The following is a 143,538-nucleotide window of genomic DNA, read 5'->3' on the forward strand; positions in this document are numbered from 1 at the left end:
GAAATTATTTTGATCATTCAAAGGTGCATTGCCATTTGTTACCAGCTCAATGCGTGATGGCCCACGTCTGGTGTCAATCTCCTAAGGCCTTGAGCAAGGGAACACAAGGCTCGTTTGGGAAATATAAACAGCTAGCTGCTTTGAGATTGCTGCTTGATTGTTAACTCACAAATGTCTCCACCCCCTTCTGAGACACCCGTACACATGCAGCCATACTCTGATATGAATTAGCTTCTGGGTCCTCTGATCTCTGTGATTAGAAAATGATTCAGTATTCAGTTGCCCCAGGGTTCAGGACTCACACAGTCATGTGCATGTGTTTTGTTTTTTTGAGAGTCTGCTCACAGCTCCGACCTTGCCGGACTCACATCTGCCCAGCAGGTCAGTGATGGCGCCCTCCTGTGTTTCTGCAGGATAAGCTACATTTGACAATTCAAGAGGAAGATGTCAGAACAAATATGATGACCGTTGGTAAATGGAGAAAGCTAAAATATAGTCAGGGCTATAGGTTTCGAATAGATTTAAATGGAAACATTTGTAAATACATTAAGAATCAAATATAAAGACCTTACTCTTGGTACAATATTGAAACCTTGAAACCTTGAAATATGCTATACTTTACTAATGGTTGCATTCAGCATAATAAATGAAAGCCAATATTTGCTGCTATACATTGAGAAATTATACTGCATGTGTTAAAACGGTGATATTAAGAGGCCAGTTCAGAAATCCATCCATGATACTAACACGCCCACATTCTCACTCTGAAAAAGCCCTTTACCTCGTGTCATTCACGACCTGCAGACATTTATTTGGAGTCATGACATTAATAGGAGGCTGACTCAACCTTCATCATCCTCATTCAGACCACATATCTATTAATGACTTGTATAACTTCCCACTGCTTAACTCGACTCTCCAAGCCTTGTTCTTTGGGCTGGATGTTCTGGAGGGAAAGGTCTGCTCGTGATGTTAGGAGAAAGAGACAAGTGTGATTGAGTCACAGACATGACGGAGCCAGAGAGGTGCGTAGGTGCAGAGAGACAGGGCAAGATAAAGAAGAGTTAGGAGCAAAGGACAGATTGACTGCAGGAAAAGGTGACTGATGAGGCGGCTGATAGCAGATGGAGGTGAAAAGGAAAAAGCAAAAGGCCTGAATTGCAGGAGGAAGGTGCCCCTGGCTGGCCCTACACCGAGGCCGAGCCTTGCTCCTTTCTATATTTAGCACAGGGACCACAGATTGTAACGAGCGCTCCGGGGCCTTGTGTTCAGACCGGCAAGGACTGCTGCCATCCGTCTCACCGCCCTGGGGTGAGGCACGATCCAGGCTCACACGAGCGCAGGGGACGAGTGACAGGACCATGTCGTTTGAGTGCACACTTACTAAACATGTGCACAGCAGAAGTGAGGATACAATATGAGTGAAGTGTCATCTTTGTGTTCAGCTCTTTCTAATGCTGCGTTTGTGTTTACAGCAATTCCTAAAACTCTTTATTTCTCCTTCCCCTAAGTATTTAAAAAGAGCACAGTATCCCCCCCGACTACCATGCCCAGGACTGAACATATAAAAAATCCCTTTTCTCTCTGGACAGGTTTGACATTCAGTCCAAATGTCAAAGCAGCTCAAGCCATTTTTGACTCTTCCTGTCCCCATTCTTACCTTCCCCATCACCTCCAGGACTGTTCTGGTGATGGTCAGCAGTGACTGATGAAGGGCTAAGCCGTTCAGACAGCAGTGTTCTGAAGGCGGGGCGATGCTGGCACGTCAATCCATCACGAAGTGCAGTACGACGCTGCTCTTTAGAGTGATTCTCCACTCAACACGATGCGCTTTAAAGATCAAATACTCATCACCTGTGGTTGTCAGTTTCATCTTTCACAGTAGCTGTGGTCAGCTTGAAATCATGTCAGTTAAAATGCATGGTGACAAGCAGAGAACCTCTCTTACTGCCCCTGCAGTGTAATCCACTTCTTCTCTGTCTGGTTTGGGGGGGAGGGGGGGGGAGACTTCTGTGGATGAAGTATCACTAAACAGTCAAGGCTCATTGTGATCATTGGTAATTCACTTTTTCATTTGGTGATTTTGAGCTACCAGTACAAACTCTGTAAACCATCCATGATGGACTTAGCAACTACAAACGTAATGACATTTCATAATAAAACATTTTACTGATACTTTCTCTTACGGCCCCTACACACGGCGGCGTGCGTTGTCGCTTGCCGGCGGAGGGGGCTGAAACTCGACCAACAACCAATCACATGCATCTCCCGCCCCAGACACACGGTTTGATTGGCTAGAGCTTGTACTGGCATATGATTCGATTGGCTGACGCATCCGTCGAGGCGTCAAAAGTAGAACATAGCCCTACTTCTGCAGCGAGCACCGCGAGAGAAGCTACGCTTTGCTCCCACAATGCAGTTCGGCGAATCATGACGTCACCCCATTCAAAGTGAATGGGCAGAAGCTTTGAGGCGGCAACGCACGCCGCCGTGTGAAGGGGCCGTAAGTGTGGAGGCAGGCGAGATCCAGGCTCAGCAACAGAGGACCTTATTTTAGTAGGGAATATGGCTTACACTTCATATTAATAATTGCCAATGAACTAAAATAACATCACTATAATACAAAATAAAAAAAGTGTGGTTTTCCTGACAGTCAGACATATTTCAGTTCTATGACAACTTTGTGTTTTACTTTACTACCAAATCATAAACAAAAATGCTTTCTTCTATAGTTTTTGAAGGTACAACGTATTACACTTTAGAACCCTGACCCAAAAGAGCAACCAGCCGATTCTCAGCCAACTAAGAGGTCAATACTGACATCTTTGACATGCTCGGCAATAATTCATTTTCTTTTGTTTGTACATGTTACTCTAACCTTTGGTTCTTCCCAGCCTGTCTCCAACAGCATATCCATCAGTCACCACCCACGCAGCGTCCCAAACAGAGACACCAGTCACTCACATCAGCAGAGCTCCAGTTGAGCTCACAGACAGATCATTGAGTCTACTAAACGAACTATTTCTATTTCAAATCCAAATCACACAAGCCATCAAACATGGCACCATTGTGACGATGTGGCTTCATGGTAGGAGTACAGAAGAATGACAATTCTTTCTTTGAATTACAAACACTTTTTATTTAGACATAGGCCAGATTAATGACATCCAACTTTTCTTGTAAAAAAGGCTTCCTGGTCATATTATTCTACAAAAACAATGATAATTTTTACATATGAAAAATAAAAATACAAGAAGAAAGATGAGACAAAAACAAATGCAGTGTTTTGACAGCTGCTTCCAAATAGAGCATTTATAAGACAGCAAAGGGCTGCTTATTCTTCATGGCTTCCATCAGTCCATGGTTTGATCCAGGTTAACTCCATTTGTTGAGGGGATTTTAAAAGGAAATGAGAGACAAGCTAATACAATAGCAATGGTATCTATGGAGATCCACTGAACCTATGAAAACTTATTTTATAGGTTCTGTGTTATTGTTGTCAGATTATCTCCCAAATATCCTAAAAGAATACATCTGTGGAGGGTCTCCTGGAGGTTGGGTTGTTGCAGTCTCACATGGGGTAGTTGAGCACCACGTCCTGTTTGGCCAGCTCCAACAACATAGGATCGTCGAAGAACTTACTGATACTCACATCCTCGCTAAGACCCTGCAGACCAACAAACAGGAGGTCAGTCATGCAAAAAGGAAAGGAAACTCTCCCACGCCTGTGAATGATGAACCGGTAGAGAAAAAGCTCACCTTGCGCCTTCGGGTTTTGATCATGAACTCTCTGGCCAGGTGAGGAGCAGGTTGGGGCTCAAGGGGCCGGATCACAATACTCTTGTCCAGGGGGTCGCCAGGGACGATCTGGAGGGAAATAAAAAAATCTAGTTAACCCAGAGAGAAGGAGCGAATGGCAGCTGGTTATGGCTCACAAATGGAACACATCAAATGTTGAGCTTTAACAAACTGAGTGGACACTTTTTAATAGAGGCTCCGACCTTTCACTAAATATCTGATTCAGTTGCAAGTCTGTCACATTGTTACCGAGTCAGGAGTGCGCCCATCAACGTCATGGAAGAAAAACAACGTGCAAGTGCGGTGACTGCTTCATTTTGTGACAACACTGTGCAATGTTAGCAGGTTGAATAAGAAAGATTCAAAGGATTTATTGTCATACACACGGTAGCTACTGTCGTTATGGCAATGAAAAACTAAGGTCCCAGGCTCCTTCAACAATGCAAAATGAATATATATAAGACATAAAAAATAAAGAATATAAATAGTGAAAAAAGAAACATAATTTAAATAGTGCAAGAGAATTTTGCAAGTGTCAAATGTGCAAGTAAGTGTGTAAGAAGTAAACTACATGTAAAATAGAACAAGATGAGAGGAAAGGGGTTTACATCAGTGGCGAACCGTCAGGGCCTTCAAGGTATTCAGAGAATACCCTGGAACACTCAGATAAAACAAACACAAAATCGATTTAATTATATAAATAAAATGTAATAAATGTATATAAAATGAATAAATGAGAATGGTATCTGTGTTGTTGATCTGTAATATTACAGTGTTACGTTGATTTGTTTGTCCTTCTCGGACCATGCACTACGCATTTCAGTAGAAAAGAAAGCAACCAATCAGATCTTGTTCTGGGTCTCTGGGTAGAATATCCTTCAACCAAGGTATTCTACATCCTTGATAGAATGCCCTGGCCGTTGCACTGAATGAGAGCGTACGTTTGGACTGACAGTTTGATCAACCAATCATATATTGATTTGTAGCCAATGGGCGTATTCCTTCAGAGTTCCCCTCGGTTCCAGGGTGCTCTAGAAGGCCCGCTAGTTAACTGGCTCGAGGCAGAGGATCTAGAACGAATGCGACGAAGCAATTCATGCCGTTTTATTGTTTTTAACGTTGAAATGACAAGTGCAACAGGTGAAGATGAAGTTGTTGCAGAATTGTTGCGAGTACCCTTTTCAAGACGACAATTCAGTGAAAAGACGGACATTATAATGGCGCAGCGGGGGGGAGGGGCGGCGGGGGGGGTGGGTGTGTCTACAGAAGGTCCAGTTGTGATAGACACGGTTCGCCACTGGTTTACAGGGATTTTTTTTTAATGATTCACTATTCATTTCTCATGTCATTTTAAGAAGCTTAGAGTATGACCTTCACAACTAAGTCGCATTGTCACAAACATATGACACATCTCCCCCTAATGCAAATAAGGAGGAAGAGAAGGGAAAGGAAAGCTTAATCTGGAACACGTCGGGTAGAGAGGGCTAAATAAGACGTTCCCAGCCTCAGGGGTAGATTAAACTCGAGGAAAAGGGGAAAAGTAATCAATGGAGTGGCTGCAGCCCAATCAACAGATGGATGAGAGCTGCTGACAACAGTAACTCAACACGGTGCTGTTTGCATGATGCCAATACTGGCAGTGAGTAATCAAACTAATGAGGCAGGCTCACATTGAGTTTAATGGGGCAAACAACACAGTTCAGGCACTCCTACGTTATTCTTATTTTCTAGGGTAGTTTAATCAATAGTTTCTGTCGAGGCCCAGAGCAGAGGAGAAGGATCAGTGTCTGGTACAAACTCTGGAGCTGCAAATCAGAAAGTAATTTGGAGAGGGGATAGGTGTCAGACCCCTGGGGCGTCTGCTGGGGAAAACGTTCAGGACTGACAACTTAAGACGAGGTGATTTGGAAATAAATGATCACACTGCACTGAGAGGAAGTCAAAATACAACTATCTATTCTAATCAAATTTGACAAAACAATTCAGGAATAATCCCAGGAGAAATCTGATTTGGTAACTGCTCTCCTAGAGTGCTTTGCTTTATATTTAGTTTATAAAATTAATTGTGTACAATGATTTCTATTTCCCTGGACTGAACCACCATGACAGACAATACATTCAATATTGCAATGCACTGCTTAGGCCTAATAACATTTCTGTAAAACATGCAATACAACCAATCTGTGGTTCTGCATAGTCTCAAAAATGTCAACGATTGTTTTAATGAATTATGTATGTACCCAACGGATCACTTTATAATGTTTGGACAAGCATGTCAATAAATAATTCATGTCCAGTCTCTTGTCAACACTTAAAGGTTCTCCTCTAGGGAATAAAGCATTAAATATGTGCACTGAGGAAAACCTTCTATTTCTTCCAGATGAATGGCTTGCTGTAAAGTAGTAATCCTCCCCCAAGTGGAGTTCATTTCACTGACACAGCTCTCCAGAGTGCAGACACAAACACGTGTCAGACATGATGGACAGAGACAGCTACATTACACCTAAAACGTAATGATTCAGCACTTCACATCAAAAGCTATTTTGCAAGACTGGCAAACATGTGCACAAGGTTTGGTTCCTCTGCTGCTCGGGCAGCCAGCTTTATGTAGGTGAGGAAGTCAACAGCATTCATGCATGTGAGAATAGATACAGGTGACAGTTCTACTCCTACTCTATGGTTTATGCATTAAGAGTAACTTCCTCTGCCACTAGTTGTCATGGTAATGATGTAGGCAGCTGAGTGTTAGCACTAATATAGTAACACACTGACATGGGAATGAATTTGAGGTTTGCACTGCCTACTGTATGCGTGTGTAAATGTAAACTGGAATCACCGGTTGCTAATTCATAAGTGTTAACAAATGTTTGGGTCGATTTCCCTTTCGGTGGAAAGGTTTGTAGTTCACCTCAAAAGATACTTTGCGTGAGCCAAGCAGTTCTTACAATTCTGTCTCAAACCATAGCTCCCGCAAGAATGTGTAATAATTAAAACTTGTTTTCGTGCCTTTATCATACTTTTCTCCAAACTGGCTTTAAAGACGTCTCTTTTGTACGGAAGAGGATTAGGGCCACATGAAGGAAAAAAAATGTTGTTCTGACTTTAATCTCAGAATTCTGACTTTTTTTCTCTCAGAACTAAAAACTTTCATGTGGCCCTAATCCTCTTCCGTACTTTTGAATAGGTCTCCTTTGGTGTAATAATGTATATCAAAGTAGAGCTAAAAAGCTAATATGCGGCTTCAGCAGTTAGTCAAACCAAGTGGAGTTTATTATTCTTAGTAAGTCTTTTGAGTAGTAATGTCCCCCAGGAAAGTGTTTGCCTGCTGAGAGAAATTACAACAAAAAAGTGACTAGAAAGGAAAATGTTCTTTTGTTTAATTTGGATTTTTTTAAGCCTCATATTATTCTCAAGACGGTGGATTTTGCCTCCCGTCACTTCTATTGAAATCTCTTAAGGAAGGGATCTTTTCCCAGCCAGCTTAACAATTGCAGCAACCAATAACTCTTAATAAATAGAATTGGAGGGATGAAACCCTCTTTAATGGTCACACATGCAGAGCACACAGCACACAGTGAAATTTGGCCTCTGCATTTAACCCATCCTAGTACCAGGAGTCTAGTAGTAGGAGCAGTGGGCAGCTATTGTACAGCGCCCGGGGAAATTCAAATGTAAATATGGTTAACCAGTTGAGCCCCGAGCCTGTTTTTCAGGCCTCAGGCTCGAAAAGGACATTCCCAGAACAAATGACTATTACTTAGACCCTCCAGAAAAACGCGATAATGCGATCGCATAATTGACCGCATAATCAGCAAAATGGCGCAGATTTTTAAAAGGGCGCATATTTATTAAAAGGGCACATAATCCCTGCATTATTCCACACAATGTTGAGGGAAAAAAAAGTTAACTCGTCTTGAAGTGAAGTAGTGATGATGATGATGAGGTTGACGCGACGTCATCAGCTCGCGCATCACAGAAGGTAAACAACACCGTAGAGTGAACGTGTGGAACTCACACGAGAGAGAAAACACCAAGATGAAAAAATCTGATCCATCTCATTTACCGACGAACATTTCTGCTACAGACCGGGCAAAGCAGTTCCCCGATGTCTTGCACGAAAGTGGGAGGAAACTATTCTGCACCCCGTGCAACTGTGTGTTGGAGCATAAGAGAAAATCCACGGTGACGACCCACTTTGATTCATTCAAACATTCAAAAATGCTTTCTGCTGCTGCGGACAAGAAAGCCAAACAACTCACGTTCACCGAGGCATCGACCTCCAAAACCCTTTCGAGGGTTACAAGAAACGAGGTGAGAAGCCTACAAGATTGAAGCTGGTCAGATAACGAACAAGTAAATGAAAACAGAATGAGGCGGAGAAGTGTGTGTGTGTGTGTGTGTGTGTGTGTGTGTGTGTGTGTGTGTGTGTGTGTGTGTGTGTGTGTGTGTGTGTGTGTGTGTGTGTGTGTGTGTGTGTGTGATTAAAATAGCCCAATTGCTTTTACAATAAATAAACATTGAATGTGTTTAATTGAATAGTAAAGGGGTTTAACGTTAGTGGCAGGTTGTGTGTGAGAGAGAATAAATAAGACAGCCCAATATTTGAAAAACATTTTTTTAGCATATTTCGCAACTTCCCGCAATTTCACCGCATAAAATCACCTAAAAACCCCGCATGTTTAATCGCATAATCAAGGGTTTTTACCCGCGTTTTTCTGGAGGGTCTAATAACTTCCCTTCTAAAAGGGGTAAATTAATAATCTTTTTTCTCAAAGCAATGATAAACCTGTGAGTTGGATGTAGAAAAGTCAGAATCAATATAGAATTTTTTTATTTTAAAAGTAAATTCAGATTGAACATAGTCCAAAAGAAACATTACTTATAGTGAAAACCACCCTTGAATGATGGGATAGTAGACTAAAAGCTTTAGGAATCCAAAAATATAAGTACCCTGTATCAAGATTGATGCAAAAATAAGTGACATTTGACCTTTTTAGAGAGATTTAGAAGGAAAAAAAACACTTCTGGGGTCATTTGGGTGGATTTTCCATATCTTTGGCCCCTGTCGGTCGATTTTGTTGATTGACACCTCTTTTGAACCGTTAGAGCCAATAGAATCGAAGGGAAGTTCCTAAAATCCATCTAAACATTACCCATTGGTGAATGAGTGATGAGTAGCCAGAATGCCCCGGAACCGGAAGCTGTCATACACTCTCGTAGCTATCGTAGCAGCTAATATTAAATCTCCGTTATTGACATAAAAATGGAATGATGGATTATCAGTAATCATTTCAGACACATTGGATTAACCTATGGGTTAACCTTCAGCATTGTTTTTCTCGTTTTAATGCCATTGAACACAACTTTTGATCAGAAAACAACAAAGGTAAGGTTTTTTTCAGCCGTGTTGCCTGCGTAAAGCTAATTTATTTTGTTGTTTGTTGTCGTTTCGCCGAGAGTTCTGATCGCTCAGTGATGATACTTATATGTCTGGAATCTGTGGAATCTCAGCTTGCTAATCGATATCTTGTTTGTGCAGATACGATAAGTAATAAGGGTATTTTAATGTGAGTTCTGTGCTAAGTGTGTTAGCATTTCTTCGCTCAGGGCTAATTCAGAGCCTTTGTTATTACCCTTATGTTTCGTTTTGCTAAAAATGGTTAATATTGCCTGAAAGCTGAGTTTCTTCCCGTTAAGTGGGTATGACACATGAATAGGTTTTTAAATGTTAAGAAGCCCTCAGACGCTGTTTCTTGCAGATGTTGCGATTTCCCCCCATCCGCGGGGGAATGTGGCTTAACAGGTTAAAGGGCGGGGCAGGAGAATTAGCACCACCAGCTGTTAAAAATATATGCCTATTTTGAATACTAAAAGTGGTGGATGGAAAGGTAGCGGCAATAATAACACATTATGTTTTGCCGATTCTCTGACCCTGGTGATTTGGACGTAAACATGGCTAATATTAGGAGGGCTGTGTTACCTGCCAGTGGTGGAAGACGGACAGCGCAAAGGCCTGTCCCTGTGTGTGTGTACGGAGGTCGGTCTCAAAGCCAAAGGAGTCGATGGCCGGGATGAAAGCCTTAATGGTGTAGAGAGGAGAGCCTGGAATAGGTGCGTCCTGGGTCACATGACCTCTGTTAAATGACAAATACAGAACCACATTTAATAAAAAACAACATTTTCTGTATTTAAATTTCCAGAAATATTGTCAGAGGGTAACATTTCTGCCTTGGTTGGTTTAAAGGATAAAGGAAGTATACAAACCTTCTCCTAGCAAGCACTGTGTAAACAGCAGATACACAATCGGCAGGAGCCTGAACCTCCACAAAGTAATACGGCTCCATCAACCTTGGAGTGGCCTGCGACACAAGGGAGACCGTGCATTAGAGGGAGGACAAAAGCCTGGAGAAACTGGACAGTATACCCATGTACAGCTGACCCATGAATTTATCATAAGAGCAGTGAAAGAGCCAAAGGAGGAGGAAAGACGCCAATATTATATTGGAACGGTATCGCACTACAATTAAAAAGAACGTACGTCAGCAAAACCTGAATCGTAATCAAGGTAATGGAACATTAGAGGAAGTGAAGATGAAAATGAAGTCTGGAGGAGATAATGGCAGATGAGGAGAAGAATTGGCTCAGCAGGATGATCTCACCATGAGGAAAGCGGAGTACACCACTCTCCTGGCTGTGGGGATGACCTGGCCTCCTCCTCTGTGGAGAGGCTCCTGAGCAATGACCGCGTCCAGGATCTTAAACTTGACATTCCTGATGGCTGAGGGCAGCAGAAAGACTGAGTTATAGTAACATAACTGATGAGGAAAAATACATTTTCCCTCTGCACAATGGTAGATATTCTAGGGAAGGTTTAATTAGAGTATTAATGTCATATTTCAATTCAAGTTTATTTATATAGCCCAAAATCACAAATCCTATTTGTCTCGGAGGGCTTCACAAGTCAACAAACACAATTGGCAATGTAAAACAATGTAAAAACAACAAATGTGAGATATGAGAACAAATGTTTATTCCTTAAACCAACATGTTTCAGGGGGGGAAATAACTCACGCTCATCACACAGAGGCCCCTCCCTGGTGCCCCACTGGAAGCCCTGAACGATGCTGTCCTTCACTGAGCCGAGCAGTGCCTTGTCCACCTACATGGGAGGAAAGACATCATAACAAGGTGCAAAATCAATCATACTCTGACGGGATGTGCTAATAAAAAGGCTCAATGTGAAGAATAATCCTCAAAAAAGGAGTTTAGACTGTGTCTGCAGAGAACATATCCTCAGCCTTTAGTTTCTCTTTTGATTTCATTTTTCTGGGTGTACACATGTATAGAAATAAAACACCATGGTGCCATAAATCGTAAACAGGCACGCAAGAGAAAGCTACAGAAATGCTGGACACAGCGCTGAAAGAACTCAACCTTAAGAGGCGAAACGCCAAGCAAATAAGGCCCATTCGGTTGTGGTTTGTAAACACAACAGTCAGACATGGCCTCCCCCCCCCCTGGCTCCCCAGAGGGGGAAACCAAGCCCAGATTCTCTGGTTTTGGCTTTCACAAGTCGGGGAGGAGAGGCTATGTCTGACGGTTGTGGTTTGTAAACACAACAAACAAATCCATCTAATTTGCCTTGTTCGTAATCCTTATTTACAATTGTATATAAATGTAAATTAATTGTAAATAAATTGTGTACTTTTTTTGGGTCAATATTCTAAAATGACTGACACTTTTGTTGTCATTCAGGTATGGATTTATTCTCTTTCGGCATCTCAAATCTCAATGTTTTGTGATTGATGGTTTGACAGGACCACCATGGCCTGATTTAGTGTTTGCATCATATCAGTTTTTGTAATCATTTATCTGATGATTGTTTGTCTTGATTAAAAACCGATAACTTTTTTATCAGCAACAAAGCAAAACTGACAAACAGTTGCTTGATCAAGCATCTCTTGTGTGAGGATCAGTACAATATATCACGTCATTTCATGATGTCACCTCTGACTCTGGGATGTTCTTCGTCTGTTAAAATCTTAAATGAAAATACAGTTACAGCTCTATGTGGCGCTTAACATGTGGATTAAGCACTATACAGAGGTGATTGGGTATTGTTCACCAAATTAACCAATAGTTATATAGACAACTAGCATAGACAAAAAGCTCTAGCTGTGATTCAACAAAACTCACCTCGGAGGGCAGCGTGTCGTCTACCAGGATGTTTGGTCCCGTGGTGTCCGGTCCGAAGGCCCAGATGGACCGGGCAGCCAGCAGATCCCAGTCGTACTTTGTCTGGAAAAACTCTCCCAGCTTCTTCCTGTCATGAGGAAACAGAAGCACCCGTGGTTAAAGGAGGTGTGCATGTCGTGTCAGCGGGAACATTAAGGAGATTGGTTGATCGGGGGGGCAGAGAGGGTTAATGGAAGAGGACGAGTAGAGCGAAGGTTCAGTTTAATGGTGTGTGAAGTGTGTCACTTCTTTGGCATTGCTACTACACTCTGGCTTTGCCCAGTCCAGATGGCCTGACAGATGAACCGACTGACAGGAAGCCACACACACACACACACACACACACACACACACACACACACACACACACACACACACACACACACACACACACACACACACACACACACACACACACACACACACACACACACACACACACACACACACACACACACACACACACACACACACACACACACACACACACACACACACACACACACACACACACACACACACACACACACACACACACACACACACACACACACACACACACACACACACACACACACACACACACACACACACACACACACACACACACACACACACACACACACACAAACACACACACACACACACACACACACAACCACACACACACACACACACACACAGGTCACAATGTACAGAAGCCTGACTTTGCTTCAGTATCAAATACAGAAATGCTCTACTGTACAAAGCACTTTGAATTGCCTTGTGTTGAAAAGTGCTATATAAATAAACTTGCCTTGCCTTACATCTAATATCATTTTAAAATAAAATGATGCATCAGCAATGTACACTATTTTAATATGTCTCAGTTTTTTAAGCCCCTTTCCCGCTGACATGGTGAAACAGAAATACAAAATGACTTTGAGGTTGTTTAGCAGTTCTGACAGTTTTCAGAATCTTCTAAAAGAAAATTAGACCCTTAACTTAATAAAAATTATAAAAGCACACCAGACTGATTTAAAACACACCTATTACATGCAGCACATGGTTAAAACCTCCATTTACAATAACAACAAAAACAGTTGACAAATCCAATAACTGCTTTTAAAAAGGTGTATTTTAGCCCTGGGATTTTCACTTCCTTAATGACAACGTTTAATTTAAGAACCAATCATCGTGCCTACATGCTGGCTCATTTCTCCCTGCTCACGGAGGGAATAATGAAAATAAATGGCTCCAATATATGGAGAAACTAATAAGGCTTCTTTCATATCAGACCGGGGGAAATCTACAGACATGTCAAACATGAAAGGCACATTACATTATTTCAATAATTATGAAATCTCTTATAGTCCAATACGTGAACGCATGATGGCGATATTATCTACATCTTACCTGTTCCACGTGATCTGCACCACTTCGTTCTCGATGTCCTCAGCCAGCCCCTTCTCCAAGGGCTCAGCAATCATGGTGATCTTATTCCTGTCAATCACATCACACGACTGTCAGTCACTCATTCGGGAGAAACTCGGCCAAAGGCAAGGACTTACTATGACAATCACTTCTAACAGTGCACAAACTCCCCAATAAAAATAAAACATTCAACATTCCTAAAACTTAAGAGCATGTTATTACAGAGCTGTGAGTTTGTTTTGATAATATAGCAAACTAAGCTTTCTTATAAATGTCATTATAGGTGGGGATAACATCTAAAATCATAATTTGTACGCACTTTTTGTTCGGCGTTTCAGCGAAGCACTTGAGTGATGACGTTTCCACAACCGTTTCGCAGAAAGTCACAACAGGGTCAGCAACCTGTGGATAAAGAGGAACATAATAACATACACAAACCAAAGACTCCACTCCTGTGTAATCAGTTTGAGTTACAGCTGTGTCTTGTGAGCAGTGAGAAGAATTACTTTAATGTCAATCTCAGAGTACATCTTGCGTAGGTCGTGCATGACACAGTCCAGGTAGAGCTCTCCTGTCCCCAAGATAACGTGCTCTCCGGACTCCTCCACCTGAAAGACAAAGACATTCACTCATAATGGTCAACAATCATCTCAGTAACTTAGACGATGCACAACACACAGAGATCAGTTTTTCCTCCTTCAGGCGCCATAATTGTGTGTTTTAAATAAAGAAAGCAATTTTAGGAGGCTACTGCTGGCTAGCCATTTAACCATATCAACTTTAAAAAATGTAATCTCAGTTACCACTTGGATGTTTATACAGAACGTGTTAGAGGGATTACAATTTGTATTTGTCCAAACTCTTTTCACAGAGGGCCACATACAGAAAAATATACGAAAGGCTGGGCCACTCACGAGAGGTACATTGCCTCATAAGTTATAACATTGAAAAATCAATCAAATGTAGGTAAATTATGGTTGATATTGATGAAAAAGAACACAAAGCTCTCCGTAGGGTTTCAAGTATTGTGTTAGCAGCTCATTCCTTAAAACAGGAGGATCAGATTGCTCATAAGAGGAAATATGAAGGGTATATTTCAAGGTTGTTATGTAAATGTGTTATTGGGCTTTTTTCTTATCAACTAAGATTTGTTAGAAAATGTTTTCAACTTTAATTGACTGAATTTATTTGAAAATTGGGCTTATTAACCCGTTAAGCCTTGAGCCTGTTTTTCAGGTCTCAGGCTCGAAAATGACATTCCCAGAACAAATGACCATATCTTCGCTTCTAAAAAGGCGTAAATTAATAATCTTTTTTCTCAAAGCAAGGTTACATCTGTGAGTTGGATGTAGAAGTGTCAGAATCAATATAGATGTTTTTATTTTAAAGTAAATTCAGATTGAACATAGTAAATAAGAAATTAAATTATAGTGTCCGTCCGTCCAAAAAAAAATTACTTATAATACATTTTAGTTTGAGGCGCCTTTAATGACACCGTACAATTTGTAAAAAAAAAAAGATATAAAACGCTAATAGACAACAAAACATGATAAAAACACAAACAGGAAATCATGGAGGAGACAGTCAAGTGGACACAAATGAAACATATAATGGGGAGCACTACAGTGAGTAGGCAGATTTGAGCAGGTGGGTTTTTAATTGGGATTTGAATATGGTGATTGTGTCTGACTGTCGGATGTGTGGGGGGAGGTAGTTCCAGAGTCTGGGAGCAGTGCAGCTAAAAGCCCGAGCACCCATGGTGACGAGGCGTGGGGTGGGGACGGTTAGCAGACCAGCAGAGGAGGAGCGGAGGGAGCGAGAGGGGGTGTACTCCTGAAGAAGGTCAGCAAGATAGGGGGGGGGGGGGGGGACAGGTTATGTAGGGTTTGTAAGTGAGCAGTAGGTTTTTGAAATTGATACGGGATTGAACGGGGAGCCAGTGGAGTTGGATGAGGATAGGGGTGATGTGTTCTGAGGCCTTGGTGCCGGTGATGATCCGGGCTGCAGAGTTCTGTATGATTTGTAGTTTATTGATGAGCTTGGTGGGAATGCCTGAGAGGATGGCGTTACAGTAGTCGATGCGGGATGTGACAAATGCATTGACCAGGACTTCAGTGTTTGATTGAGAAAGGGATGGGCGGAGTCTGGAGATGTTGCGTATGTGGAAGAAGGCAGTCCGGGTGATGTTATTTATGTGAGGTGAAAATGAGAGAGAGCTGTCCAGGATGACACCAAGGCTCTTAACTTGGCCAGAGAAGGGGATGGAGTAGCCATCAATGATGAGGTTGGAGGCAGGGGAGGTTGAGGTTTTGGAGAGGGTGGTTTTGGTGCCAACCAGCAGTGCTTCGGTTTTGCTGCCGTTGAGTTTTAGGAAGTTCCTGCTCCTGATGTCCTGGAGGCAGTTGGTGAGAGAGGTTGGGGGGAGGGCAGTGTTGGGTTTTCTGGAAATGTAGACCTGGGTATCATCCAGAGGTGGGACCAAGTCATTGTTTTGCAAGTCCGAGTCAAGTCTCAAGTCTTTGCGCTCAAGTCCGAGTCAAGTCTCAAGTCATTGTTTTGCAAGTCCAAGTCAAGTCTCAAGTCAGGATGGGCCAGTTCAAGTCAAGTCCTAAACTTTGACAAAACGAGTCATAAACAAGTCATTATATGTTTTTCACCAAATGTAATGACATCAATCAACAGAATAATACTTAATAATCAAACTGCTCTTTATTAGTCACATTAATAATTTAATAATCCATTTTCTCTCTGCTGGTAAAGTAACGTGTGTTTTCTAATTTAAGAGGGATCAGTAAGGTAAGGCTACCGTGACGGTTTGATTCAGAAGGAGTTTAATGTATAAGATCCCTGATGTTGAGGTAACCAGAACGTTTATTTCCACTGTGTACAACATGTTATAAGGGACCCACAATCTATCTTTATGCAAGGGATAATGTGCAGCGAGGCGTCTCTATGGGGAAAAGAACACCTGAATCTAATCACTTACAAAGTAAATGTATTCATGTTCAACATAAGAACAATGACTGAACACAACAGCGTAACAGTACAGAACTGTGTTAGCGTGTTAGACAAAAAGTGTGTCTGTGTGTGTGTGTGTGTGTGTGTGTTAGGGCTGTGCAATTAATCATATTTTAATCGCAATTACGATTTTGGCCTGCCACAATTACGAAAACAACATAATCGGAAAAAAAGATTATTTTGCTTTGCTAGGTTGTGACAGAGCACCACAACATATTTGATCTAATTAATTTGTTAGTAATGTATCATTTATTTAATTAATTTTTGTATTGGTTTTTCCAGTTGAATTATACGTTCAGGGTAATCAACAGTTAAAACGATACTGTTCAAATTATTATTTGTTTTAAAGTTCAATAAATGGATGTTTTCAAAGTCAATGAATAATCATGATATTAATTATTGACCAACATAATCTTGATTATTGCCATAATCGAGCAGCCCTAGTGTGTGTGTGTGTGTGTGTGTGTGTGTGTGTGTGTGTGTGTGTGTGTGTGTGTGTGTGTGTGTGTGTGTGTGTGTCTGAGAGAGTGACAAGAGCTATATTCAGAGCTCTGCTGCCTTGGCTACACTATTTCATCGTTGCTGTTGTATGATTGGTGTTTAGCTACGGTATTTAGCGTCTACAGCACCTCCGCTTTTAGGGTTGACGTAGACCCAAACTTCGCCCGGAGGTCCCCCGGTGTTGTTGCGGGAGCTGCTGCATTAGCTAACGCTCCACTAGCTAACACTACATTAGCAAAACAAACACTAATTTATTTTGCAAAAGATGCAGCGGGCTTCAAACACGTTCCCTCCACTGGTTTCAACCAAGCACTAAATTAGATGTGTTCCAACCAAATACGGTTGAACTTACACTTCCCCATATTTATTTGTAAGTAGATTCGAAGATAGGCTACATGAGCTGAAGCTTGGTTGCTAGGTTACTAGCTGGGTGTTCTCCAATAAGGGGCCGGGGGAAACAAAGTTAGTGATTACTGGTTCCATGTTGATTTAATTCAATACAAATTGTTGGGGGGAACTGAAAGGCTATTACCGTACTGGTTACTTTGCAGCCCGGACATTTCCCCCAAAACACATTAAGACGCTATCGCAACATAGAAGTACCTTTCAAATCCGATAATTTTTAAGACCTTCTGAATCATATTTAAGACCTTTTTAAGGCCTTAAATTCTGATTATCAAATGTAATACTTTTTAAGACTTGTTAAGCCCCCGCGGGAACCCTGATTGTAACTTTTTTAATTGTCTGAACTGAGTCCAAGTCATGTGACTCGAGTCCACACCTCTGGTATCATCGGCGTAACAGTGGAAATGGACATTATGATGACGAGGATAGTGCCAAGGGGGAGTAGGTAGATAATAAACAGAAGTGGACCCAATACTGACCCCTGAGGAACACCATGTGAGACAGTGGAGCAGCTTGACTGGTGGGTGCTGAGAAGGACATATTGTTTTCTGTCTGTGAGGTAGGATGAAAACCATGAGAGTGCAGTACCAGTGATCCCAATGTCTGTCAAACGTTTGATAAGCAGTGGGTGCGAGATGGTGTCAAAGACAGCTGTGAGGTCAAGGAGGATTAGGATGGTGAGCAGTACAGAGTCAGCTGCACGGAGGAGGTCGTTAGTGATTTTTACCAGCGCTGTTTCGGTGCTGTGCTTTGAGCGGAAACCCGATTGGAAGGGTTCATGAAGGTTGTTTTTGTCCAGGTGTTGTTGAAGTTGGTCAGCAACCACTCTTTCAAGGGTTTTTGAGATGAAGGAGAGGTTAGAGATGGGCCTGCAGTTGTTCAGGTCATCTCGGTCGGCTCCAGGTTTTTTGAGTGTTGGTGTTATTGCAGCAGTTTTGAGGTTTGGCGGTACAGTTCCAGTTGTGAGGGACGAGTTAATGATTCTTGTGATCAAGGGGCAAGTAGAGGGCACACAGGCTTTAACGAGGGCAGTGGGGAGTGGGTCAATCTGACAGGTAGTAGGTTTGGATTTACGGATGAGCTCAGTGATGGAGAACTCAGTAGCTGCCGAAAAATTGGACAGGGTGGGGATTGGCTGGTGGAGCTCAGCCACTGTGGGTCGTCTTTGGAGGTGCTAGATGCAGCCAGTTGCAGGTGGATGGTGTTGATTTTGCTATTGAAGAAATTCAGAAAGTCATTGCAGTCATCAGATGAGATGTCTGTGGGGAGGGTTGTGAGAGGTTGAAGTAGGTGTCTGACGGTTGAGAAGAGGTTTCTCGTGTTACCTTTTCCAGAACTGATGAGGTTGGAGTAGTAGGAGGACTTAGCGGTGGTGAGGGCGTTCTTGTTTTATAGTGAAAACCACCCTTGAATGATGGGATAGTAGACTAAAAGCTTTAGGAATCCAAACTATAACATAATAAGTACCCTGTATCAAGATTGATGCAAAACAAGTGAAATTTGACCTTTTAAGAGAGATTTAGAAGAAAAAAAAACTTCTGGGGTCATTTGGGTGCATTTTCCATATCTCTGGCCCCCCCTTGCTTGCTCGTTTTGATGATTGAAATCTCTTTTTAACCGTTACAGCCAATAGAATCGAGGGGAAGTTCCTAAAAATCCATCTAAACATTACCCATTGGTGAATGAGTGATGCGCAGCCAGAATGCCCCGGAACCGGAAGCTGCGATACACTCTGGTGGTTATCATTAGCAGCTAATATGAAATCTCCGTTTTTGACATAAAAATGGAATGATGGATTATCAATAATTTTTTCATAGTGACAGACACATTGGATTAACCTTCAGCAGCGTTTTTATCGTTTTAATGCCATTGAACACGACTTTTGATCAGAATAACAGCTAAGGTGAGACGATCTACCGTGAATGATACCAATACCTATAGAATCTTTGGAATCAGCTTTAATCGGATATCTTGTATTTGCAGTTACGATAAGTAATAAGGGTATTTTTACCTTGAGTTCTGTGCTAAGTGCATTAGCATTTTTTCGCTCAGGGCTCATTTAGACGCTTCTTGTGAGACTTGTGCTTTTTTTCGGTAAAAATGGTTCATATCTTCAGTTAGCTGAGTTTCTAACCGTTAAGTGAGTATGACACATTAATAGGTTTTTAAATATTAAGAAGCCCTGAGGCACAGTTTTGTGAAAAAACTACCCGCCGGACCCAGATTAGGGTCCTCTTGGGCTTAACACATGAATACTGTGTTATATTTTTTAACATATATATGTAAGAAGTACAATAAGAGATATTTAATTTGTGGGCCATATTTCATTATACTGTTTGAATTTGCTGAGGGCCGCAATGTTCTTGGGGGTACAGTGTACTGTGACATACCTTTGTGGTGAGCGACGGGTAGCTCTTGTTGACCTTCCTCAGTCCGTCTAACATCTTGGGCAGCTCTGATGGGTTGACCGGCTCCACTGCGATCTTTATAACCGATGCCGTGTTGAACTTCAGGGATCTGAAAATCTGAGCCTGTCAACGAAAGTGGAAAAGTCAAATATGCTGTTCCTCAAAAGGATATTTTTGGAATGTATTTCTTAAGTCTTACCTCTTCATTCCCTCTGGGCTCTGTGATGGTGGCGGTCTTCACGATTGGCTGGTCACAACCTTCGATGAGAACCCAGTTTCCGGCAGGCACTCGGTTCACTTCAATTTGGTATCTAATAATGTGGATAGCAGAGTCAGATTTAATTCAAACAAACATTGATTTATTACTCTACAGACATAAAAAAAACAGTCCTAGAGCGTACCTGGCAACTGAAATCCAGAGACGGCCCACAGTGCAGACCTGGGAATCCTCCTCGTCTTCCAGGGTGTAGTTCTCTCCTAAAACCTTGACGGGCTGCCCTGAATGAATGGTCCCACTCAGCACTCTGCCAAACGCGTGGAATTGGACCCCATCCTCTGTGCTGTACATCTTAGTGGTGTGGCACATCAAAGGACCCTGAGGGCGACAGGCATGAGGTGAGCAGGAAAACAAACAAGAGAGAGACACAAAAGGAAAGTCTTACCACAGGAATCTAAAGTTGCTTCCTAAAAATACAAAAGGAATTGGACGAAGGGAAGTAGGCCTTTTAATGAAGCTTGGAAACTGGTTATTTAACAGCTTGTATATTTCAAGCCAATTAAAACAACTCATTGCCTAAATCTATAAGAGCAGCTGGAATACTATTGACTGCAAATAGAAACAGATTGCTGCTATTTGCAGTTAAAAGTGGCGTGTCTGTTTCTCAAACGGAAGACTTGTGCTCTGCTTCCATTATACTCACATCAGGGTCGCACTCTGTCATGGCCTCCCCCAGGTCCGTTTCCATGCCTCCAGTGTACGTGTGCTCTATCTTGTTCTTGGCCCCCTCCTGTGGTGAGGGGATGTGCTGTACACACATGTCCACAAAGCCTGCAAGAACAGATTTGTGCTCTACTTTACATGGTGTTTACCAAAGATATGACCATTCATCTTCAGATTTAAATAACATTGAGTTAAGCAGCAAGAGTAATACAGTGCCTCTGAAAGTTGCTGCAGAATAGTTAGTTTTTGTGCAAGACATATTTCCTCATACTCAATAACAAATGATACAAATACAAGACACTTAAAATATCGATAGAAACTAGGCCTTACCAGTGAACTCTCCAAAGAAGCGGTTACAGACCAGCCTCAGTAAGGGTCTGATGTTCAGCTTGAGCTCTTCTTTAGTCAGGTGGATCCCCAGCTCATCCAGAACTCTGGGGAGAGATGTGTCCACATCCCCGACCACCTACACACAAAGAGGATTTGGGTGAGGATTACACACTGAGCTAGAGCCTGATGGGGCCTGAATGTACTGAGCTTGCCATGTTGCAGGGTTACACAAAACGTATGATAGACGTGTCCAACCTGTGAGAGGATCTTGTAGAGAGGCTCAAGGACAAATTCCACAAAGCTGCGCTGAGAGTTACTGTTGGGAGCTTTCTTTGAAAACTTGCGACTGAACAACAAAGAGAGAAGATGTCAGGAACCATGATCATATGTGTTGAGAGACAAGAGGCACGTTCACACCGGAGTACTTTTCCCGTACAGTTCCGTTAGTACCCCTTATTTTGCGTTCACACCAAAAAGAGTACTTAGTGCCGGGAACTTTTACCCCCATTTGTAGTGCCTGCTAGAGAGGTGGTACTATCCTGGGGAGAAAAAAGTACCAATTTCTATTGGCTGGGCGAATTGCAAACCACGCCCCGTAAAACTCTGAAAAGTTTTGTGAAGCCGACATTGTATTTGCTGGCATTAGCATTATTAGCATTAGCCCCGCGCACCAACGGAGAGAGAATAACTTATGGCAACACAACAACAAAAAAACATGTGAGCGGTGGAGTGCGTCGGCGTTCTGACGATTTACTTGGAAGGCTTCAGTAGAAGCAGCTGGGAGTCCCAGCAGCTTCTACTGAAGCCAGTCCCCAACTCCGGGGACTTCGGGTGGCAGTGTACGCCGTGAAGTTGTTTGCGGCCTGCCAGTAAACTCAAAGCAGAAGAAGACGAAGTGACGTCAGCGGCTCATTTGCGTAATCTTCCCTCAGGGAACTTATTCCGGTGTGAACGCGATCTGTACTTAGTTCCATGGGGGCACTAAGTACGGGAAAATACTTGGTGTGAAAGCGGCTAATGATTGGCTTAACATTTAGGATTAGCTTTGTATTGAATGACCAATTAGGTACTTACGTTTTGGGGTTAAAATAAATGTCTCCCCAAAGCCTCTTGGCAAACTCATTGTAGTTGATGTCACCTGCAAACACAAAGAGAGGAGTTAGTTGACCTCACTAACTTTATTAAGCATGAAGTGAGAAAAGATGTGCTAGTTTAAGAGATCATGTGGCAAAGAGTCTTACCATAGGTGTCAGAGTAGATCTTTGCAAAGGACCCCAGAGTGAAACAGACACTGTACATAGAGCTGGCGAAGCACACATTTCCCAGCAGAGGAGACACCACCAAGTTCTCATCTGTGGAGTATGTGCTGTAAAGGAAGAGAAAACAACCATGAAGTGTCTGATTTAGAACTGAAAGTGTTAGTCAAAAAACTATTAAACAACTGAGATCATTGGCAATCACTTTGATAATAAAATAATCAGTGGTCATGTTAAAGCAGAATTGGTCAGCCTATTTAAAGAGAGGATGTTATACTTTTATTAGTCTTTATAGACTGAACTGTTTTAATATAAATAAAAATAAAAATAACTGCTTCCCTCCAACGCAAACCATATGAAGCCTCTCATGCACATTATGAGTTTCAAGCATTACCTGAGCAAACCATTGACCTCATCCACAATGTGGCGAAGTTTATAATAAGCATCTGTTGGAGGCAACTTCAGCTCTCCAATGAGCCGGTCCACCTTGTTGATGCAGATGGTGATGGCCATACGCTCCTGAACTGCATGTTTGATCAGGCGCTCTGTGTTCAGCATCACCTGGGCAGAGATACACACAAGTTATATGGAGGGTTGAAGAAAAATGACAAATGTGCAGAAAAACACGTTGACTTTGATAATCTAAAAAGTGAAAATAAGTGACTCACTCCTTCCGCTGCGTCTATGAAGAGGACAACACCGTCTGAGAGGCGGATGCTAGACGTGACTTCATCAGAGAAGTTTACGTGGCCTTTAGGAGAGACAGAAGGTGTAAGATCACGTACACTGCTGTACCAAACACACATTCAGTAAACAAAGCAGTCTTCTGTGCCCAATACCTGGTGTATCCATGATGTTGAAAAGATAGGATTTGCCTCTGGAGTCTGGCAGGACCATTGTGACCGGGGTGCTCTTGATACCAACTCCTCTCTATGAAAAAAACATGAAGTCAAGACGTTTTGTGGCTCAAATTCGCTTGTTGTTTACAGTCCTTTGCTATCCTATATTGTGGTAAGCCAATGTACTTTAGGATATGATAATTATGCCACAATAATAATAAAAAAACTCACCTCCTGTTCTGTAAAGAGGATGTCTGTGTATCGAAGCTGAAAAGAACAAGAGTCATGTTAGTTTCTGCTGTCTTATACAAAATGTAAGTGAAATATTAACAATGATGTGATGTTATAAGATTAGAGTCGACACTCACATCCACATCGTCTCTCTTCCTGATTTCTGGGTGGGTTTGTTCAATCAGGCAGTCCACAAAACAGGTCTGAAAATCATTTAAAAAAACAACATTACATTTCTATGAGTGACAGATCAGTTTAAAGTGCAGCCATGATATTAGCATATGCTACCAAACACTCCTATCATCTAAATGTGTCATTTAAAGAACACGTCCTCTTCAGCAAAATGCCTTAGAGCACTGAGCCCTGTGTGAAGGTTAGAAGGAAATACTGATCAAGAAGCAGCAAGAAGTCAGACTCTAACCTTGCCGTGGTGAAGGTGACCACACAGGGTCACGTTACGAATTAGCTCAGGACCGTCCATCAGATCAGCAAGGAATCTGCCAAGAGGGAAGGGTTTTATTATCACAACTTGAAAGACACAATGAACAGATGTAAATAGAAGATATGTACTGGGAAATACACAACATCAGGTATTTAAAAAAAGATATCAAATAAAAAGATAAAAGTAATCATCTCAAAGGTTTGTTTTTATCTAACAAAATATTCTGCTCCACTCTTCTATTATTTAGCCTTTCAAAGACAAACATTTGTTTTGCATTCAAAAGTCTGTTTGTTCTCCCCCTTGCCATAAACAAAGGGAAACACACAATAATGACTCATTAAAGTGTAAACCATAACATCTCAAATCGAATATTTGAATGTAATATATAGAAATATATATAAAATGATTTACAGCACTATCAAGTAGAGTCCTGCTGTATCAGGACATCATGTACATATTCAGGAATAGGTGACTTACTCCATATCATAAACAGTGGCAGGTAACTCCTGCTCCGTCAGGGTGAACCGCTTGTTCTTCACAGGCTTGATGATGGGCTCTGGAGTGGAGAGAAATCAAAATTATTTGCGTGCTTACTTTGACATCATATGATTTACTGCCATCCACAAACATTATACATTTGTGAAAGCATGTTAATGAACTAAAAACTATGGACATTATTGTAAATAAAGCAAAAACAAACATCACTGCACTTTGTATCTAACCTGTGAGAGGCTGTGTGTCTTCCTCTTGGACAATGGTTTCCACTTCGGGCCCATAAACCTCCTCTGCCGTAGGATAGTACTTCTTGTCTTCATGCAGGACCACCTCCATACCCGGGACATCTTCATCAGCATCAGCGGGCTCATCATCATCATCTTCATCAGCCTGTACAAAGAAAGTTATTACCATGACATAGGAGGACAAACTGGATAAAGAGTACTAACTAGTCATAAATGTTAACAGTGGCTTTAAAGTGTACCTCATCAACATCTCTGTCCTCTGCGTTTAGATCATCTTCATCATCGTCAGAGTCCAGCTCTGGACCGATGTAGTTTCCAAACTCATCATACAGATCAGCCTCCATCTTTTAGAGAACTGAAAGAGGGGTCATGTCAGCATTTTTGGGATTTTTTTGTATTATTGTCAAGGTCAAAAATGAATGAAATCAGGATAACATGTTTTTAAAATTAAATGTGCACTGATGTTACTTTTTGAGCAAAGTATTTTTTTATGTGGACTTTCTTCAAATGTTGGTGATGTGTTTTAAAATGTCAGCAATGGTTTTGTTCAGTTTTTGTGCTAAATGTCTTGTAATACAATATCACAATGTGTTCTCTTTGTCTTCTAACTTCTTAGGACCATATTGGAAATATTACATTTTCAAATAAGCAGGAAAATCATTTGAACATTTGTTTTTGCATCTGATAAAACATAAATACATGTTTCAAAAAAATCAACCCAATACGAAAAGACATTGCTACAACATTTCAGACGTAAAATAAATATACATTTACTTAATTCATTATGGTCTTTCTACCTTTCTCCAGGTAGAAGGTAGTTGAGAGCGGATACTAATGGATGCAACTGGGATTATTTACCATTAATTGTGTTTAGATCAACACATTCTATTGTATTATGAGATTCATAGAAGTGTTTAATTAACTGTTTGATTGTTCTGTAGAACCAATGATAACAGCTAGTAACGTTAGGTAAGTTACCACCAACACAAATGCTAACTTTGCACCTAGCACAGCATGCACTACCAACATTTAGGTATATTTTCAATCTTTTAGATGCTTTTCGTCGACAAAAACTCCTACAAAAATTAGCTGCAGGTAAGAAAAAATGTCGACCCCTATAAACTGTTGGTCTTCTCACGTATATGTTGTTATAAGCCAACAAAACTAGCCTGCTAGCCCGCTAACAAGTAAAGAAATGAATGACTTGGAGGCGACGTTTCAGTTACGTCGTTGTTTAGCTAACGTTAGCTTAGCCTAATTTAGAACTTGTGTGTGACAAAATTGACTTACCTATATTCTCTTATAATGCAGTCAGCAAATAATATTTTCAAAATGATTTAAAAGTTGGGTCTGTATTTCAGAAGATGAATAATTTCCTAAATAGCGCCATGCGTACGAGACACCACTTCCGGTTTTCTTCTTCTGTTGATCTGAGGGTGCCAGGCTGTGAGTGTTCAACGGATGACTCACTACCGCCGCCATTGGTGGAGATTTTAGACGCTGGAAAGTAACTGAATCGAGTCTTTAAAGCACAATTCCAACTTGATTTGCCTTACTAAAACTCCCATAGTGTGATACAATTGCTGTAACTCAAGACCCTTATCAAAATCGTAACACAGGTGAATTAAACACTTTTGTCAAATGTAAAAGTTTTATTTTGAATTCCTTCCCCGGAAGTGGTAGCATGCTATAACGTCTGTCTTGACGTGTTTACAATGTGTAGCATCTAGCGCCCTCCAGTGGTTACGGTGCACAACTACAGTTTAGTTTGTTAAACTTTTTTGATAAGGGTCGGTCCCCCCTTATATAAAATGTACATTATTTGATAAGGATCAACCCTATTATAAAAATGTTTTATTTTGCTAATGCCGGGTCCTCCCTTATATAAAAAAATAGTTTTTTGAAAAGGGTCCCCCCTTATACAAATGATACTCTTTTGATAAGGGTGTCCCCCCCCCCATATGCAACACCTTTAAGATAGAGCACACAGTTAACCGGCTTCCTGTGCAGCAATCATGCTACCAGCCGGTTAAACTACTGCATCACAACTGTAAATAATATTAAAAATGAGTGCATACCAGTGTCATGAGTTATACCTGAGTCACTGCTGCTTAAACACGTGACCATATATGTTACATTGGACACATAAGGACAGTTAACCCTCCTGTTGTGTTCGTTTCCCCCTCCCCCTTACTTTGGTGTTCCCGGTCAAATTTGACCGGTCCTGTTTTAAATGCTCTTACATTAACAAAAAAAACATGAATCATAACCAAATATTATTTAACACCCTTTCAAACTGTAAAGTGTAAACAATGTATCAGATACATGAAAAACTGCAGTAAATATACGAAGAATACACACTGAACATGTATGTTTTTGTGATGTATTTAACATTTATTTTAAAAGAAAAAGCTTTCAAAATAGAGACCAAATTCAAAGACGATCAGAACATCAACATGTATAGTCGTCTGAGGTGTGGTTCTGGGGGAAGGGCGCATAAGACCGGGAAAAATCACCTCCCAGACTCTAGGCTTGTTTGAGACGCGTTGCGGCTCGCCTCGAAAGTAGACGAGAATAGCCGATCGCAGCCGGGGGAGGTCTCAAAAAGCTCGCCTGAAGTCGGAGAGCTCGGAGTCGGCTTCGTCTTCTTCTTCTTCTTCTCTCCGTTTTTTGGCGGATTGCAAACAGCTTGAAGGTGCATACCGCCACCTCCGGAGTCGGCTTGACTCGGTTTGCATTTATAAAGAATGCACACATGTGTTTAATCGTTAATGTCAGATATGTACTAAGTAAATACATTTGTTCCTGCTCAAGATTAGATTCAACTTTATTGTTATTGCACATATTACAGGTACTGAGACAACAAAATACAGTTTAGCTTCTAACCAGGTGCAACAAGCAGTAAAGTGAAAAGTAATGTACACAATAGACAGAATACAATATAGAATGAATTGAATGATGAATAAACAGTGAGGGGTATGAATACACTAGATATCAGCCTGTGAGCAGTATGAACAGTGTGTATGAATATGCTAAGATATATAAAGCATGAAAACGGTAACAGTGCAAGTATAGTATAAAATATATATATATTAATTTCATGATGATAAACATTGGAACAATGTGGAACAATGATGAAAAATGGGAATGGAAGTGGCGACGTAAAACGGACACAAAACAACAACAAACTTTTGCCGAGCCAATTGGAGAGTTGCATCAGCAGCACGTGGTAAAAACCACCAATGAGCGCTCAGCTCGAGATACCAGCGAGTCGTTTCCCATCAAGCATTTCGCTTCCGCAGCCCGTGGAGAGGAACTGCGCCGCCTCGCCGCGCCTCGCTCTCAAGGCTGCGGGCGTCTTTGTCCCGCGAGATTTCAACGTATCATGTAGGCGGGCCTCCAGAGCAAGTCGGACAAAATGACTAACCATCATGCAACGCACTAGCAAGACGTTGATCGCAACTGCGCAGGTCTCGCTTGTCTCAAACAAGCCTTTTGTCTAGGCCTATTGTTGGACGGATACTCCTGCCAGAATCAAAAGACCTAAATGCTTAAGGTGAAATATGACATATGCATACATATTCCTTTGTTGGCTAAACCCTAACGCCATAGGCGTTTCACAAAGATTCAGTCAAGATTTGATTTCCTTTACACACTAAACTAAAATAGTTATGGAAAATATATGATGTGAAGTTAATCCTTATTATTTGCTCCATCATGGTTAATGTCGTTTATGTTCATTTGCAGAAAGTAAATAATATATCCCTCACCTGTTGCCAATTAGCACCAGTTTTTATTTTGTCATACAAAATAATGGATATCATTGTTCCTTTATGATTTTTACATTTAGTTTACTCTATTAATGGTGTTTTCTAGTATTGTCTTGGCAGCCACTGCGATGACTTACATGATCACTGAAAATTATCCACTTGATATTTTGGGCAATTGGGTTTTCTTTTCCAATAACCATAGAGATAACAGGGATTTTCTTCCAAACCAATTGCAAATATTTCACATTTCATCTCCTCAATGGTTGGATAATTTGTCATTTGAGAAATCCTGCAGTTATCCTCCAAATTATAGGTTTCTCATAGATATGTATTATTTTGCATGAACTTACATTTCCATTTTAGCGTCACATTAGTATTTACTATTGTATTGATATTATTGATAACATTTTCCAACTTCCACCAAGAGCATTTCACTTTGCATTTAACTGCGCATTAGGCATAGATGCCACGAATATACAGCTCTGGAAAACATTTCTCTGTGTATGTCATTCATTTAACAGACACTGGAATGGAATGGCTGCCATAGCCTATGTAGAGACTGAGATTAAAGAAATATTTGGAGCGGTCTCTTAATTTCCCAGAGCTATAGCCTATATTGGAATTTTTACACTGTGCATTAAATACATGCATCAACTCCGGTTGATGAGGCAGAACACTTTGCAACTCTGTTGTTTTTAAATGTGCTATAGAAATAAAATGGATGTTGTTTTCCCCTCCGGTGAGCGCTTTCACAATAAAACGTTTAACATTACCGGAGGCTGTAGTTACACATTGTGACCACAGGAGGGCAAGGAATATGCAAAAAAGATAAACTGGACACTGTACACTGTTTTATCAGAGGAAGTCCTATTAACCTGTATAATCGATGTAATGGGCATTTAAATGAATAGACTTTGAATGAGTCTTATACATTGCCCAGATAACAGTTTAATTGAAATAATGTATATAAAAATGTATGATTTATGAATATTGAAATACTTGGTAATGTATACATATAATATTCTTTAAAAACAGGCATATATTATTTTAGAAGCAGAAACTTAATTAGAATTAACCCTCATAAAGCTATTTTAACTCCAATAAGGGTTAAACGAATGAGGCAATAGAAGGCCTTTAGCATTGATTTAATAAGTTTGCTATTATGGTCTTGTTTATAAGACTATACACCTCTAGTAACTTGTGCATAATGTATCGTTGTTGTGTGCACGATTGGTATAGCAAGAATGTACCTTGCCTAAAATGTCAGAGGAAAGCATCAAAAAAAGTACTGATGTTCAAATGTAAGATATGGCTTTTCTAGGGTATATAGACTATATGAATTATTCCACATTGATGTCGATGAGGTTGATGATAAATTCAGACAGGGTTTCAGTTGATGGCTTTATTCCTGCTGGTGTAATTTATTTCTCAGTAGGCCTGACCTACACAGTTAACACACAACAGACATAAACAAGTAAGACAAACTAACAACGACATACATTTCTATATTAGACAACTCTAAGAATCATGTTGACAGAAAATATTGTTTGGTCATCATGTAGATCTCATAATGCCCATCAGATGGCACGTTACTCAAATGTTATATATTGAGACATAATTTCATATTCAAAGAAATGCAGATTAGAAAATACAATAGATATAAAAAGCAACCCGTCACTTAAAATAACCTTTTAACATTTTAATATTGCTTTTGAAAAGGTAGCACACTAGTTAAAAGTACCATGTCCCATTCAATTAAAGTAGCCTATTTCTAATGCAAATACCCCGACTTTTTTAAAGTAATAGGCTACCCTTATTTGATGTTATTATTTTTTTTAAATACAACAAAGCATTTGATTTTACATTGATTTTCTCTCTTTGGTTACAGTATCATGTCTCTAATCATTTACCTGCTGTTGATAACCCTGGCCTCTGTTCGGAGTGACCTCCTGACCAGGGACGTGCACAGACATTTTGGGGGGCGGGTGCTCAAGTGACAAAAAGGGCACTTCCCATAATCATTTATAAAAAAAAAAAAGTTTAAAAAAAAGTTAAATATAGTTGCACATCTCTGACTTACCGACCAATTTATTTTAATACCCTCACACGCACGCAATTGTTTAATACTCAACAGAATTCTACAAAATAATCAGCTAACACAGAGACAATGGTCTTTTTTAGTATTCACTAAGCACAAGAGCAGACAACAAACTAGTCAAATTAATAGTTATTAAATGAGCAGCCAACAATCAACATTATGAAGTTACTGTTTAAGGACATTACAGGCAAAAATATTGTTTTTTCATGTATTTTGGTCTATTTTGCTTCCATGTTTTCTTTCACTAATGGAAATAAAACTTCCAAGAAACACATATAAATGGTGTTCGTTTTACTACCATGTCAGAATTCATCTATAGATTTAAAGCTAATCTACATTTAAACATAACATTGCAGGGGAAAATACTGACTTGACGTAAGTAACTATCTGGGGAAGTTGTGAGGTGATGTGTTTTTTAGTTGTATCCTTTTCACCTGCAAAGCCTTGGTAACTGTATGCAAATTGGCGCATTTTAATTAGGCCTATAGTTAACGCCTAATTTGCATATCATTGTGGCGATTGTGATGACGTTATTAGATACACATTTGACTGTATTCACTTTAAGTGTCTCCCCTTAAGTAGCCCTACAGTACATTAGCCTGCATGCCCATGATAAATTACCTTAGCTAAACCTTGAGCTAACTTAACCATTAGCTAGTAGCCTTAGTTAACTATAATTGTTATTGTCTTTTAGCTAATTAGCTGTAAACTCGAGGCACTGGCAGTTTAGTAATTTCACCTTAAAAATAAACCAAGAAAAGCCGGCATAACATGGGACTGCAAAGTGGGAGGTGCTTACACCTGTCTGTTAGAAGTGACTGCCGATGAGCGGGAGACGGGAATGGAGGGTAGAGAGAGCATCGGAACTTCACAGTCTAATCTCCCGACCTGATGTTTTTGTATTCAATCAATGTCTTTTTGGAAGGGGAAACTGTGTGCAAACAGCAGTAGATATATATTCAACGGCACTTTCTCTGGAGGAAGAAAAAGGGCAGGGGCTCAAGCCCACTTTGATGTCTATGTGTGCACGCCTGCTCCTGACCCAAAACGTGAGGCTGGACTGAGGCACGTGCGTAGACTGGAAGCTAGACATGATGTAGGCCTATTATTATTACTGACAGCAATACACATATTTTGTATTGCCTTGAACAATAAGTTGTGTGACTATTTTACCTGAGAACATTACTAAATATCAGTTGGCCCCTAAATGGTCCCCCCTCCCTGTCTCTACTCTGCCACCAGTCTCCGCAGCCGCTGCACCACCTCCTCCCCGCTGGCCCACGGAACCGTGACCGCCTTGAAATCCCCGGGCATGGCCTCATGGGTCTCCGTTATCAGCCGGTGCATGGGGAAATCCCTCCGCGGGAAGACCACGTCTCGGGGCCCGAGGGCGAGCGCCGGGCAGAAGTCGTTGGCTCCGTCACCCACGTAGAAGATCCTCTGGTACGGGCGGCCCCGCTCCTGCGTCCTGCGGGCCACATAGTCCCTGACCACCACTTGCTTGCACATGTTGTTAGGGCACCGCGCGCAGTCGTGCGAGTGGAAGGGCCGCATCACCAGCCGGCCGTCCTTGTTGAAGGTGGCCGGGTTGCTGAAGACCCGGTGAAAGATTTGGCGGGCCCCTGCGCGACGGAGCCAGGACTCTATGAAGAAGCTGTTGGCGTCAGACAACAGCACCACCTCAAAGTCCTGCGGGGGCCGGGTGCGGAGGAACTGGAGCAGGGTAAGCATGCCGGGGGAGGCTGGGATCTTCTCCATGATGCTGCGGATGTCGCTCTCGGTGACGCCCTGCTCCGCCAGGTAGGCCAGCACGCGCTGCATGTACTCGTTGTATCGGCCGGGTTGGTAGGTGTCCTTCAGCCAGTCCGGCAGGTGCTGCCCCGGGGCGGCCTGCACCACCATGTCATCGCTGGTTTCATCCACGATGGTCTCATCAAAGTCAAAGAAGATGAGGAACCGCTTGTCGGAGGAGATGTTCGCCGAGTTGGAAGCCATGGTGATCTCTAAGCGCCTGGACCTGGATCCAGGGGGGTCCCCCTCGCCTGGAGGATGGGGTGGGACATAACAGCAGGTGAATATTGAGTCCCCCATGATTGACTATGCCACACCTTTAAGGACTACAGTTGAAATCAAATCTCCACTCCTGAAATCAAATCTCCACTCCTGCTCTCCGCTTTCTGGAAACACCAATGCATAAATAAACGAATAATTTTGGTTACACTCAAAAAAACGATTCAAGCCCTTCTTAGACTTGACACATTAATAATTGTTTCACTTTACTTAAATATTTTTATTTAAGAAATAAACCTAAGTATAGTTCATTAGTGTAACACAAATTACATTAATCAATTCACTTATTAAATGTATTTAAGACAGAGCAACTCAAAATGAATTGTTTTCATTTGGGACCGCCCCTTTGCACATCACCTTTGCGCATGCACAAGATCCGTTCTGTCATTTGCCGCCTTTTGTCTAACACTGACGGTGTGAAACTGACGGTGGAAAGTCTATTATTTGGTAAGTATTTGTTTTTTCTAGTAGTTTAGAATGTTCCCTGTTTCCAAGTAGGCCTAATGCCTTTTCATTATATCGACAAGAATATTTGAAACCACCGTGTTATATTTTGCTCCGTTTTTAGTTGGGTCTAAACAGCAAGCTAGCTAGCTTGCTAGATATGGTTAGCATTGAATACTGGATAGTAGAGATCATTAGATTATATTAAATTAGATGTCACGTTATTGTCATTGAACACAGTACACCGAAATTCAGTTTAAATTCAACCAAAAAATGCAAAGAGTAATTCAAGTGCACGAGGTAAAGCTAGCTAGCTGGATAACTGGTTTGTTAGCTAGCTTGCTAGATACGGTTAGCATTGAATACTGGATAATGGAGATCATTAGATTATATTACATTCGATTTAACGTTATTGTCATTGAACACAGTACACCGAAATTCAGTTTAAATTCAACCAAAAAATGCAAAGAGTAATTCAAGTGCACGAGGTAAAGCTAGCTAGCTGGATAACTGGTTTGTTAGCTAGCTTGCTAGATACGGTTAGCATTGAATACTGGATAATGGAGATCATTAGATTATATTACATTCGATTTAACGTTATTGTCATTGAACACAGTACACCGAAATTCAGTTTAAATTCAACCAAAAAATGCAAAGAGTAAGCGCCGCCATTTTCTATCATAAAGCTCAGCAGGTCTGTCCATCTCTCTCCTGGCCTTAGTGCAGGCAGAGGAGGACAGGCGGAGCCACTCGTTTCTGTAGGAGTTCAGTTGAGTTTAGTTTTTTACTGCCAAATATTTAATATAAATAATGAGATAATATATATATGTGAATCTTGTATGGGTTACCTCACTCACAAGCAGGCACCCAGAGTTGTGCAGAAACGTAGGCCTGCTTTATAAAACATGTCTACTAGACTCTTAATTTTAAAGTGTGATCTGTTATCATTTTTTTTTTGGGTTGTGCAATCTTAGGCAATTATGTGTTGTCTGTGAAAATTCAAATATATAAGCATTTTAATCACACCTCTAATATATTTATGTTGTCTTTTGCAGTTTGATCAGCATTAACAAGCATCTTGGGGCAACCTCTTATTTATGGTAAGTACACGGCTACTTTCACATTACTTGCATAAGCTGATCTGTGACATTGTCAGTTGTTCAGTGTCAATTGCTAATTCTCTTTTTTCTCTTTTTCAGGTTATGCATGTGGCAGTGCAAACACTGCAGTTTGGAACTAGCTAGCAGGTATTTGTTGTTAAAACATTTCCGGCAGACACATGCACATTTAAGGGGCAGTTGTCGCTATCCATGTCCATATACTGATTGCCCATGTTCGTTTGACACATGGAGTAAACTTTTAAATCACACATACAAAACTCATGCTAAACAGCTAACACCAAAGCCAGTAGAATTAACAAGTAACAATTGGTTGTATTGTGCTTGTTAATAATATTTTTAAGGTGAATGCGGAGTTTTTGAGGATCACAACATCACCACTTCAATCAAAGTTCATGTGGCAGCTGGACCACTTCTCAGACAAGCTCTTGAAGATCTTCAAGACCAAAGGAGGAGTGAAGGGGCACAAAATCAAGGAAGCCCTTGCAATATCAGATTCGGTTAGTATAAATGCAGAGAACCTCGTTTTTCACTGTATTGTTTTTGTCCATGATCATATGAACACATTTAAGAAATTGTCTGCTTTTATAGTGTTTTTAAGGCAATAGCTTATTGTGGAAATGTAGGTGTAAGGAGTCCTGCTTAGGGACACACACGACAGATACAGCCCTCTACGTTGTAAACTACCTGCTCTGTTGCACATGCATTGTGCTTAATTGTCTTTGATTTATCGCCCCTGCTTTAGTTTGAAAACATCCACATCAAGAGGGGGTGCATCCTGCGAAGCATCGCGATCTACCTCAACGAGGATCCAGACTCTTTTTTTAAGGAGTATCAGGTATGTTTATCACAATATGTTTTCAATGTATTGGTTAACAGTGTTACCCACAATTATAACCACCATTACTTACATTTATAATAAGAAAATTATATGGCACACAACCCTATCCCTGCTTACATCTAAATATCTTATCACATATCATAAATACATGCAGAAATAAATAAATCTATACATTAATATAGGAATGAATATATGTAAGAATGAATAAATACAGAAATAAAAAAATAATAATAAATAGATACAGAAGTAATTTCATCGGGCAAGTGTTAAAATAAATATAGAAAAAAGTGAATTAATACATTTATACAGATATAAATACATCTATAAATTAACATAGGAATACAATTGATAAATACAAATGTGAATTAAAACATGAATATATCTGGAAATAAATACAAATAATAAATGAATGCTGAAATAAATATTTACATTTATATATAAATACATCTATAAATGAATAAATAAATATGGACATGAATACATATGTAAGAACTTATAAATAATTGAATAAATACATAAATAAAATAATAAATAAATGCTGAAATATATTAATCAATAGATTCATGTTTAAAAAGGTATGTGAATGCAGCAATTACTAAATTGTTAAAGGAATAATTACATAATCACATAAATCAAGGAAATAAATTATTAAAGAATAAATAATCAAATACATATCGAAATAAGTAGGTAAATGCATAATTAACTACAGGAATAACAACAAATTACATTATTAAGTAGGGACGTAAACAAATAATACCTGAATTAATAAATAAGATAACGTTGATAATCAAACAGAACATACAGGAATATATCTTTATAACTTATTTATGCAAACATTTTCTTTCAAGCTTAATTTAGTTCTGTGTTGGAGGTCCTAACCTTCTCTGGTATCACTCGGACATTTTTGTCCAAATTGGTAATTTTTCACATCAGATTTGGCTATAATGATTTTGTGTTTTTTCTAGATACTTTTTGGAATTTCAATTTTTCTAATCGGTCTCGAATACACTGTGTACAAATTACCCTAATTGTCCATTTAAAAAATGTTCCCACACTTCCCAAAAAGTGTGGGGGAAAAATATTTAAATATAATATTTGTATCATATCATTTTATCATTCAAGTTTTTGAAAGTGGACATTTTTATCCTGAGTGGCCAAATAGGGTAGTACATTTGAGTGATACCAGAGGGTTAGTCTAAAACTGTTTTGATCAATTAGGAGAGCCACATAAGTAAATCTGCTTCTATAAAATGTAGTAATTCAGGTTTTAGTTAACACATATGTTGTATGTTTGTGTCTTTGTTCAGGCCTCTGCCTCTGAAGATGCCAAGAGGGACATGGCAAACACAGTCATGGGCATATACACACTTCAAAGAGATGTGGATGGGCAGCCAGAGGACGTGGGAATTGTCATCGAAGGCAATATAGTCATGGACAACTTGGGCAGCGTGATTGTGGGGTTTGTCATGCTATTGGGACTTATTTATGCCCTGGATTTGAGCTTTCCGGACAACCTCAAACACACCTTCGAGTTCATGCAGAAGGTAGTGATGAATCTGGATGGGCACAAGCTGAATGGTAAAATCGAAAGTCTGAAGATCAAGTTGTTCGATTGAAATGTGAAAAAGAAGTGACTCATGAGTTCATTGTTGTCATTTTATTCACGAGTTTCCTAATCAGAGCAGATTGAGCCGTTATATCAATCATTTGTTCTGTGCTTTTCTGTATTTGTTTCAACACACTGTAACACTATTTCCATATGTTGGTGTTTGCAGTGCACTCTTTATGTTATGTGTTATTGTCCTGTTAGAAGAGCAGTGCATACCCCTGTTATATTGTATTCATTGTATTTGGCAAAGGGAGATTTGTAAGTTAATTATAGGAGTTCCATTTCTCTGCCATTTTAAAAATGGTATTATCTTTCAGAAATGTTTTTCATCTTTCAGTGTAAATTCATTCATTTTAAAAAGACTGTATTGAATGGAGGATTGTTTTGAATAATGTGAATTTAAAAATAAAAAAAACTAAACCATGTTTTCTATCATGTGTAACACATTTTTATTAAATTATATTTAACCTCATTATTTCATTTTCAATTAATTAAATAGGATTTAGGTGGACTAGCATTATTTAAATTCATAAAGGTAATGTTATCATTTTACTTAAACTCTATTTGAAAAATTTGAGTTGGACTAACTCATTTACATTATACTGCATGGATGCCATTAGTTTGAGTTTGTGCCACATATATTTATTGGATGGAAAACCTGCCAACAATAAAATTGAGTTAATCCAATGAGTTATTTCTTTGAGTGTAGGGGAGTTTAATATTAATTTAAAACAATGAATTAGCATAATAATCTGAGTAGAAACAATTGTACGACCTAATAGAGAAAAGCAAAGAGAGTTCAAAGTAAAACCAGCAGCTCTTGGGTTTGAAGAAATGGGAAGGACTTTATTAAACAAAGGTAGCCTACGAACAGGAGGGGGGGGGGTCATCCTGCTGCAGCAACAGGTAAACATTCTGGGGAAATGGGCTATGAATGATTAAATTCGAATCTGGGAAAACATGGGAAATATGCAGATCCTGCAAGCCAGCAAACATATTTACAGGAACAGGCGGTGTGTGTGTGTGTGTGTGTGTGTGTGTGTGTGTGTGTGTGTGTACTCCTACCTTCGACTGTTTGTAAAGTAAGTCCGGGATTTCGGCTGAACTCGTGATTCCTGATTCCGTTGTGTCTGTATGGAGGGGAAACAGTGAATGCTGGTAGGCCTACATGGTGGGGTGCAACAATATAATTGGTCCCAATGACCATAGACTGTATGATGAGTAGTGAATAATATATAAAGTACTCCTGTGCTTAATGTCTAATTAAGTTGTGTATAGCCTGCAATAATGTCCACGAGAGAATAATATGCCTATTTCAACTAGGTCTATAGTTTAACGACATATTTACGAGGCTCTCTCTTTTAAGTGGGCTATATAATGGATGCAAATGTATTTTAAAAGTAAAATTCTTCAAAAACTGAGGAAAACGGGTTATATTTCAATCGACAGCACAATTAATTAATTATTCTCCAACACTAATAATGGGGTAAGTCTGCTTACGTTTATTTCTAATAAAATAACAAGAAGCAACAGCATAATGCCCGGCATGCAACAGATTAATACATTCTCGCAAAATGCATTACTGTGTCAGGAGCGGTGTTCCGATGATCCCCGGTGTCGGTCCGGTCCACTCTCGGAGTGAGGCAGAGTTCCGCCTGTCGGCCGGTGGTACGCGCGCTTATATATGACAGACAGGCACACCGCAGCCGCTGGGGACGTGACCGCGCCTACAAGTCCGCCCATTTAATAGCAGCCTACTGAGCGCGTGCACGATACTTTCAAGAAGAGAGTGGGATAGCTATGGGAGGAAAGGGAGGAAGGGAAAAAGACAGAGTGCAAATATTCAGTTTACTGAATATATCTGCAGAACTATTAATGATGTGTGTCTCAAGGCAGACTGCTAACTTTCAAATGCAGTTGCCTATTTACAAAAGGGGAGACCGTTGGAAGAATAAACACGACCAGGTCTAAGAAAACACAAAGTAAACATGCATTTTTTTGTATTTTTAGATGTTGTGTTTGGAGCCAGGTGTCATGGAAACATCTGAGAAACTGATTGGAATAAAATCAAAACGATGCAGAGAAACTAGTCCATGCATTTGTTACTTCAAGGCTGGATTATTGTAACTCCTTATTATCAGGGTGTACCAAGAAGTCAGTCAAGTCGCTTCAGCTGATTCAAAATGCTGCAGCTCGTGTACTAACCAGAGTTAGGAAAAGGGACCACATTACTCCTGTTCTGGCTGCCTTACACTGGCTCCCTATAGAACACAGGATAGAATTTAAAATTCTTCTTCTCGCCTACAAAGCCCTTAATGGGCAGGCGCCATCTTACCTTAAATAACTTATTATACCCTACTGTCCTACTAGGGCATTGCGTTCCAAGAATGCAGGGTTGTTGGTTGTTCCTAGAGTCTCTAAAAGTACAATGGGAGCCAGAGCCTTTTCTTATCAAGCTCCACATTTGTGGAATCAGCTTCCAGTTTGTGTTCGGGCGGCAGACACCCTATCCGTTTTTAAGAGTGTGCTTAAGACCTTCCTTTTTGATAAAGCTTATAGTTAGGGCTGATTAGATTCAGCCCCTAGTTTTGCTGATATAGGCTTAGTTTGTCGGGGGACATCTTACTTCTTCCTTCTCTCTGTCTATACCTGTGTACTCTCATGTTCCGATTAACCCAGCTTCCCCAAATGTCTTTCTTTTTGGTGTCTATATACGCTGGGATCCCGAGTCATGGATGATCCTGCGGTCCTGGATCGCGAGTCGTGGACTCGTGGCTGTGGTCCTGGATGGATATCCTCGTGGATTCATCTTCCTATTATACACACATGCATTTCCAAACATTTGGACTACCTATGTTGCAAATGTATTATCTTTTCAATTTACACACGGCATCTATTGCACGTCTGTCCGTCCTGGGAGAGGGATCCCTCCTCTGTTGCTCTCCCTGAGGTTTCCCCCATTTTCCCTTTAAACTGGGTTTTCTCCGGAAGTTTTTCCTTGTACGATGTGAGGGTCTAAGGACAGAGGGTGTCGTATTGTCATACTGATATTCTGTACAAACTGTGAAGACCACTGAGACGAATGTAACATTTGTGATATTGGGCTATATAAATAAACATTGATTGATTGATTGATTGAAAACATTGTGCATGGCGGTGAACCTAGGGCAGTGAAAGAAAAATATTGGAATAATCTCCAGTGTTCAGATGTCCTGATGCAATATATGTCTAAAGACTTCCTCCTTTGACATGAGGATCAGTATTTAGGTCCGGAAAAATGCCAGGACAAACGCTGATACCTCAGTTGTGAGAAAAGGTAATGAGGACGGAGCAGCATCACATCTGAGAAACTGATTGGAATCAAATCAATTAGGTATATCCAAAGTAATCCATCATTGCAAATGTGGAACAAAATGGTGTCTTCATTTAGAGAAACATTAGCATCACAGCTGGGTTTTGTTAGACAAATCCTTGCAAATAGTGTTAATGAACCGCACAGAAACTTTCAGAGCAACAAGCAAACGTCTGAAAGACACGGCGTGAAGCCCTCCTTTCCTTATCTGCCTGCTGACACTCAGCCTCCCTGCTCCTACACCACAAGGCATAATGACTAACAGCTGGGGTGGCAGACTATTTTCAAACCCAAATGGGAATGGAGATGTACAGACAGTGTGTTATTATCTCCTCTGCTCATGAAGTGAGCCTCGGTACCTGACCACCCACTCACAATCAGTGAGTCACACTTTTCTCTTCCCATCGGCCCGCTCAGCGCTATTAAGAGGATTATGTGACTCATTGGTAGATAGAGCGCACACTGCATTTGGGGAAGAACAAATGTCTTAATGTGGCCCTCTTTAGAGGTACACTGTTAATGGACTAACAAAGCTGCTTGAGTAACAATGGATTTCTAGGAAAGGAGAGGTAGTCTGTGAGATTATACTTCGAACAATCCTTTCTCTCTTGGGTTTGATATTAAACTGGTGAGAGTAGTTGATGAATCCTTCTTCAAAAGCATCTGCTCATCTACAAAAGTATGATACAGGTTCAGATTCAAGACGGAAGCTTTAGTTTAATAAACTGCTTGTCTTATCAGCAAGGTCACTGCCTGCATACATATACAACTTTGATGTGAAGACTGAAAGATAGGTTACTTCACGACAAGGCGAAGGGTCACACCAAGAGGAAAAAAAGGAAGTGGTCACAAAGAAGAGGACCGAAAAACTTTTCCAGACAATTAAAAAGCTTTGATAATCAAAGGAATGAGCTACTGAACATTCAGTGTCATGTGCAGCCAGCAGACATTGTTCTGTTGCAGGCATCGCGCCAAGAACCAAGTGACGCTTAAGAACTGAAATAGCAGCCAATCAAACATTTGCTGTTGCAACATTAAAGCTTCATAGCAAAGCTACTTAGCCAACTATCAGGAACATGTTGTGCAGTCCTTATTTGCTACTTTTCATGTTTAATAAATTGTCCTTGTTTAGGTTCACAGTAGACTCACAGCTTTGGAAGAGAAAAGGAGGCACACAGATATGTGATAATCATGGCTACTTGTTTTACTTCTCAAAGTTAGCAGTCAGTTAAATGTACATTATCAAAAAAGGCCCACTTCTTCACTTCTCCATCTCCAGATAACATACAAAAAAAGGACAAACAAGGACATTATAAAGCTGCACATTTGTACCATATACAATAATAAAATACGCAATGCTACATTAAGTGGTTAAAAATACAAAGGGGAAAAGTATATTGATTTTTTAAAAACATCTTTAAAGAATATACAATGTTATTTTTCTTAACTAGCCAAGAATTTTAGTAGAAAGTGCATTCTATATAACAAAGAAAGGAGGAGGAGAATCTTTCAGCAAACTGAAAGACAAAACTGAACAACAAAAATATATAACAGAAGAATGTATTTCAGACACGGCTAGGAGGGGCTAGTGTAATGTCGCCAAAGCAGGACAAACCGCTTTCAATTTTAGAGGTCCATTTGGGAACAAGAGTGTATTACTGTCAAATAACAGGAAATGAAATGTATGCGCACACTTAAAGACATGTCCTTCATTTGCAATGGTAACTTCTCACTAACCGCCTCCACGCAGGACTTTCCTCCTTTCCTTGCCTAAAAACATCCACTCAAAATGATCACCTCCACCCTTTCTCATGCAGCCACAACTGCACTCGGTTCCACAATGCATTGTCAGTCCCTCCCTTCCCTGCGCCTCACCCACGCAGCAGTAAAGTGCAGAGAATACACACAAATGAAAAGGCTTAAAAAAAGAAAAAAGACAAAGATCCGTGCTGCATAAGTGCTCTAGCACAGCAGTGAACCCGAGGGGACATCGTGATAATATGCAAATAATGCAGCCGTATTCAGACCCACAGAAATGGCAGGATAATTGCAGGTCTCAAATCCAAAAATGGGACATTCCAAACTCCGGAGCATCACTGTACCGTTAGAGTGGTACAAAGAGGATTATGTTAAATGTACTGCTATTTTCCATCTCAGGTCATGTGTTAGGGCAAACTGTTTAAAAGCAGCATTTGGTAGGAGAGCACACACACACACACACACATATCTCATAGGCCTCAGACTGGGTGAAGGGCTAACGACCACGCATCTCAAATTCATGCCAAATATTTCCAGCCATTTATGCTTATTTTTTGAAACATAACATTCTCACCATCGGCTATCACATGACTTAATGTATGCTGATCACATGAATGCTTATCTATACAAGAATTCAATAGAAATGGTATGAGCACTGCTGTGTATCCTGACATGTCCTATCATGTGCTAACAGTATGTCCACTGCAGAACAGCCCGATAGCTTCAAACTCAGCTAATTAGAAAAACAAAAAAACAATATATCAATGACTTATCAGCCATCATTCTGAGTAGGCAACATTCAACAGGTTTAGACACGCGTTTGCCTGTGTGGATCAAAGTATATCAGTAAGAGGAAAATAACTTTACATTACAACACACCCCACACCAAACCGTGGAATATAGGCTGAGAGGAATCTGCATAATTGCCTGTTAAGAACTGTGATGAAAAAAGGTCCCAGGTGTTTATACTGTTTGTGTGTCAAAAGACCTTTCACATGGTAACCCGTATCATTTCGACAGCAGCGGAGGGAAGTGGGGTAAATCCTGATGGGGCCACGTGTCTGGCCCCTCACAGTGGCAGTATTTGACAGTCATCCGTTATCTAAAAGCATCTGTTGACCAACAGAGCTCAGAGCTGAGGTGTCACTGAACACAGCAAGTTTATCAGTGACCAAACTATGGTCTTTGTGTTTTGGATGTGTGCTTGAGTAAGTGTGAGGGTGCGTGTCCTGCATAAATTGAGTTTCTCAATCACAAAATAACCAGTCAAACCTCAAATATGTTATATAAAAGCAGGGCTGACACAATACATGGTTATTTTGTAATATGACACACTTCTCAAAATCAAACGGGAAAGCAAAATTAAGAAACATTGTGTATATAGGAATGGAAAGCACCATTTAACCATGATGTGAGTCTCAGTCTTAGTCAACATTTAACAAAAATCTAAACCTCTTTTCCACTGTCCCCTAAAAAAAGTCTTCCCCACTTCTAACTGTAACCTATGGCACTGCGTGTTGCACTACTGCTGAGGCCCCTCTGACAGAAAGCCTTAGGACAGAGAGACTCGGGTAGAGCAACATTCAATCATTTCTGTGGGGTGAGGCTCTCATTTAACTATGAGAAGAGGTTTAGTATTGCTATGGGGAGGAAGGGCGCAGACAGTCAATGTGCGACCATAAGTCAACTTGACAAAAAGAGAAAAGTTCGATGACACTGACCCTTGTTGATCCAGTAATACATACATACGTTGACCTCTATCAGCAGCTTCTGATAAAAAGGAGATACTTTACACCCATCGTGGTACAGATTAGAGAACTCGCACAGAAATCATAGATTTCCTAAAACATGTTCAAGAACAAGGTTCTGTTGTGAAATATTTGTCAGTTGACCGGGTTCTTTAAGTAGATGAGGTACTTAAATCAAACGTGGAGCGAGTGTGTGTGCATGTTTGAATATTGACTTATTTAAACCCGTTTGCGAGGAGCACCCTTTCATCAGGGGGCTAGCAACTGAGAGACTGAGGCAGGACGCAGAGAAGCGGAGGAACAAGGCGTGGTTTGGTGGGGGGCTGCAGAGCTGAAGCACAGTTCAGTGGTGCTGCGGGGCTCCAGGACCCTTGTCAGGGGGAGCCATGTGGTGCAGGTAGCTGCTGTCTTCATGCCCACAGTGGTTCAAGGGCTCACTCTTAAAAAGGGCCGGGGGTGGGGGCAGGTGGGAGACTGGGGGCACGGCCAAATGGTGGTGGGGGTGAGGCGGGACATGTTGGGGTGTGTTTGAGAGGTGTTGCTGGGTTGTCGGAGGGTGAGGATGTTGGTGAGAGGGGTTTGAGTGGAGCTCTACGTGGGAGAACGTGTGTCCCAAAGGGGGTCCTCCTGTCGGGTTGAGGCCCAGGGGTGCTGAGGTGGTGGCCGGGGGGGCAGCCGAGGGACTGGGACCAGAGATGGAGGAAGAGAAGGTGTTGGTGAAGATGCGGACAGGTATGGGTGGGCCGCTGGTCTGCAGGACCACGGGGCTGGTGACCCGGAAACACTTCTCTTTGTGAGCTTTGAGCATGTTGGAGAAGCGGAAGCGCTGGCCGCACACCTCGCAGGGGTACGGCTTCTCCCCCGTGTGGGTGCGGCGGTGGCGCTTCATGTTGGGCCGGCTGGTGAAGCTCTTCCCACAGATCTCACAAATGAAAGGCTTCTCTCCTGCACAGATTGAGAGGACAAAAGACAGATGTGTGAGAAAGACAGAGAGTAGGAATCGATTAACAGATTAGAACTACAAAGAGAAAGAATGACACATCAGAGACAAACCGCTTTGTTATCAAATGCGATGGTTACCGAATAAAAAATGAATTAACTCACTCCAAAAAACAAAGTGATTATTTGTTGCCTTGAAATGTTTCTTTCTAAAAAGAGCGACAGTTTTCTTTAAAAATGGTTAATAACTTGGCATCTTGAATTGAGGGTCTTTGCCATCTACCCACCCACTCTGCAGGAAGCTATTACAATTCACACTTTGAGGAGCGTAGATGTTAAGTGGATAACAGCAGCTATGTTGGATTGCTGTTCTCATTAACCTCCCTCCATACTGAATTTGCCTGCTACCACCCACACAGCCATCTATTAACAGGCTGCTGAAGGGCTCTCTAAAAGCCTTTTCTCTACTGGCACGTGTAAAGCTCCTCCAATCAAACTGAACATCAAAAGGTGACAGCTAATGTGCTAGTCTTCTGTAACTGCTAAATTATGCTCACAAGAAATCATGAAAAATCTGCGTGCAGCGAACCAAACTTTGGAAGTTTGTTTAACATGTGTGCCGCGTATTACAGGGCATGGCTGGGTGTGTCTCCTGCTGCAGGCTAAATTGGATGGTGGAGGCAGGGAGAGGAGAGGGCATCGTAATTACACCTCACAAATAGAACCGTGAGGGCCAACGCAGAGCAGTGTGTCCGCCCACGACAGGCATGGTTGAGGGGGGGAAAAACAGTGCAAGACAAACAGGCTGAACTGCTCAGTTTGGTCTTAGAAATTGCAGTGCAGCAGGGACAGAAAACCAGAGGGATGTAATACAGCATGTGTCTGGGTATTCATTATAAGCCCCAATATATGCAAGGCGGTTCTTTGATGTATACAAAAATCCCTCTCATTACAAAAACTGGGCGAAGTCTCCCGGCTCTCACCGCTAAAATGTTCATCTTGGAAACATCCCATGTCTTTCCTTTTTTAGAAAGTATGTATGGTAACTGGCTGGCTGGCTGGCTGGCTGGCTGACTGTGTAAACCCAGGAACATTGTTGTTCTTTAGCAACGTTTTTTAAAATCTTTAAACAGTTTAGACTTTTAAATTGTCTGTATTTTGGATTTGAAAAAGTCATAATAGAAATGTAACCCCCGATAGAAGAATAAGTCATACAAGTTTCAAAAGCTATGGAAACAACAGTTCATCTTTGCGTTCTAGTTAATTAACTGTTGCACGACTGTGTGATATATTTAGATAGCGTCGATGCTGGGAAGGAGGGAAGACTGATGCCGGTTGGGCGAGAGGTTGCCGTTTAACCAGTAGGTAATTCAAGCACTTTCTGTTTGAACGCTCCTTTTTTAGATTGGAAAGTTGGCTGCATAACTTTGAGTGTTTATAACATTACAAAAAAGTACATTTCCAATTCTGTAATGGTGACAGCCAGGGCTTGCTTATACAGGAGAATCCATCCTTGTAGTTTCTGGGTCATTGGAAACTAAACCCTCTGGAACAGTTACTTCTTAATTGGGGGTAACGGTAGCATAGGAAGTAAACTTCTTAAAAAAGGTGTACAAAGGTTATGTTCATAGTTTACAAAAAAGCCTTTTGCCTGGCTTTAAAACTCGAAGTAGGTTCCTGTCAAAACTCTGGTCAAGTTATCTCCCTTTAAACAGTTCCTGTGTGAAAAAGGGGCCACAAAAATGGACCCTATGATTATTGGCATAATGGTTCTGAGACGAGCGGTGTACAATTTCTCACCTGTGTGTGTTTTCATGTGCTCATCAAAATACTGTTTCATGTTGAAGTCTTTGCCGCACCACTGGCACATGAACTGCTTGTGTCCGATGTGAATGCTCATGTGGGAGCGTAGCTGGTACTTGTACTGGAACCGCTCGTCACAGTTCTGCAGCAGAGACAACAGAAGCATTCAGATAACACCACGTCAGCGGACAGGAACACACTCAAAAACACTCACACATACCTGTAGACACATCAATAACTAACCTGAACTGGGTAAACACCCTTCACATAAACATCGTACTACATTTTCTAACTTGTTGAGACCATTTAGTCTGGTTAGAAAAGAAAGGACCACTTATAATCGGTCACACCAAAAACAAAATAGCTCCTCTATCGTTTATTCCAGGGGTCTGCCACCTTTAACTTTAACAAGAGCAATTTCTTGTGTGGAGCCGCAAAACCTATTTGACAACAACGCTTACAAAGTTATATATATGATATAGTTGTATAAATAGAAAAACAATTGTTTGTTGCATTTATACAAATTAAAGAATGACATAAAAGAAAACTGTTTCGTCATTAGTATTTCTGTTTTTGACAGACACAACAAAAGAAAACACTAAACTCTTTGGTAAATAAAAAAGACCTATTTTGAATCCTTCCCATATGTGGAATATAAATCAAATAAAAGTAGCTGACAAACCTGTAGCCTTATAGGGTAAGAAGAGTAAACATACAAAATAGGCCTGTTTCAGAGTATGCTGGATCTTTAAGTTTTCAAAGACATATGTCTACAATTTCACATCTATTTTTGAAGTCCAAAAATAGATGCTCTGATATTGTAATTTGTATTCAGTGTCACAGTATCACCTAACAGTATGCAGCCTAACAGGGGTCTAGCAGCTCCCATATGGAACCCCAGCTTAAGACCATAATGAAGAATGGCCTATACATTTCATACAGCCTGATAAGTATGTTACAGCAGAAGATGATTTCTAACATTCAGTTACAGCAGAAGATGATTTCTAACATTCAGTTACAGCAGAAGATGATTTCTAACATTCAGTTACAGCAGCTCCACCCATACACACATGTTCCCTGTGTACTGTATGTTCAAGTGGTTAGACATTAAAGGCGGGGGGGGGGGGAGTAAACTGGCCCCTGTAGACATCCTATGAAACCACGACTAATGACAGGAATAGGAAATCTACTGCCCTTGAGACACAATGTGACTAAATGCATCCATAAGAGAAATAGCTTCAAAACACAGAACACTTAGTTCCACATTTATCTTTTGCTCCAGTTAATTGGTGAACAAGGCATGTCATATTTGACTCGTTTAGTCGTCTCTGAATAAATTGAGATGATATGACTGTTGGGGAAATATTTTCCAAGGCCCATAATTTTGATCCAGTTTATCAGTTCAAACTGTCCTGACTGAGCACACGCACCTCGTAACCTTGGCTGCTGTGCTCTCAGTGTTCTGTCTCCCTGTTCCTGCCTGTTGACGTCAGCTGATAGAGGTGTTATGATTCTATCTTGTTATGCAGCATGTTGATGATGCTCTCGGAACTAGCATAAATACATGGGTCTGGGGTAGAGTTCTTCAGAATTGACGTGGCAACTCTACCGTGCAGTCAGATCGTGGCTGCTGTGACTTGTGATGTGAATTCTCCGGCCGAAGCTCCAAATAAACCATCAGTGTTTGACATCAAAGCTCCTGCTCTTCCCGTGTCTCTTTCCTGAGTCGGTGACTCCCACTGCATTGCTACACAGAAGTTTCCCTTACAATGACCATCCGATGAAAGTTCAAATGACTTGCTCTGAAAGACACACTTGACTTGATGTCATTTAGGTCTGTCTGTGTTAATGAAAAGCAGCACTTAATGCATACCACCAGTGAACTTTATACAGGTTCCGATATTTGTTCAAGCAGGAGACTGAATTGTGACATGATTGCGAGGAAGAACATTTATTATTAAACTGTGGAATTTAGGCTGCTTTAGAAAAACCGTATTGTCCATGCCCGGCGCCGTGGGAGGGCCAGGCCCTCCCATTTGACATTCTTGCCCTCCCCCAATAAACATGATTTTTATTATATATACAAATAAAAAAATATATTTACAAATTTTTTTTTGTTATAAATAAACTGTGAACTTTTATGCTACGATGTATGTGATGTCAGATAGTAACTAAAACAAAAAAAATCGCAGGCTACGTCAAATAAATTCATGTGTCTGTTGTGATTTGTGATTCGTCCACATTTAGACAAATCACAGCGTCACACTCTGCTGCCTATTCTGGATTTGTTTATTGTGCATTCTGTAGACTCCCATTTCTGTTTGAATTACACAATGTACATCAGAAATTGGCTCAAAAGGTCTAAGGATTTATTAAAATGAAATAGCGATGAAAGAACTGCAGCCGATGCAGCTGCTGGCGACCCTGCACCTGCCGTTGCAGCAGCACGCCTTAATGTCACAAGCTTGACCTCGGCAAACCCCGGGGCTGAGTTAGCGAGCCCAAGCCTTGACTCATCAAGGCGGCCGCCACCAACGCTGTCCTCCGAGGCACAGCTCCTTGTGCCCCTACCGTCACCACCTGCGTTGCCACACCCTGTACCACACCCACCAGCATCCTCCTCCTGCTCCGTGCCGGTGCCTCCACTACAGATGCTACCTTGCAGCACATCAACAGGTACTATTGGGCCAGCAAGCGCTCAAAGACCAACAGCCCCAGATGATCTTGGGGTTAATAAACCCAACCAGGTGAAACTGGATCGTAATCAGGGAGATTGTTTTCAGGAAAGAAGCGCACTTTTGCCGCTGCATGGTACAACAACAGACCATGGCTTGAAGATTTGTTAAAAGCAGACGCAGCCTTTTGTTTCCCCTGTAGACAGTTTAAAGTGAATACGTCTTCACCTGATGCGGCTTTTACTGTCAAAGGTTTTTGCGACTGGAAACACGCATTAGACTGATAAAGGACTGCTAAGACATGCCGCATCAAAAGAACACATTTCATGTGAGAGTTTGTGGAGAGATAGAGAGATACGCGAGGAAACAAATAAGGAAATGAGTACTTTGGTGCAGATCAGCTGCACGGAGCAGTTATTATGTGTCAGCTGTCGTTGATATAGCTTTTTTAGCTGTCAACCAACTCCCTCTCAGAGGTGACTACGATTCACTCCACAGTATGTCCGACTCAGGCAGTGGGCTCTTCCTGTCGCTGTTTGAGTATACGCTGCAGTACAAAGATGCAGAGTTGGCCAAAATAATGGACAGCATTCCCCACACAGCAACACACACCTCTCACGACATGCACAATGCCATAATAGAACTAACAGCAGCTCATCGTCTCCGTCTCTACTATTTCTCTCCGAGTGCAGCGATGAGGAAGCTGCCATCCGTAACCAGTGTGCCTTGCTCGTGATTTACCAGTGTTTGTGCTGCCACGCACACAATGTTTCAAAAGTGATTTCTATGTTGCCCTTTATTTGTGTATTTGCGATAAGTGTGCATCTTTGCGCAATGCTGTTGGCCTCGCTGTTTGATATATATATTGTGCCGCAGGCCCGCAGCACGTGACAGGGTTGTGTGCCCTCCCATGAAAATCATATGCCCTCCCTTTAGATTTGTTCTGGCGCCGGGTCTGGTATTGTCTGCTTGTACATTTTGAAGGTAAACATGTATCTTCTGTCATGTGAATGACAGTTCAACTGGAAACACATATTTCAACAGCATGTGAAAGGATGACAGAAAGATTAGACAAGACAAGCGAGCCCCGTTGGGCTCCAAGAGCATATTTTTGAAGAAAGAAAACATGTTATTGATCACGAGGGACAATTTGCATACATATATTTTGTCTGCCTTAGGTTTAATAGATACGATCATGGTAAGCTCATCACAAATGGTTACTCTGACACAAGATGAATTGCAAGTAGATCTGATTCACGTTAATAAAGGATGTCTGAATAGGGCCACATGTTTCTTACCTCACAACGGAAGGGCTTTTCTCCAGAATGCTGGAGTGAGTGAACTTTTAAAGACATGCTGCGTTTGAACGACTTCCCACACGTCTCACAGGTGAATGGCATGTCCTTAGTGTGAGCTGGGATCGGAGAAGAGATGGATGAAAACGGGGAAGAGAGACGAAAAGAATACTGAGACAAGTGCAAACCACTGATCAGGTAATATATCAACATTTTCAATTTGAAAGCCTCGATGAATAAAGAACACTTCTACATTATTTAATTAAAGAAAGTGTATCTGATGATTTTAAATAAGAAATGTTACATACATTTGAATGCTGTGGTTCAAACCAACTGATCTGAGTCCCCTGGCGGCTCACACCTCCCTAGAATGCCATATAATGGGGGTGCAGCACAATAGGGACTGAATAAAGGCCTTTACTTACCAACCATGTGCTTACGGACGTGAGCCATAGTGTAGAACTTCTTCTCACAGATCTCACAGGAGAACTTTTTTTCTGCATAGCCGTGCACAATCTTTATGTGCTCATGCAGTGACCACAGCTTCTTAAAAGACTTGTTGCAGGAGACACACTAAAAAGACACAATAAAGTAGAAAAAACATCAAAATGTGCTTGCTGATAAACATCATGAGCACCAAAACCTGCAGCTGTCAAGTGTTCTTATTGGCCCAAACGGTTTCATTATACTCTAGCTCCCTCTGCTGGGGAAATCACAGCAGCCTTATGTTCTGAAAACCCTCTAAAGCAGGGGTGTCAAACTCAATTTCATCGTGGGCCACATTTGAATGATGGTTGCTCTCAAAGGGCCGGTGGTAACTTTAAGACTATATAAATATACATAGATAAATATATATCAAATAATGTATTATTTTACAATATTTCCTCTGCATTGGATTATTATCAGATAGGGTAATCACTTAATTAACTACGTCTGAAAGCAGAAGTCTCGGGCAAATAATTGCAAGTTTCTTCAGTGCGCATCTCAAAAAATGAGATGCATTGTGGGACATGTAGTTTATGGGCAACGTGATCCTGTAAAGCAGCACTTAACCTTATAATAAACTTAGTATACTCTTTGCAAGTTCTTGTGGGCCACATCAAATTAAGTGGCGGGCCGGATTTGGCCCCCGGGCCTTGAGTTTGACACCCCTGTTCTAAAGAGATGAAATAGCTTAGATGTCATTGGGGAAGAAAATCAAAGGTTAATGGGTTTCATTAGTGATTATACGGCTTGTAGATGACGTCATTCCGGATTCAATTGTATAAATTAAAACTTTGAACTATTCTCTCCACTTAGACATGTTCTGTTCTGTGAAACTGATTTACTATGGTTGTGACAAGACACTGATAAACAAAGCAAGACTTCAATTCAAAGTAAATTGCTTTAAGTATAAAACAATTCTGAATCTGTATCAGCTCTGAACATTTATCTCATTTTAAAACTTCCTCAATTCTTGGTTATCTGGTCTTACATAAAGACTGACAGACATTGCTCTTCAGGCCATGCCTCGGCTTTGGCTCTGTGTTACAGGCAGTCATTTTTCTGACTGCCTGGCCCACTGCAGAGAAACATCCCCACGACCATAGAAACACACCAACACCAAGAGCTAAATGTTTGTCTGATCATATCAACAAGACCCACACTATCTCTCTCTACCTTCTGGCAAAACACTTTTCCCCCTTCCTCTCCTTTCTGCTACATCCCATAAAACAGTTGTGTGTGCGCCGTCTCATCTCATTCATGGACCCTGGAGCTCTGTTGGCCGCCTCACCAGCACCTCTATTACAGACGTTACGTTTTTTAAGTCAGCCTGTTCCAAGACAGATTTATACTGTGCCAGGATTTTAACGCATTTTAAAAATAAGTTAATATATTTAGATACAGATGTATTGAACATTTTGATGGACACTGTCTTATTGTCATATTTGCCTAATAAAGAAAGTTGAAGAGTGTTGACTCCTAGACAGGAAAAGCACATACATTTTTTTTTTGCAATAATAAATGCTAGTATTTTCACACCATTAAGTTAAATGAATTATAAGAACACTTGTACATTCCCATCTTGACATGGTTTAAAAAGAAGAAGTGTTCCAAACTAACTTCAGGTGCAAATTAATTTAAGCAAAACAGGGAGCTAAATTAGGCTCCTCACAATAACCACGAGTCCCTTGGGGGTTAACCTGCTGAATCACCTAAAACCATATTGAACCCTCTTTAAACACTTCAATGACAGCATATGACAAACATTACTATATGTAATGTTTGCTTTACTTATCACACACACCACAATCTCAATATTACTTTTTTTTTTTATAAAGTATAACAGGAAATACAACAATTGCATTTTCAAATGTTAACTGCAGTGTGCAGAAGAGCGCCATCAAAGCATCCAAAATAAATCTAAAAAGTCAAATTGTTCCGCGCAGCTGCTAAATGTATATTATAGGTACATGAAGATGATTTCAAGAGAACATGGTGAACCCTGGATATGCACTTTTCCATCATTCTAAATAAAATATGAATTTGAAAAAAGAAGGCAGAGATATACATACATAATATTAGAAGGAGGAAGTTTGCTTTACCTGGATGTTCTTCTCACAGTCAGTTTGCTGGTGTAAGGCCAGCTCACTCTCCAGGACAAACTTTTTGCCACATTTGTCGCAAATCTGCATTCGCCTGTGAGTGACATTCATGTGCTTCTCCAGGTACCAGCGTGTGTTAAACACTCGAGGGCACTTTTCACACGCCAGCATCTCCTTCTCCTGCACTTCAGCTTTCCCTCCCGTTGCCGTGGAACCTGGAGACGACGGGGCCGATCTTGCTGACCTGCGCTTGCTCTTCGGAGAATCCAGGTGCTTCCGCCGGCCCCTGGTGGTCATCCCAGCGGTGGTCATGCTCAGAGCCGTTCTCAGGCTTTTCCTCCGTGGCTGGCTTGGAGCTCCCGTGCTGCTGGAACCACGACGGGCCCGCTTTGCCCTCGTTCTTCTACTCTCAATCTCATGTTCCTCATCGTCTTCCTCCTCTTCTTCATTGAGGCTGTCCTCCTCCTCCTCCTCTTCCTCTTCCTCATCTTCATCGTCGCTGCCGACTCTCTCAGAGACGTCTTCGGTGGTTGCAGTTTTGTTGTCTCCCTTGGATACATGAAGTGTCTGGTTGTTCAGGTTTACCTCGACAATGATCTGCTCCCGCTTGAAGCCCTCATCTTCCCCCTCCTCCTCTTCCTCCTCCTCCTCCTCATCGTCATCTTCAGTGTCGTCAGAGGGGACGTCGTTGCCAGCATGGGATCCCGCCTCCTGCCCTCCTCCTGCCTCTCTGAAATACTGCGGTGAGGTTACATGAGTGGGCAACTGACCAATGTTCTGATCTGCTATCGACGCCTTGGCTGCCATTTTATTGTCCACTAACACAGAATATGGCTTACCTCCGACCTCTCTCTTATAAAGCTTGCTTGTCAGGTCCAGATCTTGGGTAGAGGAGTGAAAATAGGACTGGGACACCGGCGCCCTGCGTCCTTCCTCCTGTGACATCCCGCCAAAGGTAGGTACAGAAAGCTCTTCCTTGAGGTTGTTGCAGGATTTCATGAAGAGGAATTGGGATTGATGGGAGCACAGAGCAATGGAAAAGGTCGACTAGCCTACTTTAAAAAGGAGGGGCAGGGGACGCCACACCAATCCCCCACCCTCCTACGACTGAAGAAACAGGAAGGAGGGGATGAGGCGACAGACAGTTAACCTGATTCAAAAAGAGCATCCATGTTGTTTAAGGTAGGAAATGCAGTCGGAGAGACATACAATCTGTTCTAAGTTTTGTTCCATATGCCTAGAAATCAAACTGCAAAATCAATCGGTGTCTTTGATGCTGAACATTTGAAGGTAAATTCCTCTTGTTAGTATGTAAGACGAAGGCAGATCATGGATTCAGTTTCTCAGAAGGTTGCTGCCCTGCAGGGTGCAGAGCTGGATGCCCGCCATGGCACTGCTGTTAGGACTTCTCTGTATTGCTTGAAGAGCCATTCAGTGCGTTACCTACGAGATAAGACAGAAGAAACATAGATCGATTAAGAACAAAATGCTTTCCATTCTTTTGTGTCTGTGAACTGAAACTACAGCCACATTATCAAATAAATACTAAGTTCCACATTTGCCCACAAATGTTTCAGTTTTGTGTGTAGGAGTAAAAACCACAGCCTTCAGATATGAATGTGAGTAGATTTAAATAACAGAGTAATCTCAACACTTTCCTACTAAATAAAATGCAGAAATGATTTCCTTCTAGAGTTAAAAACCATAATACATAAATAATGTAAAACCTTTTTCATTTAAATAGGATGAGTGCAATACAAACAAATAGAGACTTTGCAAATAATAACACTATTCAAAATGTTCATACAACTTCAGCAATGACCTTGTCTCATTTGTTGCATTTTGTCAGATGCAAAAAAAAAGAAAAACCCAAATCAGTCGTCCACTACTACACAGATTCATTCGCTGTACTACAATCTGGTTCTTATACTAGGCCTTAATAAGTTGTCCCTTTCAAAATGTTACTTGATGATAGGTATGTTTCATATCCCCCTAATTTACATATATTATCTGAGCGTTTCGCAAAGACATTTATTTTTTGGGTTGTTCAATTTTTCTAAGCATTACAATACACACGCACATGAACACACCGCCCATAGACTGTTAGAGAGCATAGTGTAACCGCAGCTCAGGAGCTCGTGTTGCAGATCACACACGTACAACCACAGGAAACTGTATTTCAACTTTTCAATGAAGTGTAAGCAGCACTGCACTTTGGAGCCTGCATTATAAGGACTTTGTTTATGCAGGTTAAAGATGAAAAACACAGCATTAAATCAAAACATTTGTGATTTGATGACATGGTGCTTTGGGGTATGTTTTTAAGTTATGCTAAATCTAAGATGATGTGAAACTGACTGCCGGTTGGTTGACCTGAAACAACCTTACACCCTACTCGTCACCAGAGTGGTTTGTTCACTAAAAAACCTCCCTGAGCAAGAGAGAACAATAATGTCATTTCTTCATCCACCCTCGGTGTAATCCCAAACATGTTATGTTATATTCCCTTTAAAAACAGTCTTCTGTACAAAGAAACCATAAATAGCCATAAGGGGACTTTCTTAATGAAAGATCCCCCAAACCGATTCATAAAGATGACTTTTAGTCAGTTTTAGCCGTCAATTTACAGTCAGTGCCAGAAGAATAAGCAAGAGGGAACTATAAGGGATCAAAAGTGACATAATGAGTGTAGAGCTGAAATATGCAACGACAGCTAAGATGTAAGCTTCATCATTTGGACAGCTATGATCACAATTTGCAAAAAGCATCTTTTGTTTTTCTGGAGCAACATTTGTCACCTAGAAAGTGTTCATTTGTGGTGCCTTACTTTGACTATATTCACCAATACCACGTTATTACTGAGGTTTAAATGCCAACACATATTTGGCTCTTTGTACTCAATCTGAACTTAAATTCGGGTCAAATTCATTATCAGTTTATTGTTATAATCTCTGAACTGAATCTCCTGTTCCTCGTGTCACTTCCCTCATCTCACTAGACTGGAAAGAAATGCAAGGTAGGACAAAGTCAAGCATAAATACATCTAAATGATGTTTACATACAGTATATGTGAATATGTTCCACCACTTCAGCAAGTATAAGGCCATTCATGTAGAATATCCGCACACAGACACACCTGTCTTCCTGTGCATGCTGACTCTGATCCTTTCCGAGAATTGGGCAGGAGCTCAGAGAACATTAAGACCACAAGGGGAGGGAGGGCGAGCTCGGCACTGACAGAGCAACTCACATGGCTGTCTTAGACACAAAGCACATTATCCTGCGCCTGGATGACAGAGGAATATCAATTGCATGAGAACCCATTGCCTGAACCCGACTTAACGTGCAGCTTGTCACTTTCTCTTTTCATTTGAGTTTTTGAATGAAAACGACAGCTCACTTAAGGATTGTATTTAATATGCCACACACAATAAAAGTATCAAAAGTTCAAAATTCTCTGCTTAAAACCGTCCCAAGAGAACCGCACTATTGCAAATAAACAAACACACAGTGTGGTTATGTAACGGATATGGAGTAAAAACCCTTCCACCAGCTTATCATTTTCAATGATGAGTCATTTTGAAGTTTCACTCGCAGCGAAATAATGCAGTCCTTTGATGTGGGAATCAGGTAGAGTGCAGACTTCTCAATATCACTGGTAATTAGTCGACAAAATCACCTTGTCAGATCAGAAGGTTAAACCTAGAGCAATGATGATTATTTGTGACTGCCTTTATGTAGTTTGGACAGCTCTCAAAGAAGAACTTTGCACCCAATTGCAAAAAAGAGAAACGTTTATAAATAACTGTCTCTCCGACAGCCAATTTAAATAATCCAAAGCATAACTAATGCTCAGCAAATCCTGCCCATAAATCAAAGTTTATTCAACAATAACCAATTTATAGCTTTCCTCAATCATGCTTCGGAGACATGAGGCAACCAAAACTAATTTAATATAGGGTAAGCCACAAAGCCAGTCATATGCAGGATAGATGCGTCTGTGGCTTACGATGTGAATGACACATGATGGGAGCTTCACTGAAAAAGGCACTGTATAACATTTTAACCAACATAATTAAACAGTGCTCACTAATGCTTGGCTTGTGACAGTAAAGCAGTTGAGACCTCTGAAGCATTCGAAATGTGTCACATTGACCTCCTATTATGCGGCATTGCTCCTCAAATCCATGCTCCCACTAAAGTCTAGACTTTAATGAGCTTTCCCGTTCGCAGCTTGAGGAGGACCATGAGAAGGTTCACATTCCTCACTCTGTCCAAACTCATAAGACCTTAACCAGCTCACTGTGTGGTGCACTGCAGGGGTGCTCCATGCCTCTGTAAGTATTTGGCCCTGAAGCCCTTAATCAGTTCATAGAGCAGTACCAAGTGTTTTTGTCCTGGTATAACTCAGTGGTATCAAAGTAAAAGTGATGTTGTATTATCTTAGGCCAAGCTATCCCTTTCCAAGTTCTTTATTTTCATCACTGCCCAGAGTCAGGCCTGACAGCAGTCCACTGATATCCACAACTTTGATGTCTCTGTTATAAATAGAGGAAAGATAACATGGGCCCATTCAATGTGGCTCTTTTGATTCAAATGTGTTTTTGTCTGTTAACATGAGACATGAATGAAATGCAAACGGGTGGATAAGGTAAAACAAGCTTACTATTTCTGGCGAACAAGGTTACTAAAAACTGCGAAAAACTACATACATTTGGCAAGTATGACGTAATATAGTGCAGCAGCTACTTTCTGGTTTTATAGCTGAATCTTGCTGAGGGAAATCTTTTAAGCTACAACCCTAGGTGCTAACGTGCGTACGAAGCAAAGAAAGGGTTAAATCAAAAGGCAACACTATACACCGAACAGCAGTAACATTGTGCAGGCCTGGGCAACTTAGGCTACTTAGCTAGCTAGCAATACTCCATAGGTACTAACCTGCACACACATGAAAAGCTAACTTGGCTACATTAGCTCAAGGTGCAGCCATTAGACATTATAGTGCAGGGAAAGGTTACTCCACCTCAACAAGAATCATGTTAATATGCACAAGCTGTACCATCTTATGGCTAGTATTTGCTAACATGCATTAGCTAACAACAGAAACAAGACTTTCACTTTTTTACCACAAACCGCCCAGATTTGGGCTAGTTAGCTAAGAGCTAGCAATAACGTCAGATATTTAGCATTAACGTTACACTTAATTTCGCTGCTGCACTTTGAAGGGGAAAGTATGACAGCTATCGGACCCATATGAAGCTGGATGAAGAAGCGATGTCATGCTTTGTTATCAATGAATCTTTATTGTCGTGCAAGATGAAAAGCAACGCTTTGCTGACAAAACCCGGGCTGCTGTACGCTTCTGACAAACCCACTCAACTCGACACTGTCACCAAGTCAGTGCTAGCCGAGCTGACCGACATTTCTAACCGTAGCTGCGTCCACCAGCGAACTACGTATGTTTTCTCCTAGCAGCTGCCATGCTTGTCATACATGTAAGTGCATACAATTAAGTTATATTGAAACATTTTGTTGTCGGTTTGCTGGCTTACCTCCGTCGAGAGCGACCTCTCTCTTGCGTTCGTGCAATCAGAGTTGCACAGATTCAGGTTTGCACGCGCACTTCTCTCGCTCACTCTCTCTACATTTGCGGATGTGCATTAAGAGAAGCCAATAATCTAATCTTTCTGCAAATGTTTAAGTTATCTGTTGATGTGCACGCTGCGGAGCGGAGGTACCTGCTTACCGGTGTCTTTAGCCCCGCTACGTGGCCCGGCCAAGCTCTCGCGCGTCCCACCGCCGTCCCGCGCTCATCCCAGGCATTCAGGCCGCTGTCTGGGCAGGCGCGCGGCAGCGTGTCTGGGTCTCCCCTCCAAACCAGACAGGGGACGATGCGCGCACACGCGCTGAGCTGAAATCCTCGATTAATGAAATAATGAGAAGACCCTTAGGACTGATTTATCCCCTCAAAGGAGAAATCCTTTGCGAAGTGTCATTCATTTATTCTAATTATACTAGTATCTTAATATTTTTTTCATACCCCACGAATTTGATAGTTTGGTGTTTGGTTCTTAACTTAGTGTTTTCAGCGCTCCCAGGTAAATTATTTTACGTATTTCACAATTGCCTCTGGAGACTCCAGCATGATACTTAGAGATAAATAACATTCGCGATCATACATAGGATACGGGTTTAAAATGAATATTTTATAATACATTTAAAATGTAGTTATTTGATTCAAATAAACCATCCCTTCTTAAATATATTTGTATTACACTAATAGTTATCAGTTGCATAGTTTTAATGTTTGCAACTAAACAGTGCAAATGACTCTTCATGTTTTTTTTAAATGGGAATACATTTTGACACACCTCCTGTGGTGATTAGGATTATACATATACAATAAGTGAGAACTTGGGAGATAGAAAGACACATTTATTGTTAAGTCATTTCTGTGACATGGGGCATACACTTTGTCCACACAAACTAAAGAAACAACTGAAAATAATGAAGGATCATTCTTTACTACCAGATAGGCACGTTCCAATTATTTGGGTATAGCAATATTATTCACAAAGAAATCATTTGCTCGAAAGTAGATTGTTCCCGAAATCAAAAGGAGTGCCTTTCATTACAGATCTGAATATACAGTTACACAATTTGATGGAACGTTCCAGCAGAAATAACAGAGTAATGGCATTTAGCATTCACAATTGATCACCTTATCTTAAAAAGCAATCAAACTGTTCTCCCTTGGTGTTAAAATCAATCTGTTGCTTTTTAAATACATCCAGTGCTCTGAAACAATGTACCAAAGATGAATCTTAAGATAATTTACTGCATTGTCTATTATGCAGGCACTATATATATATATATATATATATATATATATATATATATATATATATATATATATAGAAGGTTAACTTCAACTTCCTTACACATGGGTTGAATTCATTATTGTATCCGTCGCGGACCTCTCACTTTGTCTCCCACCATCCTGCAATCAACAGAGCCCAGTCCAGATTTGGTTAGAGAAAGAGTTGGAGGAATGTGTGTGAAGTTGAGTCATTTATTTAACACTTCAACCACCCATTCCATGGCCCTTGTAACAGCTGGTGACAGCGATAGTGGGCTAGACATGATATGAGAAGTTATCACTGGGGCAACTGAAGCAATGTGCCCTGTCCGGATGGCAGGTAAGTGACGTTACGGGAACGGGAGAGCTGTAAAGCGATTTCCTCAGCTGCCTCCAGCTTACGCAGCTCTACCAGACCATCACCAGCTAGCATCAGGGAGTTGGCGATTAGCAAGGCAGCCTGGGAATCACCCTCTGCTGAGATGATGGCCGCCTGCTTCTGTTGCTCTGCCTAAAAAAAAGGACAAAAACATTTTTGAGAGCTGCCACAAAAACTGTAATTCAAGCTTTCACCTTTTCCCCAATAGAGAGTATACTGCATACATACACATTTCTGTAAAAAACAAGTAGAACAGGGTTTAAAAATAATTACCTTTTCTACAATGAAACGGGCCCTCTCAGCCTCCTGCTGGGCAACCTGCTTCATCTCAACAGCCTCTGTGAATTCCTTGCCAAAGGTCAAGTGTGTCTGAAAGAATACAAAACAAACAGTTGTTTCTTAAAGTTAAAATCCAAGTAAAAAGGAAAACCTGGACAGTGTTGCAGAATTTGTCAGCAGCTTCATACCAGTGAAACGTCATCCAAGATGAGGCCGAAGGTGTTGGCTCTTTCTGTGAGGTCATCACTGACCTGACGAGACACAAGCTCTCTCTGGGTAATGAGCTCACCAGCATCAAACCTAGCCTGTGGAAAAATAAAACCGTGGAGGAATCAGTTTATAAGCTAACTATCACTCATTACAAACAGTCATCTTTTTATTTGCAACTACTCTTGAATGACTCTTACCACCACAGACTTCAAGACCTCTGTGGTGATGGATGGGAGCACCCTCTCGTCATAGTCCTCGCCAATACTGGTGAAGATGCGTGGCAGCTGGTTGGTGACCGGCCGGAAGAGGATACGCAATGTGATGTTTACATTCTGCAGATCTGTGGGGGGGATTTTTAAAGTTGAATTGTTACTGCACACATTAGACTACAAGTAAAACAAATACAATTTATACAAACTAGGGATGGGAATTTGAAAGCAAATGTATATTCGAATATTCGACCCCCCAAAAAAACGGTTAACCGTTTAACCGAAATGTACATATCCTATAAAATAAAAAGAAAGTGGGAATTTGTTTTGCAAAAAAAAAATATATATATTTAATTTTGAAAAATAAATAAATACATGTTCAAATAAGTATAGAAACCAAGTTGAATTTGTCAAATGAATTGAACTGGTGATCACAGGTTGAACAGTTGACGGGTATAGGCCTACAGCTTTCATGCTTAAAACATAACTAAATGAAAGAAGGATCATACACGAACACCATAACCGGTTAGGGTAACGTAACCCTATTACAACAGAGATCAACAACCTGTAACAGGGCCTGTGCACAGAATGCAGCTATTCAATACTCATTCTTGTTTAAGAATATGAGCATGTCTACTCAGGGGAGAGGCGGGTGCGGAAACGGTTCACAATCAGGCCAGCTGTAGAGAAGACCCTCTCAGCTGGAATTTGGGCATAAGATGAGGTTTGAGTCTGCGTGAAGGGAGGGGCAGCAGCCATATCATTGGCTAGAACTAGCTTGATCTGATGGATTTGGACATAAACACGAGTGAAGTATAACCGGACGCGAGAGAGAGAGATCAGCACCTGCAGCTCTGCCCGCTGTGAGGGACCGGTGAGCGGAGCAAAACACACCTTTAGACCTAACACACTTAGCTATGGCACTGTCGTATACATTGAATTATTCCATTTGATAATATGTAATCAACTTGGGCATCCCTCCCAAAAAATAAATACAAGAAAAATATTCATAACTCATATCTGAATAGTTTCGAATATTCGATTAATCATTCCCATCCCTAATACAAACCTCCAGCGTACAGTAGGGCTGCAACAAACGACTAATTTGATAATCGATTATTCGGATTATGCCTTGCACAATTTCTCAAACGCTCTTATTTAGCCAACCACTTTTAGATTTAGCTTGAGTTTGTTTTAGGCATATGGAAACCAACAATTAAGACAAGATGAATACTTGATTCAAAAATACATATTTTATAAAACTTTCTGCTGAAAGAAATAAAAAATGTGTCCGTCAACATTTTAAACCAAGGATAGCAGATCAGATCAGATAAAAGATAACCTTTTTCACATTGTCAAGTAGGGATGGGTATCGTTAAGGTTTTAACGGTACTACTACTTTTATTGATACCGCTTATCGATCCGGTCTTTTAACGGTACTCTTATCGGTTATTTAGAAAAATAAACAAGGTAAATTAACTAAACAAAATTGTAAACAAAGTTAACAATGCTTTTTATTTAAATTAAATAATTAATATTTCACATCAAAAGAAACAACAATGTTTTAACAAATCGTATTAAATAATGTGATGACAGAACTGTGAACAGAATAGCTGAAACTTTAACAAAATAACTCAGTTACCTCTAATCATTAACCCATGTTTGTATAAATTAGTTAACTGTGTGTTGCTGCTAGCATACATAACACCTGACGTGGAAACGTTACTCGTGATGGGGCTACAGAGCTGCTAGAAAGACAGTCGAACCCGGTGCATTTCTCCGTCTGAATGTGGAGCACTTTTGCTAAATGTTTAGACAAATTGCTCGTGTTACCGCCCTTACATGCTAAACTCTTATTGCACTTTTGGCAACGAGCATTGTCCACATCGAGACGGGTACATTTTAACCACACCTTGGAGCTGCGTGTGTGTAAACTGCCCCGCCCCCTCGCAAGCAGGCGGGGGAGAGAGATCTGTCTGGATTGGAAAGATCGAAAATACAACACTAAGACTGCGATATAATGTTTATGTAGCAATAATACATATGACATGTTTTAAATGTCTCCAGTACAGATAAAAAGACCGATAACGTTGGAGCTTAACGGCACGTAAAACACACGTTATGACGTCACAAACGAATCGACGACTGAATTAGTTGGCAACTAATTTGGTCATCGATTTGAATCGATTAGTTGTTGCACCCCTAGCGTACAGTATGAGTTGCATTGATGGGTCATGTTGGCAAAGTTTGTAGATAAAACATTAACATTCATAGCATTCTTTATTAGGGAACTCTAGATGTTAGCTGTGCCAGCTTTTTTTCCAACCTAATAGCCTTTCCAAGAGGAATGTGGAATTCACAAATAACCGATACAGCTTCCTGAGGTTTAAGAGACATGTTTATGAGCAAAAATAACATTACAGTGGTTTAGTTGATGATGGATGTACCTTTGCTGCCTGTGGTGACAGGGACGTTGCGTGGACGGGAACGACAATCAAAGATGATGGGCTTCTGAACCCAAGGAATGAGGAAGTGGGTGCCTTCGCCAACAACAATATCTTGCACTCCTCTGAACCTGTCAAATATCACAGCCTGGTGCCCTGCATCAACTAAAGAAAAAAGAATAGTTAAACTCAACCAAGGAACCAAGAGGTTTGTGGTAGCATAAAGTGTTTAATTGTTTAAAAATGAATATTTGTAATGCATTCTGTCAAATTCTTGTTTTTTTATCATGTGTACTCTGTATAATTCTGTTAATATACATGTATTTGATTTTGTTGCAGTATTTTGAACTTCACTGAACACCATATGAAATTACTGCAGTTTAATGTGGGGTGCAACACACTTGCTTTTATAAGTTTAAACAGATGAGTGAGTAAGTAAGATGTGTTATTGGACTAGTAAATTACATGAATGAATCGAAAGAAGTGTTCAAATTGGGGAAACTGGCTTAGTGGTACCTAACCACTTATGTGTTAGGAGTTGTCCAATTGACCAGCACTCACCATTGAAAAGGGCAGAAGACATAACACTTCCACCGATGGCAACTGCCAGCCCCAACTTCCCAATAGTCTCGAACAGCTTGGCCATGATAGCAACTCTCCTTCTAGCAATTAACCAGGACACAAAGTTGAAACAATTAGTACACAAAGTAAACCATTTACGCATTTGAGACAGATTTGTTTAGAAAGCCATTTGAATCTCTGTTATCCAGTACTATTTCATTTGTCCTTGGCCTTATGCTGAAAGATGCCAAGGCTGTGGGTGTTAGCTAATGTAGCTCATCAGCTAGCATTAGCTTATCAGCTAGCTGTGTACTGAGTAGCTAGCAAGCTAAGCCGACTAAACCGACCACTGTAGCTTAAGCGTTTGCGAAATGTTCAAATATACCCATACAACATTTGAAAAACCTTTAAAACTAGAATAAAGCGTGTATCAGCACAGTCAGCTGGGTGACAGTGCGCATGTTAAATCTCTCTGATCCAAACTGGAAGCTCGTGTTCGCAACCCTTTTGATATAACGACATATATACAATAATCCTCCAGTTTGTTTTGTAATTACCACCTTGCATACATTTGGCTGTACAATCAAGCATTGTTAGTGACACTGAGACATTGCATGTTATAACTCACCTCAGTTTTGTTCAGATGTCTGTGACCTCCACCGACGTACGTACAACACATGAAATATCTGCTCCACTGGGCATGCGCAATGCATGTAGCAAAGTAGCCTCTGATTGGACACAACGCAAATCTCTTATTCTACTACTCTCCAAAGAGATTGACATTCATTGTAATGCGAATTACTGCCCCCTACTGTTTTTAGAGTCTGGGATGACCTTATCGTCTTTAATAAGTACCACACTTTGCTCTTTGCACACAAGTAGTTTTAATAATTTGTGTATGTAGTAAAGGTTATTACTTTACAATCGGGCTATTGGTCAATAACCCCATTTATCTATTCACTGTGTAACTGTTGTCATTGTAATTTACTGCATTGTACTTTATCTGACAGCTAGGCAAAGTCATTTCCTTTCAGAGATCTATTATTTGTGCCTTTTTTTTTGTATTCCTGCAAAATACAACACAATTAGTTAACTAATTAACTATAAAGTAAATTAGAGAATTGTTTGAACTTGTGTTGTTGATTTGTAGATATTTTCTTAAGTAGAATACAAATTCACAAGTGTACAAAGTATTCTTTTATACTAATATATGTATTACAATTACAAAGGCCTGCATTCAAACTCCCATCTAATAATGTGTCAACAGTAAAGTATGACTGATATAATATTATGCATAGGCCTACTATTATTAACACCAATGCAACAATGTGTACCATGTAATGTTTGTAATGCATTAAGGTGGAGCTAGCTTTATTTACTGTATATAGGCTCAAGTAGAGTAATTTAATCCAGAGTTTTAAACTTCAAATTCCCCTTTAAAGGGTCACAACTAAAATCTAATGGGTCTACTGCAGGTCTACTGTGAAGTAGGCTTGTAGTGCGCAGTCAAACAGCACTTGATCGCCCCCTAACGTGGACATGATGCATTACACATTACTCTGTAGTTTCACTTTTCCTGCATGGCTTGTAAAGTGTGACGGCCTTTGACAGATAGCAAGAAACCGCCGTGAAACATTTGTAAGGTCAGTAATCTCTAACAATCTTAAAGATATACGAGATCTATTGTGACAGGTAATAACAGCGTCGGATGCAAATGGAGGAAACATCGATAATGCGATAGGCAGATTTGTCGGAATATTTTCACTTCCTTGATACCCAGCTCTGCAAATGTGTCTTTCATGCTCGCTTTTACATGTATTTTTGGACTTCCTGTAATAACAAACATTCGATGTTTTGCACATATGTTACTGGATGGCTGGATAGAGAAGAGCGTTTAGATTTAGATTGCAAGTCAATATTATTAACTATCTATCTATCTATTGTGGGAAAAACAAATGCTTAAAACGAGAGATTTATTATTTTGTAATTTGTCAAGCATTGCCAACACGACAGCAGCAAATGTTGATGGGAATGAGCAAGACGGGGCGTTATCTTCATCTGTATCAATTTGCAATTTCAATTCAAAATGTTCACATTTAATTTCATATTGCAAGAGGGGATTTGAACCAAAAAAAGGGTTGCAACACGTTTTTCTTACAACATAGTAAATATATGTTACGGTAGTCAGATAATTAATTATCGTATATCATAGATTACGTCAATGTTTTAAAGAAAACGCTTTAGAGGAAATGGAGAAGACACCTTAAAAATCTCCGAAATTCCAAAAAAGTCGAGGAAGGCACCTGAAATGGACGTTTTTGAATGTTGATGTAGTGTCTCGGTAACCCCCAATAGAGGGTGCTATATTATCAGTGATCACACATCTCCTCCAGACCCGGCGCCAGAACAAATCTACAGAGAGGGCATATGATTTTCATTGGAGGGCACACAACACCGTCATGTGCCCCGGCCAGTGTCGACGCCAGAGATTTTCTTTTGGGGGTGCTGTGGGGTAGCTTGACGTTTCATAGAGGGTGCTCAAACATGTAGGGTTTCCCATTAATGTACCGGCGCTACAGTGGAATGTTCTACTGGCTGCAACACTCCCCACACGCACAGTACACCCGCGACTGTTACAATGAAGGCTCGATAATCAGCTCACGGCATATAGGTAAGCAGGGGTAAAGTGCTATTTTTTTTAAGTGGGGGGTGGACCTAACATCCTCTAGGGGGGTCCGGGGGCATGCTCCCCCGGGAAGATTTGTTTTTCAATATTGAAGTTAAAAGCATCAATCTGGTGCACTTTGAGAGCAACATTAAGAGATCTATGGATACATCTCTCAACACCCATATGAAACAGAACTGTTTTTCTATTTCTTTATGGATATTTTACAAATCACTCTTTTAAACTCTTCTTGTTTTACTGCCATATAGTATTTCATACCTGTTTTTCATTTATTCTCTTATATTACTATCTGACATCACATACATCGTAGCATTAAAGTTCACAGTTTATAATTAAAAAAAAAATTAGGGAATAAAACGTGTTTATTGGGGGAGGGCAGGTATGTCAAATGGGAGGGCCTGGCCCTCCCACGGCCGGGTCTGATCTCCTCCTTGTTTGCAGGGGTGGGGTTTGTGAATGGTTGACTTTTACAATTAACATCTTTTTTTGTGTTTGATCTTCTTCTCTTCATTCTGTTGATATTCACACTCACCATTCCTGAAGAATTATTTTATCTTCGGGCAGTCACTCTTTTTAACTGCAATGATTCTCCCAGCAGATGGCAGAGACTGTGAGGGTGAGTGGTCTACCCGCAGACATTGAGGATGAGAGGCTGAAAGACAAGCTATTCATCCACTTTCTGAGAGCCAGGAATGGAGGAGGGGAAATAAATTCTGTCACTATTGTCAAGGCAACGCCCATCTCTGCCCTCATCACCTTTGAGGACAGTGGAGGTCAGTAAGATCAGGGTGTGTGCATGTCTATGCATATGAATTACAAGGAGGGGCATTCTTCCCGCTGCTTATGTGATTCCAGTACATGTTGGTGTACAAATACTGATTATTACATTATAAAGGTTGCAATAGAACGTCAAATGCTTCATTAACTTTTACTCTAAAGACTTAAAAATGTAGTTGTACATTGCATGTATTAGTAATATACTTCACCACTTTGTCTCTTACCAGTGATTTAGACAAAGCTGAAATGTTGACATGCAAGTCAATGGAATAGCCAATGGTTAAGAGCTTAGTCAGGATGCTTCACAGATTGAGATTGATTTCTGTCTGATGACCCCTCTCACACAGTGGCACGGAGAGTTATTGAACACAGCCCGCATCTTCTGGAAGTGGATGAGAAGAAGTATAAAGTCGTTGTTATTGAGCACAGCGAAAGCCTGGACCCAGACAAGGTATACCTAAGTAGAATTTCAAAATATATGTTACCAAGTGCTGAATATAAAACCCATAAATAATTTGTTGTCGGTCTTCTTCCCTCACCATAGGTTATCTTACATTTATCAGCAATTGTTGATTACAGCCAGCTTCCTGGGGGATTATTGGCACTGTCAAGCCTTCACAAAAGCCACCCTGAAATCAAGATAAGCCATGATGCTACTGAGGAATTATGCACATTGCATGGTGCCTTTTCAAAAGTCCAGGCTGCTTTGGAACAACTGTTGGGTCATCCTGGAGGCCCAAAATCAGCAGAAAACAAAGACTCAGGTCAACCTGCCACCAGGGGCTCCAGGTCTGTTCAGATAGCACAGAAGCCTCAAACTCTGGAGTCAGAAGATCTGAGCAGGAAATCATATAAGCAGAGAGAAAAAAGAGAGAAAGTTGACCTTGGCATACCTTATGATGAGAACAACTCTAGCTCACGTAAACCGCTGACACCTGCTGGTTCTGGCCTGGAAAATAATGACCAGATAGAGGGTCCAGTTTTGCAGCTTCCTGGGCATCCTACGGCATCAGGGGAGGATTTGTCACTCATTTTGGATGCAGACATGTTCGAGTATCTGAAAAAACACTGCCGAAAGGAATACCAACATATCCTTAGTCAGTATAGTGTTGATGTAGTGGATATGACAAATCATGGGTTGACAACTCTGTTTTTGAAAGTTGCATCTGGAGTGGAGGAGGGTGGGGAGGATCAGAAATGCCTAAAATTGGCAAGACAGGCAATAAGTAGTCTTTACCAGGAGAATGAGAAGAAGATCCGGCGAGGCCAGCTCTCCAAGAATATCCTGTCTCTCAGGGGCGGACTGCAAAAGGCCATGGAGGACTTAAGTGTCAGATTTCCTAAGCTTCTTCTGAACGAAGATGACCAAAATATTTACATTATTGGGAGTAGTAGTGATGTTTCTGAGGCCAAGCAGTTTCTTCTCCTTGACCCCGTCGAAGTGATAGGTAAAAAAGAGAATGTAGCCAGTCTTCTTAAATATCCTTCATATTCAGGTTCATCAACTCATGCAGATGAGTTTAAAGTTCCCCTGACGGTGTCCTCTTCTCTGGATGACAGGATAGAGGAGGATGGGTGGAAAGCTGAAGGAGCCAGAAAGTATAAACTAGCCGCTCGCTTTAAGGACTCAGGGCTTGCTGCATTAGGCCGTCGACCCACTGACTTCACCTTACGAGGGCTCTCATCTCCTAGTAGACAACCACGCCTGGGGCCAATTTTAGGGCAAAATGTGCTGTCAGAAACAGCAGGGGTTTCTGGTGAGAGTGTCCCCAGAGCATTAGCCCAAAACACTGGAGGCGACATCTTGTTTAGGAGTGGAGATGCTTTGCCTTCAATTTCTTCCATGCAGAATAAAACCTCCTTAAACTCGCATTCAGTTGATACTCGACCAAAGTCTTTAGCATCCCCCCTTAGCACCACCAGTTTGTCAGGAGGCCCTCTGCTTCCACCTGCTGGGTCTGGTTCCACCTTGAAGAGAGCCAGTAGTTTCTCAGGATCGCCGCAGCAGAAGGCGCAAGTTATGAGTCAGAAGAGTCAAGACGACTCTGGCAAGCCTACAGTAAGAGCAAGGGGCAGGTCCTCAAGCTTCAGTAACCAAACAGGGAGGGACAAGCTGGAAGTCTACAATGCAGATATTACAGTTTCCAATCTGATGTGGAAGTATATAAAAGAGGCTTTCAGGACCAGAGTGGAAGACCTGACTTCTGATGTCCTGATGAAAGAGATCGGCTCAGGGGGCATTAGTGATCTGACTGTCACCTTAAGAGGGGCAAACTCATCCAAAGTGAGTTCATGTCTGCTAGGTTTACAGAAGCTGGTTGATTCAGTTAGTGTAGACTTTTATGTGCAGCAGCTGCGTTTGTCAGAGTTGGGTATCACTGACACAGCAGATGAAACCTTGGAGGCTTGTTGTGCTGAGGTGCGGAGCCGCTTCAAAAAGGTTGTGTTGCAGATTATAAACGAGAGCTTATTTCTTCTCGGCCCAGAAACGTTGTGTTCTCAGGTAGCTGCGTCTTTGCTTGAGGTATTTACTGGAGATTCGGCCCAGATACCTGAACAACACGACTTCCCTGGCCCCTCTACCTCTGACTGTAATCCATCCACTTTTTTACAAATGAACGAGGACCAAAATACGAGCCTGCACTGTTACAGTTATCCTCCGGTGATGCTAAACAACCCAACAGGCAAAGCAAATGGAACTGACAGTCAGGAAAGAACAGCAAACCACAGAAGGGTCATTTTTGAGACAGATATTGTGAATGGAGCTATTAGTCAGCCGTCAGTGAGGAAAGACCCTGTTATAAAAGAGAAAGTGAAAATTGTAAACACATTGGAGATAGATGGACAGAAGACTGAGACATTTGTCAACCACTATAAAGCAGGAAATGATAGACCTGTGAGTCATGTGAATGATGTTGAGTCAACAACAACCCCTGCTGATGAAGACCTCTATAAGCAGGAGAGAACTGTACATTCTAAACAGGAGGACAGTGTGCAGCAAAGACAAACCAAGATCCCAGACACAGAGGAATCCAGATCAAATCCAGAAGGGTGCGTCTGTGTGTGTGGTGAGAGTGAGATGCTGATGAAAACTAAGTGTGGTGCTGCCTTCTGCTCCAAGTGCCTGGACGTTGTACATGCCCACTGCAGAGTTTGTCATAAGCAGACATCGCAGGGCATCCAGGGGGAAATGACCTTATGTAGAAAAAATATCAGCGTGCCAGGTCACACAAAAGACTCTGCGATCAAGATCACTTACGTCATTCCTGATGGTATCCAAGGGGTGAGTGGCTTATTTTAAACTCACTGATAATTGTCGTATCTGATAGAGGACTTCCTGGAGTTGAAAGAAACAGCTAATTACACTGAACAAAAATATAAACGCAACACTTTTGTTTTTGCTCCCATTTTTCATGAGATGAACTCAAAGATCTAAAACATTTTCTATAAACACAAAATAACCATTTCTCTCAAATATTGTTCACAAATCTGAAAAAATCTGTGATAGTGAGCACTTCTCCTTTGCCGAGATAATCCATCCCACCTCACAGGTGTGGCATATCAAGATGCTGATTAGACAGCATGATTATTGCACAGGTGTGCCTTAGGCTGGCCACAATAAAAGGCCACTCTGAAACGTGCAGTTTTGCTTTATTGGGGGGGTCCGAAAACCAGTCAGTATCTCGTGTGAGGGGTAGGGTTAGGGTTAGGGTAATGTTGTGAATCGAGTGGCCTGTGTTCGTCGTCCATAACATACGCCTGCCCATACCATAACCCCACCACCACCATGGGCCACTCGATTCACAACATTACCCTAACCCTAATCCTACCCCTCACACCAGATACTGACTGGTTTTCGGACCCCCCCAATAAAGCAAAACTGTACGTTTCAGAGTGGCCTTTTATTGTGGCCAGCCTAAGGCACACCTGTGCAATAATCATGCTGTCTAATCAGCATCTTGATATGCCACACCTGTGAGGTGGGATGGATTATCTCGGCAAAGGAGAAGTGCTCACTATCACAGATTTTTTCAGATTTGTGAACAATATGAGAGAAATGGTTATTTTGTGTATATAGAAAATGTTTTAGATCTTTGAGTTCATCACATGAAAAATGGGAGCAAAAACAAAAGTGTTGCGTTTATATTTTTGTTCAGTGTATATTGTTATTGTACCTCAGTTTCAGTTAACCATATATATATATATGCTTTTAGATGTTAAGATATAGTATTTTACTATAGACACTCAACAATTAAGCCAAGATAGGCCTATAATTGCTTTTTGACATACACTGAAAAATAGACTGATATTGTGCATAAGAAGTTACCGTTCTGTACAAGTTTCTTGTTAATGGTGTGTGCTATGTATCACAGAGCTTTAATAACAATACTTAATATCTATAGAATTTGTTTACGATCATGGTCTTTGCTTTCCGCCTCACCAGGAGGATCACCCTTCTCCAGGAGAACCATTTCAAGGAGGTACCTTTGAAGCCTACCTTCCCGACAGCGAGACCACGAGGAAGCTGGTGGCCAGGCTGAAGAAAGCTTTTAAGCAAGGACTCACCTTCACAGTGACAGGCAAAGACACAGAGGCCAGGGTCGCTTGGGACGGCATCCCACACAAGACCACCGTACATGGAGGCAAATCAGCGTGAGTGTGGATGTCAAACAGAGAACAGAGCTGTAGAGTTTAGGCCACATTAGTCCATGTACCTGAGCTGACATTTTTTATTTTTGTCTCTTTCAGGAACGGTTACCCGGATTCCACATATTTGACTCGTTTGTCTGAGGTCTTGGCCTCAAATGGGATTGAGGAGCAACCAGCCAAGTCTTAGGAACAAGTGCTATCTTCATACATAATTGTATCATTCAAAAAAGGTTTGATCACAGCCATTTGCACTATTTTTGTGTGTGGAGTAGTTCACATTTTTTGAACAAGTTCCTGATGTTTGATTATGTACATAATGTAGAGATTGAAATATTTTAAAGCTTGTATAGCTCTCGCTGCAGATGTTTTTGAACCCTTTTATACAATTGCTTTTAATATAGATGATTCAAGTTATAATTTCTCAAACTGACTGTGATGACAAATGGGACCAACCACCATTATAAAAATTACATACAGCATTCCTGAAAAAATAATCTCCATATCTCAATTTTATTTTATAAAACAAATTGCATACTGTTCTGTGTACTGTGCTAGTACTTTAGTGTAGATATACATTTTGTACTGCCATTTTAAGGATAATTTAATTAAGAAAAACTAGATATTCATGGTAAATTGGAGTAAAGAGTTAAATGAATTACTTAAAAACCTGTATGTGTCTCTTCAACTTGTTAACAATGTTAAACAGAAATAAAAAAGCACATCTGAAGTTTTTGTTATGCTTTTTTTATTAGTCCTGGAAAACATGTAAGGCATATGGTAACATTACACACTGAAGCGTTACAAGCTCTAGAGGCAGGCCATGTGGACAACATGGCACCACGCAGTAAACCCAGAGTCAAGCACAGAAGCAGCATCAATTCAAAGGGTTTAAAAAACAAAGTTGAGTGTTTGCAACAAGGACAAACAACATATGGAAGGACAGTGTAGAGGAGAACTAACATAGAAATCAACCTGTTGGAAATGACCATTGGTGACTGAACGACTGGAAGGGCCTTCTGCCTCACACCATGCCACTACATGACTACTTAACTATCATGGAAAGAGACGGTGAGCTGTACATAAAAACATGCCTTATTTTCTGGTTAACATGCATCCTAGTACTGTACATGAAAAGTCCAGCGCGGTTGTACTTCCGTAGCAACTGCAATGGAGCTGTGATGTAAAAAATACTGCTAAAGAAACAATAGCCGCAGGTTGATGTGGTTGTTTGGGTTTTCAGTGTGGATGAGTGAACAAAGTGAGAGAGCCTCGCACTTTGACTCTAAATACTAAAACTTAAAGAACATGGATGGCCTGACAGTTTGTGCAGTGATATAGAACAATGTCTGTTAGTAAATGCTAAATGTAGTGGTTTTCTACATGAATAAATCTGCTGTTTGGAATGACCTGAGAAACCATATAAAACATAATGAAGTTCACCTCAAATCTAAACAGTGGGTGCCTGTGAGGGGCTTATCAGAAATACTACACTTATTGTCTCAGTGCATTAAATAGTAATACCAAATCTAAAACAGCAAATGTGTAGAAACTTACCACGTTGTTTATTTTGACTTTAAAACACAGTTTTTCTCCTGTGCACCTCTGAGTTGCTAAGCGCTCTTGCATAAGTGTCTGGAATGACTGGGAAACCATTTCAAGATGACGTTACACTGCAGCTTCCCCATGGTGGAAGTGCACTCAGGCAACAGGCCAGCCCCAAACTGATTGAGTTCATCTCAAAGGCATTTTTAGCTCAGATATTACAATAGTTTTTCCACATGCGATTGAATGCATGCAGTTTCAAATTCCAGATGTCAAACTGATGTTTTATCTGCTATGATTGTGTAGGGAGAGAGAAGGGGGCGATATAGAGAGGAATTTTGGACTGCGCCTGTTGCACCGGCCAAGAGGCTCTGCAGATGCGGCGCAGGAAAAGAGGAACGTCCCTTATAGTCTTTGAGCGAACTGGGATCAGCTGTGAAGCGGAAATGTTGTGTCTGGTGCAGGCCAGAGCTGAGCTATGATCAGCCAATAAGCCGGGTTTGTGTGCAGCTGTGTTACAGTAATGGCATCCCTGCACAGCTGTGTGAAAACATCTGCTCCCTCACTTGCTATACAAGCCATTTGGAAAGAAACTGAAAGAAATTGAAATCCATAGAGAGATCTATCATGGGGCTTTGGGCTTGGAGGAGTTTTGTGTTCATCTATGTCTTTTGGTGGAGTTTTGAACCCTAAATGCACCGCGCCCAGTCCCTTTTCACTGTGATACTAATGGTTGTAAACGCTTCAACCTGTTGTGGTTGAAATTATGTGAGAGCACAGTCAAAATGTTAAAAATACATAGGTAGGTGCCTCGGATTGAAGTAAACTGTGCAAGGAGAGAGGCGCAGTGCAGGCCTATACTGGAGCAACACACTGTGACTGATCAAAAACTACAAATTGTGTTAAACCTTTTGTAAACTGCAGCAGAATACTGTCAGCACCCATGGCATTGGGATAGAAATCTGACAGGCTGTGACGACTCTTTTGTATTTTCACTTTTCTTCAAGGCTGCATCCAAAAACTGAATTTCCTTAATATTTTTTTTATGCACTGTATATATGCAAGGCATTGACAGAGGAATATACATATAATTTGGCACATATGGTTCAGACCAACAGAACGTTTTCATCACATTTAAAAGGAGTGCAGGTTGGCAGGTCCCCACATTAGAGAATGATCTTTGAACTTTAAACCCTTGGATAACAAAATAGACAAACAAACGGAAATATAAAGGTAAAATAAAACAAGTAAAACATTTTTTTTTTTTTACTGAAGCGTTTGTTTCTCACATGGCACTCAGAACAGAAGCACCGTCCACAGGTTCACAAAGGGAGCCCAGCAGATTAGAACAGAACACTAACCAGAGGCTGACAGGACACAGTCACTCCCCACACCAGCGTGGCTGTCGCACTCCGGCCCGGTGCACCCAACCCTGCTCCATATCTTACCTCCCACAGTCAAGGATGGATGAATGCTTTGATTTTAGCTGCCACCCAGGAGAAGTTGGCCCAGGCAGGGACTGGTGGGCTGAACAATTAGAGGACCTGCTTGTCTGTTTCTATGTTTGTGTGTGCCACCTGTGCTTTCACTGAGCCTCAGCAGATGCACTGGGAGTGGATGATACAGGCTGTAAACCTGGAGCAGAATGAAAGCCTGCGTGGGACTGGAGTGCGACTTCCATGCTTGTAAGTGCATTAAGATCAGCGAGCAGAGTGCAAAAAATACTAATACCAACTGTCCTCATAACACAGGCCTCTTATCAGACAGGAGGGGGAGATAGAGTGAGAGGGGAGTGTTTGAGCTACATTATACTGTAGCAGAGCAGTGTGAGGGTGAAATGGGGCAAGGGTAAGGTGGGTGCTTTTAAAACCTGACAAACGACCTGAGGACACACACACACACACACATCTTCACACACAATGGCACACCACACACAGCACACGAGGGAGGCCACTCATGCTAACACAACAACTTTTTTTCTTTTCTTTTTTAAACATTTTGTTTTGTGTTTTTTTACAAAGTCACTAGTCACCATCTGAGTCTCATACACTGAGGCCGGGCTCACAGACAGGCAGGTAGATACATTTCTAAGGTTTGAAGTTGATATCGTTCTACGTGAAATATCTAGAATCCACCCAGTGGGATTTATGGAGAGATTCAAAGGATTTACATTAATGACACTACACCAGGGAGACCAAATGCATACTAGCCATTAGGGGGAGTGGTGCACTGTTTTTGCAAGCACACCGCTAATTGCACAATCCTATTATTTCAATTTCACTGTTTTGAACAAACTGTTTTGGTGTGCCAAGTTTATAATCTTCAAACACTGCTCCAGCTATTAATTGTATCATCAGAAATGCCCAATACGTTTATCTTTGTTGGAATACTGGTCGAATATAGAGTTAGGGAGGCAGAAAAGAGAGACACAGGGAGAGGGAGTCAGATAGAAACAGACCACAGTGCCTTCTCTTACGAGTCTGACGCCTGTTGCTATGCCGACCATAGAGAGGGAAATGGAAAGAGGAGGGAGCTAGAGAGTAGAGACAAGCAGGGGAGGCGAAGTATGGACGCCAGCTTGAATTGAATTCTCCTCTCTCAGGTCAGGGTGATCGACAAGCGAGCGGTCGCTGTGAAAGGAGCAGAATGCCATGGAATGCCTCGAGGAGGATCAGGGAGGAAGAGAGCCCGATCCCGAGGAAAAAAGGACTGATATTCACCTTCTTAACTTGCTCATTTTGAAAGCTTCACTGTCTCAGCATGACAGTGCCTCTTTTCATCCCATTCAGTGTGTATGCCTGTGTGTATTTGTGGCTTGTTTGAGCAGAAACAAATTCTCTCTTAATTGGCACTGCGCACTTCTTGCCAACAGTTGGTTAGCTAGAAAAATCTGTAACTAAGGAGAAGGAAGCTGAGCAATGATTTTCTGCCTCCCTATTCAACACTGCACACAGAGGCTCATTATGAGGGGAATTCATATTCAGGCAAGTACAAAACTGCACACACTATATTCAACTTCACTGAAATGTGGTGGGAACGCATGCGTTACTGAGCTTTCTCCCTCTCCACAGATAAAGATATATCAAAGCTAAAGCGATATACATAGGAAAATACTTGTAGTCATCCTGGGGAAATTCAAGAATGATAACCAATTAAAGGCCTTGCAACAATAACACTATTGTTCAAGCAATCAAAAATCATGATCAAAACCATGATGCAAATATCTGCAGGGGAGCCGGGATGCATCAGCCAATCACAGGCATCGCTGACTCATCCTCCGTGACATAACTAAGCGCTGGACACTAAGGGAGCGACGTGTGGGTGGGTGTGGTTCTCCCATTCTCTGCCTGTCTGCGGGTCCGGCCCGTGGATGGGTCGGGGGTGGGGGTGAGCGTTGGGCTGTGCTGTGGGAGGTGGGGGAGGACTCAGCACAGAGAGGGGGAAGAGACGAGGTGGCAGGTGGAAGTCAGAGCAGAACAATTCAGCACAGTGGGAGTTGAGGTGCGGAGGGGATTGGGGGGTCGAGGGCGGGGCCGAAGTGCGAGCATTGATTACAGTCGTCAAGGAAACAGTAATACGCCCCAGGCCTGGAACATACCCACAATCCTCCACAGCTCTCTTGTCTTTGTCTTTCCCAACAGGAGACATCTTTTGAGTGTTACTTTTGACATCTCAATTTTACAAGGTAACACGCTTACAAGGTGTTACAAGTGATTGGACTTTTAATTCGATTTTCTATAGATAAAGGCAAGAAAACGGGAAGGGAGGGGGGGCGGGGGGAGCCAGGCCTGAGTAATAACTGCCATTGTAGTGAGGTGGGGGCAGGGGTTGGAAGAGATATACGATTGATAGTGGTGTGATCATTTTGTAATAATCTACCATTCTAACGCCTTCTAATCTTCGCTTACACTACGCCCTTACCCTCCCACCCCATCCATCTCCCTCCTCCCCCCAACCCCACCCCCTGCTCCCAGGACACAAACTCCCAGCTGGTCTGCTTGACTCTCCATCCCTCCCTCTCACTTCTCCTCCTTGCTGGGCTCTTCCTTCTTCTCCTCTTCCTTCTTCTCCTCCTTCTTGGGCTCCTCTTTCTTCTTGTCGTCCTTCTTCTCCTCCTTCTTGCCATCGTCCTTCTTCTTGTCGTCCTTCTTCTTGTCGTCCTTCTTCTTGTCGTCCTTCTTGTCCTCCTTCTTGGGCTCCTCCTTTTTCTCCTCCTCAGGCATGGGCTCTGTGGTGAGGATCACTTTGCCGATGTTGTTCCTCTCCTGCATCTTTCTCATGGCATCGCCCACCTGGAGGAGGGATAGAAGGGGGAAAGAACGTTATATAAAGTGAGATCACCGAGTGAAGGGTGGAAGGAGGGCAAGGAAGATGTTAAATACCCCCATCATTGAGGAAAATCTATTGAGAGCACACAGTATTAGCAAGTTTCTCTTCCACTATTGCATATGCACAGCAATAAGAGCCTCCTCGCACTCTGCGCCTCTAATCTTCTGTTTTGAATCCACAGAAACACATTTTCCAGACTCAAATATAACTTTAATATGCAGTATATGAGGAACTTCATTTGTCTAAAGGCGACTTTAATAATATTTCAGCGGAAATGAACGTGTTGCAGCAGGAAGAAACAAAGACAAAAAGGAAAAAAGAATAGTAAGAAAAGAAAATGAGGGGAAGAACAAACTGCAAATAGATATTATTTAATATAAGAGTGTATGATATGAATGTATATGAGAATAAATGGGCAGGAATAAAAAAAAAAGGAATTACCTCTGATCTCCCAATCTTATCGGGTTAACGCATTTATGTTAATTAGAAATGTATATCATCCGTGGATTTTAAGTAGAGGAAAGAAAGGTGGAGTATTCTTTGGTTGTCATTTTTAGTAGGTGCAGGAGAATAAAGATGATATATATATATATATATATAAAATTGGGTTGGGACCCACTGCAAATGAATCAATCAAAAATGTTTGCTAACAGATGGTGTTAAAGTAGGAGTTTTGCACTGGAAATATTTTTGAATTAAACAAACAAGTCTTGAATCAGATCATTAAGAGTTTAGGTGCCAATGTTCACTGTTCCAATCAGACTATTCAGATAAAGAGCACATGGGATAATAAATGTCACCTAGGTGCCATTAATAAGAGGACGCCTTGGAGAGTGTGAAAGGTAATTATTGTAATCGTTTATTTAAGATCTGCTCACTTTTGGCCCAGCCCCTGCCTTCCTCTCTGCTCCTGTTGGTTTGGAAGTGCGTGCATACTGTACATGCGGGGTATGTGCTTGTTCATTACGAGTTACAAGTATGGTCATTTATGAGGTACTTCATCTGCCTATGGAAGATTTGTATACATAGTCAAACATTTCTTAAGTTAACTTGTACAAAAATGTAGAATGTTGAATAATAACATGTTTCAGCTATGAGATAAAAGCTTATAATTATAGAATAAACCATTTCACATCTAGGGAGAGACACTGGGTTGACAGCTGATCCACTGAAACCTTATCCAATGATGGATCGACCACCTTGGCCCAACTGATAAATTGTCCTCAAAACACTGAGGAGACCAACCCCACCCTGCTGTTGACCACGAGCTCACTGTCGTTACCGTCTCCATCGCCTCGCCCTGCCTCCCTCCCTTCGATCCCCCTCTCCGTGCGAGGCAGGCAGACCACCTAACGACCAATGCCACGGCAACAGGGCCATCTCCTAGCAACGTAAAGCCTCAGCTCAACCGTGGCCCTGACGATTCAGACACATGGGAAATAGGGGGGGGGTGGGGGGGGGGGGGGGGGGGGGGGGGGAGTGTGGGAGTTGGAAGTGGAAGGGAGGAGGGGAGCAACTGGTGTCCTTTGGATGAGAAACACGCCTTCATCGTTACTGAAGGGGTGGGAGGGGCGAGTCCGGGGAATTATAAGAATCATCTTCAATGTGAATGAAAGTCACAGTAAGAGCCACTGATGCTCCTCCGACTGCTCCACCCACGTCCACCCTCCACTCTCTGAAATCTGTCGACCTCTCTGACTCCCAGGAATCTCGGACTGGAGTGTGCTATTTGCGGCTGCAGACGCGATGACCGTGATCCTCTTGGGTATCAGTGCGTATGTAGATGAGTAAGAAACCACACAACAGAGCAATAATGCTAATTTGTTAACATTGTCCAAGCGTGTTCATTGATTATTGGAGGAAAAAAACAGGGGTGACAACAAGATTGATGAAGGGCTGTGAGGGATTGGATCAGGGCGTGGTATTTTTTTCTCAGCGTGTAATAAAGATATTTTTATCTGATAAATATCACAGTTATCTACGATATAAGATTATTGTGTTTTACGCTGAGACTTGCACCCATTTGCCTTTAGCCAGACTGAAATATACCATTTCCCTCTTCTCCTCTGTGTTTCCACGGTCCTTCCATGTCTCTTTTTCATACATCAGGGCCCCTCCCAGAGACAGACCCACACACTGACTAAAGGATGTCACCATAGCAACACGAGAGAAAAAGCAAAAAAGATACACTATGAGGAGGGAGAGGGAGAGGAACAGTGAGACTGAGAGAGACACAGAGGGAGTAAATAACCTAAAAAGAGAGAAAGAGTCTCATATAAAGACAGATGGAGAGGCAGAGAAAGAGCGTCAGATGGCGAAGAAAGACAGCGGGTGCTTCTCTCTGGCCAAAGTAACGCAGGCCAAAATACTGACCAGTAAGGACTCAACAACAGAAGATGTCAGCCTCTGACACCCTCTTTTTCTCACACTCTCTCTATTCATATCTGTTGGCAGTGATAATTTAGTCAGAAACAATCTGACTCTGTCTCGCTGAGTGAGTTATGAGACGCAGCGCTTCTTGTGGACCAACTACGCCTGTTGAATGTTGAGCGTTATTGAATCTGAGAGCCACACCCTGCTCCTGCAGATCCTGCACAAAACCGCGCACACAAACCCACCTGGCTTTCACTTGAATTCCGGGTCACTGTTTTGTCAGCACAAAATATAAACACAAATGGATGTCGTTCAGGTGTAAATGCACCCGTGTCACCATAAATCATCCAGAATGAGCTGCACAGGAATGCATTTAGTCGCACAAACAACCAGGCATACATAAACCTGAAACTAAAAATAAAAAGTGCAGAATATCTTTATACCCACAGCTATCAATACAGGTAATGGTCATATACGTCAATACCATTTTCTTCTCCAAATATGAGCAGATAGAAGATTCACTTGATTGTAAATGGAAAAAAATGCAAACTATGCTCTGTGGAAACATCTTTGAGTATGGAATCATCCAAAGAAGCAATTCAAATATTCACTACAGAACATAGACATTTTTTGATCAACTGCATTCGTTGTAAATTGGTTGGAAAATATGTTCTGCAATGTTATGAACATTTTTGTTATTGTGATAGAGATCAACTCCAAGGGTAAAGGCAACATCACCCACCTGCTCGAGGTGCCAAGTGGAGTCGATGTGGGGCTTGACCTTGCCCTGCTTGTAGAGATCCAGGATGGTGTTCATGACCTGGGTGATGAGCTCCGTCTCTCCGTCCAGGTAGCCCAGGTGGAAGCCGCACACAGACTTGTTCCCCTGGATCAGGCTGAGCGTGTGGATGGAGAACTGATGGTACCAGTTCTTGGCCACGGCAATCAGGTTCTTCTTTTGGCCCGCTAGCATGTTAGCCGCACCTGATGGAGAGAGGAGAGAAAGATCCTCAGTCTTTGTTACATGGAGGGAAAGGCTTCTGTGGTCCATTTCTAAATCTCTGTGTATAATTGATTTACTGATGATGAATTGTCCTGGTTCCTTTTTCTATTACATTATCTGCCCACACTCTTACTTTCTCTCTTTTCCTGTTTAGCTCACACTAACGGATCATCACATTCTCCCCTTTTAGCAATGAAACAATCTCTAAATTACTGAATACAAATCAATCAATTTTTACCCATTTATCAAAGATTAATGCCAAATATCCATTGGTTCCTGCTTTAGAAATTTGACAATTTACCACTTTCTGTTTAATGCAATATTTTTACATTGTATTTTGGGATGTTGGACAAGAATATGTCAAAGACACAATCTTAGGTTTTGTATTTTGTCCAATTTTATGACATGTTATAGGCCAAACCATTTTTGACATTAACAAGAGACTGGTTCATCATTTGGCAGCTGGTCAGTTCCGTTTCTTTATCTTCCCCCCACCTCTCTCACACTCTCACCTACACCTTGATCTTCTACCCTGAAAACCACTTTTAGCACTTCACTGTCACCACATCCCCTTCCTGTCCCCTCACACTGTCCCTGTCACAAAGACACAAAGCATGCTCTGAGAGGACAGAGGGGATCGGCCTGCTACATTCAGACACATTCCAGGTTTCGTGTGGATAGAACGCCCCATTGTTCCACCATGCATACTTCTAATAAGCTGGAAGAGAAGCAACCGGCACAGAGGGATCGGGAGGGTGGACCCAGAGAGGGTGAATGGGCGAGGGTGGGGGGCACCATGCTGGGTAGTGGGTTTTTGTGCAGCATGCAAAGGCAAGGCCCTGTTCTTCATGGATGCCGACCCCGCCCACTGTTGCATGCATGCTGGTTCCAGATTGGCATCGGCACAGAGCAGCAAGCGTAAAGACCCTCCCACAGATGACACACAGCACACTGAGGACATGGACCTCTACTGAGAGGTCACACAGCCCACCAGGAAGCAGCTTTATTCTCTCTCTGTGGAAACCCACAAGTATTTCATGTACTTATTCATTTGCTTTACAATAACACTCCAAGATCTTATGGAGTTTTTTTATGAATATCAAGAAGTCCAAAATGGCCGAATTTCAAGCTACTTTTTCAAATGTATCTGTCAGGATAACAGAATGTTACTGCATGATGTTTATGGCCAAATACATTCACTGTAACACAATTATAAGAATAAAACTAATCTTTAACTTTGTTTATTGTGGGTTGTGTCTCTTTCTCGGCAAATGAATTATACCGAACATACGAATGTAGGAACCTTTTTTTGAAAATTACACACATAGATTGTAAAGAGGCAATCAGATAAACTAATGAACAAAAAATCCCCAAGGACTAATATTAGCTAACAGTAAATGTGAAAATCCCAATTTGCAATAAAGTTGAGTTATACTAAAAAATAAAGGAATTACCAGTTTGTGCATATCTCTGTCAGCTATAGTTCTTGCAGGTAACTAGTAATGAAGTTAATCTAAAAGGAAACCTCTGTGCTTCCTACCAGGCTTTGCAGCGCTGACAACGATTGGTCAAACACTTAGAGATGTCCCGCCCCTTAGCCTATCGCGTAAAATGTATTGGAGCGCTAGCCAATATAATTTAGATAGTTACGTAGTGATGTCACTATGTCACAGAAATAAACAAAGGACTACAATCTAGGTGTTTCAGGCAGGTGTGTGGGAGAGAAAATCCCTCTGGCGTGAACTAAGGGATTTTAGCCTTTGCAGACCATTGACATGCACGAAATGGAAAACCTAAGCATAATAGGTCCCCTTTAATACACAACATATGTTGTATCAGGCATTACATAAGAAGCACCTGGAAACATCAAAACATAAAAAATACGGTTAGAGGGAAACATTGGTTGGAAGAATGGTGAAATTGGTAAGGGTTGTTCCTGATTGACTATTTTACCCAAATCTAATAGCATTAACTCTTGGAGGGGCTGTGTTGTGTTACTGATGATTCAAATAGAGCTGCTCCAAACATGCCTCTAGTTTATACTAATCTACATTGATTCATACAACTTACCATAGGTGATGAGTTTCCCCATAGGCTTCAACAGGTTGTAGGCCTTATGGGTGTCTGATCCTCCGAGAGGGTCCAGTATGATGTCCAGCCCTGGTGCAGGAGAGAGAAGAAGGGACAGTTATCACGGGTGTGAATACAGCAGGAGCAGCCTGCCAAGTCTCCTCGGCAGCCTCCTCCGCATGCCAGCGTTCACTAGGAGTAGCGATTGTAGCCAAGTTGTGCCATGTTTACACGAATAAGAAACCATACGTATGCCAGAGAGGAGAGGAGGAGAGTGGGATAAGAGCCTACTTGTTTTATGTTTTCTCATTCTTGTCACTGATAAGAGGGATTAAATGTCTCTCCGTCATTGTCCATTCCAGTCCTAGGTGGAGAGAAAATCCAACCAACCTCTGGACAGATGGCAAGGAAGGGCAACCTAACTATGTCTATGTGGCTTATTACTGTCTGGCCATGTAGTAGCCTCAGCCTTAATGATGTTCCTCTGTGCCAGAGGGGACTCCTCAAATTGGGCTACCCCTCCTTGCTCTGTTAAACCTTGGTTCTATTGATCGTGGGAGGCTCACAGCAGGACTCTGCCTTGACCCACGCGCAGATGAATTGACATAGACTCAAAGACGGATGGAAAGGTAGCGAGCAGGGCTGCACATTGATCCAGGCTTCTAATTAGATACATTCTGTCCAAAGTGTCAGCTCTCGCTTGCTTCCTATCCGTCTCTGTAATGTCTGTCTGTCTCGCTCCATGCTACAAAGAACAGAGACGGGTTGGAGTGGGGACTATAAAATGAGCATCATAACCATCTCCATCCTGCTAGGAACACAGCAGTCAGCGAAACAAAAAAACAAACAGCTCATGTGGTTTTATTTTTGGAGTCTAGGGCCACATTACCATAAAACGCTGCAGATACTTTATTGACGACAGTAAGAATCTAAACAGTTATTTAGCAGTTCAGCAAAGTGAGTTGACTTGATAGGAAAAAATAGACTCCCTACATGCTGTCATTGTAGTGTGGCAGCCAGCTCATCTAACGTTGTGTTGTGAGAAAGTGTACAATACAATATATCATCTCACTGACAGCCTGCAGTTTGTTCAACACGCATCTCGCTTTGTTCAGCAATTGCTGCAACCTCACAGTAAGCTATTGCTGTGTGCCTGTTGGGGAATATATCGATCTGGACTATTTGCTTTACGAACCAATTTCAGTGATAAGCATGCATATCACTGTGAGGCAGAAATGTGTCTTTAGGGTGACTTACAAAATATGTCCAGGGACTACAGATGAAAAATAGCCTTTTGGCAAACTCTGGCACATTTACAGAAATGTTGATTAATGTACACTGTCCCCGTTAAATAAATAAATAAAATCTCAACTTGCATTCCACTTTTGCAAAACAACAAAGAACAGGGGCCAATGAGGATGATCTGGGCTTAACCTGGACTTATTTTTGTTTTAACAAACATGCTCCATCATGCAAGGTAATGCAATTTATGCTCTCTGGCATCCTATTCAGATTTAAAGTACGACAAGTTCGCGTTGAGAATCAATTTGTTTTTATTTGAAATTACAAAATGGTTGGTGATTTTGCTCACGGGTTGTAAATAGATTTTCACAGCTGTAAACTTTGATTTTAGATGGGTTACTCTGATACATTGTTTACAATCCTTTTGCATACAAATTCCAAATCTAGATAATTATTCACAGTGCTGATGCCCAAGTTTCTCACCTTTCGGACTGATCTTGCGGACTTCCTCCACATAGTCCTTGGTGCGATAGTCGATGGGATGTGTGACTCCACCCTGGCTGATTGTCTCGTGCTTGCTGGCGGAGGCCGTGCCGAACACAGTCACATCCTTCACTGTGTTGCACAGCTGTGTGGCTGCAATACCCACACCACCTAAAGAAAAAGAGGCAACACATTTTCAATTTTGTGAAAAACTCAGGACATAAACAGAACACGCCCAAGAAATCTCATTCCTTGTGTATTGTACTGAAGTTAAATGTAATTTCCATCATTTATTGTCCCAAACAAGCCTGTCAATAACAGCTTGGATGTGTTTTCCTCAAGGGTATGTAAAGAGCGCATTAAACACAATCACATTACCCCAACTGGCCTGGGGAGAATAGATGCACACACACAGAAATCCAACTCAGGAGAAGGTAGCCATTGTAGCTAAAATGACACATCTACATTTTTTGGGATCCCTAATTCAAGAAAGAATTCCACAGGACAAAAACATTTAGCTGTGGTATCTATTTTGTTGAGGAAAGAGAGCTGGATGACGTTCTTTTGCAAATTACATAAACACACGGCTCCTCAAAAACTGTGCCAGCTGAAAACAGAATGTGCTACATTTTGTTGTCCAAGATAACTTTTAAAGACAAAACGCTGTGAGACTGTGTGCTTCAGTGGATTTTTGGGATATCTGTGTTTGTGTGCTGTATTTGAAAGTGTGTGCAAATGCCTCTGCCAATGTTTGTTAAGGCTGCCAGAGCAAGAAGTAATAGGTTACTGATAAGCTTGTTGGAAATGGAGTCTGACATGAGGACTTGAACCAAAAGGCATCCATAAAGGTCATTTATGCCCGACCAAGTAAAAAGCACGTCTAATCTGATACGGCAGAATAAAGCAACACAAAACAAGCTCGTTTACATCCATTTCTAATGACATAGCTGTGCTGCCAGACTGGACAGGTTTGGATTAAATGAATGAAGAAACCATGAGCTGCTGGCTTACATAGGCAACTAAACCCAACATTTATTCTTATAAACTAATTAAAAACACAAAAAAGACAAGATAGAAAAATCTACCTTGCTTTAAGCTCTGTGACAATGCATTTTGGGGAAATCATTTTGGTTAATGGTTGTTAGAGCCTTTTCTCTACCTATGAAGGCACACTTTTAACAAAATCAGACGTTCTTTTTATCTCAGCATAAATATGATTGTTATACTGAAGCATGGAACTCGTCGAATAGCTCAATTTCCAACAACATCCTGGTAGTTAGTCTCTGAGGCTGCACTAATACACATAACAGCAGCACTGAAACTGGCCAAAAACTAATGAAATTAGATGTACCGATAAGATTAATGCCATATTAAACTATCCTCTTCATTTGTTTGTTTATTTATTTAAAAGGACAGTGCACATTAATCCACATTGCTGTAAATGAGCCAGTATTAGCCAGCAGGCTAATTTTCAACTGTTGTCCTTGGCAAGATGTTAAATGACCACAACAAGATTAGAGAAATAAAAACATAATTAAATAGAGTACAGCAGACAACAGTAGTACAACAATAAATAAATAGCAGTACAACAATAAATAGGAACAGCAGTACAACAATAGAGAGGAACAAACAAACATGCAAACAGATGAAATATCAATATCAATCTCTGACCAGGAAATACTCATCGTGAAAATAAACAAGGTTTATTTCAGGACAACTAAGTGTATTGTTACGGAAATAGTGCCTTGATGAAGCAATGTACAAGGCAAGACAAATCATTTGAATACGTGTAAAGGGCAAAAAACATTATTAATTTTAGTTTTCATCCGTGCTCCTACGTCCATGTGAGATGAATAGAGCTCTCTGCATTAGTATAATCACACCTGCTGACACTGAGCGGAGAACTGATGAGAAAACAAAAATCAAGGCTGTTACTGTTGGATGGGAGTGTTGTTGCTGCTGCGTTGTAACAGCACCATCTCTCCTCGTCCTCAGTGAGAAACCAAGTTTGCGTTGCCAAGGAAACCTCGGCCAAATTGCCGGCAATGACTGAGCAAAGGGAGCCATTTTGTTTCATTGACTGCTCCTCCTTTAGGGCATAAAGAGTCATTTGATGCTAATCATCATGTTTGTCATCAGTTTATATTTGACAGACTGGGTCATATCTCTTTTTAGTAGCCACCAAGCTTTGTGAAACATGCCGCTTTGCAAGTATGTGTCAACGTTTTTACATGTCCAGGAGTAAATTACAGACACATTAAAGGTTATATCTGATAACAAATGTACTTTATAAAGACTTCAAGCAAATGTGCATCTGACACAGGTTTTTAAATATATGAGCAACTGTTTATGTGCGGTGGAAGGGAAGACTGCTTAATAAAAAAATGTGAGACACTTTTGAATATGCATTGAATGAGTGGGGGTTTAGAGCCGTTACCACTAAACGGCTCTGTCGCATAGTAGCAACCCTCGAATGCAGGTGTGAAAATGTGTCCAACAGGATGATGAATCCATTAATCCCACAAACTAATAGCCAGGCACTTGCATATTAATATTTAACTAACACTGCTGTCATAAACAGTGATTCCCCTCTGTTTCTGCCTTATGAAGTCGGTCAGCGATGGGAAAACAACCTCTGACGAAACCATTATTTATTCATAAGAAGGGTTTCTTATTTCCGATCAGGCCTATTCAGTAAAGTAAACTATTACTTAGATGAATATCACAAAATCATTTACTTGAATAATCAGATCATTTTGGCTGTGTAAAAACAAATGTCCAGTCAAAAACACATAGTATGCAGGGAGAAAGAAGGTACCTGTTTTTTTATTACCCTGAGAACAAACTCCTGATCTCCCATCACAAGACTGCCGAGCTGTGCCAAGAACCACTTTCCACCCCCACCTCACTTTACAAATACACACCCACACAACCATACATCCAGTCACAGATCACAAGGCAGAGGAGCGGGCTGTGGCCTTGAACAGTCCTGCTCGTATCAGCTAATCTTCAAAAATATGCACAGAGATTAAAATGTAACCTTTCATTAATCCAGTGCTTCAGTTCCCATTGTTTTCTTAGTTTCCCCATAGTTGCTTCCAATGTATCTACTTTTGTATACCATAATCACCTCCCTCCACAGACACTTGCCTATTACTTGGGGGAAAAGATAGAAGCTTAAGCAAATTATTGCTGCTAATTGCATTTGTTTTCTCCAAGATTCCATAGATTTGTTTAGACTCGTATATTTTGTCAAAAAGCATGTATCTATTTAGTTTGTCTCTCTCTCTGGAGGAACAGGACACACAGTAGGGGTTTTGTCTTCCCCTGAAACCTTACATACTCATATTTTGGCACAAATTGCACTTGGCTTCCATAACATGACTGTTAGGAGCGAAGAGGAATTTTTCCCCAAAACACAGTGGAATCCAGACGGACACTGAGGCCACTATTATTGCTCCACACCCAGAGTTCAACAGCAAGGGTGGGTGGGGACATCAGAAATATTTTTCAGATTTATGAAAACATATCTGAAAGGACATTGCTTCTGCCTCATCCTAAAAATTCATTTCTAATTGACAGCTCATGTTTCTTGTCAAAATAAAAAAGAACATCTCACATCACAGCATGTCTTCTTTGTGTGAGGCAGGCTATGATCTCAGATGTCATAAACCTCCTAACCTATCAGCCTCTCCTCTCCTCTTTCTCTTATTCGATCTCTCAGGCAAAAAGCACTTTCTTTCAAGATAAGATCCATTATTCCTATTCCAATCCCCAAAAACTATTTTCTATCTTCTCCACCCTCCTCAAACCCCCAAAAGCCCCTTCCCCCTCCTCCCTTCTGCCAAGCGACTTTGTTAACTACTTTGAATAAAAGGTTGATGATATTTGCTCTTCTTTTTCCGACTCACCATTACTGAGTAATGGGTCTGGTTTTTCACTAGACCCACCGTTCACCCACACACTAACCTCCTTTTCCCCTCTCTCTCCAAGTGAGGTTCTTACCCTCATTACCTCTGCCCACCCTACCACCTATCCTCTGGACTCTATCCCCTCAAACTTCCTTCAGACTATCGCTCCTGATATTCTACCGTTTATCTCCCATTTAATCAACACTTCTCTAACTTCTGGTCACTTTCCAAACAGTCTCAAGGAGGCAAGAGTAAACCCTCTCCTAAAGAAACCCACTCTCAACCCGTCCGATGTTATAAACTACAGGCCTGTCTCTCTCTCCTCCCATTCCTGTCTAAAACACTTGAACGTGCTGTCTTTAAACAACTCTCCTGTTATCTCCATCAGAACAACCTTCTTGATCCGCACCAGTCTGGTTTCAAGGCAAGTCACTCCACAGAAACTGCCCTCCTCGCTGTCTCTGAGGAACTGCACACTGCCAAAGCAGCCTCCCTCTCTTCTGTCATCATCCGTTTGGACCCGTCTGCTGCATTCGACACGGTGAACAATCAGATCCTCCTTCGCACTCTCCAAGAACTTGGAGTTTCAGGTTCTGCACTTACCCTCCTCAGCTCATACCTCAAAGACCGCACCTACAGGGTAACTTGGAAAGGGTCCAAGTCCGACCCTTGTCAATTAACTACAGGGGTTCCTCAGGGCTCTGTCCTGGGTCCCCTCCTCTTCTCTCTGTACACAAACTCGCTCGTATCGGTCATTAGCCCGCATGGTTTTTCATACCACTGCTACGCTGACGACACCCAATTAATTCTGTCTTTTCCCCACTCAGAGACCCAGGTCGTCGCACGCATCTCTGCTTGTCTAGCATACATCTCTCAGTGGATGTCTGCTCACCACCTCAAGCTCAACCTTGACAAGACTGAACTGCTTTTTCTTCCTGGAAAAGATTGTCCCACTCTTGACCTAACAATCAACATTGGCCCCTCTGTTGTTTCCCCGACTCAGACTGCAAGGAATCTGGGTGTGACCCTAGATAACAACCTGTCCTTCACTGCAAACATCGCTGCTACAACCCGCTGCTGCAGATACACGCTTTACAACATCAGGAGATACGTCCCCTCCTAACCCAAAAAGTGACGCAACTTCTGGTCCAGGCTCTCGTCATCTCACGTCTAGACTACTGCAACTCCCTCCTGGCTGGTCTACCTGCATGTGCCATCCGACCTCTGCAGCCCATCCAGAATGCAGCGGCTCGTCTGGTCTTCAACCTTCCAAAATGTTCCCACACCACACCGCTCCTCCGCTCCCTTCAATGGCTTCCAGTAACTGCTAGAATCCACTTCAAGACACTGGTACTTGCGTACCATGCTACGAATGGATCTGGCCCTTCCTACATCCAGGACATGGTTAAACCATACACGTGTATTGCAGTGGTCGTGTACGTGCACTCCGCTCTGCATCAGCCAAACGGCTCGCTGCACCCGCACTGCGAGGGGGACCCAAGTTCCCATCAGCAAAAACACGTGCGTTTGCTATCCTGGCTCCAAAATGGTGGAATGAGTTCCCCATTGAAATCAGGACAGCAGAAAGCCAACACATCTTCCGGCGCAGACTGAAAACCAATCTCTTTCGACTCCACTTCGAGCAATATAATTAATAACAAAGCACTTATATACTAATAAAGGACTGGCTTATCTAAAGCCAGTTGAGTAGCACTTGAAATGTTTTGATGTACTTATATAATTCTGTTTTCTTCAAGTTTGTATTTTCTTGGTCGAATGCACTTATTGTAAGTCGCTTTGGATAAAAGCGTCAGCTAAATGCAATGTAATGTGTTAGTCAGGGGACGGATGGTGGCCATATGTCTACTGTTAACACCAGAGTGACGACTGGTCCCTTGTCTCTGAGCTACGTGTTGTTTTGTGGGATTTCTTCCGCTTTTATTTCCACATTTCCTCAAGGACTCTCGTCTTTTCCTAACCTATCATTAGGCTGCAGTGGTAGCGGCTGACAAAGAATGAAATACAAACGTGGACCCAAGCATCTATTTCTCCCTAAACTTGCCGTGGGCTCTGTTACAACATCAACTCGCTGAACCAAATAAATGAATGTGGTATTGCTATATAGCTCAGCATTACAGTTGATCTAGTCCTGTAATGGCAGTGGAACTGTGGTTGGCTCTTTGTGAATGTTTACTCCTGAGGTATTACTCTGCATTATGTAACCTCTGTGTTTTTCTGGGATGACTGTGGAAGTGTGTTCTCTCTGTGCAGCAAAGAGGAAGCCCATTTTTTGTTGGGAGAGTGAATTAAAAAGAAGTTGCTCCCTGTGATTTCCTTACCACGCAAACTTACAAAAACATAACACATGCACATAACACATAATCTGTATGTGTGACTAATGCTACCACAATATAGAAACAGACAGAGAAAAACAAACTCTAATTACTCGGTTGTCTTGATTTGGAATGTCAAAACTAGACATTACAGACAGGATGGACATTTTTCTGACATTTTATAGACCAGGAAATAAACTTATATGCAAAATGACACTCACAATGGTACACACTCATCTAGTTTTACCCAAACAGGTGTCCTGACACAGGTTTCACATACACCTGTGACTGTCTGCTGTGGTTAGGGTGGGGGTGGGTGGAAAGAGCCATTTGTCAACGGCTGCACTGATGAGAACAAATGCGAGCAAAGTGATTGGTGGGTTAGGTTGGAGGTTGCCCTGGTTTCCCTCTCCTATCAGTGCAGCTGATCTGCCGCTGGCGATGCCAGGCCGGGGAACACAGAGACGGTTCAACCACGCATCCCAGACTCCCGTTTAGTGGTCAGACTGAATTAGCATTCTCTAAAGTAGGGTAAGACCTCCCAAACAGACACACAGGAGAGAAAAGGAAACCAATTTCAAGGCACTTCAGACTTATATCCTGGCTTACATGAACAATAAAACGAGAGAAATATTTGTAACTTCACTTGAGCTACTGCTTAAATGGCAAGGGCCTTGTTCAGCTTGTACATAATGAATGAGAACTATATGTAACTGAAGGAGTCCTGAAAGCATTACAATACATTTAAACCTGTATTTTTACCTTATAGCAAAATGTTCTTGCAATCATCCAACCTCGAAAAAAATAGTTTTGCTTCTCATGTTTCAATCCCATTTGCAATCAACTCATATGCCCGAGGCCCTGCCTGCAGGTCTGACAGCAGCTATGAAGATCTACACCAGAATGGGTCTCTCATTCCCCCAAACCCAAGAGATCTAGCCACCTGTTTCTCTTGCTCTAAAGTGGATATATCATGAAAAACTCACTGCATATACATCAACCAACCCACAACTGTGAAATAAGACAAAGCAGTCGTTTTTTTACCTAGTAGCAGAAAATATGGGCATCAACTGGCTATTCGGATATGGTTCCCCTTCCTGCATATCTCATGCAGGCTCATTATAATAAACCTTCATCTGAGTAGCCCTGGTTTGAAATACTAGACTTTTTCGGTGAAAGAGAGGTTATAGAGAGAGACATGGAAACAGGGTCTTTCACACAAAAGTGCTTTTTCCCCCCCCCGAATTGTAATAGTGAGGAATTAGAAATGTACCGCCACTGTGACCTGCACCTCCAACTGACTTCATTACAGTATTTAAAGTAATCACGAAAAGACTTCTAAGAAACAAAGTTAAAATCAATTGAACCTGGCATTAACATAAGAATGTAATATCTTCGAATTATCCAGTAGAGTATCTTGTTTAAATGCTGAACAACAAACAGGATTTGACATAATTAAAAATGACTCCCAGAACCTGCAGCTCAACTCAACAGATTACATGGATTACTCTTTGGCTGTGACTGCTGTCCCCCATCAATCTCATGGGTATATTGGGAAGCCACTAACATCACGTGTTTCCAGTTAATCCTCAGCGTAACACTGTGTAATAGACACTCCAGCACGAAGCAGCTGCAAAAGTATGGAATCCACCATAATTGGCTAGTGGAAAATAAAAGGTGTAATAACTGTCAGCCTGAAAAGCGATCAGGATGTGTGGAACCGACAAGACAAGAGACCTAAAACTGGAACTTTACAGGAGATGATTGATAACTTGTGTTATTTAGTATGACAATGCACCTACAGTGCTGATAGTGAGCAGGTTTTTCTATAAGAATATCCAGTTGGAATCTACATAATCAGGCATCATTTGTGCCAAAATATCTTGCAGTGGGAGTGGCTGAGGCAAAATGATCAGATAAATTGATGACACAGGCACCAGTTAATTTACATTATACATTCCACATCTGCAACACAATATGTGACACTTGACGTTGGCCTGCAGTCACTTCAGAGCTCATAAATAAAACAGAGATGGACGTCATCTTTGGAAGCAGCGGGGCCCCATATGTATATGCAGGAATGTGTGGTGTGGGTGGGGCGTTGGGGTGGCTGGCCAAGACTCATACACATTAGGACCAGTTCAGGGAGAGGTCAGAGGAAAGGCTGTTGGCCGGGCACAGTGGAAGACCCACGAGATACAACCAAATGTCACTGAACTTCCCCTCGCCCAAGCCCTCAGGGGAAACCAAGAGGAGAAACGTGCACACATTCCCCAACGACAAGAACTCGAGCACGGATATGGCGAGGTCACGCAGAGGGAGCGGAGGTTACGGAGGGCTGGGGGGGGGGGGGAGAACGGAGGATGCAGATGTGCGGTGCGTTGGAGAAGGGAGGCACGATGGGAAATACAACAAGCTATTGTTTGGAGAGAGAGGACAGGAGCGGAGCCACGAGAGAGGCAGCTGAGGACGATTCACCAGAGTTTATTATATAAACACACACATACACAAATATATACACACACAATTGCACATAAAAGCATAACAGTCCACGCACCATCCCCTGATCGTGATGGGTAAAGGTCACCATGCTTTTGAGGAAATGTTCTTCATGGAGAGCTCTTCATGAGTTGACATGGCAACACCAGTTACAACAGGTTATTAGCTTCATGTCGTTTTGGTTTTGCACCAGAAAAATTAAAACCCAAGAGATGTGTGCGTATCATTCAATGTGGCCAGTCGCAAAGTTATGTTGTCGTTTATGTTTTTTTTCCACTTTACATTTGACAGTGCACCTGAACAACATCACACTTGATTTGACAATTTGGGATGTTTGCTAAAAATACTAACACTTCACACCTACTCTGTTGTTATGCCTCTGGTTTCTACCTTTTCTCATACACAGTGAACTCGTTTTTTGCTTGATATATTGTGCACATATTTCAATACCTGTTGAGGATGAGGATGTTTCATTAGTATGTACATGTTGTAATCATTTAGATTTAATTGTCTTTTTAGTTTTGGGGGCTTTTGAGAGAAAGTAATCAAAAATGAATTGAACAGAGGATGATTGTTTTCCTAATGAGATTACATCATTGAATAACAATGTTATAATGAAAACATTAATTTCAACCATGAGACAAAACAAGTGAGAAAGAACCTCTCAAGCATTTACATAGAAAGACGCTTTGATGAAGAGATGCATGAAAGTATAATGAGAAAATTGCTCCTCAACCCAGATTCTCATCAGCCATGTTTGGTAATAATGATCACCACAATGTTCTCTGTAAGGGTAAAAAACAAATCCCTCCATGTCTTTTATACAACTGCGATTCCTTGTTTGCACAAATGGACCAAGTGAATCTCCTGTAAAAGCTCACAATTTGATCTTTACACAATAAAGACTGATCTGGCAGGAATGCAGTGTCACGTAGGCATGACTGCCACACACAATCACTGCTGTTTAGTGTGATACACAACTTTAAATGCATTCGTCAGTTGCAAAATCTTGTGAGACTGCGGACTGATCGATCCAATCTCCATTCAGAAAACAAGCATTTTAAAAGGTTTTTCGCCTGCCGTCTTGTCTGTAGACTTGTCAAAGCATTAATTCATGGTTTTTACTAAACGGTATCAGTATGTTGTTACTTCGGCATCATTTTGAAACGTGCATTACAATTAAATCACGATAAAATATGTTCATTTTGTTGTAGTTGTATCCCCCTGGCCAGCGTGTCTTGTTTGAATGATGTGAGTAAACACAGCTGACAGCCGCGGTGAAACTCAAGCGTTTAGAGCGATGCGATAAGAGCGAAGCGAATATTCGCATCGCGTCCGGTGTGAACGCACCATTAGTCTAGAATATTGCTAAAATAACCAGTTTCATAGGGAAGAGACACAATCACAAATTAATGATCTCTTTCTCTCTAGTCCTGTCACAGCAGATACGTGTATGTTCTTTAATAAAAGAATATCAGGAATAATTTTTGACAGCTTCAGGGGTGGGATCCCACTCACCTTCAGCACCATGTGAGCCATGCAGCCCCACAACATCTGTCACACTGGTAACACCTTTTCCATTAAATGTACTAATATCATGTTCACCGCATTTAACAAGTAAGCTTTAGAGGTCTCAATGGAGCGGCATTGTGGATTCATACAGTATGATAATGATTTGCACATGCAAAGAACGGCAGAGTGCAGTGAAGCAGACTGTTAAGCAAATATTTTTGTCATAGCCTCCGTCATGGGTTTTTTCAATCCTGATGTCCTGGACAGCTGGTGAGCCAATACTGGCAGCCTGCCCCGAAAAGCCAGAGACGCCGCCTGGATCAAACCTGCGGGGAGAAGTGTCTTGCACCACACTTCCTCAGCATTCCTCCTATAGTAAACATACTTTCTGGCAAGATGTGTGTTCACATGGATGAGTGACATCAGCCGGATGAACGTGAACACTTGAGATTCCTCTGCAAACCACCAATCCCACAACTATGAGTCTGGGGGAAACTGCAATGGTTTAATGATAATCATACACATGTTTTCTTTTTCAGTTCTGTGTGTGAATACCAATCATCCACCTGGCAGTTCCCCAAAGCTCTTTGTCATTGTTTTGTCTCACAGAGAATAAACAGGCTCAGGTATCACTATGTGCTTACTTCTCTTCTGAGCCATCTACGCCCACATAATCTCCCAAACGCAGAGGGATCCCATTCTGACTCCCTTTGCACAGTCAGAGTGAGAACGAGAGGAAAAGTAAAATCTGTAATACCGGCAGACAGCGGCAGAGAAAAGGGGAGAGAACATTTTATGGCTAATGCACTCCCCATTCTCACCAGCTGGCCTGATTGTGTAAACACAGCCAAATCAAATGCTCTGAGGCTTGATGCATCCCACCCCAAAACAGATGATTTTACTCCCTCAATCCTCATCTTTCTCCACCCACTCACTCACTCTGAACTTCGACCTTGCAGCCCAGGTGGCAGGAGCTCCAGTATCAATGCAGTCCTAAAGAGTGGGAAACACTGAGCCATTTCACACACTAACGAACAGCGGGACCTTCTCCAACAGCAATAATTCATTTAGAAAGGAAATGCATAAACTGAAGGTGCAGAGAAGGAAGAAGTCTGTTACTGTATGCTTTTAGGGGCGTTTCCTCAGGGACACGGGACACTTCTAGGCTGATACGTCCTGAGGTGATTACATCATTTTAATGAATTGATTGCATGGGGTTTTCAGTGGCAACATACATGTAAAATACTACAGCCAACAGGGTAAACAATGTTTGCTTACATTTTGAGCATGAATCCTTAATCCCGATTCAATAATTTAAAGACCCTTTGAGTGATCGATGAAGAGTGATCGTGCATCCATTCCCAACCTAAGATGTATATAAGTTAAAGGTCACCTATTATGGCTTTTATACATAAACATGTGTTTTCATGTCCCCCCCTTTATGATGTCATACCGATTTTTTGGCTTGTACAACCATTAGCCAATAGCCAACCAAGGTAACACCACCTTATCACCTGAATCTCCTCCTAGAGCACCATTGTGTTCTTTTTAACCAAATATCTCGCAGAGAGGCGTGGGGAGTGGCTCCTTATTTTCATCTAAAGTAACAGACAAAGAATCAGCACTTTTGAAACAGGGCTGAAACAGAGGAGTTTATGGGATGCTACGATGATCTGTTTGGTATTTCAAGCCAAACACTTCAGAGACATGTCTTTAATATATCTGAGACCTATAATAAAGTAATGAAAAACAGTATAATAGGGGACCTTTAAAAAAGGAGTTTATGTGTGCCCTATGCGTTTGTATGCTGTGTTCTTACCTGCAGCAGCATGAACGAGGACGCTCTGGTTGGGCCGCAGGTTGCCAAAGTCAAACAGCATCATATAGGCGGTGATGTAGTTCACAGGCAGGGCTGCTGCCTCCTCGAAGCTCATGCCCTCTGGGATGAGGAAGGTGTGGGTTGCGGGCACCACCGCCACCTCCTGCCACAGCCCGAAGCGGTTCAGAGCCATCACCTTATCACCAACCTGGAACACAAGGCACAGGAAGACAGAGGATAAGAAGAAGTTCTTTCTGTACCTATTTCCAATCACTGACAAAAACATGGGACCTAATCCCAACCATACCATGAGCAAAAAGATAGTGTAGTAGTCCAATACAAATAGGTCCCCATATTGAGTCAATTATACCAACTGAACACTGCAGGTAAATAAGACTACGTTTATCCGGCAGGGCCTCATGGTTTCTTTGGCACAGTGGGAATGATATGAGCCGTGCAGCATGAGCAGTTAAGAGTGTGGTTTACAACAATGGCAGACATGCAAACATGCAGCCATCTCGTCCAACCGAACCTCAAAATGTTTGCTCTTAAAAAGTGCAGGCAAACAAGGGAAGCAATAAACCAGAGCAGTAGTAACTGTATTGACGTTATTGATGGAAAATTGGTAGCAGCAAAGGAATCAGGCACCATTTTCCTTTTTAAAAAAAATCATGTTAGATGTTCCTGGATTGGTCCCAAAGGATTCTAACTGTTTTTGTATATAATAATATGTAACTATAGTTTCTATAAAAGGTCTATGGGACAGGAGTCACAGATGGATTCAACGTGCTGCATGCCGCAACCACCATCTTGTGATTTTCTACTTCCATCTATCGTCATCAAAAGAAGAATCCTCAAATTCAAAACCGTCTTTCCAAAACGACAGGCCTGGATGTAAACTTAACCCCGCCCCTCAGCACCCTAACTAACCAATCAGGAGCGCCCAGTCGAGGGACACGGGAAACACAGATGACTGCAGCATTATAACTCTTCCTGTTTTCTTCCTCACCCTTGTTCACCCTTCCTCGACACAGCTCTCCACCCTACCCCTCCCCCCCGCCCAGTTTCCAGTCTCCTCACTTTTTCTCTTCCCTTCTTTCTCTTTCACTTCCTGACTCCCCTTACAACTTTAGAACGTCTTCCTTCCCCTTCTTCAGTCGCTTGTCTCGTCCTGTCTGTGTCTGGGGTCTCTGTTTCCTCACTCTGTCTTTATCTTCCACTGTCTCATTTTGTTCTCTAATACTACTTTTATTTTATTTTGCGAGGAGCGTCCCTGTATTGCCGCTTCCTCATCAGCGGGACAGGACAATGGGGCCCATCTTCTCCCCTGGCATCCCTCCCCTCATCAGAGTCCCTGCCAGATTCTTCCCCATGGCTGAGCATAAGACAAGCTCTCTCCTCCTGGGAACAAACCCTCTCCACCCGGGCCTCTCTAATGGTCTGGAGGGAGCCATGCGCCTTGCTGTCTATCCACTCCAATTAGAGAGATCTCCCTCTTTCTCTCCCGTTTCATACGCACATCTTTCTCTCTGAAGTCAATTGGTGTATTTTCAAACTCTACTTTCACTTTTTCACTGTGTGCTACTTCCCATTCCTCCCTTGTTGTTCATACTGACTCTCTCTTTAAATCTCAGTTTTCCCTTTCTTAAAACTCATTTGCCATACAGGAAACACACACAAATATGACTCACACATCAAATTCAAATGCATCTGTAGCTATTGTTCCGTGCCCACGTAGAGCATGTGAGTTAGTGCCAATCACACAGAATCTAGATAGGAACATTCAAGGCCAAGCGAGCGAGCCTTGTGACAGTTCTGTTACACATCTTCACAATGTGACATACACACACACATTTCCTTTCTCAGCCTACTGCATAAAATGTAGTCACAGTTGGGGTCAGGAGTGCGGGGGCACTGAACAAAGACACTTCCAGTTAACTGTACATGAATGGAATTAATCAGATGGTGATTCAATTTCGGGGTATGCGGGCCCCTATAGTCAGCTGTTTGGTTGCTTGTATCTTTGATGAGCTCAGCAAAAAATTATCAGAAAAAGAACGGATGAACCAGATTTATGATAGTGTCCCTGAGTCAGGTTGAGGCAAGATATAAAGGTTACATATAAACCTGCACTACCTGCATGGCTCCTGGAAATGTGATTAAAAGGAAACACAATATGTCCCTGGTGAATAAAGCAGAGAATAGGCATTATTGTGCCCTGATACAGTTTGAATGATGTTCGGATGAAGGCCACGCCCTGCTCACATACAGCAAAAATGCTGCTTCTGCACTTGACTGCACCTCTGATTATGCAAATGAGCATGTCATGTTAACTAAATAAAATGTTTCTTTATTTCATTTTTGCAGCAGCTTTTGCAGCTTCTTCAGATTTTATCAAGAAAACCACAAGGGTGTGGCTGAGGGTAATAGATAAAAACACAATAGACACAACTCAAGCATCTTGATTTTAGTTTTTTGTTATCAGGGTGAAAAGGACATACAGGATGAAAGCGGAAAGCATGTATGTCCGGAAAGGAGAGAAGGAGTGCAGCATGATAGAAGGATTTACTTACAGTATGATCGAGAGAGGAAGAATTATTATTATTATTTATTAAAAGAGATTATGCTAAATAAGGAGAGATAGTTAGAGCAAGGGATGGAGGAAATACCAGACTGACAATGTGGGCCAGAGGGAGGTAATTGAGAACATATGGGTCAGATCTGACCAAAATTCACTGAGGGAGACCATGAATAAGACAAAAATAATTGGGCCATGAGAAAAAAAAAGTGCTGATGTTTGGTGTCAAGGGAGCTTCGGTGTAATTTCTAATATTTCCCCTCTTCCACCTCAACTGCTACAGTTGTCCCTGCACTCACTCTTAGGTAATTTCAGGTGAGACCACTGTAGGATTGATTCATTCAACTTGATTGTCCCCCTAGGGATGCTTATCTTGCAGAAGAAGAATATATATTGGGAGGCATGCAGGGGATAATAAATACATATAAAAACACAAGCAAGCAGCAAGAGGCAAAATAAATGGACACTACAGGAAACAATAGTATTGGTGCCTTCATCAACGACAATGGATAATGACACGAGAATTTAATAAAATGATATCCATGAATTTGTGTTTTCTGGGTTTTGATACCAACATTTGTCTTAACCGATTTGATATAAATATAATTTTTTCACACCATGTTAGAAATAAGAAATCAGAATTGAGTGTTTATGTTGCATTATGTAATCAAATGGCGTGAAAGTGTGCATTGTTTTGTGTGCACTGAATGTTGAGCAAACTATCTCACACACCCATTATTGTATGTCTTTGTGTGTATATGTATGTGTGTGCGTGAGTGTGAGTGTGAGTGTGAGTGTGTGTGTGTGTGTGTGTGTGTGTGTGTGCGATAGAGAAAGAGAGAGTGAAACAGAGGTTGATAGGCAGACAGATAGAGCTTCATTGAGTGAAAAGCCTCCCAAAAGAAATGCTATGCCATCAGGGTCAGCACATTCCCTCTGAGTTGGCTGCCAAAAGATCTCAGAGATCTCCATCCATTAGGAAGATTGGCTCTTAATTCTGTAAGCTATGGGCTGCCAGGCGATGTGGGAGAGTGAGGCCTTGATGACAAGCCGTGTGTTTGTGCATGTGTGTAATGTGTGACCTTTAAAGCCAATCTACATTACTGGCAATGTGGAAAGAAGCTATTAGGTATTTTGGAAACACAAGGGTCTTAACCTTCTATGATGTCTGGCTGATATTGGCTGACCTGTCACCAATCACATTCCTATTACTCTGCATAGTCTCCCCATCATAAGGACTTGGCATATGTGCCACTCCCAGCCAGATGCACTGATTCTCCATATGCAAAACACATCTGATCCGCCTGCTGTTCTCCACAGATATTAACTGGCTCTTACAACAAATGGTGTGAGTCATCACGTGTAACATTTAAGCTGTGTACTTAAATTGCCTTACAAAGGCGTTACCGTGGTGATGCCATGCAGCCAGGAGACAGACATATAGGCCTGTGACTCATCATGCAATGTAAGATAGCGTCTAATAATTATCTTTCAATCACCACTTAATTCCTTGTGGCTGAACAATAAAGAAAATCCGTTTTTTATTTGTTAAATTGACTTGGCTTCATTGTCTATTTGAACTTTAATTGTGATATATTTATGACTGTTGGATAAATATTTCCTGAACACAACAGAGGCGATAGGCTCAGCTGTTGACAAAGAGGGCGAGTGATCATATATTTCACACATCATCATGCTGTGTGTTGAGTCGCGCCTCGCCCTTTCCACTCAGTGAGTGTGTGCGCCACCGTCGCTCCCGGTAACAAAAGGCGTCGGTGACTCCAGTCTCCAGCACCGGTGTCAAGTCAGCCATATTAATAACGATGGCAAAAATAAAACCCCTTAGTTTTTGCAAGCAAACCGTGAACAGCAAATTGGAACAATGGGCTGTCATTGTCTGTATAAATACCGTTTTGAAGGTTGCATTAAGGAACTGCACCTGGAGCCTACATGTGCACTGAGTATGACCAATGATCGACATTATAACATACTCAGAATTCATTCTAGATTTACATATCTTTAACATAATTTCATTTAGATTTGTCAACGACAAAAAAAAACCCATGTAAGTGTTCAAAGCTTTAATTTTGAAGGGACAGCATTCTAATTTCCGTTCTTATTGTGGCCATATGATGCTGACTTGACGCAGATCTCCTCGCCTTGGCAAAGATCAAAGCGCAGAACAGAGTGCTGCAACAAGGATGGACCGCATCCCTCGGACTGACATGTGCTTATTTAGACTGTAGACTTAGAAAACAAATGGTGCTTTTAAAATGAAATCCCTGTATCAGCAACTAATGGGTACTCGAAGTTGCTCAAGCTAACTGCGCACACACTTCAGCGCAATTTGAAAACCGGGGAGACAAGAGGGGCGACGCCTTCTGCTGACTTCATTGTACTCAACTCGTGTCATTTCAACTCTTTGTGCTTATGTCTCAGAGATAAAATACATTATCACCCTAACAGACTTTATGCTTTACACTTTTGGATGCCAAGTAGGATACCATGTCATTACGCACGAGTGATGATTACCACGACATGTCAAACAAAAACTACACATCAATATTTCTATATGGCTCTCGTGTTAATGATTTGACTGAATATAGTATTTGCATTTCATTCATTGAGTCATGACACTGCATAGTAGTGGCTCCACTATCTCAGCAGCGATCAAAGCCTGACACGCCCATATCCAGATATAGCGGTTCAACCCCAAAATTGAACCAAGGCAAATATTCATCACTCAAACAATAAAACACACCGTAAAATGATACTTAAAGTGGCATGTGATAAAAGCTGAGAGACATGTGTGCTTACTTTTCTGTCCGTGACTTCTTCCCCTACAGCTTCCACCACCCCGGAGCACTCCATTCCCGGGGTGACCGGCGGGGACGGCAGACGGTCGTAAAGCCCCTGCCGGGCCATCAGGTCTGCGAAGTTCAGCCCGCAAGCCTTGACCCGAACCAGGACCTCGCCAGCTTTGAGCACCGGCTTTCCCTTCTTCACCTGGAGCTTCACTTTATCATAGCCCCCATAACCGGTGAGCACCAGCGCGCGGTAGGTGAACGTGTCCTCTTCGGGGACCTTTTCGGTGGTTGCCGCGGGGGACGCCTCAGCAGCTGCGGGTGCGGGCTCAGTCTTGTGCTCCTCGGCTTTGGGCTCCTCGGCGGGTTTGGTCTCCTGCTTCTGGTCCACGGCGTTTTGCTGCTCGGCAGGTGCGTCCTCTCCAGACATTGTGCAGGGAGCTGTGAGACAGTGATGAGTGTAGAAAAATATTTAAATGATTTTTTTCTTCACTACTTGTGCTTTTGTAGCCGTGGATGGGTTTGTTTTTTTAGGCTTTTGCTTGCCTTGCGATTAAAAGAAAATGTGAAAGTCTAAGCTCTTTTTCAGCAGTCTTGCATGGAGACACAAACCCTGACACAGTGTGCTGATCAGTGGCCAGTGGCTTTCTGACAGAGTGTGAGTGGGACGAGACAGAGGCAGGCTGGAAAACACGGAGAGCTGATTAAACCAGGGATTGGCTCCTGTGATTTGTGGGTTTGGCTGTCTGTGCGGGCTACACGGAAAGCCTATGCCATAAAGCAAAGAGGTGATTTGCAGAAATGCTCATTATAGCTAAAAGGCAAATAAAGTGGAAGCCAACCAGCAAATTAGTCTGATTCCTTGCAAGGCAAGACATTAACATTCAAATATTGTGATAAAATAAGAGCAAAAGGATGTCAAATAAGGAGGTCACAAATGAAGATTTACTATTCACCAATCAACTTTACACTGAATATTGATTTTTGAGCTTCTGTTACACATCTCAATTCAATTAAAGGTGGGGTAGGTAATTTTGGAGAAACCAGCTCGAGTGCGCTAGAATTTGAAAATACACAGCCGGAAGAAATCTGCTACTTCCTTACAGAGCCCCTCCTCCAACACCTGTCCAACACACACGAACGCGCACATGACTAATGAGGGCACGAGATACATTTGTGCACAGATGGAAGGCTGACAGGCAGGTAGGCCATCCAGTTATTTTAGCTGGGCCGGCTAAAATGATTGGTCGTGCTTTTTACAGTACTACGGCTTCCACAGATGACATTTTTGTATGTATTTTTTGTCAAAGCACTTAAAGGTGGGGTAGGTAAGTTTGAGAAACCGGCTCGAGATCGCTAGAATGTGAAAATACACAACCGGAGAAAATCTGCCACTTCCTTACAGAGTCCCTCCCAGTGTTGCCAACTCCATAGTAAGCAAAGTAGCTATTGGCTGTCCGAAAAGTCGCCAGAAGTCGCTAAATGACGTCATCGCCTAATTTGCATATCATGTAATGGCGGCTGTAGGCAAAACACGTTACCATCCCTTCAAGGATCAAAACTTGAAACCACCGGAGTTAAATCCAGACGACAGTAGATCAGAAATGTCTTTGCCTTTTGAGTATGTTTTGGGGTTTTAACATGACAGTTTGGCATATAAATCCCCCTTACAATAAAGGCAGTATGCCCGTGTGTCATCTCCAATAAATGGCTTCAACCATCCTTTATACTCAGGGTTTGATTCCCACTTCTTTCTGTATTTTTGAGAATACAATTTAGACTGTGCCATGATGTTTAGCTTGTCACAGAGAGGCACACACACAGTAGACGAGGTGATTGAGTGACTGAGGCTGTGTGAGGCAAAGCAAAGGCAGTTATTTATTATAGTGTGAAAGTGAGTGAAGAAACATTTACATTCAACATTTAAATCCCGCTCAAAACCAGGACGGCTTGGCAGTTGGCGCATGCGCAATTCATTTGCAGTCTCGACGCGGGGGAGTGTGGTTGTCTCCTCTCTGCTCTGACTGCAGCAGCAGCTCTGCTGCGGCCAGGCAACTGTCAGTCTGAGCGCCTGTGAGTACTATGGGAGGGAGGCGGGGCTCACGGCAGCACCCGCGGGCTCATTAACTGCAGAACAATGTGAGTCTCCAAACACCAGAAAAGTCGCTAATAACACCATTATAAATCGCTAGATTAGTCGTTAGTCGCTTTTGACACAAATAAGTTGCCGGAGGGTTTGGAAATCAGCCAAATTTAACGAGAAAATCGCCAAGTTGGCAACACTGGCCCCTCCTCCAACACACACGAACGCGCACATGACCAATCAATCAATCAATCAATCAATGTTTATTTATATAGCCCAATATCACAAATGTTACATTTGTCTCAGTGGACTTTACAGTTTGTACAAAATATCAGTATGACAATACGACACCCTCTGTCCTTAGACCCTCACATCGTACAAGGAAAAACTTCCGGAGAAAACCCACAGTTTAAAGGGAAAAATGGGAGAAACCTCAGGTAGAGCAACAGAGGAGGGATCCCTCTCCCAGGACGGACAGACGTGCAATAGATGCCGTGTGTAAATTGAAAAGATAATACATTTGCAACATAGGTAGTCCAAATGTTTGGAAATGCATGTGTGTATAATAGGAAGATGAATCCACGAGGATATCCATCCAGGACCTATGATCCAGGACCACAGCCACGACTCAAGATCCAGGGCTCGCGATCCAGGACAGAGGAGCGCAGGATCATCCATGACTCCGGATCCCGGCGTATATAGACACCAAAAAGAAAGACATTTGGGGAAGCTGGGTTAATCGGAACATGAGAGTACACAGGTATAGACAGAGAGAAGGAAGAAGTAAGATGTCCCCCGACAAACTAAGCCTATATCAGCAAAACTAGGGGCTGGATCTAATCAGCCCTAACTATAAGCTTTATCAAAAAGGAAGGTCTTAAGCGCACTCTTAAAAACGGATAGGGTGTCTGCCGCCCGAACACAAACTGGAAGCTGATTCCACAAATGTGGAGCTTGATAAGAAAAGGCTCTGGCTCCCATTGTACTTTTAGAGACTCTAGGAACAACCAACAACCCTGCATTCTTGGAACGCAATGCCCTAGTAGGACAGTAGGGTATAATGAGTTCTTTAAGGTAAGATGGCGCCTGCCCATTAAGGGCTTTGTAGGCGAGAAGAAGAATTTTAAATTCTATCCTGTGTTCTATAGGGAGCCAGTGTAAGGCAGCCAGAACAGGAGTAATGTGGTCCCTTTTCCTAACTCTGGTTAGTACACGAGCCGCAGCATTTTGAATCAGCTGAAGCGACTTGACTGACTTCTTGGTACACCCTGATAATAAAGAGTTACAATAATCCAGCCTTGAAGTAACAAATGCATGGACTAGTTTCTCTGCATCGTTTTGAGGCAAGATATGCCTGATTTTTGCAATGTTACGTAGATGGAAGTAGGCGGTCCTTGAAATTGATTTTATGTGGGCGTTAAAGGATAAATCCTGATCAAATATAACACCAAGATTCCTTACAGTCTCACTGGAGGCCAAATTAATGCCATCCATAGTTAGTATATCCTTAGATAATTTGTTTCGTAGATTCTTCGGGCCAAGTACAATAACTTCAGTTTTGGTCGTGTTTAACATCAAAAAGTTTAAGGTCATCCACGTTTTTAAGCCCTTAAGGCAGTCTTGAATTTTATTTAGATGATTAATTTCATCAGGCTTGATTGATAAATATAGTTGAGTATCATCCGCATAACAATGAAAGTTTACAGAATGATTCCTTATAATATTGCCTAACGGAAGCATATATAATGTGAACAAAATAGGTCCGAGCACTGAGCCCTGTGGCACTCCATGGCTAACTTTGGTTTGCGTGGAAGATTCATCATTGACACGTACAAACTGAGAGCGTTCAGATAGATAGGACCTAAACCAGTCTAAATCAGTTCCCTGTATGCCAACTAAGTGCTCTAGTCTTTGCAATAAGATATCATGGTCGATAGTATCAAATGCAGCACTGAGATCGAGCAAAACAAGAATAGAGACACGTCCCTTGTCAGAGGCTATTAGAATGTCATTTGTGACTTTAACCAGACCAATGAGGGCACGAGATAAGTTTGTGCCCCGATGGAAGGCTGACAGGCAGGTAGGCTATCCAGTTAATATAGCCGGGCCGGCTAAAATAATTGGTCGTGCTTTTTACAGTATTACGGCTTCCACAGATGACATTTTTTTATGGATTTGTTGTCACTGCACTTAAGATAGTCATTGCTATCGGGATGTTAAGAGCATTCCATGGGATATAACAAAAAGTGTATCTCGAGCCGGTTTCTCAAACATACCTACCCCACCTTTAACTTCCGCCCCATCAAATGTCATGAAATAGAAATTAAAGGTGGGGTAGGTAATTTTGGAGAAACCAGCTCGAGTGCGCTAGAATTTGAAAATACACAACCGGAAAAAATCTGCCACTTCCTTACAGTCAGAGCCCCTCCTCCAACACACGAACGTGCACTTGACCAATGAGGGCACGAGATAAGTTTGTGCACAGGTGGAAGGCTGACAGGCAGGTAGGCCATCCAGTTATCCGGGCCGGCTACAATGATTGGTCGTGCTTTTTACAGTCCTACGGCTTCCACAGATGAACATTTTTTATGGATTTTTTGTCAAAGCACTTAAGATATTCATTGCTATCGGGATGTTAAGAGCATTCCATGGGATATAACAAAAAGTGTATCTCGAGCCGGTTTCTCAAACTTACCTACCCCACCTTTAACTGAATGTGCATTTTTATGAAAGTATTTGCACATTTCTGTCCATTTAACAGTGAGGTGTGCGGTGCTGGAGAAGTAGGAGCCGGAGGAAATGTCTGTTTATGTTTCCTATTCATTCTACGGTAGGATTTGCAGGAACTTTGGGCCTGCGTATGGCTCATTGTTGTAACTTCCTCATGCAGGCAGCTCAGATAAATATGAGTTTGTGTTGAGGTCATGCCAGTTTTTGATTAAACGATACAACCCGCTTTGTGTTATTCAGCGATGACTGAAGGGAGGCAGAGCTATAGGGCGAGATGACCTCTCAATCAAAAGCTAGTACACATGAGACAGGGCCACTCCTGAAATACAGTATATCTATAGCAGATGAGAAGTTCTTGGACACTGACATACAACTGTCGGTGTTTTTTGTTTCTGTCACATTAAGAAAATATAGTCTTTTCATATGTGCCTTTAGCGCTGAGAGAGCAGCCAAGTGTCAATTCAGAGAGATGTGGCCACAAGAGGAGTGGTGTGACACCTTGTGGCTGTAAAGTGCCACTCAGCACTTCTGGGGCTGAAGTCAGCAGAGTCCCAATCAATAGCCCACAGGGGCTTAATGGTGTAGGATGGAGGCATTATTGATTTGCCACATTGACACAGGCAAATGTTACAAGGTATATTATCTGTTCTTTCTTACCAACCGCACTGAGCTACTCTGAATACACATAAGTATGCTGTGGGTGCTCGCAGAGATGGCTCTTCTCCTCATTAGCTCTGACACGGCCAGCATGGTTATGTTCTAGCAAAGCTCAGTCAGGAAAATGTCTTGGACTGCAAGTTGGAGTCTGGAAAAAGGATTAGAAGAGAATCATAATGCAAAGGCCTCCTGTAATAGTTTCACTGCAAGTTCAAGTAGAACATTCATGCTCCAGAAACCAAACAGCTTTTTGAAAAATGTGTCCATCATAAAATGTCTGTGGTTAAAGGAGCATGGGAATAGGAATGAAATGCTCGTTGATACTATGGGCACTTGTAAATGTCTATAACTATGTAAATGTGTCCTGTAAATATAATGTATGATGTCCTTTATTGTTTTATGTTTCATGTGGAACCTATATGCTGCAGGTCTCCCTTGAAAAAGAGATCTATGATCTCAATGGGACCAATCTCGTTAAATAAAAGTTTGAAATTAAATTAAATGAGGATGCAGGAACAGAGATGTACTGCTTTGTACACCTGGCATAGTTTAGATACTGTCTTTACTGTTTAGGTAGGTTACTGGATGCATAATGTTGCACAGTGGTGTCATTTGACCTGGATAAAGGACTGTGTCACCACTCTGCCAGGCAAACAAGGCTTCAGGGAGTCTGGACTCTCTCTGAGGATATGTGTGCCTGAAATACAAACATGTATATGTTCGCTTTTTCCATTAAACCTGGGCAAATACCAAGGATTTACAACAGATCATGCAAATCCTGTGCATGCTGCCTGCATTAATTATTACTACGGATGTAAAAAAACAACTTTGTATTCTGTGGTTATAGTCACTGACCTGCGTATTACCTAAAGCAGGGGTCAACAACCTTCAACTATCAAGAGCCATTTTGCCCCCTTTGCCACTCATTTAAATATGTCTGGAGCCGCAAACATATTTCATAACACAGCTCTAATTGTAAGTTGTATATATAGTTCTAAACAAACAATAGTGTGTTGCATCTGTGAACTTATAAATTGACAATAAAGAAAACATTTGAATGTCTATGTGTATTTTTACCTGTTATAAAATAATAAGCAGCAAATGCTGTGTGCTTGTTCTGGAATGTCTTCCACAATTCTATTTGTATTACTGGTTTGCTAATTTCTCACAATTTCTCAAGGATAAAGGTAAGCCATCATTGTTTGCAGTAAAAGCAAAGTAATCTATACACACAGAATTAAACTCTATTTCATTTGTGATTTTTCTTTTTTGGATTTATCCTTTGTTAGTTTTCAAAGGCCGGGAAATAGACGTAGTACGATGTAAGGCATATATTAGCTGATGATGAAATACAAAACCTTTTTTTAATTTCATTGTCACAATATCATCTCAAAATCCAAGATAACAGGTGTTCTTTTCCTAAAATTGCCCTCGTTGCAACAAAAAAAAAAGGACTTATTTATTTCAATGTTATTTCTTGTCAAAGCTACTGGGAGCCTGCAGAGCCGCGGGTTGCCTCTCCATGACCTAAAGTATTAAGTTGTCTGAATGTATTATTGGTATTTTAAGCTTAGTTAACTTCTTGGTGTACACAGGTAAATGTTATTCTTTCATGCAATATTAAAATATCCCAGAGAAAGATGCTGAATCTTTTTTCATTGCTGCCGTTTGGTCCTCAATCATTTGGTTCATGACCCCCATTAAATATGTAGTATGTTGTATTATGTCCTGGCATTCTCAAAAGGTCAAACACAATATGCAGTTTCCTTCTGAGATTGCTTCATTTGTAGTAGTATTTAGAGGCGTGCAGAAGGTACAGAAGAACAGTAGACATACTAATATATGGGAACAGAACACTAAACCCAATTGCTGGCAGATGCAGCACAATATGTTGAATAGCCAGCCATGAGATTGAGTGTAATTCATCTACACTACCGTTAACTGTAAGTATTTATGCAAACATAAATGCTTTTAAAAATATCAAGAGTGTAATTACCATGTGAGGCATCTTTCCCCCTCACATTTTGTTATAAAACAGCACACAATGAAAGTAATAAAGGTTATTGCGGGCATTAAGTGAAATTAATTTAAACGTGTTTGGGATATATTTCATATAGGTCCATTTATAACGAGAGGATTAGATATTTGTCTGTGTCCTAAAAAGTCTAAGCAAAAATTATCTAAAAGCCTGCTCTAGTAAAGAATACACACTGCCACAAGTCAGTTCCCAGGTTTGCAGATATATGCCTCTAAAATGTGTACCAGCCTTTTAATGATGAGTTGAAAGAATGTTGCTAGTGCTTTTGAAAGCTTTGAAAATGTAACTTAAAAAACAAGCATGCAACAAAGCCTCCAGAAACAAGCAGGGAAAGAAATAATTCAACAATATTATACTCAAGAAAAGTAGTCCTTCTTGTGTAAAAAGAACTTAGATAAAAGGGAAAAAGTAGATAAGTTATATAAACCTCGTCTTCTTTATAGTCTTACATTAATTAACCAGAAAAGAGTACACAATGCAGACAAATTACACAGAAATGAGAGACATTATAGAAAAAAGGACTATGGAAAATGCATTGGAAATATTAAGCCACATCAATTAAATAACCTTGGACTTTATATATAGCAACAGCAGTAGAAGAAAACATTACAAATGCAACAACAAATAAAAAGCTTTACTGCTAAATGAGGACTTTTACATGTAATGGAGTATTTTCACATTGCTATATTAGCACTTTTACTAAATTAGTACTTTTGCGACCACTGAAAGAGAAACCCTCCTTACAATCCAAGATAACAATGTATCTTGGCCTTGAGGTAGTTCGATCCAAGCCCCATGCAGTCAAAATGCTGATGTATCCATGGGCAAGATACTTAACCCCAAGTTGTTCCCAATAGCCATGATCTGCGTGTGAATGTTAGTTTCCCCAAGAAAATGGCACATTTTATGGCAGCCCCTGCATATTGATAAAGAGTGTGACTGGGTTGATGCGGACTTGTACGTAAAAGTACTTGAGGGGTCGCAAAGACTGGAAAAGGCCGATGTAAATGAGCTACAAATACAGTCAATCACAAGCCATCGTATATAACAAATAGTTTAATAGTTTTCTGGTCTGGTGTATTGTAGATTTATTGTGGTTTCCTACAATGTGTTTCCTTTGTAGAGCTTTCTTTTGCCACTTGCAAATGTAATAGTGTAAGTATAGTCTTTGTCCAGAAGGTGGCAGTGTCGCTCTGCAGAGGAGAAAACATGACTCAAAAGTGCTGACCTGTCCTGGCACGTGGTGACCTGTTATTTAATCATCTCATTCACAAAAAAACAATAACTCATCAGTAACGCTTACAAGGAACATCAAGTAAATGCAATGCGATGAGAACCATAAAGACAGCCCAGTCAACTTTAACTACTTAATTTGATGGACTATTTTATCTATATACTCTGCAATTATTGGATCTCCATTAAGAGGTCATGCTGGCACTAAATCAAGAGGCATCATGTGCAGAACATTAATGCTGCTTTCCCAACAGTGATGATGAGTAGCCTAATAGGTTGTTAGTCAGTAATCATTATATGAAAATATAGACACAATACATTTGCAAGCAATGAGGAAGAAACTCTGACTATTAAAGCTACTTAAAAGCATATTTTCAGCATTTTAAGAGTTCTTTGCTAGTCAAAAGGGGAGAACACTGAATCTAAATGTATTATCTCTTAAAAAGAACTTAAGTAAAGCCATACAATTGAAATAGAAATATACCCAGTATGGCAGTAACTGGTTTCAGTATGACATAACTCCCACCAGAGTTAATTGTTGAGTTGTTTGGTCAACAGAATCTAGAAATACTACTTATTATGAAGAATCAGTTCAAGACTATGTGTCTTTCTGTCCACAACCAGCCTCTTATGGGAATTAAATAGCCTAAAAGTAGTTAAAAAAAACAGAATATAAATAAAGTAGCATCCATGTGGTCCCAATGGGCTCTGCTGAGCACAAAATACCACCTTAATGTTACAGTTCATAGCAATATCAGTGATATTTTCACCTGATGTTTAACCTGGAGGTCAAAAATAAAGTGTGTTAAAGTCACATTGTTATAGGCTATTTTTAGATCCAATATTTCAAGGCACTCTTTATTCTGTGCTTTCAATTTTATATTATATACACCCTTTATTTCCCATAATTGAGCAGCCTATTACAGTTGAGTGATGTGACTCAGGCGTGAATAACAGGGAGGCGTGGCCAGTGATAAAACCTCCGGAGTTCTAGGGAGGTTGTGCGCTCCTGCCCAAGGTTCCTGTAGCAGTAGACAGAGCAGCGGCACGCGGAGCTGCGCGAGGACACAAGGAGCTGGAACACGCGCACCGGGTCGGCGCATGTATTTGTTCATTATTCTTTCCCGTCTTTTATTCCGCTGCATCTCCTATGCTGGGTGCACTCCATCCCCGCGTCAACAACACACCTCTCACGGACAAAACATGGACAGTCTAGGCAGCCGCTGTAAGATTGTGGTGGTCGGGGATACGCAATGTGGGAAAACTGCACTCCTGCACGTTTTTGCCAAAGACTCCTATCCAGAGGTAAGTCTGTCAAAAGTCTGAATTCAGGTGTTTTTAATTCTCTCATAACTGAGATCAGGAGTGAACGAGAAAGCCATTCAAACGCTAAACTGAGCGAGTCAACTTCAGCACTTGTTCAGCAGGTTACATCCACCTGTTTTATGAGATTTGTTCCATTAGATAGAGAGGAAGCGCTGAGAGATCTGTAATAAACGCCTGTAAAACCACAGTAATGGTCCTTTAATGTGTAAATTGACTTTTATTGTGTCTGCAGTACAGCCCAAAAAAACTTTAAGGCGTTGTCTTCATCTGTTAACTCACTATATTTCTCAAATACAGCATTAGCTTTGCCATGTGAATTATATCAGTCTATACTATTTATTTGCGGTATCATCTCTACAATATTTTCCCCCCACTAAACTCTTGTGAGGCCTGATCTGTAAACACCAGCTTATCATGTAAAACTTAATAGGAAAACTAAAATACATCTCCTTTTTACAGAACTACGTGCCCACTGTGTTCGAAAACTACACAGCCAGTTTTGAGATTGAGAAGCACCGGATAGAACTGAATATGTGGGACACATCAGGTAAGAACATTTTACATCTCTGTCTGCACTTTCTCCTGAAGACACTCCCAGCCCTGCCATGGGAGGCCTGCCTGCCTCAAACTCCTCTCTCCAACTTTTCCAGCAGTCAACTCTTTTATGGATTGCTTAAACCTTGCCAACTTCAGATGTCTTTCGTTTTAAAACACTTTTTCTTTTTAGCTCAGTGCATCGGCTATTTATGATTGTTGTCTTTGCTAGAAACCTTGGTGCCAGCCATGTCTCTTGGTGCCTTGTGTTTGCATTCCTCTCTGCTGTGCCGTCCACTGTGCGTGGCTCTTCCCATGCTCCGGCCGGGGTCAGGAGACTGTCTGGGAAGAGTAAGGGGTGAGGGCGTGGGTAATTGAGACAGGATGGGCCTGAAGGGTTAAGTAACTACCCTTACTGTTTAAGTGTTTTCATCAGACTGATGTATGCTTTGCTGAAATATCAGCCAGATATGATAAATGTTGACAGCTGAGTTTCTTCCTTTATCATTTTCAGACTCATAAACAGCCCATCTGATAATTACGTTTTATTTGCATTACACATCAATATAAAGAGAGTGTTTGAAGTGTTTACACATCTGTCCACCACACTTTAACTCCCTTTAACCAGGAGTGCCAATTCACAATTGCTACAAAACATGCAACATCTACGTGTTCATGCAATCACATACAAACACAACCCCGAAAACACTCGACATCCATGCCAAATTTCATTCTTCTTGGATGAAAACTGTACCAATCAAAGCTTGGGTAACACCTTTGTTTGACCGACTGACAGAGAAAGCTACAGAGCTGCTACTTGCAGCATAACATGTCAAATTTCACAGGCAAATTTGGTTAAAACTGCTGGTGACATCAGTGTCAAACAATGTCGTTCCACATGAAGGAGTCCCTGTCAGCAGTGTTGTTTCTCTGCCAAACATATATCCTCACTATATCTAGTAAATCACTTTCTATGTATTTGAGCTCCAGTGTATGAATATGATTCCTGCTAAGACAGTAGTTATGACCACCAGGCAGTGAGCCTCCTCCACAGAAAGCCATGGTCTACCTTCCCATTCTTGTCAGCATGGGTGGATTAACGGCTGTGAGCTAGCGGGAGATCTGCATCTCATCATGGTCATCTCAGGCTTGAGGCTCTTGTCAGCCATCTGACCAGTGACATGCCTGGCCAGTCACACGACGAAGAGGGCATTTTCCCAGTGGGAAGTCTTTCTTTTGCCATAAACATTCCCAAACCCAAGACTATAGGAGAGATGATGACAGTATTCCTGTTACATGGTCAGTCAGTGAAATAATGTTGTTTTTCTTTGGACCTCTGGTCAACCCGGGAGTAAATCTGATTGAGCCTGTCAATCAGGGGCCGGGGTCCTCTGAGGCCCTGGGCCACAACTTAGAAGAGCTCCTTATCTCTGGGCTTTAGGAGCCTAATGATGTAGTGGGAATGTTGTGCTTCTGTCCATCTTTAAAACCCTGGATCACCTTTGGCAGTGTGAGTCTTTAACCTTCCGGCAGGAGTGGCCCAACCCACAACAAACATGACGGCACTCAACCCACAGGGCAAAAGAGAGGTGTGGTGTGTGTGTGTGGGTGTGTGTGTGTGTGTGTGTGTGTGTGTGTGTGTGTGTGTGTGTGTGTGTGTGTGTGTGTGTGTGTGTGTGTGTGTGTGTGTGTGTGTGTGTGTGTGTGTGTGTGTGTGTGTGTGTGTGTGTGTGTGTGTGTGTGTGTGTGTGTGTGTGTGTGTGTGTGTGTGTGTGTGTGTGTGTGTGTGTGTGTGTGTGTGTGTGTGTGTGGTGTGTGTGTGTGTGCTTTCAGAGGTCCTTGTGTGGTATGCCATTATTCACTGATTCACAGCAAAAACAGATGTTCACATTTTCGCTCAACAAGAAAAAATAATTGGCTCACACTTGGATGAAAAAGGCTTTCATCAAAAGGAAATAGTCTCCCTTCGGTTCTCTTTCACATTTTTTGTATTGCCCTTCTCCCCCTTCAGCTGCCCTTTTCTAGCTTAGTTTCTTTTAATATAATGTTTCTCATGTACACTAGCACCAGCTCAAGTTCAGTGGCATGGTCACTCCATCATAACACAGTGAAATGCTCTAGATGTACTCACCGAGGGGAAGTACATTTGTGACGTGCTTTGGCCTAGATTTAAACTTTAACCGTGAACTGTGAATTCAGTCTGTTGGCCGCTTGCAAACCGTCTTGACAGTGCAGTAAGGAGCTATACCAACAGAGCTTCACACCAGCCACAACATCATGCATCCAGTAACTGCTATTTTGAAAATAAATGAATTGTTTTGTGCCACTTTCTGCTGGCTACAGTGCGTCGGACAGTTTAATTTCAACCTGACATTTACCTCAGTCAATCCTCCACATGCTCTTCTGAAGCATTATCCTATTTCCCCTATACAGTTATTTTTACCACAAGCTTTCAGCCTCTTCACATAAAGTATTGTCTCCCTTTTAATTGCTGCCGAAGTCTGCCTCCTGTGGTGAGGTTCTGTTCACAAAGCATTATTGATCTCTATCCAAGGCATGGCTATTCAAACAGCTTGCGTCTTGCCTGGCTCACATTTCTCCGGGATGGTTAGATGTGCATTGTCATTCAAATGCTCCGGGCATTTGTTGTTGCTCCATTGATGGGTTTGTTCTCATTATTTCCGGTTCTTCCATAAGGTCTTGTCCTTGCAGTTTGGGTGAAAACAATGGTGAGGTGTTTATCTAACTGAGGTCATTACTGAGTCTGTATGTCTGTGCGTTTGTTTTGCAGCTCCAAATGAATGGGTATTTTTAGAAACATGGAGGTCATGTGGCTTCAAAGACTCAGAAGGCAATTTTGTGCTGTGTTTTGTATTCTGCTCCACACTATTTGGAGAATAAGGTCAATTAGAAAGTGAGTGAATGGAATTCCAATGAGAAAAAAACATTGTATGACTGTATTTACATGAAGCCACATTATAGATGGTGTAACCATTGCCTGTATCTGTTAAGTGGTCAAAATGTCAATGTGGCTCTTGATAACTTGTCTGAGAGCCATTAGTGATTATTATCGATGCTCATCGGCCTCATTGGTATTCAGCCAGTCAGTTTTCTCTACTGAGCCCGAGGCATTAGTGCACTTTTCCTCCCTTCCCGATATGGTAAGGATGCCTGGGAAAGATTCCCTCTAGCCTTGGCCTAAGAGTAACATCCTGCTAAGAGATGTGCGTGTGTTTCTGACAAGCTGGGTTTCCCCAAACTTCCCACAGCAGTACACTCACGTATCTTTCTGTTTCTCCTCTTCACTGCCACTAATGCCTGACCTGATTCTCACATGAAAACCACACCTCTTACGTTCTGTTTAGTCACGCTGGAGTGTGCTTTCAAGTGGCAATCTACAGGAATCTTGTTTGTCTTTCTTCTTTTGCTGACATCACTGCCACTAATCGCTCACACTGTTTTCCCCCAATCTTATCCCTTGTCAATTTCATTTGAGTTTCTGTTGAGTTTTTTTGACTGATGTTGGATATATCTTTTCCTTACAAAACCACCCAGTTTTTCCTCTATTTATTTCTAAACAAAGTACTGTTGCTGCTGCTGGGAACATGAAACGCATCACTTGCTGTGCAGTGAAGGCTTTTATTTTGCAATAGAACTGCCTAAACCCAAATGTTCACAGTTTGACACACTATTGTACTGAACTGTCAGTGGAAGAGAGCAGAAAACATTTATTTATCCAAAAATGTCAGATGTATAGGAGATTCGTAAATAAATGCCACTCTCATACATTTCAGAGCCTCTATTTACTTTTGAGTCTTGGTCTGATAAATTCATGTTTAATGTTTTTTTGTGGCTCACTTCTCACGACACAGCTTTCTTGACTTTTCACAGTCAGAGGTGGGATTGTTTTGACTCGTGAGATGGTAACAAGACACTGCAGGTGTGTTACAACACTCAGCGCCAGCGCTCGAACAAAGTCACAGTCTGACTGTCCCTCTTCTCATACTGACTTTCCAACATTCCTGGAGTCTCTATGCTGTACAAACTCCACATTCTCAGCGCACTGGACCAGTAGGGCCTCCAGAGGCTTGTAAAAACACGCTGCGTTCAGTGGGCTTTCTCTTACTCATCACTTTACACTTGATCAATCTTTAATAGACAATGAGTGAACTACAAACACAATGTAGAGAACAAAAAAGAATCAACAGAAACCTCTTTGCCCTCAATTCTACAGCCCACTGGAGGCAGAGGATGCACAGTAAGTGCCGTCCGACCAAAGGAGAGCGCATTAGGATCACAGGAGATACCATCAACTGCTCTGGCCTCAAACAGTTGGTCTATTTGGCCTCTCTGAATCACTACTGTAATTTTACATACAAGATTAAATAATGAATGGCAACATTTCCTTCTATTCTATCCGAACAAGTTTCAATTGGAGAATGAGATTGTGTTTATTTGGTTGTCACCTGCTGGAAAGGGAGCTGCCTATTTAACCACAGACAGTAAATATACCTTTTTGTTTATTTTTGTAAGTATCCTTAAGAGCTTTACAACATCCTTTTAACTCCTGTATACACAAAGTCTAAACCCTTAAAGTAGTTCCCTGTCTTTGCCTAATCAGCCCAGGGAAATAACTGCCTTAACAAAAACCTGTTTTGATGATACATACAGTAACAGGCTGGAAGGCACTCCCAAAAGAATGACTGCATGACAGTTTCGGGTAGCTAGTAAACACAAGATATTGAGATGTTGTTGAAATACTGTAGTACTGAAGTAACCATTTTGACCCACCATGTTGGGTAATTAGCATTTTCCCAATGACCAATTGTCAGAAACCCAAAGACATTTGTTTTACAATAATATAAAAAAGGAAAAAAGCAGCCAATCCTCACAATTGGGGAGTTGAAACAGTGAATGTTAAACATATTTGCGTGAAAAATGTAATTTTGTCTTATAATGACTGCCTATGCTTTTTGTAGGCATGGCTTTAGTGTTGGCAATGTTGGTCTTCTGGTTGATGTAAGACTTGGCTCCAAAATGAAATACCTCAACAGACACTGGAAGAGTGCCTTACAATATGGTGAAGTCATTTGTGTTCCCCAGAGGATGAGCCATAATGACTTTGGAGATTGTATGACTTCATCTAGCACCACCATCAGGTCAAAACTTAAAATCTGCAACACTAATGTTATTTCCATCAGCCTCAGTGGTTGTTTGTGTGTTAGTAATTGGTCACATTCCTTAAAGGTCCCCTATTAAACTGTTTTTCATCAATATATTATAGGTCTCAGATATATACAAAACATGTCTCTGAAGTGTCAACAGATCATTGCATCCCATAATCCCCTCAGTTTCAGCCCTGTTTCAAAAGTGCTGATTCTCTGTCTGTTACTTTAAATGAAAATAAGGAGCCACTCCCAACTTCCCTCTGTGAGTTAAAAAAAACACAATATTGCTCTAGAGGAGATTCAGGTGATAAGGTGGGCGGGTGTTACCTTGGTTGGTTATTGGCTAATGGTTACTGTTACGGCTGCTGTTTGTCTGCTCCTTAATCTGTCTGGGATTGTTTGCAGCTGTGTGCGTGTGTGTGATTATGCAAATGATCTGTGTGGTAGCCCCAACATCATTGGCTGCCCACCTCCTGGTCCGCCTCTGAAGATGGTGATTGGATCGACGTCGTCCAATCGCAGCGCACAGCCGGCGCACACCTGCTGGGGAGGAGTACAAAGGCTGAGGACTATCACCACTCTGGAGGCTCTGACATGTGGACATACCCTCTCAATACTTGCTCGTGTAGAATTCTGTTAACTGTGGTTAAACTTGTGTGATTAGTAGTGTCTAGAGTAGCTTAGTTAGAGTGTAGAGTAGTTTAGTTAGTGTTTAGAGTAGTTTAGGATTTTGTGACTGTTGCCTTTTAGTTTAGCTGTGTGTTTTGTATATATTTCCTGTGTTAGTCTGTACCACTTTTAAAGTCAATCAATCAATGTTTATTTATATAGCCCAATATCACAAATGTTACATTTGTCTCAGTGGACTTCACTCTAAAGTGAGGTTTTGTTTCGTTCTTTATTTAGTATATTAGTATTTATTTTCCCTGTATGCCTTTTAGACTCCTTTTGAGTCCTCCCTTAGTTTGGTTATCTGTCAACCTGTGCCCTTTTGGCCCCTTTTGTTTGTTTCAGGCTGCCTGCCTGCCATTTTGTTTACCGCTGCTATTTAAAATAAATCACCTATAATTATACCAATACCAATCTGGTTGTGTTTCTTCCCTTTTAGTTCCCCTAGCCTAATAGGGAACGTAACAGTTACACAAGCCAAAAAATTATTATGACATCATAAAGTGGCCAAAATCTGATCAGCTCATTTTCAGACAAGTTTTTATATAAATGGATCAGGACAAAAAGAGAGAAAATCTTTTTTCCTGAAACTTTCAGAATCTCTTTACACTAGAGATGTTAAGATTCACCGATTCGCATCGGTGCACCGGCATAAACGTTCAAGATGCGAGTGCACCGGTTGAAAGAGTGCACATCGGCTACAGTTTGGGTTGAACCGGGTTGAACTCGCGATGCATCGATGGCGTAGCGTCTTTGCATCGGTAAAAAACCGATTCATTCATATAAAATCCCCTCATCTTGTCAACGCTCAGCAGAGACGATCTTTAATATTTGCTTCGCCACTACGGAGGCCGAGAGTCTCAGTTATCAACACACACGGAAGTCGAGGAGAAAGAGAAACACAGCGCACCGAAAAATACCTACAAATCAAACGTTTGGTAACACTTCGGATTGTTCAAGAAAGACGGTGTAATAGTCCTTTATGCTAGGCTATATAGTTGACCGCAGGTCATGGAGAGTAATAAGGTATCCGTAGACTTTTGTATGAGGTATCTTTATTACTTGGTCTACAGCCATGATATATAGATCCGTCCTAGACGCGGGCTTGCATACACACAGTCTCACTCCGCAGCCGCACCCCATCAGTAACGTCCTGATGGTATATGTGCGCGGCACAGACGGTCAACTTGAAAAATCGCTCGCAAATTGTTAACGATGCCGAGCCGATTTAAAGTACACAAGTAGTACGAGGAACTTAGCGACGCACATAAAGAGGCGACATGGGGTCTGCGGCTGAAAAGAGAAACCTCAAAGTTAGACATATGAGTTAAATCACTCAGTGAGGTGTTCTGTCAGAGAGAGTGGTGTTTAGTTTACAGCAGCCTGTGACGGCCAATAATAATTTAAATGTATTCCTCACTGTAAGCAGTTATGAAATACCTGTTTGTGAAAGGTTATTTGTATTATTTATTGTTCATATAGAACCCACCGCTTTCTGCTCACTGGTGAGTTAGCCTATGAATGAGTGTTAAGCACATCAGGCTGGCAGCTGTATGGGCATTGCTCTATGGTAGCTGTTATTTGCACATTGTTAATCATGAGCAATGCATCCTTACATTGTTTAACTGTGAGGTGTTATACAATTGTACTCTGGAGAGCTTTTAAAGGTAAAAAAATAAACGGCATGATGGGATGTGCAGTACCAAATATGTAAAGCACTTTTTTGTTAATGTATGATTTGCTGCATATAAGGAATAAAACAAAAATCCTCTGTCGTACCAAATTGAAGTATCATTATTTTTGCATCGTGTTGAATCGCATCGTATTGCACCGAATCGCATAATGTTGAATCAAATCGTATCGAACTGTATCGCAACAGGGGTGAATCGTATCGTATCGCATCGCCTGGTGTTTCAAATGTATCGTTAATGTATCGTATCGTGGCAACGTATCGAGATGCGCATCGCATCGGCCTCAGTGATGGAGATGCACATCCCTACTTTACACAGAGGGGACACATGTTGATGTAGAAAAGACATGAACAAGTGTATTTTGCATAATAGGTGACCTTTAATTCTTACCTAAGATGGTAAACATTACACCTGCCTAACATCAGGATTTTAACATTGTCATGGTGAGCGTGTTATCATGACGACGTGACGTTAGCTAAATGCACTGCTAGCATGGCTGTTGATTGACTCTTGAAGCATGACACGTCCTGTCAGGTGCAGTCTGACTCACAGGATGCAGCCTGTACTCATAAGCCTGCCATTGGCCACCTATTTCAAACTAAATTCTCCTCCCCTTCTGCCATATCTGCTGTATGTTTAGCAAGGTCCCCGTTGTTGTGTCCTGGGCACAGTGCTGCCAAGATGGTTGTTAGTGTACGAATACAAACAACCCAGAACTTTGTTTTTCTTCTGTGTAGAATTATGATTAGTTTAACTAGGCCTTTCTCCAGAGCTGTCAGTGTAGTGATAAGCCTGGCTATGGGAGAGTACTTCAGGTGTAGCGTTTTGTATTGTGTTTGTTAAAACAACCCACTGTAAACATGTTAATGGAAGTTTCCTTTTTCAATAAGGTGGCCGAGCACAGAGTTAAGTTGTTAAAATGTCATTTGAGTTGTGATTATCTTGATGTTTCAAAGGGCTAGAAATAAACTTGGGCTTTTGTTCCATGTGTCTAATCTCTAGACAGTTACAGGAAAAGCCTGTGGAGCTATTTTGGACAAAGGGGGTACCGTTCTGTCCTCCAGGCCCTTATGAGCTCAACAGCTAAATCACAAAGAACGAATTCCGGCCCCTCCATGACCCTCATCCCCTTGGGGTCAGGCTTGGGATGAGCCTGCAACCCACAGAGACATTTTACATATAAGAAATCAAGAAGTGGATGTGCAGACTTTTTTGATACTTTAATGTAGATTATACACACCACCTGATATTTCATATTCAATCATTTAAGTGTCTTCTGGACTGATTTCTCCTCTGGTCAGGAATAAGGGGGCTCACTAATACATGCAAATACATGCATTTTAACTTCATATGGGAAAGAAAATGTAAATGTAGTATGCCTGTAGTGAGTAGTTTTACTTTAACAGCCACCAAAGGGCTGTTGAGGGCATTATATGTCCAGGTTCTCCATTCCACCAAAGTCACACAAGAGTGTTTATAACTTAAATGGCACAGAAATATAGAAACATGCAGGCCTCATATTTTTAAATGAATCTAAAATACACATTCCCTTCTTGTTTCCCTTTATGCAAATAATAAACATCCTAAATAGTGATGGCCCCATGCACAGTGCTGCACCTCATTGCACCCTGACCTTTGAGAGGTTTGTGTGACGTTATGGAAACTTTGACGGAAAGCCAGCAGGCCGGGCTGCTGGGCTGGATGTTTGGGTTTTTGGGCAGGCGAGCAGCTGTGCTCCATCCCTGGAGCTTAGCACTCCGTGAATCATATTCTTAGATTGTTACACAAAGGGTCAACAAGCTTAGGGAGGAAGTGGCTGCCTGTATGTTACCTTAGCTTTAAGAGAAGATGAAGAAACAAAGAACAGAATAATTGTTTGTGTGCAGGAGAGCAGATAGCAACTTCTCTGGAGGGCGATTTTCAGTTATCTTTCATCTGTGCCATTTATTTATCCTCCACTATTTTCTTTAACTCAAGATGTTCTTCATCTCATCCTCATCTTCAGCCCATTAGTGAAGGCAGTTTCTGAAGCGCTGTGTTAAGGTCACCAGCAGTCAGGGGCAGTGTTAAGCAGAGAGTGGGCAGAAGCGCTGCATGAAAGCCAGCCAGCTGCACTGACAGGAACACACAGGCTGTAATTTCCACACAGAATATCTGTTCTCCTCTGTGACACAGTGAAACACACAAGCACAGACACCTATATTCACACACAGAAGTGTAGCATGTCCCTGCACCACACAGTCATGTACCCCCCCCCCCTTTCTGTCCTGCTTTTACATGCATAAAAAACATCTTGAGCATCCCACATGTCAACCCAACCGTAAACATTCAAACAAGGACTTCTTGAAGGCCCCAGAGGAGACATACTCCCATCCCTTCTGATCTCTTATCTCTGTCTGAGGAGCCTGTAAATGTGACCATGGATACAGCTATGAGCTGAGAGCCACCACACATTCCTCCACCACATCTCAGCCACTGTGCACTCAGCTTTATGCCGAGCACCAGGCAAAAGTGTAAAATCTGCTTAAATAGCATGTTCACTGCTGAACCGCACTGCACGCTGCTGATAGGCTGTATGGATTTTACTTTGTTAATGTGCCAATGGAATAATAAGAGTGAATGAACACTAACTGGGTAGAATTAAGAGGGGTCTTTTGGTACAAGGTGAATACAAAGATCACTTAAGGCTTTTCATGAGCTCACACTGACTCAGATTACATGCCCTGCTACTAACAGAGGAGAATGGAGCTAAATAATGACTGGCAGATATTAAAAAGGAAAAAATGAAGATATGAAATGGTATTGTTAGCAAGAATACAAAAGGGCAGATTTGAGAAAAGATTTTAATTAAAGGTAACCTCACCCCCAAATTGATCACTTGTATATCAATTACTCATGCTGTCTTTGCTTAAAGACATGCTCACTACTTCTCATTACATGCATTTCCACTAAAACCTTAAGATTTAAAACAATTTGTGAGAGGGAAAATTACGTAAACAATATAGATATGATTCGAAAATGTTCCTTGGAGTAAACTTCGGAATTGCTTAAAAAGTAGGCGTGCACAATGCTAACATTGTAAACATTATTTAATACATTACATTACATTACATTGCATTTAGCTGACGCTTTTATCCAAAGCGACTTACAATAAGTACATTCGACCAGGAAGACACAACCTTGAAGAAAACAGAATCATATAAGTACATCAGGTTTCATAGAGCCAAACATTTCAAGTGCTACTCAACTGGCTTTAGATAAGCCAGTCCTTTATTAGTATAAAAGTGCTTTGTTAATAAATCTATCGCTCGAAGTGGAGTCGAAAGAGATGAGTTTTCAGTTTGCGCCGGAAGATGTGCAAGCTATCAGCTGTCCTGATGTCAATGGGGAGCTCATTCCACCATCTTGGAGCCAGGATAGCAAACCCACGTGTTTTTGCTGATGGGAACTTGGGTCCCCCTCGCAGCGAGGGTGCAGCGAGTCGTTTGGCTGATGCAGAGCGTAGTGCACGCGCTGGGGTGTACGGTTTAACCATGTCCTAGATGTACGAAGGGCCAGATCCATTGGCAGCATGGTAAGCAAGTACCAGTGTCTTGAAATGGATTCTAGCAATTACCGGAAGCCAGTGAAGGGAGCGGAGGAGCGGAGTGGTGTGGGAAAATTTAGGAAGGTTGAAGACCAGACGAGCCGCTGCATTCTGGGTGAGCTGCAGAGGTCGGATGGCACATGCAGGTAGACCAGCCAGGAGGGAGTTGCAGTAGTCTAGGCGTGAGATGACGAGAGCCTGGACCAGAACCTGCGTCGCTTTCTGTGTCAGCTGGGGACGTATCTTCCTGATGTTGTAAAGCGTGTATCTGCAGCCACGGGTTGTAGCAGCGATGTTTGCAGTGAAGGACAGGTTGTTATCTAGGGTCACACCCAGATTCCTTGCAGTCTGAGTCGGGGAAACAACTGAGGTGCCGATGTTGATTGTTAGGTCAAGAGTGGGACAATCTTTTCCCGGAAGGAAGAGCAGTTCAGTCTGGTCAAGGTTGAGCTTGAGGTGATGAGCAGACATCCACTGAGAGATGTCAGCTAGACAAGCAGAGATGCGTGCGACGACCTGGGTCTCTGAGCGGGGAAAGGACAGAATTAATTGGGTGTCATCAGCTTAGCAGTGGTATGAAAAACCATGCGGGCTAATGACTGATCCGAGCGAGTTTGTGTACAGGGAGAAGAGGAGGGGACCAAGAACAGAGCCCTGAGGGACCCCTGTAGTTAATTGACAAGGGTCGGACTCAGACCCTCTCCAAGTCACCCTGTAGGTACGGTCTTTGAGGTATGAGGTGAGGAGGGAAAGTGCAGAGCCTGAAACTCCAAGTTTTTGGAGAGTGCGAAGGAGGATCTGACGATTCACCGTGTCGAATGCAACAGACAGGTCCAACAGGATGATGACAGAGGAGAGGGATGCAGTTTTGGCAGTGTGCAGTTCCTCAGTGACAGCAATGAGAGCAGTTTCTGTGGAGTGACCTGCCTTGAAACCAGACTGGTGCGGATCCAGAAGGTTGTTCTGATGGAGATAACAGGAGAGTTGTTTAAAGACAGCGCGTTCAAGTGATTTAGACAGGAACGGGAGTAGAGAGACAGGCCTGTAGTTTATAACATCTGACGGGTTGAGAGTGGGTTTCTTTAGGAGAGGGTTTACTCTTGCCTCCTTGAGACTGTTTGGAAAGTGACCAGAAGTTAGAGAAGTGTTGATGAAATGGGTGAGAAACGGTAGAATATCAGGAGCGATAGTCTGAAGGAGGTTTGAAGGGATGGGGTCCAGAGGACAGGTGGTAGGGCGGGCAGAGGTAATGAGGGTAAGAACCTCACTTGGAGAGAGAGGGGAAAAGGAGGTTAGTGTGTGGGTGGAAGGAGGGTCTGGTGGCCCTGCAGTGAGTAAAGGTGAGTCAGAAAAAGAAGAGCAAATATCATCAACCTTTTTTTCAAAGTGGGTAACAAAGTCGCTTGACAGAAGTGAGGAGGGGGAAGGGGCTTTTGGAGGGTCCAAGAGGGTGGAGAAGATGGAAAATAGTTTTTTGAGATTGGAATAGGAAGATTGGATCTTATCTTGAAAGAAAGTGCTTTTTGCCTGAGAGATCGAAGCCAAGAAAGAGGAGAGGAGAGCCTGATAGGTTAGGAGGTCGTCACGGTGTTTGGATTTCCACCGTTTCCGCTCTGCTGCCCGAAGGACGGTTCTATTAGCACGCAGTGCATCATTTAGCCAGGGAGCAGGAGGGGACTGACGAGCCTGCAGAGATGTGAGAGGACAGAGAGAGTCCAGAGAGGATCAGAGAGTAGAGAGGAGAGTTTCTGCAGCAGAGTTTGGAGGTAGTAGTTGGAACGAGTCCGAGGAAGGGAGGGCTGAGAGCACCGATGAGGCAAAGGTAGAGGGGGAGAGGGAACGAAGGTTACGGCGGACAGGTGCAGGATGAGAAGAGATTAGTTTGTTATGTTTGGAAAGGGGTAGAGAGAATGAAATGAAGAAGTGATCGGAAGTGTGGAGCGGGTTTACATAGAAGTTAGAAGTAGCGCAGTTCCTTGAGAATATGAGATCAAGGACATTGCCAGCTTTATGAGTTGGTGGGGATGGAGACAGTGAGAAAGCAAAGGCGGTTAACAGAGATGTTACTTTGTCTATCTTCCCTGTCTGGAGGTTGAAGTCTCCGAGAAGTACAGCGGGAGGACCAGTTTCAGGGATGTGTGAGAGGAGATTATCTAATTCCTACAAGAAGTCCCTCAAGGCGCCTGGTGGACGGTAGAGAACAACAATGGTTAATTGTATAGGATGGGTTACTGTGACGGCATGGAATTCAAAGGTGGAAGGAGTGAAGTTAGGTAGCTTGAAGAGGGAAAAGCTCCATTTGGGAGAGAGCAGGAGACCAGTGCCACCTCCTCTGCCAGTGGGTCTGGGTGTATGGGAGAAGGAATATGCTGTGGAGAGAGCTGCTGGGGTGGATGTGTTGAATGGAGTAATCCACGTCTCAGTGAGAGCAAGGAAATCCAGAGACTGCAGGGAGGCGTAGCCAGAGATGAAGTCAGCCTTAGGAACAGCTGACTGGCAGTTCCACAGGCCACCTGAAACTAGATGTTGGATCTCAGTGGAACATGTGGGATAGATGAGAGCAGGCCGGTTATAGCGATTAGGAGATACACGGGGCCAGTGATAATTGCGAGAAGACACATGAACAGGAATGGAGAAAATACACATGATTATAGCATGAGGGGCTAGAAAACTAAAGAAAAGAGAAATAAGACACCAGCTCAATCAGAGTAGGATTTGCCTCCTCTTTGCCTCCCTCGTGACTCCCGCAGGACTCTAATGTCTTTGTCAGTCTTACTCCCGCAGGACTCTAATGTCTTTGTCAGTCTTCGGCTGTCTGACGCTAAAGCTGACACTCAAGGAAAGAGCTACCTAAAATGGACGCCTTATTGCTGAGTTCTCACAGCTGTGGGGCCACGCCCCTCTAATTAGTTAACTCTCTACAGCTGATGGGCGACAGTAGACTGGCCCTGCCTATATTGTAATGCAGGCTTGAGTGCCCCTACTGAGACCCGTGTAGCAGGTTTCGCTTGAGCAGATCTGAGATTTAAAATCTCTCAAAAGCGCCGTTTTAGCTACAATAACTACAGAACAATTATACAGAGTAGAATAAATGAAACAGAGAAGTCTAATTAAACAAGAATATAACTTACAGTGGTTGCTGCGTCAATAGGTAATGTTGTCACGCGGTCCAGATGCACACTGAGTTCATCAGATTTTAAATGCGGTATTTAAATGCTTTTTTAGCAGAAAGATGACTGAGTCACGCTGTTGTACTTCGCGCAATCAGTAGACTGGCCCTGCCTATATTGTAATGCAGGCTTGAGTGCCCCTACTGAGACCTGTGTAGCAGGTTTCGCTTGAGCAGATCTGAGATTTAAAATCTCTCAAAAGCGCCGTTTTAGCTACAATAACTACAGAACAATTATACAGAGTAGAATAAATGAAACAGAGAAGTCTAATTAAACAAGAATATAACTTACAGTGGTTGCTGCGTCAATAGGTAATGTCGTCACGCGGTAATATTATCCAATTTATTTTCTAGGTCAATTTGGCCAATACATCTTACTTTTTCATACATTTAAAAAAATAAAATAAATCACACCCCTTTTATACTACAGAAAAAGATATGTGTCTGTGTGTGATGGATACGAGTGAGTGCATGTAAACGTGTGTAGGCATGTGTGTGATGTACAATGGGTCTGTGTATGTGAATTCCAACAGCTCTGACCCGGCGACCTCTCCTATTGTTTCCCAGCTGACCAGAGGCGTAATGGGGGGCTGATAGGGGCGCTGGGGTAGGGGCTGGGACACAATGAGGCTGGAAAGCACAGCAGCTGCTCCGCCCAATAGGCAAAGGGATAGGGGGAGTGAGGGGTTGACGTGAGTAAAAAGCATGGGGGGCGGGGGCCCTCAGAGCATGTTATAAGAGCAGCAAGTGCTCACTAGATTGAAAAGTGGAAAAAGGGGACAGAAGGAGTAGACAGAAGGAGAAGTGTACATCTGTGCTTTTCCCACCCCCCACTCTTCAAGGCTTTTTGTTGTGAGGTCGTTGTGTTGGTGGCACCCTTGGGACCTGACCCTCTGTGGTCCTTGGGGATGGAGACACACAAACGCCAACTATGTCACACTCTTAAACCTCTGCAGCACTCACACACAGTGTTCCAAGATTAATACACAGCTTTGGACATATAAATAGTCTGGTAGATAATTGAATGCAGTGCTTTTGTCTGTTATATTAGGAGATGGAGGAAGTGCGTTGTGTGCAACCTCTTTCTTCATTGACCTTTAACATGATATATGGCACGATGCAAATGAATCCTTTGACACAGCCGGATGTTATTGATCCTACATGTTGTCACTTCAAGGGAACATGGACTTGACCTGACAAACGAGAAGTATTAAAATGATAAATGAAAGACTAACACTAACAACCACCAATTTGATGCTGGTGTCCATCCATCCATCTTCTCCCGCTTATCCGTGGTCGGGTCGCGGGGGTAGCAGTTCCAGCAGAGAGCCCCAAACTTTCCTTTCCCTGGCCACATCAACCAGCTCTGACTGGGGGATCCCAAGGCGCTCCCAGGCCAGCGAAGAGATATAATCCCTCCACCTGGTTCTAGGTCTACCCCTCGGTCTCTTCTTTGTAGTATGGAGATAACAGTAACATGTCTTGCTACGCCAGCACCGTTCATGTGACTGGAAGATAGTATTTAACAAGAGAAAAGACACAAACGAATGCACCCTGACACTAAACCAGGCATTTGTTCCTATTTGAACAGCAGCAGCAAAGGCCTCAGTCATTCAGGCTGACAGGAAACCCACCCAAGGAACTTTTGCTCTGTGAGATTTCTGCCGGTCCACTCCCTGTGCCGAGTGAAACAAAACCCGAGGCAGAGCCAGCTTTGATCAGTACACTTCAAACAGCCCCACTGACTGGTTCTGCTGCTCCCGAAGCTAACGCTCAGTCTCTCTCGCCCCCTACCTCCACCGGAGCAACAACCCTCTCAGCATCCGTCTGCAACCCATCCGAGCGTAAGGGGATACAGGGAGGGAGGGAGGCCGTCTTTCACCTCCACCCTTCACTCCCCACCTGCAACCCGCTCACACACACTCGACAGATCCCATCATTTATGGATGACTTTATTTATAAACAAGATCCAATGCGCTCTCTTTCTCGCTACTGCTGCTTTTGTGGAAGTGAAATTGCACTTGAAGTAGTGCCGTGTCACTCTTGCAGTCTCCCTGGGGGGGTTCAGAGTGGGCTGCGGGATGGATAGCACCATGATAGGGATGTGTTTGGAAGGTTATGCACTGGAGGAAGTGGAGTCGATAGAGCAGAGGATGTCCTTTTCCACTCACAAGCTTTTCTTTCATACGCCTGTGTAGCTACTGCCTGAATCTTCTCAAGTTCTCCTTCATAACAGACTGACAGCTGTGAACAGAGAAGCTGCAGTCAGTGTTATTACAAGTTTGAATGTAAATCCAGAGATTGAGAGATATGTAGGAGAGGAAGTAAAGGATTTGATCTCTGCTGTTTAACAGGTAAAAAAGGAATCGAAAGAGATTAATAAATATAGTGCGTGTGTGTGAGTGTGTGTGTGTGTGTGTGTGTGTGTGTGTGTGTGTGTGTGTGTGTGTGTGTGTGTGTGTGTGTGTGTGTGTGTGGTGTGTGTGTGTGTGTGTGTGTGGTGTGTGTGTGTGTGGTGTGTGTGTGTGTGTGTGTGTGTGTGTGTGGTGTGTGTGTGTGTGTGTGTGTGTGTGTGTGTGTGTGTGTGTGTGTGTGTGTGTGTGTGTGTGTGTGTGTGTGTGTGTGTGTGTGTGTGTGTGTGTGTGTGTGTGTGTGTGTGTGTGTGTGTGTGTGTGTGTGTGTGTGTGTGTGTGTGTGTGTGTGTGTGAGAGAGATGGTAGTCTTTGAGGAAGGCTGTGAGCTTTTCAGAGCAGAATTCATTGTGCCTAATGTTGGCAGTAAACTCCAAACATTATTGCATTAGCTCAAAGACTTTGGAAAATTCCCATAAATGTTTGATATGAATTGATTTAGGATTTATTGTCAATATTGGTGATCAACGCATCTACAATCTGGATGTAGCTGTAGAGCATTGGCTCCCCCACGGTACCGATCTGATGATCTCTTAAGGAGTAAAACTGGATACTCCAGCTAGCCCGCTTTATTTAGAAAATGAAATCTGAAATCTTCTGCTTTAACCATAGACTGTATATATAAAGGCTTTAACATGTAAAAGTTGAGTAACCAAAATGAAATACAGCCAAAAAACCCTTGCAGTCTGTGTTGGGGATATCGGAACCAGCTGGGGTCCAACACTGAACACTTAAAGAGGTTGTGCAAAGAATAAATAATCTTAGAGTCAGCATCTGGTGTGCTTAACTCGCTCTTGTCTGTTTTCATAAAAACTGTGTTATAGGGTGGATCTTGTCCTAACAGTCTGCTATTACAACTATGACAAGACCCAGCGGTTCTGGTGCTTGAGGAAACACAGAAACAGATAAAGAGATGTGCTGCGTGCACTCCCTTTCCACAGCCCGCAGTCCTTCACAGCTTCCTCACACAAACAAACCTGGGTACTGTTTATATTGTAACATCAAAACACATGTACATCCTCAAGTAAATTAAGAGTCATCGAAGGGTGAACCAGATTGCCACACCAAATCTACAGTCATGTCATCAAACATTAGGAAGGGTGAAATCAAAGCAGAGAAAAGAGTGGTGTGGGTATTTTTCAAGCGAGGCAGGGAATATATAAATCGACAGAAGAATTGAGCGACAAAAGAAGCTTAGTGATCTTTAAAAGCAAAGTGCAGCATGAACCAGAGCCTTAGACAAGACGCAGAGATCAAACAACAGGAGATGGAATTCAAAGCTAGTTCTCCGGCAGAATGAGACTCTGTGTGTCTGTGATTATAAAAAAGGGACTGGGGGTGAGAAGAAACTGAAAGCGGACACAGTACTTCATCTCCATACCCCTGGGGCCCAGAGCAGGAAGCAGACAGTATTGCTTCTCTGCCCCCTTGCTTTCAGTGCTGTGGCCAGCTTTTCATCCTGTGTTTCGACGACAGACACAGGCATTAACTCCTCGGCAGCAGAGCTCAGAGCAGATCCGTGGAAGGTGCTTGATGCCCTTCAAAGGCTGCACTTGCTCCACAGGGAAAGCGCAGGGAGCTTTGATCAATATCCCCTGTGTGAAGGCTGCAGACATGGAAGGTTAATGGCCATTTAACCCAGTGTTACCTCCACTGTCCCGGCTCTGTGCTAATGCCTTTGAAAACTTGACACAGCTATCTCTTTTACAGACCAACAGCTTCACGCTGTGTTTGTGTGAGTGTGTGTGTGTGGTATGTACACTTGTATGGCTCATAGGTCAAACCATGATCAACCAAAGATATTAGCCCAGTGCACTAGAGTGCAGGCCAGCTGAGGTTGCTTCATCACAGCCTTTTTAATGGTTTGTTGGAGTTGATTTTCCGCACACATTCACTGTGATTAACTAGCCCCAAGCTTCTTATACAATGGAGTGGAACATAGTGGTGTCTCTGTGGCTCCTGCATGTTGCACAGAAACTGGCAAACATTTCCTGTGATTGTTTAATTGAAAAACTGCAATATTAACCCGAAGGTTCAATATTTCAGGCAAATGTTCAAGGTGTGCGTGAACTGTACATTTAAAAAAAATCATGGATCCTAAAGAGATTAGGATATATAATCAGTTGTTGTTGATTGAAAGACATTTTCTTTATGTGTTAACATAGCACATGTCAGAGAGGGAAACAACTCTAAATGTTTTCATATGTGTCAAACCTTTATTTTTCTGCTTTCTATTCTTCCTGGCAGACATTGTTTATTAAATTCCTTAATTTTATGAAAATGAATTCTTCAATCACGCTTGAGTTCTGTAATACATTACGGTGAACATAAAAGCCTGCGTTAATATTTGTCAAACTATTGTAATAAGTTGTTGCAAGTCAATCTTCACTTAAGCTGCATCACCAGTGACAGCATAACATTAATGCACAATTTATCTTCACTGTGATCGATTACACAACTCAAAGTTTCATGGGTCTTGCAATTGATTTTTCATATAATGCGCAATTGAATAGAAACCAGTGGTTGCCTTGAAGAGTTTGAGAACACAGTTGAAAACTCTGAAACGGTAGAATTTGCATTTGAAAACCCTAAGCTAATGTAACCAGCTGAAAGTTTGAGTGTAACATTTGTGTCCCTTTTAGATGAAGCACTAGTTTTATGCCAGTCTTTCAGCTAGTTTTTTCATCCGGAGCATGAGTTCACAATTTCTGCCTTTTGGAATAAGGTCTTCAAGTGGCATCATTTGCAGTAGACTATTTTGGATTCTGGATTCTAAAAGAAGCCTTTGTGAAGGCTTACATTCACATAATATAACTCACGCCATCTTGTACAGGAAAGTGGTACACCGGGTCAAACTAACTCTGCCTCCTTTCTAATGGTGTCTTAGCAGCAGTCTCCATTTATCCCTAAGTAAGAAACAACAGTTTACAACACAGACCGGACCTTCGGCAATGAAAAGCATGCTCAACCTCTTCAAGATTGAATGCCAACCCTCTTATTCTACTTCTTTCAGTCACCTCAATCATCAATGCACCTGAGCCATTAGCCTCGGCAATCCCTTCGTTCTCCTGCTCTCTTCCTCCTTACTTCCTTTCAGGGCCTCACAATGAAGCCATTTGCATCCTTCCAGGTTGCTACGATACTCGACCAACCCAACTTGAAATGTTTTAGCTTCGCTTTGAAGGTGAATTTCAAGAGGAAAACAGCTGCAGGAGACATAAAAGACGCAGGGTATGTTGTGCTGAATGGGTTTTGTTTCTAAAGTTGAAACTAACTCAATCACACAAACAGTTTTCATCAATTTGGCGACATTTGAGAGAGCGTTTGTTTCCTTACACCCTGCCTTTGTTTGTGTGCACGGGTGTTTTTCCCAGTGTCTAGTGGCCTAATGAGGCTGTTAGTTGCTGTTGACTCCCTGCCATATGTGCATGAACACATCAGAGAGCCTTGAGGCAAAGACTATTCTTTTACTCTCAAAATGGTTTGCTTTTAAGCTGTGTCTGCAATGAGCATGCAACAAACAGAGAGAAAGAGAACAATCCTGCTGCGATGGTACGGATTAACGCACTGACGCCTGGAAGGCATTGTTGGATGTTGATGCACAATAAATTAAAGAGGTTTCCTGAAGAATCCTCTGTGTCAAACTGCAGCGATTGTGTTTTTCTGTTTGATTTCATAGTTTTTGCTGGTAAAATGGAAGCTCTTACAGAGGAGGTGAGCAGATAGTGAGCTGTCATGCTCCAGACAGATAGTCCCTACGGGGTGTCGATGTGTCAGGGGACAGGCGGTATAAATGAAGTCATACCACAAACCCTCTAGACCTATTACTGTACATCCACTGCATTTGTGTCCGCCTCAACATCCTTTGGGATACTTCTAGCCTTTGATGACACTCGACTGACGGCTGGTGAGGAACGCTTTCCTCCCACCTCTGTCACCTATGCCCGGCTAAGCCCCCAGCGTGGCACTGCAGCGTGGCTTAGTGCTAATTAGCCCTGTGGAAATAAAGACAGAAATCCACTTCCCAGTGTGAGAGATCGCCTCTGCTAAATCCAGCTAATGCTAATCCTCCAGGAGGTTTTGTGAGGGGTGCTTAAAGCCTGTCCTTGGCACAGGGTCTCACTCCTTGCCAGGCGCGATGGTTTTTCGGGGTTCCTGCCAGGTTGTGCACGCCTCCCTCACCCGCCTGCTCCATCCATCTCTCCCTGCTCCGTCTGAAATTCAATTGACCTTTTGTTCCACCTCACAGTGAATGGGCATAGGCTAGCTCCACCAATAGCCAACTCAGAGCTCTCATACCTATTTATTTGATCCGTCCTGCCGAGTCCAGTGCTTTCATGACTCACCCAAACATCCACTGCACACCCCCTCTCCTCCACTCGCTACATCTTTTATTTTAAATCTCTGGTCGTGTCTGTTGGCTGGAAGGGGGACAAGTGGCTTTAGGCGGTGCAGGGGATATTTCACAATCAGGAAAAAACCCTCCTTCTTGTCATGTTCTTGATCGTTATGGTGATTGGCTTTTATTTGTGCCAGCTCGGCTCGTTTTAAACACAGCACTTTTCTCTCCCTCAGATGACTTTCTTTCGACTTTGCGAAAGTGCTGAGGTAGCATCCCTGTTGCTCAGAACAGAAGAGCTGTGAATTGCTGCGCCGTGACAAGGCCTGTCGTGACCATGACCTGCCAATCATTCGGAATCTATGAGATTGACAAATTGATCCCATTGGCCGCCTTCCAGCTTCTAATTACATCTTAAGCCAAACAAGCTCCATTGTCTCAACTTTCCTTCATCTGACATCTCTTCCCCTTCATCCGGATTCCCAGGGTGCTTCTCTCATCATCTCATGCTTCTGCACCTTGCCCTCACCTCTGCATCAAAGTCATTAAATCTTTTACCGCCAACTCTCCTCCCCTACATGCTCTGTCTCTTTTCTTCTTCAGCTGTAACCTGAGTACAGGTCTGCACTGTGATACACACTAAAGACCAACTTCAGCAGCTACAGCACCTCATGTGGGACCACTACCAATCAGAGCTCGCTGTTGTACAATGTGTGATTTGCTGATTGTTGGACTTGGCATCCATTTGATTGGTCTTTTTTGGGTGTGTGTGTGTGTGGGTGTTCATTCGTTCAAATCCTGCCCTTTCAGTAGTACACAACAGTTGCAATCTTGTGTTAAAAAAGGTGGCAGGGGGGGTTCAAATCCCTGAAATCTGATAGCGGTTATTTTTGGCATTTCTTTCTCACAAATAAGATATGATCACTGGAAAAACAAGCTTGTCAACAGTTTTAAAGATTGTCAAAGATTATAAACAACCCTCTTTTGGCTTTTACGGTCTTAAAAAGGCACCATTTTGTGTAATTTTTCAATTAAAGCAATGATTTGTATAGATGACAGAAGGGCACGATGGGCTCAGAAACACTTTTCCCAATAACCAATCATTACAAACAAGGCAAATTATTATGTTGAGACAAAATGTGTCACCACAATTTTAGCCATTAAGGACTAGGAAACAAAGTTGCAAAGAGCTGTATTAGGATAATATTCTCCTGCCCCTTTATGTGTGCAGATTCAGCCAGAGGAGGCCTGTTATGCACCTCCTCTTTATCACCAAAAAAGGCAGACTGAAGAATGACTCATTCGTTTGAATAGAGCACCATTTAGGAATATGGTCTCCAGTTAGCTTATAACAAGGGATCTTGGGATCTAGCGATGCTGACTGCACGGTAATGCAAAAATGAGAACGGTATGCCACAACAACAGGAGAATATAAGGAGACTGCGAGTTGACATAAATCATGCATATTTCAAAGCATTGTTGTTTTCAATCTTGAGAGATTGGAGTGACATTTAACTCCAATTGGTAGCAATGTCAATTTTGGTGAGAAACAAAATGTAAACATAGCTGTTCCTCTCACTTGGAGGCACAAAACGCATCAATCTTTAATGTGCAGGCTGTTGAATTGTTCTCAGTGGGGAGGGAGCAGGGCACTATGGACAGCCACCTGAATAAGTGGGGCTACGGGCCACGTGCATCACTTGTCATTCTATCATCAACAAAGAGAACATAGTGATGCTAAAACAGGCTGTAGTGCCATTGTGCAGACTCCATTTACCCCGGCTGACAAAGACAGCTCTTCAACACGCTCACTGTGTATTGTGTCAGGTCTGGTATGAAGCCCGTTAACAGCAAGTAAAGACTATCTTTATTTATCATAGAAACACTTTGTCTGACCTTAAGGGATTCAATAATTAATGAGTTGTTTTATATACCAAGTTTGCAACATTCATTTTCTAGAGTATATGGTTCACAGCTTTATGCACTTTTCTAGCAGTAATGAGTGTGAAATGGGGTGATTTGTCTCAAAACGTATGGGTTTTCAGGACGCAAAATGTATACAGCCAGGGTGCTGCTTCGATCAAAATGTCAGTTCTGTACAAATTCCCAGGATGGAGGTTGCCCACAGCCGCAGCCACATTTTCAGAGAGAGCGCCCAGATATTTTTACAAGCCTCCTAATGAGAGCTATAAGAGAGCAGGACCCGTGTAACTGAGCGGGTTGTGAAAGTACAGAGGCAGCGCGCTTCCTTCAAATTTGATCAAGGTACAGAAATGAAAATGAGAGTGGGGAGAGGCGTGTGAGTGCATGGCAATTTCATATAGTCAGGAAGAAATGGAAGATGTTAAAACAAGTAGCATTTGCAAGAGAGTCAGGAAGAAGGATGAATTAAAGCGTTCAACCTTTAGTTTGGCCTTTGTGCTGGCATTTACTGTTGTTTCAAGACGATTATGGATTGTATGAAAAAGTCCTCTGGTCCTCAACCCAATATAATTCAATTTGGAGTGTGTGTGCTCTGAGTAACCTCTTGACATTCCTCAGGAAGAGAGGACACAGCTATGTGGAAGCCCAAGAGACACAAATACTCAAAACATGCAGACACAACTGTTAAGATAAAGACTAATTTGCATAGACAGAGTGCATACAAGCTGCAGTGTGCCCACATTTATGTCACAGCCTCCATCCATGACCTTTAGATCACCTTCCAGGATGTGCAGTGTGTTTCTAGTTGATATAATAAGCCATATGGCTGGGATGAAAAACCGTGTGTGGTTTAAAACAAGTACACAGAAATGCATGACCTTATGCCATATGTTATTGTGTGTCCACAGGTTCCTCTTATTATGACAACGTGAGGCCATTGGCGTATCCTGACTCAGACGCGGTTCTCATCTGTTTCGACATCAGCCGCCCAGAGACTTTGGACAGTGTCATAAAGAAGGTTAGTGTTTAATCTCTTTTTCCCACCCCCTTGGATCAGCATTTATTATCTGCTGTGACACAGGAGAATAACCGGAATAAATCCTGTTTTTCCTCATCAGCATCTTGTTTCCTCTCAGCAGCAGCAGCTTGCATTTTCATGGCTCAACAATAGAGCAAATCAGCACCGAGGCTAGAGCCTGCCTTTCCTTTATCTCATCAAAACGTCCATGGATACTTGACCCTCGTTCTTCTGAGGAATGGAAGGTCAGAGTAAAGAATGAGAAGAGAGTCTTAGCACCCGGGTGGGTTCGAGAGGAATAGCAGATACGCAAATTAGCCACATCAGCCATATCAACGAGGAGCTGTTGCAGAGCATGATGAAGAGGACTACAATTGCCAATGCCCTTCTCATCCTACATTTAAAATCTGAGTTGTATGCAGAACAGTTCCAGATGGCAGCACTTAACATGTGTTAGGTAGCCTAAGGTTCAGATGTGCTGCTGCAGCTGACATTGATGTGATACTGGCCAGGCGGGGTTGTTGTCATGGACGTGTTTTTACAGCTGCTGGCAATACCTATTGTATATGTAGAGACACCCTACTTAATGGCTGTGTTTATGTGAATGTGTGTCATGTAAAATAGGACTGTGCCTTTTAGTGGTCTCTCGCCTTGGAGCCATGTGTGTGTTTGTCTTTGAACTGTGCTCCTTGTGGGTCAGAGACAGTTCCCACGGCTGGCCTGTTGACGTGTTTAGTGGTCTGAGGGGAGCCGCAAAAATGCCCTGCAGACTTTATATATCTAACCCGAGACAACTTTTTTAAACTCAGGAATATCTCCCAAGCCTCAGTGCTCTCTGTCAACAGGGGGAGGCAGAGCTGCCGTCAAGCTTTTGGTTTTCCCATGAATCCCTTGGCAGGGGGTTGCCATGACCCCTGACCCCGGGCTGTCGCCCTGGTAATCTCTGAAACTGAGGGGCACATGGAAACCTGTTGCACAATCACCATCCCAAATTAGACTCTTGACCTCTAGAAACAAGCAGGTCACCAAAGTTTCTGGATGACAGCTGGGGGAGAAGAGTCGGTTGAACAATCAAAGCTTTTGATTGGGTGTTATTGGCAAAATAGGGGTTGGCTTAAAAGGTCAAAGGCCGCGTTCAACGTGGTAGATGAATGGACATCTTGACATTCTGCACACGGCATGGTGAATATTTCAAGGCTGTCTGTCGGCTGCCGTCGTGTATTAACCTGAGGGGCTGTGTTGGTTCAGCTGAGTTTCAGAAGTGACATTTAATCTCAGAGAGATTTTAGGAAAAGGACCTGTCAAGCTTTCTGTGTAAAACCTGCATTAGATCTGTTTACGGAGGTTAAATAAGGAAAGTACGACACACATCAGGTACAGCAGATAACTGAACCAAGATGGCATGAATACATATATAACATTTTCACCTGGTTTCTCAGTTACTGTAGTGGAATGGCCTTTTATATTGACAATGAAAGAGTTCTTGGATTAAAAAAATAGGAACATTTAGGACAGGCTTTTGTTAACAATACTTGGTGTTTAACTGAATGGTTAGTTTGGTTGGTTGTTTGACAAAAGATTATGCCAATCATGCTCTTTTTGTAATTTTTCAGTTGCAAGGATTTATTGTGTTTCTTTATTTCATGTGAAAGTAAATCTAATATGGGTCTTTGATATGGGTCAAATTATGATGTGAATTTCACCGCTTTATGACATTGTATTGACTATTAAGACGTTTTTCGAGCTAAATTAAAGGTGGGGTAGGTAAGTTTGAGAAACCGGCTCGAGATACACTTTTTGTTATATTCCATGGAATGCTCTTAACATCCCGATAGCAATGAATATCTAAAGTGCTTTGAGAAAAAAAACATAAAAAAATGTCATCTGTGGAAGCCGTAGTACTGTAAAAAGCACGACCAGTTATTTTAGCCGGCTCGGCTAAAGTAACTGGATGGCCTGCCTGCCTGTCAGCCTTCCATCTGTGCACACACTTATCTCGTGCCCTCATTGGTCATGTGCGCGTTTGTGTGTGTTGGAGGAAGTAGCAGATCACTTCAAGCTGTGTATTTTCAAATTCTAGCGCACCTTTAACACCAGATTAATCATATTCAAAATAATTGTTAGTTAAAGAGCTACTGTTTTTGTACATGGATGAATTAATGTCGAATAGAGCTGCAACTCAACACTTAATTTAATTAATCTTTGGATTTTTTTTGTCAATTCAATTATTAATTGTTTCGTTACCATGATAAGACATAGTGAATATGCCTTTCACAATATCGCAGACTCTTCCAATTATATCACAAATGTTGTTTTAGTTTTTTGGTGATTGATTGTTGCCATTTCTTTTTCGAACAAAATAAGGAATTTAACTTCTTCAATTTAAATCACAGGAACGCTCATATTGATATATTCAAAATACAATTTTTCATTTCTCTTTGACTCCTTAGCTGAACAGATGTTTTAATCTCCCTGGAGCTCAGGTATCCAGTGTCAGAGAGCCCAAAGGTCATCACTGTCTGCCAGTGCCTCACCAGTCAGTACAGGCATCTCTCCTCTCATATTTGGCACATTCAGTGATTTATATCTGTTTCTCTGTCGGTTCATGTCTCAACAGTGGCAAGGAGAGACGCAGGAGTTTTGTCCCAACGCCAAAGTGGTGCTGGTGGGCTGCAAGCTGGACATGAGGACAGACGTCAGCACCCTGAGGGAGCTCTCCAAGCAGCGCCTCATCCCTGTCACCCACGAGCAGGTGAGAACAAGCAGATGATCAATATGTGAGAAGAAAGGAGTGGAATGGGTAATGACTGAGGGACTTGCTTTGTGCCCTGGGAAAAAAAGACTTGGAGAATAACAACGATGGAGATATTGGAAAGCAATCCAGCATGTATGTACAATTTTTCCATCTTAGATCAGCAGTGGCATTCTCTCTGGTCCCATAGGAAGGGAGTGTGAAAGGGGCTCAAGTTAACACAATCAACCACTGCAGAATAAAAGCTGTGTGAAACCCCCCTGGGACATGTTGCTGGGGTTGGCGTTTTGACCAGATTTGCTGACAAGTGATACAAGGTTGGCGAGGGCTGAGGAAGAGACTCGGGCTGTTATTGGAGTTTATGTCTAGGGACACGTTTTTCCCTGAAATGAAATATTCATGCAGATTTAGGGGGTTTTGAAAATGCAAGATGAATAGAAAAACGGACATTGATGAATGACTGAGCCCTTTTATCGCATGCCACCATGACCTCTAAGCCAAGGGGATGGGGAGAAGCAGGAGGGGATGATAAACTGTTGTTTATATCGGTGAATTTTAATCAGCTTTCAGTGTGTTCATTTTGTGCTCTCCTGTGTTGGACATACCCAAAAGTGGAGGGGGACAACCACACAAAAGCCCTCAGAACAAAGGAGTCTTTTATTTTCCACCGCTCTCTGAGAGCTTGCCGGAAGCTTAAAACACGCAGCCTCCAAAAAAATAAACAACTGAAAACAACGGACAGTTCATGTAAATAAGACGCATAAGCAAAAGATGGAGTGACTTACCACAGAGATATGTAAAATAGCTAGGGACAATTTGTGGCCAGACACACATTTAGCTATTGTTCCGCTTACACTCTCTATTTACATTTGAGGCTACTACTGTTTTTTCCTCTAACATACCCAGAAAATGTGTGTCACATAGCAGATGCAAAAGCTAAGCACAATAACCTTTTGGTGTTCTAATCCAATAGCCTGCGTTTTTATCCCGCTGTTGATCTTAAATTGAATTCCAACACGGCTGAGGAGCTGCCAGCAAGTGACCACTGGGTGAACTCCAGACATTTCCGCACTAATCTAAGATCCGATCAAGGTTTCCCCGCTTGTCACGACAATCTGTACCTTGTCCCCCTCCTGCATCTGAATCTGCCGTTCCACCTAATGAGGACTTCATTGCTTCTTAAACGCGGCTCAATGCACAGCCGCGATAAGAATCAAACCACATCCCCTTGGGAATGAAAGCTCTCTGTGTTGGAGAGCATGCGATTTTAGGGTCATGGGAAATGCAGTACTGTCTCATATGTTACAACCTTTACTTTAGACTACAACCTTTGTCTTGATGTCTCGATCCTGCGTGAATGTGGGATTAAAGTCTTGATCGAGCAACAAGAGACGAGGCAGTACTGTAGCGAAGAGAGAGGCCAAGGGGCTCTAAAATAAAATGTGTCTTTGATTTGGTCCCAAGCAAAGAATTTACGGTCTCAATTAACTGGGTATATTGTAACATTTCTCAGGGGTGAGCTCGGGTGCAGGTTAGGGTTCTGCTTGAGTTTAGTCTCTCCTCTCTAAATAGCCGCATAGACCATGTCAACAGCGGCCCAGTGGGCTCTGTTCCCTCTCTCTTATCAAAGACTGAGGAGTCAGAGCATCTACATTATTCATGCCTCAGATAGAGGAGCTTCATTTGTCTCCAGGATCATTGACATTCTGTCTACAGCTTAGATCGTCATCTTTGTCTTGGATCTGCTGCTTCTTCCAGGCACATTTAGTCTTCCACTGTTGAGATATAGTGCCTGCTTATGCAAAGGTACAAAGATGGATAGGGTGTATGTTGTAAAATGTCATTATCTTGTGAAGCACACACACAGCACCTTGGAGTGGAGTAAACTCCTATCTTACACAGCCTCTAAAAGCAAAACACAGAGAAGACATTTCAGATCTAGTATAAGAAAGGAAGGAAACATTGCTAAAAGCTGATATTGTCAATGGCACTCCAGATAAAATGTTGCATGTAGTCTCCCATTTCCCCTTTTATGTTTTAACGGTTTTTAAATCTCTAATTGCTTGTTGCTTTGCCTGTCTCCGTGTTTCAGGGCAGCACAATAGCTCGACAGATGGGGGCGGTGGCCTACGTTGAGTGCACCTCCAAGGTTTCGGAGAACAGCGTTCGGGACGTGTTCCACATCACAACGGTTGCATCGGTGCAACGGGCGCACAAGCCGCAGCTCAAACGCAGCAGTTCCCGCAGAGGCCTGAAGCGGGTGTCACAGCTCCCCCTGCCCCCTCTGCCGGGCCGGACTGAACAAATGGACGAGGCCCCCACCATGAGGAAGGACCGGGCCAAGAGCTGTGTGCTCATGTAGAGACACATCACTATGAAAAATATATATATGTATATAGATAAACACAGAAATATATGACAGAGGAGGTCTATTTATTGTTTTTTTCTTTGCACTGCAGAGGAATGAGGATACAGGAAACACTGCGCGGTGGAACAAAACGCTTTGGATGTTTTCCTTTTTGTTGTGTGTGCATATTTCCTAAGCTGTTTACATATTTGTGTTGTTTTGAAATCATGGCAAATTGGACTAAACCTCTGGACAAGAGGAAGCTGTGGTAGTGGAAATGCTAGTCCCGGGTATTAAGGAGGAATTCATTTCCTGAAGCCGCTCCAAATGGAGGATGGCACTGCGGCGAAGGAGGTGTAGAGCGTGTGAGGAGGACCATGTTGAAAGATATTGTCTGCAGATGAAGCATCTTGTTTTCAAAGACAGTGCTGCTCAGCGAACATGAGGACTAATTCTCTAGCTGCACTGTCTGAAATTGCTTCCTGTTGCAATATTGAGAGAAAAATGTACAATGATTCTAAAAGAAAAGGGATTCTAGTGACTACATGAATGGTGGCTCAAACCATAGGAGCTGGAAATGAGATGATGTAACACTGAAATATTGAGACGGTGTGCATTATCACCACAAGTGCATTTAAGAAGTCACAAATATCTAATTTTATGTTGGTCATTTAACACATTTGTTCTCATCCACTCTAATTGTTTCAGTCTGATTCACTGAAGTTAATGCTGTTGTATCTATTTTAAAGATGTTTCTTTGTGGAAAATAAAGTGGTTAAATGTCAGGCTATTGGTTTCCTTTCACTGAAATAAAGCAACAGCTTGTCTGTACAAGAAAAAGACAATTTCTGGCAATTCACAATTTCATTCCTTTTTTTCCTTACATTGCCATGGAAATGTAAATCCAGTGATTTTTACTACAAGTGACTGAGGAGTAATTCTACTCAACAAGCTCAAATGTTCCTCTTCAACTTCCGATCAATGTACATTCCTCTACTGGCCTTCAAAAGCCATATCTGTAAATAATAACAGTCCATTTCCTGTTTGAGTGTCATTACCCTCATGCAGCACTGCAACCCGATGAATGAGTCAGTCTTTCAGTGTAATGTGCATATCCCTCTGCTGGCAACAACACAACAACAAGACAGCACTTGTGTATTGTTTTTTAAATGATAGACTACAGTAGCTTCAAGACAATTCAGTACGACAGATGGCATGACATGTGAGCTCTATCATCCACAGATAACAATTTTGCCATCCCGTTGATTCTGGGATAGCAAAGCTTCAAAAGTTGATTTTTCCCCTGAGCTGTGTCTGTAAAAAAATCCATTTGTCCCCCTACATTTGAAGAGTTTCTCTAAGGCAACAGGACTTGTTGTCTGCAGTGTTTTCAAATTGGCAAGATGTTGTTTCTTGACAGCACTGAGGCAGAGGTGAGAGTGGACAGGCTTGAAGTCGTAGTGCTCTGGTAGCAACAAAAAGATTTACCTTTACAACTGTCAGTGTTTTCTGAAAACTAAGCTGCCGCCTCATCCCTGCCAGAAATGAAACAATTGACAACATGAGCTGAAATGTCAGAGAAAATGGGATAGATGAAGAGAAAGAAAATAAACAAAATGGGAAGAGACAGCGTGTGGCTGGTGGGAAGTTT

General features: G+C 41.9%; 7 protein-coding genes across 12 annotated transcripts; 2 read left to right on the top strand and 5 right to left on the bottom strand.

Annotated features, from left to right (window-relative positions):
- Positions 1-3,114: 3,114 nt before the first annotated feature.
- On the bottom strand, positions 3,115-26,003 carry eftud2 (elongation factor Tu GTP binding domain containing 2). The gene is made up of 28 exons (XM_034219969.1): positions 25,847-26,003; positions 24,796-24,911; positions 24,539-24,701; positions 24,294-24,372; positions 23,796-23,871; positions 23,512-23,577; positions 23,375-23,410; positions 23,144-23,234; positions 22,973-23,055; positions 22,699-22,865; positions 22,290-22,414; positions 22,123-22,186; positions 21,304-21,394; positions 21,049-21,184; positions 20,699-20,826; positions 20,180-20,373; positions 19,978-20,089; positions 19,761-19,901; positions 13,953-14,054; positions 13,766-13,848; positions 13,429-13,515; positions 11,995-12,121; positions 10,870-10,957; positions 10,458-10,576; positions 10,063-10,157; positions 9,779-9,932; positions 3,760-3,867; positions 3,115-3,667 (listed from the first exon to the last, which is right to left on the bottom strand). The coding sequence occupies exons 2-28, from the start codon at positions 24,898-24,900 to the stop codon at positions 3,572-3,574; spliced, it is 2,916 nt and encodes a 971-aa protein (XP_034075860.1). The 5' UTR covers positions 24,901-24,911; positions 25,847-26,003; the 3' UTR covers positions 3,115-3,571.
- Positions 26,004-29,713: 3,710 nt separating this feature from the next.
- On the bottom strand, positions 29,714-38,305 carry phospho1 (phosphoethanolamine/phosphocholine phosphatase 1). Of its 3 annotated transcripts, XM_034220122.1 has the most exons (3): positions 38,090-38,294; positions 37,572-37,636; positions 29,714-32,466 (listed from the first exon to the last, which is right to left on the bottom strand). In XM_034220122.1, the coding sequence occupies exon 3, from the start codon at positions 32,417-32,419 to the stop codon at positions 31,652-31,654; it is 768 nt and encodes a 255-aa protein (XP_034076013.1). In that variant the 5' UTR covers positions 32,420-32,466; positions 37,572-37,636; positions 38,090-38,294; the 3' UTR covers positions 29,714-31,651. The 3 variants fall into 3 exon arrangements, with proteins under 3 accessions (XP_034076013.1, XP_034076010.1, XP_034076011.1); XM_034220119.1 differs by having other exon boundaries at positions 37,572-38,305; XM_034220120.1 differs by lacking the exons at positions 37,572-37,636; positions 38,090-38,294 and adding an exon at positions 37,215-37,229 and having other exon boundaries at positions 29,714-32,642.
- A 2,734-nt stretch (positions 38,306-41,039) lies between these two features.
- On the bottom strand, positions 41,040-58,511 carry znf652 (zinc finger protein 652). Of its 2 annotated transcripts, none has more exons than XM_034220124.1 (6): positions 58,408-58,511; positions 52,662-54,104; positions 50,502-50,649; positions 50,080-50,195; positions 46,104-46,248; positions 41,040-44,309 (listed from the first exon to the last, which is right to left on the bottom strand). In XM_034220124.1, exons 2-6 carry the CDS (start codon positions 53,658-53,660, stop codon positions 43,708-43,710), a joined length of 2,010 nt encoding a protein of 669 aa, XP_034076015.1. In that variant the 5' UTR covers positions 53,661-54,104; positions 58,408-58,511; the 3' UTR covers positions 41,040-43,707. The 2 variants fall into 2 exon arrangements, with proteins under 2 accessions (XP_034076015.1, XP_034076014.1); XM_034220123.1 differs by having other exon boundaries at positions 58,214-58,500.
- Positions 58,512-59,078: 567 nt separating this feature from the next.
- On the bottom strand, positions 59,079-64,345 carry phb (prohibitin). 2 transcript variants are annotated; one of them, XR_004569310.1, is made up of 8 exons: positions 64,231-64,345; positions 63,603-63,703; positions 63,045-63,206; positions 60,586-60,728; positions 60,367-60,483; positions 60,173-60,268; positions 59,578-60,031; positions 59,079-59,541 (listed from the first exon to the last, which is right to left on the bottom strand). XR_004569310.1 is itself a non-coding variant. In XM_034219422.1 (7 exons), exons 2-7 carry the CDS (start codon positions 63,685-63,687, stop codon positions 59,819-59,821), a joined length of 816 nt encoding a protein of 271 aa, XP_034075313.1. In that variant the 5' UTR covers positions 63,688-63,703; positions 64,231-64,345; the 3' UTR covers positions 59,079-59,818. The 2 variants fall into 2 exon arrangements, 1 of the variants encoding a protein (XP_034075313.1); XM_034219422.1 differs by having other exon boundaries at positions 59,079-60,031.
- Positions 64,346-65,142: 797 nt separating this feature from the next.
- si:busm1-163l24.3 lies at positions 65,143-72,442 on the top strand. 2 transcript variants are annotated; one of them, XM_034219419.1, is made up of 6 exons: positions 65,143-65,245; positions 66,887-67,061; positions 67,413-67,516; positions 67,610-70,348; positions 71,510-71,718; positions 71,815-72,442. In XM_034219419.1, exons 2-6 carry the CDS (start codon positions 66,887-66,889, stop codon positions 71,900-71,902), a joined length of 3,315 nt encoding a protein of 1,104 aa, XP_034075310.1. In that variant the 5' UTR covers positions 65,143-65,245; the 3' UTR covers positions 71,903-72,442. The 2 variants fall into 2 exon arrangements, with proteins under 2 accessions (XP_034075310.1, XP_034075311.1); XM_034219420.1 differs by having other exon boundaries at positions 65,187-65,245; positions 66,884-67,061.
- Position 72,443: 1 nt separating this feature from the next.
- On the bottom strand, positions 72,444-102,868 carry vat1 (vesicle amine transport 1). Its single transcript, XM_034219421.1, has 6 exons — positions 102,227-102,868; positions 96,832-97,039; positions 84,758-84,928; positions 83,033-83,122; positions 80,702-80,943; positions 72,444-77,549 (listed from the first exon to the last, which is right to left on the bottom strand). Exons 1-6 carry the CDS (start codon positions 102,641-102,643, stop codon positions 77,277-77,279), a joined length of 1,401 nt encoding a protein of 466 aa, XP_034075312.1. The 5' UTR covers positions 102,644-102,868; the 3' UTR covers positions 72,444-77,276.
- Positions 102,869-111,947: 9,079 nt separating this feature from the next.
- Positions 111,948-142,672, top strand: rnd2 (Rho family GTPase 2). Its single transcript, XM_034219964.1, has 5 exons — positions 111,948-112,259; positions 112,740-112,827; positions 136,679-136,788; positions 139,406-139,540; positions 141,633-142,672. Exons 1-5 carry the CDS (start codon positions 112,056-112,058, stop codon positions 141,900-141,902), a joined length of 807 nt encoding a protein of 268 aa, XP_034075855.1. The 5' UTR covers positions 111,948-112,055; the 3' UTR covers positions 141,903-142,672.
- Positions 142,673-143,538: the final 866 nt, after the last annotated feature.

The sequence above is a fragment of the Gymnodraco acuticeps genome, unplaced genomic scaffold (assembly GCF_902827175.1).
Source record: "Gymnodraco acuticeps unplaced genomic scaffold, fGymAcu1.1, whole genome shotgun sequence".
Classification (NCBI taxonomy): domain Eukaryota; kingdom Metazoa; phylum Chordata; class Actinopteri; order Perciformes; family Bathydraconidae; genus Gymnodraco; species Gymnodraco acuticeps.

Excerpts from the sequence above, each read along its gene's own strand:
- eftud2 (XM_034219969.1), bottom strand. The coding sequence starts at position 24,900 with ATGGAGGCTGATCTGTATGATGAGTTTGGAAACTACATCGGTCCAGAG. Across the intron at positions 20,827-21,048 it reads CTTCTTTGGAGAGTTCACTG|GCTTTGTGGACATGTGTGTA; the intron begins GTAAGGCCTAGT and ends CTGTTCTTGCAG. Across the intron at positions 10,577-10,869 it reads GGGGCCTCTGTGTGATGAGC|CCATCAGGAATGTCAAGTTT; the intron begins GTGAGTTATTTC and ends TGCTGCCCTCAG.
- phospho1 (XM_034220119.1), bottom strand. The coding sequence starts at position 37,713 with ATGGTCATTGGGACCAATTATATTGTTGCACCCCACCATGTAGGCCTA. Across the intron at positions 32,467-37,571 it reads TACTTTACAAACAGTCGAAG|GCGAGGGGGACCCCCCTGGA; the intron begins GTAGGAGTACAC and ends CCCATCCTCCAG.
- znf652 (XM_034220124.1), bottom strand. The coding sequence starts at position 53,660 with ATGAAATCCTGCAACAACCTCAAGGAAGAGCTTTCTGTACCTACCTTT. Across the intron at positions 50,196-50,501 it reads CGTCCGTAAGCACATGGTTG|CTCACACTAAGGACATGCCA; the intron begins GTAAGTAAAGGC and ends CTCCGATCCCAG. Across the intron at positions 46,249-50,079 it reads AAAAGCCCTTCCGTTGTGAG|AACTGTGACGAGCGGTTCCA; the intron begins GTAAGAAACATG and ends TCTCTGCTGCAG.
- phb (XM_034219422.1), bottom strand. The coding sequence starts at position 63,687 with ATGGCCAAGCTGTTCGAGACTATTGGGAAGTTGGGGCTGGCAGTTGCC. Across the intron at positions 60,729-63,044 it reads TGTCACCACAGGCAGCAAAG|ATCTGCAGAATGTAAACATC; the intron begins GTACATCCATCA and ends TCCCCCCCACAG. Across the intron at positions 60,484-60,585 it reads AGGTCTTGAAGTCTGTGGTG|GCTAGGTTTGATGCTGGTGA; the intron begins GTAAGAGTCATT and ends ATTTTTCCACAG.
- si:busm1-163l24.3 (XM_034219419.1), top strand. The coding sequence starts at position 66,887 with ATGGCAGAGACTGTGAGGGTGAGTGGTCTACCCGCAGACATTGAGGAT. Across the intron at positions 67,517-67,609 it reads AAAGCCTGGACCCAGACAAG|GTTATCTTACATTTATCAGC; the intron begins GTATACCTAAGT and ends CCCTCACCATAG. Across the intron at positions 70,349-71,509 it reads TTCCTGATGGTATCCAAGGG|GAGGATCACCCTTCTCCAGG; the intron begins GTGAGTGGCTTA and ends CCGCCTCACCAG.
- vat1 (XM_034219421.1), bottom strand. The coding sequence starts at position 102,643 with ATGTCTGGAGAGGACGCACCTGCCGAGCAGCAAAACGCCGTGGACCAG. Across the intron at positions 97,040-102,226 it reads AAGAAGTCACGGACAGAAAA|GTTGGTGATAAGGTGATGGC; the intron begins GTAAGCACACAT and ends CTTGTGTTCCAG. Across the intron at positions 77,550-80,701 it reads CCACTTGGCACCTCGAGCAG|GTGGGCGATGCCATGAGAAA; the intron begins GTGGGTGATGTT and ends TCCCTCCTCCAG.
- rnd2 (XM_034219964.1), top strand. The coding sequence starts at position 112,056 with ATGTATTTGTTCATTATTCTTTCCCGTCTTTTATTCCGCTGCATCTCC. Across the intron at positions 112,260-112,739 it reads CCAAAGACTCCTATCCAGAG|AACTACGTGCCCACTGTGTT; the intron begins GTAAGTCTGTCA and ends TCCTTTTTACAG. Across the intron at positions 112,828-136,678 it reads GAATATGTGGGACACATCAG|GTTCCTCTTATTATGACAAC; the intron begins GTAAGAACATTT and ends GTGTGTCCACAG.